Source organism: Triturus cristatus, chromosome 5_1 (genome assembly GCF_964204655.1).
Source record: "Triturus cristatus chromosome 5_1, aTriCri1.1, whole genome shotgun sequence".
Taxonomy (NCBI): domain Eukaryota; kingdom Metazoa; phylum Chordata; class Amphibia; order Caudata; family Salamandridae; genus Triturus; species Triturus cristatus.
In genome coordinates this window covers 96,808,817-96,952,995 of record NC_140587.1, presented here as the reverse complement: position 1 = coordinate 96,952,995, position 144,179 = coordinate 96,808,817, and the positions used below count along the sequence as shown (strand labels likewise).

At 45.5% G+C, this 144,179-nt stretch overlaps 1 protein-coding gene and 1 long non-coding RNA gene across 3 annotated transcripts; both read right to left on the bottom strand.

Annotated features, from left to right (window-relative positions):
• Positions 1-11,189: 11,189 nt before the first annotated feature.
• On the bottom strand, positions 11,190-12,079 carry LOC146830308 (uncharacterized). Its single transcript, XR_014961413.1, has 3 exons — positions 11,732-12,079; positions 11,493-11,574; positions 11,190-11,224 (listed from the first exon to the last, which is right to left on the bottom strand). It is a non-coding gene; the product is annotated as an uncharacterized LOC146830308 (long non-coding RNA).
• Positions 12,080-39,591: 27,512 nt separating this feature from the next.
• LOC146830307 (uncharacterized) lies at positions 39,592-138,232 on the bottom strand. 2 transcript variants are annotated; one of them, XM_085604498.1, is made up of 3 exons: positions 138,173-138,232; positions 113,674-113,744; positions 39,592-42,424 (listed from the first exon to the last, which is right to left on the bottom strand). In XM_085604498.1, the coding sequence occupies exon 3, from the start codon at positions 42,147-42,149 to the stop codon at positions 40,980-40,982; it is 1,170 nt and encodes a 389-aa protein (XP_085460624.1). In that variant the 5' UTR covers positions 42,150-42,424; positions 113,674-113,744; positions 138,173-138,232; the 3' UTR covers positions 39,592-40,979. The 2 variants fall into 2 exon arrangements, with proteins under 2 accessions (XP_085460624.1, XP_085460623.1); XM_085604497.1 differs by lacking the exon at positions 113,674-113,744 and having other exon boundaries at positions 138,173-138,229.
• Positions 138,233-144,179: the final 5,947 nt, after the last annotated feature.

Sequence of the window (144,179 nt, the reverse complement as noted above, 5' to 3'; positions counted from 1 at the left end):
CATGAGTGATGTAATATGTGACGTCATCAGCAGTGCATTGCGGGCGCGTGAGTTATAGTTAGCTGAACTAACTATAAAGAGGGAATTTCAATGGTTTTGTATGAGTGAAAAGTCCAGCTAACTATAACGCCCCTGAAACCTATGGTTTTTTCAGTGAATTTCTAAGGTTTTTTTAATGCTTATTCCTAACTATAATGTGCCTGAAACCTATGGTTTTTTCAGTGAATATATATATATATATATATATATATATATATATATATATATATATATATAGGTGTGTGTGAAGAACAGGACAGTAGAGAGGATTAGTTATTTCCTACTCTGAATATAATATATAATACCAAATATCATCAGAGAGTGGCAAAACCACTGTTTAGTACAGATACAGGACATTATAGAGGGAGAGTAATGTTGTGTAATTCAATGGAGGGTGGAGGGTTCAGTTTTTGAGTTAGTAATGTTGTGCTTGTAATTGCAGATGCTTGTGAAGAAACTTGCTAGGAATCCGTGAGGAGGAGGCGTTGCAGTGGCAGTCTATCTGTTTTCTCATCCCAAAACCCCTTTCCCCATCTTCACTGTTCGTGGATATACTAGTCCGTTGACAGTGGAGTTTGGGATTTGGGCAAATCTCTTCTGCTCTTGTGGAAGCCAACTTTTTAGGTTTGTGGTACTTGACACTCAGGAAATGCCGGATCCTTGCCATCTCCAACAAAATTCAAACCATGGTCAGTTATATTGATAACCTCCATTCATTCAGCTTTGAGGAGCATTCAGGTGTTCAAGTTGTACAGTGTGCATTAGTGTCTGCTGTCGTATCTTCTAAATCGAGAGGCATCTGGCTAGTCAACTCTTCAACAGTAGATTAATTGGTTATCTGCACAGGTCCCTCCTCTGCCAAGGTGCTGGGTTCTTGAATAAGGATTCTGGTGTTTGCTCATTATGTGTAGACACCTCTGGGTCAGAGCTAGCCCTCAAAGTAGCTTGTCCCGTAGCTCTCCTCTTGAGGACCTTCAGGGCTTGTTGTTACATCACTCCAACCAGGGCCACACTTCATCAGAGGTATCAAAAAATGGCCTTGTTCTTCAGCAAGTACTTTAAGGAATGCTGGGTATAAATGCATGTATTTGAAATCTAGGGCCAGATGTATGGCCATAGCATTTTGCGACCCGCAAACTGTGCTCAATTGGGAGTCGCAAAATGCTATGCACAACAGTGTCAGAGACATTGTTTGCGACTCCCAATACGGTCGCAAATTGATTGCCTCATCAATATTCATAAGGCACTCGCACTATGCGACCCCATTGGGAATGGCTGGCCCTCCCAGGTATGGTGGCCTGCTGGGCTTTAAAATAAAGCAGTTTTTTTAAAATGCCCCCCGTTTTCCTTAAATGAAAGCGAGCTGCATTTAAAAAAGAAAAATGAAACTGCCTGCCCCTAAAAAATATTTTCCCCTGCATTCACAAAGGGTAAGGGGTCCCCTGGGGACCCTTCCCGATAGCAAATCGGTTACCACCCTCTTGAAGAGGGCTGTAAATTGAAAGTGACATTCTTACATAGGGTAGCGAGTCACTATTAGGAAGGGATGCCCTTGGAACGCCCCTTCCTAATAGCAAGTCGGAAATCCTATTTAGCGAGTCGCAAAAAAATTGTGACTCGCTAAATAGGGTTTGTACATGGCCCTATTGTATTTTGCATGCGCAAAACCGTTTGAGCATGCAAAATAGGGTCGTACATCTGGCCCCTAGTGTTTTTTTAATTTTTATTGAAAACATAATTTCCATTATACTCACACTGTCGGTGGTTTTAAGATTACACATATGTTTTATAAATAATGTTTGAATGATTACAGATTATTATCACAGTGATTTACAGTTAAAGAGTCATCTGGGAGGGCGGGGGAGAAAAGAGGGGGAGCACATATATTTCTACAATAATCATTCCATTTGGACCATATTTGAGACCACTGTTTCGGACACCCTTGAGACACATACACAGTTTTGTCTTGGAACATACACCAATCCATGTCTCCTTTCCATGATGTTAGACCGGGGGTCTCCCTTGCTTCCCACATTCTAGCGATGTTACGCTTAGCCACCATGTGTCCTAGGTATACCCAAAGCCCCTCCTTGCTGCTCAGATCGGTGGGCCCCCACACATTGAGCAGACACCTCTTGGCATCTAGATTTAGGTCTTGACCAAGCACCTCCTTCATGCAGTGCAGCACTTCTGTCCACTATTTAAGGATATTAACGCAATTCAACAGTATATGTATGAACGTACCCTCCAGCCCACATTGCCTCATACAGCTGGTGTCTTCCCCATATCCTATTCGCACCAAGGCTGGCCTAGAGTAGTATATTATGTGGAGAATATCAAGTTGCACCAGTTTAAGTCGCGACGAAATTGCGACCTCCCTGTGGAAGGCTAGTGCCTCCGTTCAGTCGTCATGATCTAGCTCTATCAGGTCTTCAGCCCGTTTTTCACGAAGCTGTATTAGGGGGTCGGATGCATGATTTATGAACTTCCGGTAGGTAATGGATATCGATTTCGTGGGCATGTAGCCATCAAGGAGTCTGTCCTCCAGTGGTGATGTCTCAGGAAGTATCTTCCCTAATGGGATGCAGGCATATAAGGCATGCCGAACTTGATAGCATCTAAATATTTCCGAGACTGCTAGGTCATATTCACGCTGCAGCGCAGAGAATTCTTCCAACCATGCCCCCTTTCCATAGGTCTCCCACCCTGGACAGTTTGTTCAGATCCCATTTGTCAAACCCCTTGGAGTTGCGAAGTGTTTCCAACAGGCAGGAATCCCATAGGGGGTGGCATCCATGAGTTTTTTTGTCCCATCCTAGACTTTTGTGGGTTGTGGACCAAATCTGGACAGAGTGTAACGGTGGTCCCAAAGTCGTAGTTTAGTGGGACTGGAGTATAGTGCCCTCTCATAGGAGACCCCGGTAAAAGCCATCTGTCCATTTGATATCCTGGGTCACCAAATTGTTGGTATATACCCTGGTTAATAACCACCAATTGCGCCGCCCAGTAGTATCTTTTGATGTCTGGGAGTCTAATCCCCCATCGTACCATCCACGGACCAATTTAGGCAGTGATATTCGTGGTGTCCCTTTTTCTCTAAGGAGAGCTCTTTGTTCGCGCTCTTTCGCCGCAAAGTAGGTCGCTGAAATTTGAGCGGGTGCATTGTGCAGTGTATGCAAGAAGCGGGGCAGAGACATCATTTAAAAAAAGGCTTCTGTGCCCAGCAGGGACAGGGGGAGTGACCTCCAGTGTTCCACATCACTCCGGAGTCGCCACAAAGACGGCAGGAGGTTGTGGTCATAGTACATCTTGGAATCTCTTGGGATGTATATGCCTAAATATTTAAAGCCATCCACTGCCTCTGTCATGTTACCTCCCTTGGGCAGGAGTGGGAAACCTCCCCTTAGTATGAATAGCAATGACTTGGCCCAATTGATGGCGTATCCGTAATATCAACCAAAGGTGTTGAATATATCAAGGACTCTGTTAATCGAGGCCCTCAGTGAACACCAGATACAATAGGATATCTTCAGCGTACAGGTTACAGGGAGAACTTATCTTCCCACTCTTCTGGTAATTTCAGCCCTCTGATGATAGGGTCCTTATGGATCCAGCTCGCGAGAGGCTCCAGTGCCAACGTGGAGAGTAGCAGGGACAAGGGGCATTCTTGCCTCGTCCCCCTTCCTACGGAAAAAATCCCAAATTTCTTGTTATTTACCAGCACCTGTGCAAGCGGCTCTGAGTAAAGGAGTTTCACCCATCCAATATATCGGGGATCAAACCCCATCTTCTCTAGTACCGCAAAGAGATTGGCAATTTGATTGTTTTGAATGCAATGGGGGCGTCCAAGGACACCACAACCGCGTCTTCCCTCAGCAAGTCAGTTCTCCCAAGTACCCTGTGAAGTCGACAGAGATTTAGGGGGGTATTTCGGGAAGGCATGAAGCCCGATTTGTCTGGATGGACCAGCCCAGAGATTACTCCAACCAGTCGTGTCGCCATCAGTTTAGCAAGAATTTTCACCTCAGCATTTAATAATGAGATAGGACTATATGAGGAGCACCAATCCCTAGGCTTGCCTGCTTTGAGTATCACCACTATTATGTCTAGTCGCTGATCCTGGGGCAGTCGGCTGATCTCTAGGCTTTCCTCATACATTGCTTTAAAGTATGGGGCTATTCTGTCAGGTTTTAATTCGTAAAGTTCAATCGGGAGGCCGTTAGGGCCCCTTGCCTTTCCTGATTGGAGGTCTCGCATGGCCTGTGCCACTTCATCATTTGTTAAATCACTATCAACTAGCCTACAGTCGGCCTCTGACAACGTAGATAGCCGTATGTCAGTCAACAAAGCCCTTGATTCTTTCACCGGACGAGCAGTTTGCGATTTATATATTCGAGTGTAGTGCTTGGCGAATCCATCTGCTATCAGTTGCGTATCTAAAATTGTGTCCCCCGGTCCAAGTGTAAGTTCCATGACCAGGCGACCAGCCTGCTCATGTCGGTCGAGCCACGCTAGTAATTTGCCTGCTTTGTCCCCATCTTCATATAATCTACAGAGTTTGTCACTTTGTAGGCCCCTCGTGTTTTGAGATTCTGTTTCACAGTACAGAATTTCTTATGCTGTGTTTGCACTTTTCTGGTGTAGGAAAGATCTCAAACTAATCTGTTTTCAAAAGCATATGAGTGTTGTTGTTGCATAGCTTGAAGTATGGATTCCTGGTCTTTAAATTTCAAGAACTCGGCAATTATTGCACATTTTGGTCCCCATGATGGTGGCTGAGTAACAAGTCCCCTATGCGCTCTTTCAATGATGAACAACAGTAACAGATCTTGGGCTGCGGGACCTGCACGAACTATTGTCGGGGAAACTTCCCCAGGGACGTTCCTTTGGCCCGTTCAGGAAAGCTTATGAATCATAAATTGTTCTTGCATGCATGGTCCCCCAGGTCCTCAAACTTGTCTTCAAGGGCCGAGGTCTGGGTCATGAGCATAGTTACTGTTTAGTTTCATATGGAAAACTCAAAGAGCAGCCCCCTAACATCACTTTCTGTTGTGGTCACCATCACCGATTTTCCTTAGATCAGCTCACAAGAGGTTGACTTCGGTGGTGATCACATCTATCTTGGTTTCTAGTGATGGTCTTGTGTTTTGGATGGCTACAAGACAATGCAGCATTGTTAGTTCGGTGGTGGATCAGGGGTCTGTGAAGCAGCAATTGCATTAGCTTGTGAGGTCTGCCCGCTGTGCTAAGGAGTGGTATATTGTTGCCCTTATCTTTCCCCATCTAACAAGGTAAAGGCTCCATTGCATATAAAACTGGAATGAAAGGCAGAGTCATGGAGACTCAGGTGGCTTGTTGCATGCTTCGTGATATCAGTTCAGCGATAGTCTCTCTCCAACTTGTAAATGCAGGGACCAATTGATTTCCACTGAGCCTGAGCAAAAGGAGTGCTGTTCAAGGTGTTTCTGCCTTCGTTTGTCTGCCCTACTGTGAGCTGCACACACAAACCGCAGCACCAGACCCTCAATCTATATTCATAGTCCCAGCCTCAATATAGGTCGCTCTCGTCTTGTACCCCGCAGCACCCCTCCTGTAATTTTTCTGGGGCTTCACTTGTGGCCAACTCCTGTTCACCTTCTCTATGTTGTGGCCTACATTATAGTATATCTTCAAATCTGGATGGCATCGGGAAGGCATACTACCTTACCCGGTTACAAGAACAAGGACCAATATAGTTGAAGCTGCCCCAGTCCTGCAATACCTTACTGGTCTCTCTCCACTTGGCTCCCTTCAGTCAGGCGCTCACCAGCTCTGCAGTCAGTTTTGCACAGCCTAGACCGCTTGCAAATTTAGAAGTGTTCGCAGCCCAGTGGGCCTGCCCCAGCAAGCTCAGGACATTAGATGAATCTAGAATGCAGGAGTATGTTATTGGTAAGCTGCAAATGTTCAACTTCTGTGGGCTTGGGTCTCACCTTCCAGAGCCAAGGTTTACGGCATATGGCACAAGCTCGCAGGCTGAGCTGTAGGTGCAACAGCTCCACACCACCGGCAGCCTCAATTGATTGCACACCAGCCTCACTAGTCCCCATAGGCCAATCCTTGTCTGTTCTCCAACCTTACTCTCCACCCACCCCCTTACCCCTCCTGCCTACCCTCCAAATGTGCTCTTTTGGCAATGCTATTCAGGTGACTCTCTGGTAGGTTTCATTTCATGCGGCCAACGCCATGCCCAGCCTCTCAGCTTCCGCAGCCCAGCAAGCCCGTTGCAGTGCATTGCCTCTTGCGTTTCTGACACCTCTGCCATTCGCCAGATCGCATTGATGTGTGTTACCCTCTCTTCACCTAGTTGAATTACAGTATTTTCATATCTGTATGAGTCAGGGTGGTGCAGGTTTTATGTGGGGTTGGATGGAGCTGTAAGCAGGGGCGACCAGTCAGCCATCTCATCAAGTCACACCCCAAGATGTCACATTGTTATGTATGATATCTTCCGCTACTCCTGGCTTTTTACCCCACTGCACTTTACTGCTGAGGTTTTCAAGCCCATATGTACAATGTTAACAGCAAAAGGTCAAGTTCCAGGCTACAATGTTCACAATGCGATATATGCTAAAAAGTCAGGACTGGCTTAAGGTTTGACATTTGCCATGGAGATAATTGGTAGCTATGAATGTCCACACAACAGCAGCACTACCTAAACGTAGCAGGTAAAAAATGAAGAAAAGCAATGGGGAGCTTGCTTGAGGAATCAAGTTGCAGGTGCCTTAGAACGCAGGGCTACAAATTAATCTGACGTAATTCAAAATTTTAAAGGCTTCATTCACAAGACACTATACTACTGGCAGGGTTGACCACCCCTACAATGTCATATTATTCAGTAGGGATAGGTGAATAACACCCCTCCCCCACCACCCCAAACTGTATCCAGGAGTTGGTTATTAAAACATTTGAATATAGCGCTTTCTTTTATAATCCATTATTAGTTATGTATACCAGACAGAATGAGTGCAAGAAGTAGACTTAAGTTCAATTTTTAACACACTGCCAAAGGGAAGACATTACCCACCCTGTATTACATCTCCTTTAAATTAAATTTGTGCTGTAATGTCAAGTCAAATTAACTTTATTCAATTTGACTAAGCAAATTATAAAAGTACAAGATACAATAAAAAACATTTCACAGCATCGCATTTGAATTCATAAATTAGCATGCCAAAAAACATGTGACATAAAAACATACATTAAAATTGTCTAAAACAATGCAAATATAGCAATGCTGGCTTAGCTTGTTTAAAATGCAACGGTCAAAGAAGGGGGTGAATATAATTAAGTTGAAAACTCGCCCACCTGGGCGAAATAAGGGTAATATGTAAAGTGTCTTGTGCTGCACCCATATCACACGAGCAGGTGGGGGGTGGGAGAAGGAGTGGGTCTATGCCTAACTCCTAAAAGTTGAGGAAACATGTTTAACCGAAAGTATGTTAGGAGCCTTCTGTGCAGAACCGGCATATCTAGAGTGAGATACAGTTTTATATTACTCAGCGAAGACACCATCCCACGGTGAATGCACATGGTTTTGAGCAGAGCACCATTGTCCCTTTCCCGCTGCCTATATACCACAAAACCCTCCTTGACCCAAGCAATATCTGTTAGAGATCGTCCCCAGATCACTATACAGTTGAGATTTACACACCATCTCCAGCGTAGCCTAAATGTACCTCAGTCACGGTATCTGGACAAGGGTCAATTCCCAGCAGTCCCATAATATTTTGCTGGAAAAATCTAGGTCACTTTTTAGCCAAACAGAAAACCATAATAATATAGGAAGTATTCTTAGGAAGTCCTCTATATAACCAATCCTAAGCTCCTCATGAACAATCTCTGAAGGAACACTCTGGGGTAGCCGTAATAGCCCCCTAAATATTTTTTTGTCAGTTATTTATATGGAGGAGCAGGGCCTGTGCCTCCATATGTCCGCCCCAAATGACACAGTGGGTAAGCACTTTCCTTTATACAGATGTAAAATAGACTTAATATGACAATAGCCTAAACGTCTTGAGAAAGAGTCAATGCTGTGGGCAACCCTATGAAGGACTGAACATGTGTAGTTATCAAGGGGTCCACATACATTTTACTATCTTACAAGATGCCCAAATAACAAAATGTATCCACTTTTCCAATTTGATGTTCCTTAATATAGTTTCACCAAGTTTTCATTTTCTTTGGGCCTAATGACATCACCTATCAGCACCCGGAGGCGCATAAAATCACCTCAGGGCTCCCGTGGTGCGAGACGCTCTTTCAAAGCACACAGCACCTTATTGCTCTTGGAGGGCACGGCACGCCACACTTTACTCCCGCTGGGGGGGGTGAGCACGCAGAACTTTCCTGCAAGGGGCCGTGGAAAGGACTCCATTCCCCAGAAGGCAGAGCGCCAGGAGGTGCTATCGTCACCTATCAGCACACGGAGGCGCATTAAATCACCCCTGGGCTCCCACAGCGCGGGCCGTGCACGGTCATGCCCAGGCCGCGCCCGGGCCAAGGGCGGGCCCATCCACGCTCAACGGAGCCCCGAGGAGGCTGGGCTGGGCCCACCTTCTTACATCTGTTTATCGGGATTTAAGGTACAGTTGATTTCTCTTATAATTTACTGGAGGTGCAACCCTTAGGCCCCCTGATTATCTTTGCTCATTTTCCATGCTATAAACTGAGAACTGCGTATTGAAGATTAAAATGAGCAAAAGGAGGGGTCATAAAGAAAAGCAAGGGACTGGACCTGTTGGGACCCTGGATACCTTTTTAACGAGGGCTGAATTTGTCCTTGCTCAAGAAATTGAGCTAACTGAGAGAAGGCTTTCCTTAGGCTTTCTTATTGCACAAAAACGCTCTTCCCTAGGTGGAGAAGCCTTAGGTAGTGATCATCCAATTTCTGGGCAATTAATAAGTGAGTCCAGCACTGCTGTAGTTCCAATGCCGATTTTAATTCCATCTACTGACATGACATCCGAATGTTGTACAGCCACCCAGGAGCAGCTAACATCTCTGCAAGTGAAGAGTAATTACCCAGAGCCAAGGACTAGGAAGAGAAAGGGAGGAGCTCCATTAAAACAAAAAAATTGAAAAGGGTTTGCACAGAGAAATCCACTGGGAACGAAGCTATGGATTCAGGACTTTCCCTACATTCAAGATCTACTAGGGCTACAAGTTATAACGACATTATTAATCATCTCGATTTGGGGAATGACCCAGAACATGGACTCTGACTTATTGAAAAGAATAGAGACTATTGTGACTGTACTTTTAAATCCTATATTGTATAAATTAACTCAAGTAGAGGAAGAATTATCTTTGAACCATCCCCCACTAAATACTAATGAGCATAGATGATGCAAGGCTTACACCTCACCCAGGTGGGCTGTCTTCTATGATGCCTCCTGTGGCGATAGATAATACGGGAAGTCACGACTATCAACCAGCACCAGGTTTGTCTACCCATTCGCTAGGCCCTGCTTGTGATCCAGCTAAAAAGTTGAGAGCTATTGTACATAATAATTACCAACAACCCCCGACCCAAACTATCACCCAAAATACTGGCTCTAGTATGTTGCATGGCGAACCCCAAGGATCAAATGGGACTATTAACACCCACTTTCATGATAATCCGTCTATAATCTCTACTCCTTTAGAGGATGGAGCTCTGGCTCCTTTCTTGGGAAACGGGGGCTCATAAGCACTTAATAGAGGCTGAGAAACCAAAAGGAAAGTTAGACCTTACGCCAGCAGCATGCCCATATGTCACAGTCCTAGTAAATGTCCCTGAACTGAAGGTAAATCCATTGGAATCTACGGAGCAGTTAATCCATAAGTCTCAGCATTGGCTATCTAACTGTATCGGCGAAAATGTTAATGTGCATAAACATATCATTAGGGCTAGGAGGGTTAGTTGGGAAGGAAGTGCTCCCAAGAGTACCAAAGGTGATTGAATAGTATTAAAGTTTGATAACCATCATATAGTGGGTGATTTACTAACTATGTTACCAAGTAATCCATCATTCTATTCTGAAATGTGTGCCCTTCCATTGGGTTTCTTTTATAAACCTTATTTCTCACCCCAACCTTCTTTGCTGAGTACATAATGTTCGGAAGCCCTTTAGTCTTCCATTAAACCGGTCTCTTCCCCCCTCAGCTTCACCACTACCTCTAATAACAGATTCGCCGAACTGGAAGGTATGCCTACATGTGATTGACTGGAGGAGCAAAGTACAATAGCTAATTGTGATGGTGATATCGCAATGCTAAGTGGTTCTCCTATGTTCATTGTCCCTCCTGTAAACTCTCAGGCACAGATAAGTACGCAGATAGACAGTTCGAATTTATCCCTGACACAGACACATCATTAATTTTTTTTAGGGTCTGTTGGAGTAATATCGTGTAATATTGCTGGCTATAACCCAAAAAAGTCTAATATGGAATGGTTGTCTTTGTTAACATCTAAAGATATAGGGGGATATTCACAAGGATCTATCTCCAAGTTAATGGCACATTATCGCAGCCAAAGTTGTGATAAATGTATCGCCCCATTCACAAGCTGGTACTAACAGCCCACAGTACCAGTTTACCCACGATAGGGACTGCAAAAAACATCGCCACAGATGACCACCGCAACTATCGCTAATGAGATGCAGTGCAAAAAGCTGCGACAACACCACTCCACAACATTCACAACGAGCAGCCAGAACTGCGATAAGAACACAAAACAGGCGATAAGGCGCGTTCGCAGCAGGAACATAACACCTGCTCTGACCTGGTGCAAAGTCGGATGGCAGCCTGCACCACAAAAGGGAGCACAGCCCACAGCCACACCTGAAGAGCAACAGATGCAGCCGGGCTACTGAACATGCAGCCCGGAGGGCCGAAAGGGCAACAACACCCGCCGACACCACCCCCAGGACCCCCTCCCCGGCACCCCTCCGACCAAAGACATGGCACATCAGCTACACCTAAACATATCCAAAACAATACGCTTGATGTCGCACAATAACAACTGGTGACATGCATGTGTCGTCACAAAAATGAGCATCACACATTCACTTTTGAAGCAACAAATGAAACTTTATTAAAATGAACACTGAAATGAAATGAAGACACATGGCGGCTCCCCTCGGGACAATCCGCAGGTCACAGCCTGCAAGACAAAAATCATGATGAGAAGGTGTGTCCTGCGCACATCAAAGGACAGAGAGAGAGCGAAGGAGAGAGAGAGAGGAAGAGAGTGAGAGAAGACGAGAGAAGGAGAGAGAGAAGAAAAGAGGGGGAGAGGGGAAGAGAGAGAAAGAAGAGAGGGGGAGATAGAGAGGGGGAGAGAGAGAGAAGAAGAGAGGAGAGAGAGAGAGAAGAATAGAGGGGGAGAGAGAGAGAGTGCCGCCCCTGTGCACCCAGGCTACACTGCTCACCTGCTGCCACTGGTGTGTCTCCAACCACTTGCCGGTATGTATAGCAGTACACCAGGTCACACATCTGAGACAGAGCTATCATCTGAAACAGAGTCCAGATACATGATTGGCACAGTACACACACTTGCACAAGACAACATCGCCAGCCTGCCCATGCACACCCAGGCAGAAGCACCCCAGCCCCTCCCGCCGCGCATCGGAGCATGCCCGCCCATGCACACCCAGGCCTCACTGCTCACCATCCGCCAACGGCGTGTAGACAGGAGGTCCCACCACGTGCCGCTGCAAGCCACAAGCCCGGGTCCCGCGGACATGGCACCCTCCACACCATGCAGCCCTCCTCCGCAGGCCACCAGGTTTCACGTTTGGTGCTGGGTCTTGATTACTCCATGGCATAGGACATACCAGTGCACCCGGCATCATCGCAGGCTGCACACCCACTCAGCCCAATGGGTGCCACTAACTCTGGGATCCCGGAAGCGATGCCACGTGGCGGTAGGCCCGTGTTGCCCGCTGGCTCTGGCCTACACTGCGGTCCAGCAGGGCACACAAAACCTGAGATGTCTGGACCGCCGGGACGGGGCATCATCGCAGGCTGCACACCCGCTCAGCAGCTTAAGGTGCCACTAACTCAGTGCACCCAAAGCCACCGTCCTGTGGCAGGGTGCCCTTGCTGGCCACAATGCTCCGAGTGCCACTAACCCTGTGCAACTCCAGTCAGTGCCACCTGGTGGTAGGCCCGTGACGGCAACAAGGCCTTGGGTGCCACTAACCCTGTGCGCAACAACTCATGGGCCCTTCATGATTGAGAACCGTGGAGCGTCCGTCATCCAGTCACCACCGGCAGAGGGGAATGTGACGTCGTCGCCCCCTTATGTTGGCGGAATCACATGGCCTGTGACGCCTATGCCGGATGGGTGTGGTGTGCGTGCAAACTTGCCCTCAGAGAGTGTCTGTGACATGCAGATAACTAGACCAGTGACCTGCACACCACCAGCGACTACGCCTGCGACGGGTAGCAATGAGGGCCCCCCTCGGAGCGTAAGCGGAGTGGTCTGGTCTGCTGTACGCCTGACCAGTGCAGGGCTCGCAACAATGACTCGTGGGCTCTGGGCGTGGTTCAGTCCATGTCTGGACATGGAAGTGACTGATGTGTTTCGCTGTTGTAGTGTTCACGGGACCCGGTACACAATATGCAATGTAGCTCCCTCTGACTGGCATCCCACAGGATGAGCATCATTGACGCAAGGGAAATCACTGTCCCTACATTCACCCACACATTCATACATGAATGAAGAAAGACATGACACTGGATGTTTATTGCACATCCAGTGCAGTTCTGCAGCTGGAGCGGTGTAGGGCAATGCCGAGCACACTACACAATATGGGTCCGTGGAGGGCCAGTCAGAGTCCATACGGGGATGACAAGTACTGCGGAAGAGGAAGGGTACAGTCCGCAGTCTCGTCGCCGGGTCATCAAACAGGATTTGACAGTCCATGTCACTGTCCAAGGTGAGTGCATCGGAGTGTATCTGGGGTCAGTAGAAGGTCATGGGGCCATGTGCAGCACCAAGCAGAAACAGGCCAGGTGGCGGAAATAAATGCTAGTGCTCCTGATCACAAACCCGTCCACGTCCTCGTCCCCGGATGTATGCTCTGCCCCACCTGTGGGTGTTGCAGTACCAGCTGAGGCACTGTGTGCCACTGACACATCAGGTGCCGGAGTGGATACGTCTGCCGTACTGTGAGGTAATTGCACACCAGGGGGCAGCGATGTGGATGGTGTGGGGGCAGCAGCATTCATCTGCAGCACACCTGGTGGCGGAATGCCATGATGATGATCTGCAGGGCATGGTAGATCCCAGCTACATTTCGCTGATGTACAGCAGTGGCTGCCATCCTTTCCGCCCCCATCCGCACCATGACCTCCATGAGCCTCCGCATGTGTGCCAGCTCACGGCTGGTATCGCTGGTGCCCCTATGAGTGGACAGGTGTTCTTCTCTCAGCGTCAGGACCCCAGCGATGTCAGTCAGGGCTCGTTGGAGACCATGGAGCGGGCCTAGACACCCATGGATGGAGTCCAGTTTGGTGGCCATGAGGCCGAACCCCACCCGCACCTGCTCAGCCGTCTCCCTTAGGGCCTCCAGCACATGGCATTGGAAGGCCGTATGTTGTTCCTGGGGGTCTTGGGAGACTGCTGGGGCCGTGGGTGCCTCCTGTTGGGTGGTTTGGGTGGTGGGTGGGGTCTCTTCAATGTAGCTGGTCAGCCCTGATCCTGGAGGTGAGTCACGGATGAAGTCAATGAGGGCTTGTGCGTTGATGCTGGGGTTGTCCTCCTCGTCATCAGTGAAGAGTGGCAGGAACTGCTCTGCAGGGGGTGTTGATGGTGGCCCTGCAATGTGAATGGGAGATGGTGTATTCCAATGTGTCCACATGTATGTAGCCGCATGGTACATGTTGACATTCAGACAGCATGGCATTGTACATTGTGACAGTCTATGGATCTGGGCGATGACCTAGTCATTGAGGGTGTGCACTGTGCTCTGCTTGATTGTGCATGTGTGCCATCGTGGCCATTATCCACCCGCCCCCCCAGTACCTGGTGGTCACTCACCCTGTTGCGGTTGTGTTGTGTCCTGTCGAGCAGTTGGCGGTCCCCGACTCCGGCCACAGTATCCACACTGATGACTGTCGACACCAGCTTCTCCATTCACACGGCCTTGAAGTCCAAACCCCGTTACTTACCTTTGGTTAAGTCAATGCGACAAGCTTATAAAAAGAATATCAAGGCTGAAAGCCCTAAAGAAAGAGTGGTGGAAAAATGTGCAAGAGGCTGCTTTAATAAAAAGTTTGCAGACTTTTTGGTCTGTTATTAATGCACCTTTCTTAAGAGATGAACAGTCTATGCCCGTAGAGACCAATGTTGAACAGGAGGGATGGGTTACACATTTTGAAGATGTGTTTGGATCTAGTGAGAAAGTAATTACTTAGTCTCCCTCTGTAACTTCAATTGGGGTCGAAAGTATTGCTAGCTTTACACTAGAAGAAACAAAATATGCTTTAAATCAGTGTAAACATGCAAAGGCACCGGGAATTGATGGTGTCCCTATTGATCTGTTTCTGGATATTCAAGATCTCTGGGACCCACTTTTAACAAACGCTTTTAATACGATTGCCCAAAAAGGTGCTCCTCCTTCATGGAAAACAACTGTGTCCCTATCTACAAAAAGGTGGATAGGTCAACTCCGAAAAACTATAGACCTATTTCTTTGATAGATTCCACCGCAAAACTAATGGGCCACCTGCTTTTAAATAGACTCGAGGAATGGGCAATGGAAAAAAGTATTATAATTTCATGTCAGTTTGGCTTCAGAAAAGGGAAAGGCACTGTGGATCAGTGCCTGAACCTGAGCCTTATAATAGCAAAATACACGTCTGCCAAAAATGGCCATTTGTATCTTGCCTTCATGGATCTGTCGGCAGCCTTTGACTGCGTGGCACAGCCTAGCCTCTGGCAGAACATGGAGGCAATGGTGATCGACCTGCAGATTATTAACCGCTGTGATCTGTATTAAGGTGCCTCAGCTTGTGTTCGTTCTGAAACGGAGGCAAGTGTACTAGACGTTTTAAAATTGCAAGAGGCGTGAGACAGGGGTGCGTCCTGGTGCCCTTCCTATTTGCACTCTACACTAACGATGTTGAATCCGCTCTGCTAGGATTCAGTCCAGCTGTTACTTATATTAATTCATTGCAAGTACTAATACTATTCTATGCGGACGACGCAGTGATTTTAGCTCGTACAAGCAACATCTGCATCATTTAGTGTTGGAATACACGCAACTTATGAACAAGCTGGATATGAAAATTAATTACTCAAAGTCCTTTGTCCTAGTGGCAGGCCCAAAGTAGCGGAAACAGCCACACATTAATATTGAAGGGGGCAAGCTGGGAGTCGTGGATTCTTTTAATTATCTAGGGATTATGTTTGATCGTCAAAATAACTGGCCAAGTATGGTTGTAAATAGGGAGCTGCAGATGGAAAAGAAAATTAGGGCACTATCGAAATTTATTTTAAAAAGTTGGTTCTAAACCTCTTGAAGCAATAAATACAGTCTGTGAAGCAAAAACGGTATCTGCTGCCACTTGTGGAGCGGCCGTGTGGGGAACCCGAGATTGTTTGAAACTACAATGTATAGAGGATAAAAATTTTTTAGAGTTAGTATAATTGCCAAAGTCATGCTCTAATTTTAATTGTCATATGGAGCTGGGAGTCCCTTACATAACTGACAAAATGTGTGTGGCTCCAATTTTAATGTGGCACTCGGTATGGCGGCAGGAGACCCTTTCATTGACAAGGGATATTATAAATGACGTTTCAAAACTAGATGGTGCGGATAATATCAGCTGGCTATGTTATGTTGAATCTACTCTTAAAGCAGCTGGACTGCACCATCTCTTTTTAGACCCTATATCCTGCCGGTCTATTTCTAAGAAAGACCTGAAAACTAACTTACTATTGAGACTGCAGGCAAAACTGAAGTTTTTAAATATGTTATGTTATGAGGCATTTCTTAAGCGCACAGCTACTCCGAGGAGTGTCCCGGCGCTGATTAGACCCCAACACAAAGAGCAAAACTAGAATACTCTACCACCCTAATATTGGAAGAGCCAAGTTTTCACGGCCTTACGAAAATGTAAGAGGTCGCATTCCTGTCGCAGCTTAAGAGGGAGGCTATTCCATAGTTTTGCTGCGCCCACCGGAAAGGAGCGACCACCCATTCGAGAAAGAAAAAATGTAGGCACAGTTATTAATTGTTGTGAGGACGAACATAATGTTCTGAAGGCTTGACAAAGAAAAAGAATCCTACAGCCGACTATTGTCGAGCACATCAATTTTGTAGTCCCATAAAATTGAAAAGTCCTGTGCCAAGCATGTCCAGGACCTGCTGCAGATAGGTCCTACTGAAAAACCCAGAAGTAAACTCTTGAAGAAAAATGGAGGCGGCACCAGGGATGAAGTTCCATATCCAGACAAAATCTTTTATTCTTTATTCATCTTCGTATACTTGTAGGTATATACAGGACAACAGCCAACGCGTTTCGTTCCAGTGAATGGAACTTCATCAGGGCTGGAAAATGACATAGGACAATATATAAAAGTTGACAAAGATAACATATAAATAAAACAAAGACCATACACATATATACATAATTTAACTCCTGTAAGCTTTAACAGAAATACAAAAAAACACCATATATAAATCACTTAATAGTGAAGACAAAAACATAACACTGAATAAACATGTAACAACACATATAATTCAAGACCGTCTAAAAACCTAAAACTGACATGATTATAAAAATGGATCAATACTATTGATCATTACGCCATTCAAATAGTTAGTTGAGAAACAGTCCGTATTGACTAATGATAATAGTACGTATTAATAGTGTGTATTCTAAAGGTGAGGGGAGAGAAAAAGAAAAAGAAAAAATTGGTATGAAAACAGGAGAAAAACCCCTGTGTAGAAAACAGACAATAGAACCACCAACTATCCAAAAACATCAGAAAACAAACATAATAATCAGTCAATCACTATACATAACAACAAACAAAGAGAAAACAGAAAATGGACTGGCATAGAAATTCATAACTATAGGTCTCACCATGAATTCGTAGAGGTGTAACACACAAACCGTGTAAGTAAAATTTCAGCAAAGATTATCTAAAAGTAATGATAAAATAAAATCCATTACAACTTAGTCCTAGTAATCTCATGGATAATCATAAGTTGTTATCATAGTGCTCATTTGTAATACCATGATAGCATATATTTATATCACCTATATCTATGTAAGTAATCTGGGGCAAATTAATAGACCCAAAAAACATTTTTCAAAGAGTATATTCATCATAAGAATCATATCCTAAGATGAGCAAACATTCCACTCATTGTAAATCAATCTCTCAGCTCAGTGTAGATATCAACAATGTGTAACTTAAAATATCCACGCTTCACCCACAGTGTCGACTCGAATAAGTAATGGACAATTGGAGCAAATTGTAAAGAATGATCGCAATCTAATGACTAATTAGTACATTCCAGTATGAGAAAAGCAAGGCATTACCAATCCAGAATAGGGACATAAAAAACATAGTTGTCTCATCACAAGGTAAATATATCACTCCTTCTATACTTCAGAGTGTGTAAATCTATTAACATATAAACACACCCATTATAGAAGTTTCATCCATAACTGGTCAGATTCACTAGTTCGGAGAGCTAACAAATCAATAATTTAATATCACACTGTCCTGTTCCTGCCTTAGATGCGGTATGCTGACCTCCCAGCTAGAAAATTGTAGTTCCATACCAAAGGAGATATCTATCAAGCATAAAGACCTGCATATAAACCACCCAAAGGTGGAGACGTGGTCGAAAAATAGTATAATCACATATCACCACCTTCGAGATACGGATTCTATTCTATTTTCATTACCACTAATATGTTATAAACAATGTGATTAATAATGATAATCAAGGCCATCAGATATACTAGACTAACATTAAGCTGAGTCACGCAAAATGAAAACAATTTACAAAAAAGCAACGCGGGTTGTCAATGGTCGCATTGATTGAATTCCATAACTTGCGCAACTAAGTTCATAACGCACGCTATGAGAACGGTATACGCATAATGTGTACTCACTGAAAAATAGTGTTACAATTGACGCTTCAGTTCCAAGGCGCCATCCTCGTCATCTAGAAGGAAAAGCAACCGCTTGCCATCACCTTTGCTGTATATAACACCAAAAAAATCACGGGAACAGGTAGAGCGGCGTCTGACGTCATCGGGACGTCGAAAAAGTCTCGGTTGATATCACAAACGTCAGCGCCATCTTAGAATTTAGAAAAACAACATGAATACCACAATATATAGAGTAGATAATCAAGACAAATAGTCGAGACAAATACTCAAAAGAAAAATAATCAGAAAAAAGGACGAACAAACGAAAAGAGCGACGTACGGCGCTTCAAAAACGTTAAAATCATCTCATCTAGAACCACAAATATCGGCGCCATCCTGTAGTATATAGAATAAATAATCAAGACAAGTCGTCGAGACAAATACTCAAAGGAAAATTAAACAGAAAAACAGGCGAAAGAATGGAAAAAGCAACGTCAGGCACTTCAAAAACGTTACAAACATCTCATCTAAGTCCACAATTGTCAGCGCCAACTAATATTGATCAGAAGGCAAAGTACACAGTATTGTACTAAATATAAAAACAAGACAGGACTTAAAAAGAATTTATAGGGAGATCCAAAAGCAGCAAGGGCTTGTGGCAGTGCCATCTTGCAGAAACTAATATAAATGACAAGATCATATACACAAATAAAGACACAACAATAGGTGTAAACAAGAGAGGAACGCTGTATCCATCTCTAACCTTAAAAGGATAACAGACCATGCCACAGGCATGTTACTACCCAGGGCGCAGGTAAACAATAAAAACCAAAACGGGCCAGAACAGTCATTGAGGTTGAAAAAAGAAGAAAACCTAAATTTTATTAGGAAATCTCAGCCCATAGATGTTCATATTAAGATGATTAGGATAGTCACAGTTAATCATAAGCCTATAGAAAGTGGGACACCCTATAAGAAGTAATGCATTTCGCTATCAGTGTTATGTCCGAGCCGTATAGACTGCAAGTGACAAATCCATTTCGCCTCCGCCCTCCTCAGAGTGAGTTCCCTATTTCCACCCCTCCTATTAATCGGGATGTGTTCAATAGCATGAAACCAAAATGTATCATCCCCTGGGTGCATGCGATCATAATGTTCAGTAATAGGGTATCTCGAATCTCTACCCCGAATAGCCCTCCGATGTTCCTGTATTCGGATTTTTAAGGGGCGAACAGAACTCCCTACATAGATTAAATCACATAGGCAACCCAAAACATATACAATATGTGTAGTATTGCAATTACAAAAAAGATTAACAGAGTACCTATGATTGGTGTTATAAGAAAAAGTAGTTGTCTTATTCTTGCCCATAGGGCAGATGTTACACATACCACATGTAAAAAAGGCTTTAGGTTTAGGAGGTAACCACGTTCCACTTTTGGATGTTGACGTTATATAGCTAGGGCACAGATGATTACGTATTGACATGCCCTTTCTATATGTAATGGAAGGCCGATTGCCCAACTGTTCCTTCAAACCTGGGATGACCGTAAGTAAATGCCAATTTTTTCTGAACACATTAAAAATCCTGTCACTATACATCGTGTATTGCATGATAAACCTTACACCAGATCTATATTTGCTTTTTCTAGGTTTAACACACAATGTGGCATTTCTATCAGTTTTGATGATTCTAGCCTCTGCTTTTTCCAAGTTCTTAATGTCATAACCTCGATTGAGGAACCTTTGTTTAGTCTCGATAACGTTAGCATGGAAGATCTTAGTATCACTGCAATTTCTTCTCACGCGAGTCAGTTCCCCAAAGGGTATGTTATTAATAACTGACCTCGCATGAGCACTCGTTGCATGCAACAAAGAGTTGCAGGATGTAGTTTTGCGATACAGTTTGCTATGAATAGTCCCATCTTGGATGTAAAATGTAATATCCAAGAAATCAATGGTTTCCCTATGAAAAAACATAGTAAGCTTGATGTTAAACAAATTCTCATTTAGGTAGAGATGGTATTGTTCAAGTTGCTCAACCGATCCTGAACATAAACAAATTACATCATCGATGTATCTCCCCCAGTACACAATATACTGTGTCCAAGGGGAGGCACATCGGGCCCAGGCATGCTCCCTCTCATACCATCCCATGAAGAGGCAGGCATAAGAAGGAGCAAACCTGGACCCCATTGCGGTCCCATTGATCTGCTGGAACCACTGGTCGTTGAAAAGAAAAAAGTTGTTCAACAATATCAATTCAATCATCTGCACAATCATCTCATTCTGTGCAAAGAATTCTGCCCCCTCTCTATCGAAAAAGGACTGTACTGCCAGTGTGCCATACTTCCTGTCAATGCACGTATATAAACTTTCCACATCAAATGTGGCAAAGATAAGATCTTCCGGCCATTCAAAATCATGTAGCTTGGCTAAAATGTCCTTGCTGTCCCTGATAAAAGAAGGCAGACCAAGGACATATTTTTGAAGCTTCAGGTCAACAAACTCAGCCAATTTCTCAGTGGGTGAACCGACCCCCGATATGATGGGTCTGCCAGGTGGAAACTGCCCCCCTTTATGTATTTTTGGCAGAATATAAATGCATGGATAGGTGGGGCAGCCAACTAGTAGATATTTATATTCATCCTCCGTTATTAAGCACGAGTCCCTCCATTCACATAGCATGGCATTGATCTTAGCTGTAACGCCTGGAATGGGATTTTGACCTATTCGCTTGTAGCTTTTGATGTCACTTATTTGTCGATCTATCTCCTTCAGATAATCACCGCGATTCATAATAACAATGCTGCCGCCTTTGTCGGCCTCACGTATAACGATATCCTGATCATCCCTAAGACGCTGTAATGCCTTCTTATGCCTGCCTCTTCATGGGGTGGTATGAGAGGGAGCATGCCTGGGCCCGATGTGCCTCCCCTTGGACACAGTATATTGTATACTGGGGGAGGTACATCGATGATGTAATTTGTTTATGGTCAGGATCGGTTGAGCAACTTGAACAATACCATCTCTACCTAAATGAGAATTTGTTTAACATCAAGCTTACTATGTCTTTTCATAGGGAAACCATTGATTTCTTGGATATTACATTTTACATCCAAGATGGGACTATTCATAGCAAACTGTATCGCAAAACTATATCCTGCAACTCTTTGTTGCATGCAACGAGTGCTCATGCGAGGTCAGTCATTAATAACATACCCTTTGGGCAACTGACTCGCGTGAGAAGAAATTGTAGTGATACTAAGATCTTCCATGCTAGCGTTATTGAGACTAAACAAAGGTTCCTCAAGCGAGGTTATGACATTAAGAACTTGGAAAAAGCAGAGGCTAGAATCATCAAAACTGATAGAAATGCCACATTGTGTGTTAAACCTAGAAAAAGCAAATATAGATCTGGTGTAAGGTTTATCACGCAATATACGATGTATAGTGACAGGATTTTTAATGTGTTCAGAAAAAATTGGCATTTACTTACGGTCATCCCAGGTTTGAAGGAACATTTGGGCAATCGGCCTTCCATTACATATAGAAAGGGCATGTCAATACCTAATCATCTATGCCCTAGCTATATAACATCAACATCCAAAAGTGGAACGTGGTTACCTCCTAAACCTAAAGCCTTTTTTACATGTGGTATGTGTAACATCTGCCCTATGGGCAAGAATAAGACAACTACTTTTTCTTATAACAACAACCATAGGTACTCTGTTAATCTTTTTTGTAATTGCAATACTACACATATTGTATATGTTTTGGGTTGCCCATGTGATTTAATCTATGTGGGGAGTTCTGTTCGCCCCTTAAAAATCCGAATACAGGAACAGCTGAGGGCTATTTGGGGTAGAGATTCGAGATACCCTATTACTGAACATTATGATCGCATGCACCCAGGGGATGATACATTTTGGTTTCATGCTATTGAACACATCCCGATTAATAGGAGGGGTGGAAATAGGGAACTCACTCTGAGGAGGGCGGAGGCGAAATGGATATGTCGCTTGCAGTCTATACGGCTCGGACATAACACTGATAGCGAAATGCATTACTTCTTATAGGGTGTCCCACTTACTATAGGCTTATGATTAACTGTGACTATCCTAATCATCTTAATATGAACATCTATGGGCTGAGATTTCCTATTAAAATTTAGGTTTTCTTCCTTTTTCAACCTCAATGACTGTTCTGGCCCGTTTTGGTTTTTATTGTTTACCTGCGCCTTGGGTAGTAACATGCCTGTGGCATGGTCTGTTATCCTTTTAAGGTTAGAGATGGCTACAGCGTTCCTCTCTTGTTTACACCTATTGTTGTGTCTTTATTTGAGTATATGATCTTGTCATTTGAATTAGTTTCTGCAAGATGGGACTGCCACAAGCCCTTGCTGCTTTTGGATCTCCCTATAAATTCTATTTAAGTCCCGTCTTGTTTTTATATTTAGTACAATACTGTGTACTTTGCCTTCTGATCAATATTAGTTGGCGCTGACATTTGTGGTCTTAGATGAGATGTTTGTAACGTTTTTGAAGTGCCTGACGCTGCTTTTTTCATTCTTTTGCTTGTTTTTCTGTTTAATTTTCCTTTGAGTATTTGTCTCGACTACTTGTCTTGATTATTTACTCTATATACTATGGAATGGCGCCGATATTTGTGGTTCTAGATGAGATTATTTTAACGTTTTTGAAGCGCCGTACGTCGCTCTTTTAGTTTGTCCGTCCTTTTTTCTGATTATTTTTCTTTTGAGTATTTGTCTCGACTATTTGTCTTGATTATCTACTCTATATATTGTGGTATTCATGTTGTTTTTCTAAATTCTAAGATGGCGCTGACGTTTTTGATATCAACCGAGACTTTTTCGACGTCCCGATGACGTCAGACGCCGCTCTACCTGTTCCCGCGATTTTTTTGGTGTTATATACAGCAAAGGTGATGGCAAGCGGTTGCTTTTCCTTCTAGACGACGAGAATGGCTCCTTGGAACTGAAGCGTCAATTGTAACGCTATTTTTCAGTGAGTACACATTATGCGTATACCGTTCTCATAGCGTGCGTTATGAACTTAGTTGCACAAGTTATGGAATTCAATCAATGCGACCATTAACAACCCGCGTTGCTTTTTTGTAAATTGTTTTCATTTTGCGGGACTCAGCTTAATGTTAGTCTGGTATATCTGATGGCCTTGATTATCGTTATTAATCACATTGTTTATAACATATTAGTGGTAATGAAAATAGAATAGAATCCGTATATCGAAGGTGGTGATATGTGATTATACTATTTTTCGACCACGTCTCCGCCTTTGGGTGGTTTGTATGCAGGTCTTTATGCTTGATAGATATCTCCTTTGGTATGGAACTACAATGTTCTAGCTGGGAGGTCAGCATACCGCATCTAAGGCTGGAACAGGACAGTGTGATATTAAATTATTGATTTGTTAGCTCTCCGAACTAGTGAATCTGACCAGTTATGGATGAAACTTCTATAATGGGTGTGTTTATCTGTTAATAGATGTACACACTCTGAAGTATAGAAGGAGTGATATATTTACCTTGTGATGAGACAACTATGTTTTATATGTCTCTATTCTGGATTGGTAATGCCTTGCTTTTCTCATACTGGAATGTACTAATTAGTCATTAGATTGCGATCATTCTTTACAATTTGCTCCAATTGTCCATTACTTATTCGAGTCGACACTGTGGGTGAAGCGTGGATATTTTAAGTTACACATTTTTTATATCTACACTGAGCTGAGAGATTGATTTACAATGAGTGGAATGTTTGCTCATCTTAGGATATGATTCTTATGATGAATATACTCTTTGAAAAATGTTTTTTGGGTCTATTAATTTGCCCCAGATTACTTACATAGATATAGGTGATATAAATATATGCTATCATGGTATTACAAATGAGCACTATGATAACAACTTATGATTATCCATGAGATTACTAGGACTAAGTTGTAATGGATTTTATTTTATCATTACTTTTAGATAATCTTTGCTGAAATTTTACTTACACGGTTTGTGTGTTACACCTCTACGAATTCATGGTGAGACCTATAGTTATGAATTTCTATGCCAGTCCATTTTCTGTTTTCTCTTTGTTTGTTGTTATGTATAGTGATTGACTGATTATTATGTTGGTTTTGTGATGTTTTTGGATAGTTGGTGCTTCTATTGTCTGTTTTCCACTCAGGGGTTTTTCTCCTGTTTTTATACCAATTTTTTCTTCTTTTTTCTTTTTCTCTCCCCTCACCTTTAGAATACACACTATTAATACGTACTATTAACATTAGTCAATACGGACTGTTTCTCAACTAACTATTTGAATGGCGTAATGATCAATAGTATTGATCCATTTTTATAATCATGTCAGTTTTAGGTTTTTAGACGGTCTTGAATTATATGTGTTGTTACATGTTTATTCAGTGTTATGTTTTTTGTCTTCACTATTAAGTGATTTATATATGGTGTTTTTTTGTATTTCTGTTAAAGCTTACAGGAGTTCAATTATGTATATATGTGTATGGTCTTTGTTTTATTTATATGTTATCTTTGTCAAATTTTATATATTGTCCTATGTCATTTTCCAGCCCTGATGAAGTTCCATTCACTGGAACGAAACGCGTTGGCTGTTGTCCTGTATATACCTACAAGTATACGAAGATGAATAAAGAATAAAAGATTTTGTCTGGATATGTAACTTCATCCCTGGTGCCGCCTCCACTTTTCTTCAGTAATGTTCTGCAGGGTTTATAGAGCTGAATCTTATTACTAAGATATGGTGCTCCAATTTTATTGATGGCTTTAAACGTTAAAACCAGGGATTTAAAACATATCCTTTGTCTTACTGGAAGCCAGTGTAAGGTGCTCAAATGAGCAGACATATGGTCTCTAGGCCCCACAATCAAAACTGCCCTGGCCGCAGCGTTTTGTACTACCTGCAAGCGATTTAATAGGTAGTTTGGAAGACCAAGATACAGTACATTTACATAGTCGAGTCTGGACATGATCAAAGCCTGGACCACTGTTTTCCTATGTGCATTTGGGAGGAGAGGGAGGAAATTTCTCATCGTTTTTAGCAGTCCAAAGCATGTGCCAGCCGTAGATTGGACCTGGGTTTTCATAGTCAGATCGGAATCAATTTTTATTCCTAAATTTGTTACCGTGCAGGCTGGCTTCGCTGGAGGGGCGCAATTTTTTGGCCACCATTGGCAGATGTTAATTTTATTTCCGTCTAACGCCTCCTTCTTTCCAGAAGTAAAAAGCAATTGTGTGTCGTCAGCATACGATATAATTTTTGCTCCAAATTTTTCAGCCAATAAGCCTAAGGGGGCCATATAAATATTAAAGAGGGTGGGGCTCAACACCGAGCCCTGTGGGACCCCTACGTTTAAGGCTTGAATGGGACTAGAAAAAGGCGGGCCCAGACTGTCTGCTGACGATCACTTAAGAAGGAGGTGAACCATCTAAGAACCGTGCCCCCGATATTACTCTCCCTCAACCTAAGAAGGAGCCTATCATGGGGCACGGTATCAAAGGCCGCTGATAAATCCAGTAATATCAGTACTGCTTTGCCTCCGGTATCAAGTGAATTTTTAATGGTTTCAACAACTTCTAGCAGGGCAGTTTCAGTACTGAAATTCGCCCTGAAACCTGATTGACTCAGGTGAAGCATCCGGTTTCCTTCAATAAAATCAGTCAGGGTTGCGTTTACATACTTCTCCACCACTTTAGAAAAAAACGGTAAAAGAGATATCGGCCTGTAATTGCTGACTACCAACGGATCCGCAGTTGGCTTTTTTAAAAGAGGGAGAATTTTTCCATCTTTCCATATTTCAGGCAGCCTTCCCTTGGATAACGACAATTTAATATTTTATTAACAACAGGGTTTATTACTTCGGCAATTGTTGCCAGTATTTTTGCCGGAATAGGGTCAGTAGGTGATCCAGATTTTAAGACTGTCATGATCTTTAGGGAGGTTTCCTTAGTCATAGGAACAAACTCCATCAAAGTATTCCCACTAGAAGGATTTATAGGAGAAAAGCTAGGCATGCTACTAATCAAAATCTGTCCGGAACTCCCAAAAGAATCTTGAATTTTTTGGATTTTATTGTAAAAGAATTGGGCCATTTCATTTTCCCAGTTGGCCGTGGGAGAAAAAGGGCTCTTTGAGGCAAGGGGAACCGTGAAATCTTTAACAATCTTAAACAATTCCTTCGAACAGTTCTCTGCTTGTTCAATTTTCCTGGCCAGGAATTGTTTCTTACCATCACGACGGACCTTTGCAATAGCAAGCTGTCATCAGTTAGAGCATTCCTGGCGGCCCCTAGCATAATGCAAATTAATATGAATTCTACATATTTATCGTTTGTCACTAACTTACAACACAACACAGATATATTCTGGTGAGATTTCAGGTTAAATTACATCCCTTTAATGTTGGGCTATCCTTGTAATATTTATGTAATCTCCGATCTCCCATTCTGTACATGTGATGGTCGATCTATTCAGAATGATTTGCACTTTGTTTTTTTGTAAAATTTTATTGTGATGAAAGGAAAAGGTTTATTGTCCCTCTTATGCGTAAAATGAATTTTAAACAGTGTCGTGTGGCCCTTAACTTCCTGCAGTTATTTTCTGACCCTTTTACATGCCTATCATTGGCGTCCTTTCTTTTATCTGCCCTAAAAATGAGACGCACAGTCAGATAAATGTTATACTTAATAGAGGAATCAACTTTTTAAATTGTGCTAAATAACTGTGTGTGTGTATGAATTTCTTCTTTTTATCTCTATAATAGGAATAATATATTTTAACATGTTTCCCTTTTTAGAAATATCGCTGTAATCTTTGTATTTTAAGCTTAATGCTAATATTGATTTGTAGTGTACTTTTTATGCCTTCATTGTGTTGGCGAAATAAAGTTATTTCTGGCTGACATCATATATGATGTGGAATAATTAATTTTCAAGCCCAAAGTATCCATAAAATCATAAAAACGATCCAATAAAAACTGCAGACCATTGGATGTAAGCGCAATTAAAACAGAATCATACGCGTACAGCAAAGCTGTATAATAATCACCGAAAAAACACATGTTTTGTAAATAGTGGAAACATACTATTTTTGACTATTTAGGGGGCTAGGCAGTTGAATAAACAATGATAACCACTGCTTTCAATAGAGTTTGAAAACACCACTGAAAACCACATACAATAAACACTGAAAACAGGATAGGCTATCTATACATTAAACAAAAGAGGAGATATAGGGAAGAGATCTGGTGCTGAAGGTGAACATGCTCCACTAACCCACTTGAGCACGTGCCGACAAACAGGAACAAATCCAGTTCAGGGCTACCAGTGACCATTTCAGATAAATGGCGGTGGAGGATCCAATTGTCAACAATGCCAAAACCTGGTGAAAAATCAAATAAATTGATAGCTCCGACATAGGTTTTGTCTGCCAGCATTCTGAGTTACCCAAAATGATACCCCTACTATCTCCATATTAGGACCATGACAGAAAGCAATCTGTCTGAGGTTCAACTGTAAAATCTGTTCAACAAATCTTTAAAATTAAAGCACGACTACTCTTCACACAAGCTTAACCGTATAGGATAGTAACGGAATAGGCTTAAAGTTAGATAGTTTTGAAACTGAGGTTTTATGAAGTAGATTCTAACCACTGCCATTTTGAGCACAGTTAAACCAAAGGGGATGATGGACGGAGTGTTGAACATTGCAAGCACTCACCCCCAGTCAACTGATCTGGGTTTAATCCATCATCATTCTTTAGCTCACTCCGCCACCCCAGTTCAGACATAGCCATATGCAAATCAGTTTGACCCTGTGCCTCATGGGAACAGTCCAGCCTGAACTGCCAAGCCAAGTCTTCCCTGGAGCGTAAACAAGCATCCTGGGACTGGTTTCTGGCTAATCAGCTGTCATCAGCCAGGCTAGCTTGAATCCAGTGGCAAAGTGAGCAAGGGACCCACGTCTGTGCATCCCCTGCCAACTTAGGGCGAACAAACCAAAACCAAAGGGGATATGTGGACGGAGTGTTGAACATTGCAAGCACTCACCCCCAGTCAACTGATCTGGGTGTAATCCATCATCATTCTTTAGCTCACTCCGCCACCCCAGTTCAGTCATGGCCATATGCAAATCAGTCTGACCCTGTGCCTCATGGGAACAGTCGAGCCTGAAGTGCCAAGCCATGTCTTTACTGGACCGGAAACAGGCATCCAAGGGACCGGTTTTGAGTACAGTTGGCATATACATGCTAGACAGAAAATTATTAAGAGCTTGAATCATGGGGCAGACTGAGCCCCCTATATTTTTAACAACCCGTTCCTTGGCAGATGTCTGAGGGACAACAGGAGGACTTCTTGATAACAAGAGATATTTTGTTTCAGACAAGGTGAGCACACTAAAGGAATCAGAGAATCCTCACCTTGACAAAAATGAAGACAGAAGGAGAGTCAATAAGTTCATAGAAGGAGATAACTTCTTTCCTCAATGCCTTGGGATGCTTAAACTCAGTTCACCATGTAGTGCTCCTTTGGAGAGTTTATGCTGGTGTCAATTGTTCAAGCTCTTTTGAACTTAACAATGAAAACCCAAATCCAATTCTGTATCATAAAATCTATCTCAAATTATTTACAACTGCCTGCACTATGATGGAGAGAACCAGTGACATTTACATTTTTGGGGGTATTGATACATTTAAGGAAACTGCCACTATATATTTTTTAAAGATTTCAGGATCTTAGAGGCAAACTTAGGTAACCATTAGTCTGATATTGGAGGAATATTTCTGTTATATGAGATGTAACGGGTTTTACCACAGCCTAGTAACAATCTTAAACACTGACGTTGGTAGACACTCCTGATAGGCATTAATAAAAAAGACTATTTAGCAATGATTGGCCCAAGTCATGGGGATAGGATGTCCAATAGTAGGCCTAATCTTAGAACAAAAGATTACATCAATACTGTACTAGGTTCTGTAAGTGAGTTACTATCTACCTGAACCCAATAATGAGTTGCCATGTTTTCCTTACCAGGCAACCACTATATCCAAGCACAAAGACGATATAACCCTGTCTCTTTTACGAAAATTCTCTGGCTAACTGTGAGGCAGTACCTCCTGCCCCTTGGACCTCCCGTTAACTTAAAACGTCTGCTTGAAGCTATGAGTTTTTTCACAATAAGATTGCTGAACTCTTATTCTCCTTCACTCTGGCATCCTGCTCCCTTTCTTCTCTGGAAACCAAGACATTTTTATGTTCTTAGTCAGACTTCAATCTAGCGTGGCACAACTCTGTCCTAGCCTAGATACAGTCTATTAACCCTGGGTCTCCCCTTGGATCTCTGTTGTGCTAAGATTTTTAAGACTATTGCTTTTATCAGTAAATCCTCGGATAACGCCAATTTATATCCAGTTATTAGCAATGGCAAGGTTTCGGATTTTTTTAAACCGCTTTAATGCTACCCCTTCTTAAAGAAACCTTCAATATATCCTAGGACCCTTGCTAACGATCTGAATAGGATCCAAACAAATCAAGACACTTTACTTGGTGACGCACAAATGATGAATACTCACTGAAACCAGATTTTCCACATTATCATTTTTGTACAATATACTCTTATCAGTAAAATGTAGTCGCCATTTCAATGGAAAATGTGTTGTCTGTAAATGACAGTACACTACCAAACAATGCTTTGGTTATATTAAAAATTGTCTTCTTCATGCCCACCAAAGCTAAAAGTGATGCGTAAGTTTGCCGCTCTAAAACTTAGGATTATGTTCTAAAGCATAGATACTCACAAACGTTTGCCCAGGAGCCAAAAAGAACAGTCTGTGAGGTAACCTCACTGATGCAGCAAGGCAGCAGTAGGAGGTGTTGATGGGTCAGGGACTGTGTAAGGAGGTCTAACAAAATATTAAATAAACGGTCACGCATTTGTTTGAAGGTTAACTAAAGGTAAGTGGTGCAGAACACCACTGTACTTATTTCATGATTTCATTTAACCTGCAAATAAATGCTTGCTTATGTATTTAACATTTTTTAAAAATGTTTTAGTGCTCAGCAAATAAACAGCGGCTCGTTCTGCTGTTTACCAGCAGGGCCACATGTAAAGGTCAAGAGGGCCACAAGCGCCCTGTACTTTGAGTATCACTGTTCTAAAGGCCTTGGAAAGCACTAATTTAAAGCACCTTAAGACACAGGATTGGAAGAAGAGCAAATGCCATAGGCTGAATATTGGGAATTATAAGTTACATGTTTGCCTAGTCCAGAAAGATGTTACAGGACTGGGCAGGCGCGGCTTCATCAACGTCAAGTTGGCGAGAGCAAGCGAGGAAAATCCACAACCCGGCGACATTTTTCCTCGTTCGCGATCGTCAACATCAAGTTGGCGAGCGCAGAAAATCAACCTCCCGGCGAGATTTCTCAACGCGACCGCTTGCGTATGCTCGCGACCGCTCGCACTGAGAAACCGCCTGTTCATGTTGAGAAAGCTGCCACTTGAGTAAAAATCGACTCGAGCAGCAGAAAGGAAGCAACGCCTGCTTGCGCTGTTCATGGTGCCGTTCACGATGATTGCACAGTGCGGCCAAGCACCTGGCACTGAAAATCACTGTGAATGGCATTTATCTAAAGAAACTCCGCTGCTTGTAGAGCTTCGCGTAGAACAGCAGAGTTTTTTTTTTTACTTTGCTGAGGCTTACAACATGTTCGCAATTAACAGGTCTTCGCACATCCTGGCTGTGCTGCCTGGGCTCGGGGAGGATGGCCACGGGCCGTGCGGGCAGCCACAGGGTGACATTGTTGCCGTAATCACCCTGACCATATGTGCATCTGAGAGGCGATGGGTAGGTTACAAACATGTGCGCAGGCTTCACCAGACACACGGGGCGTGTTGTGGTGCGGTGCCCATACGATGTCACAAGTGAAGGACATCATCATCTAGGGAAGAGGATGTGGTCTAACCGCTAGAGCTGCCGACCTTGGAGCTGAAACCAGGTCAGAGCCTCTTAATCTCCCGGCCCCCAACAAAACATGGATGTGTCCTTGTGTAACGTAGCTGGTGCTCATGTAAAGCGCTCCAATATCTTCCCGTCGAGTTTGTTCTATATAAATCTGCAACCCCCAAAAAACAAGCATTTACAATGCAATAGGTCTCGCATTTGCAAGAATTAGAGCTATTGGTTTTGTAAATGACAATGTCTTTCACCTATATTTTGGTTTTGGGGTATTCACAGACACACAGCCAAGTCCAGCAATCTGTACGGATTCAATAGGATTTGAGTTGGAGGCAGTATTATTTGCAGTCAAAATAATTATATGGCAGGTTAAACTACAGTAATGAATATGAAGAGAATTGCACGTTTTCGCTAACCCTACTGATTGGTAAAGGAAGCAAATGTGGAAATGACAAAGCATGTGGAAGGTCTGCATATAAAGCAAGCAAGGTAATGTACTCAAATATTCCCTATCCCTTGATTCATAGCTCCTGGAATTATGTGATTCTGTGCCTGCTGCGTTTTTCGAATAATTATTGATTTGCCACATAATCCATTATATGCTGCATAATTTAAAGATCTTAACAAAAAAAAATGAATATAGCTCATACAGATCAAAGGTTACTAAAAATACAAGTGTTTGAGAGCAGTGGAAGGCCCTGTAGCAAAAGTTGACTGTCAGTTGCTTATTGCTATATTTGAGTGTGTAAATGGTACTGAGTGAGAATATATCGCCTGCCAGTGGTACCATCTATAATTGAGTCAATCCTGCCACATAATTTGGTCCCGTCCTGCCTCATAATTCCAGTAGCTCTGCCCATACTACCATGACTGGAGTCATGCTGACTCGTGGTTCAATTTCAGCTCCAGAACGTGCTTGTAGGTCATCACTGCCTGGGCTAGATGTTCTTAGTGTGGATTTCCAGCACTTGGGGGAGTGAGGAGCAGGCTGTAAAGGCCCCTGTTGCAAGTTAATCTTCCTCTTTTCATCTCTCCACTCATGACAAGTGCTGCAGGCTGCTCGAGGGAGCTTAGTTTCCCATCCACCCAGATCCTTTTACATGGTTGGTGTAATGGTAAAAGTGTAAGGGGAGAAGTAAAGGGGCCATGCTCATGTGGGAGGAAATGAAAGACAAAAAGGAGGGTCAATGGGAAGGTGTAACCACTAGCAAGCAAGGGTTTACATTTTTAAGGACATTGAAACAGACAAATCAAACCAGTGGGCCGGCTGGAAGCCCACAAAGAAGTATATACTAAAGCATATATATTAGAGGTCTCGAAAACTCGACCTAAAAAGAGAGCTTGGGTTGCCGGCATCTACCGTCTAGTAATCACGGCGCATGTAGATTCATGGCCCAGTCCAGCCTCTGGGTCACCTGGTCGCCAGGTTGTAGACCTTCATAGAAGGCATCAAGTGAGCAAGAAGAAGGTGTGAACTTCAGGCCCTGCCTGCACCAGCCTTGTGCTTCTCTGCGCTTTCACATGCTTTGCAGAAGAGTCTGCGGCATCCACTGAGGGCCCTGGGGTACTTGGGTGTCATGTTTGCGCTTCCTAGGGGTCAGAGTTTGCTGTCCTGGTGGCCACAGTAGCTGTAAGTGCATTTTAGGCATCTGTGGGAGGTCATATGCCTTTCCAGGGACATATCAGGCCGGATTGGATCCAGGGCAGGTGGGCGGCTGTGTTAGTTGGTCCAGAGGCAGGGATACACAGCATGGCAGCTTGCACAACAGGGAAACTAAGCATGGCAGCTCGCACAACAGGGAAACACAGCATGGCACTCGCACAACAGGGAAACTTAGCATGGCAGCTTGCACAACAGGGAAACACAGCATGGCACTCGCACAACAGGGAAACTCAGCATGGCAGCTCGCACAACAGGGAAACACAGCATGGCACTCGCACAACAGGGAAACTTAGTATGGCAGCTCGCACAACAGGGAAACACAGCAAGGCAGCTCGCGCAACACAGATGCAAAGCTGCTTGCACAACAGGGACACATGGCAGTTCACACAACAGGGGGACACAGCATGGCAGCTCACACAACAGGGGGACACAGCATAACATCTCCCACAAAAGGTTCACACGGCATGGCAGCTCCCTCAACAGGGACACGCAGCATGGCACAGCAACACGCAGCATGGCTGCTCGCACAACGACACAGCATGACAGCTCGCACAACAGGGACCCACAGCATGGCAGCTCATACAACAGGGACCCACACCATGGCAGCTAACACAACCGAGACTCACAGCATGGCAGCTCACACAACAGAGACAACATAGGAGCTCGCACAACAGGGGCACGCAGCATGGCAGCACACACAACAGGGACACACAAAGCCTGTGAGGTATGTGTTCTACAAGTTGTAAGCCTGTGATGTATTTTCTACGGGTTTCAGGCCTGTGATGTCTGTGTTGTACAGGATGTAAGCATGTGATGTCTGTGTTCTACAGGGTGTAAGCCTGTGATATATGCGTTGTACAGGGTGTAAGCCGTGAGGTCTGTTCTATGGGTTTCAGACTTGCGATGTATTTGTTGTACAGGGTGGAAGCCTGTGATGTCTGTTCTACGGGTTTTGGACTTGTGATGTCTTTGTTGTACAGGGTGTAAGCGTGTGATGTCTGTTCTACAGGTTTCAGGCCATTGATATCTGTGTTGTACAGTATGTAAGGCTGAGATGTCTGTGTTGTACACAGTGTAAGCTTGTGACATCTGTGTTGTACTCAGTGCATGCCTGTGGTGTCTGTGTTGTACGGGAGTTCAGGATGTAAACCTGTGATGTTTGTGTTCTAGAGGGTGCTAGCCTGTAATGCCTGTGTTCTATAGGATGTACGCCTGTAATGTCTGTGTACTACAGGATGCAAACCTGTGATGTCCATGCTGTATAGGATGTAAGCCTGTAATGTCTGTGCCCTATAGGATGTAAACCTGTGATGTATGTTTTACAGGGTGTAAACATGTAATGTATGTGTTCTACAGGATGCTAGCCTGTGATGCCTGTGTTCTATTGGATGTACGCCTGTAATGTCTGTGTACTACAGGATGTAAACCTATGATGTCTGTGCTGTACAGGATGTATCCATGATGTATGTGTTGTACAGGATGTAAGTGTAAGGATCCATTCCAATGCAAGATGTGAAGTTAAGTATCTTTATTAAGTAGGATACAATCACAGATACCTCCAGCTCTTCCTTCCAGCTTCACAGCCCCAACTACTCTTTTCCCTTCAAAGAGTGACATTCCACCCTAGCCACAAGCTCTACATTCCATCTCCCCCCTTATATACAGTGAACAAAAATCACCCTCTAAACAATGCATGGAGGACAACAAAATGGCGAAGGCCACAAAAACATTATTCACAGAGAATTGGCTGAGGAGCATGACATTTACAAACATTTCCAGTACTCCAAGCAGAACCATCAGTTAAAATGAGAATATTCTTCCTCACAGTTTTCACTTGCATAGGTTTAGAAAATGTGCTCTTGCCTTTGGTGACAATTCCTCCTCTTTTTACCACAACCTGGTCTCCCTCTTTTATATTAGGAATCTTGACACCTTTTCTGGCATTGTAATACCTCTTTGCAGCCAACTGCTGCCAGGCCACACCATTCTCCACAGCAGCACGATTAACCCATACACAATCTTTATTTTTAGCCAGCCTGGGACTTCTTTCACACCAGGCTCTCGTCCCTTGAGAGAGATGAATGGCGACACTTCAGTCACTGAGTGTGGTGTCACCCTATAAGACCACACTAATTTCTTGAGTTTTTCAAACCATGACAGCCCATTCGAGAGTGAGAGTTGAATGTTTTCCATTATTAAACGATTAATTCTCTCAACTAATCCGTTTGCTGGGCCTGAACATGGCAAACTTTTCTTGTTTGATCCCCAATTTGCACAGAAATTCTTGCATTTTCTTCGATACCAATTGAACACCAATATCGGATACCAAGGTCTTAGGAATACCTTTATTCATGAATACTCTTTCCATAAACACAACCACCTTCTCAGTATCAATACAATCAGTAGTTTCAATGACAAACCTCTTGGAGTGGTAAACCACCAAAACCATTAAAAACTTGCTTCGTGACCCAAGTTTGGAAATTGGACCCAAGAAATCAATCACCACCCTCTCCCACGGACTCTTGGGAAAAGCCACACATGCTAGAGGGGGTTGCCTTACCACTTTAGTTTTATCACTTTTAGCAAACGCATGGCACCCCTTCATAACTTCCTCAACATCACCATCCATGCCGGGCCACTAAAATGACTGATGTACTCGTCTTTTAGTCATATTTCTACCCAGATGCCCCTCATGTACGATGTTCACAATCCTTTTCCTAAGTCCTACAGGTGGCACCAACTGACTCCTTCTCAATTAGTCTCCCTTCACACACACTCAACTCAGCCTCAACATTACGATAACTTTTGAAGGGAACATACTCAATGAGATCCTCCTTCCAAACTTCTGATACACATCTCATGACATGCTGTAAGACATCCTCATTCAACATGGCACTTGTCTATTCCTCTTTATCAAGAGCCAATTCCTCACTTCCGCCCCTAATCACCTCAATTCCTTCTTCCATGTCCACTTCAACCTCATCCACCGGCATTCAAGATAAATAGTCAGCCACTACATTCTTTAAACCTCTCACATACTCCACTTCAAAATTATACTCAAGAAGTGATAACATCCACCTGGAAATCCTGGGAGTAACACTACCTTCCAAACCCCTACCTCCCTTAAATAAATGAACAGGGGGCTTGCGATCTGAGCGGACTTTGAAAGGCAACCCCCAAACAAAATATCTGAAATGCTTTATGCCCCAACAACATGCTAGGGCTTCTATTTCAATCACAGAATATGATACTTCTGCATCTTGAAGTCTCCTACATACAAAACCGATAATCTTCTCTTGCCCATCACACACCTGGGTCAGGACAGCTCCAATCCCCACTGCACTGGCAGCAGTAATAATAAGAGTTTTAGCTTTGACATCGAACTGACCGAGAGTCGGGGTATGGAGTATACAGGTCTTTACCATATTGAACACCTTGTTAAAGGTGTCATCCCATTCAAACACAACACCTTTCTTCATTAGCAGCCTCAGCGGTGCTACTATTTCCGTGAACCCACTCACAAACTTGGAACAGTATTTTGCCAAATCAAGAAAAGATTTGAACTGTTCTTTGTTAAGGGGAGTAGGAGCATCCTTGACAGCAGAAACAATACTCTTCATAGGTTTGATCCCCGCGTTAGATATTTTGTGTCCCAAATTTGTCACACAACTCTTCCCTAATTGGCACTTTTCCTTTTTTATGGTTAACCCATGACTCGCCATTCGCTTCAGAACTTCGTTCTTCACCACATCATGATGTACACTGTCCTTTCCTACAATCAACACATCGTCTTGAAAACAGAGGACATCTTTCCTACCCACAAAGATTTGTTGCACAACTCTTTGAAACACCGCTGAGGCAGATGCTAAGCCAAATGGCATCCTGCAGTAACGAAATGCACCCAGCGGTGTAACAAATGAAGTGAAGTGTATTGATTACTCATTAAAATCAATCTGGTGATATGCTGCAGACATATCGATCACACTAAACATCACTCCGTTGCCCATGGCCGTCAGCATCTCAGAGATGTTGGGTAGCGGTTGTCTATCCACCCAAATATTTTTGCTCAGGTCAAACAAATCAACACAAAAGCACATTTTGCCACCATACTTGTGTGCAACCACAATGGGTGCCAACCATTCCGAGGCCTCAATGGGCTCCATAATTCCTTGAGCTAATAACTTCTTGAGTTCTTCTTGGAGAGGATGTCTCATTAAATGTGGTACATTTATTACTTTATTTACGACAGGCATTGCACTTTTCTTTAAGATAATCCTATGAGAGAAGTTTTTAAGTTTCCCCAACTTGTCTGAGAAAACCTCAGGATACTTCTCCATTATAGTTGTCTCATAAGCATCAATGTCATGCACTATAGTAGACATGACCGGCTCAGTTGCGTTGGGATTGAGCATGATGCCAAGATCCTTTTGATGGCGCCAACCTAGTAAATTCGAGCCCTGTCTTGTTAAGTGTACCCGACTTTACACTTTTTTACCATTAAAGCAGATCACCATCCACTTTAACCCCAAAATGTCAATGGTTTTTACACCATATCCAACAGCTTTAATATCAGACTTGTCCCAGGACTCCATATTGGCCTTACCTCGACACACCTTGGAATACATTTCTTTAGATAATAACTTATACAAACTTCCTGAATCAACCAACATCATGACATCACACTTATATAAATTTATGATACAGTGTTCTAGTGTGGCTGTACTTTCTCTGACAATACTACAATCCAAGACAGTACGGTTGCAGCACGATTCATCAGGATTGCCAGAACCCTCTACATACAACATTAATTCATGGACACTCTCAGACGTGTCGTCCACTTCTCGTACTAGACCAAATTGAGTTTTGGTTCTGCAAACCATAGGCAAGATGCCCTCTTTTACCACATGCTCTACATATTGCATTCCTGGCCATGCATTTGGTACTGGAAGCAATGTGCCTGGAGCACCAAATCGATAACACTTAATTACCCTCGTATTGATCCCTGGAGAAGCAGTGGCAACTCGAGGAACGTCATTATGTTTGTTAGGAGGCTTGTAGTGCAATTTTGTAGTATGTTTCACCATTTTAGTCTCATCAACAAACACATGAACGTCAGACCCTTTAGAAATTTGATCTTTTGACATTATGGAATTACTAAATTTTTTTGTCTGCTCTAACCCTTTGGTTATCTGAATCGCCTCTTCTAACGTGGGATCCTTAATGAGTAATTTTTCTCGCACCCTCTTGTTGTTTGTACACCTAACTATTTGATTGAGTATGAGAGAATCTCCCAATCCCTCAAAACGACAAGTTAAAGAAAACCCCCTTAAAGCGGCAACATAAGTTGCAATATCTTCATCCATTTTTTGTGCGTTACAGAAAGATTTGTGCCTCTCCAAAACAACATTCATTTTAGTAGTGAACCGCCTATCTAACATTTGCATTGTCATCTCGTAAACATTACTTGGTTGACCATCACCCATTCCTAACAAAATCTCCGGAAGGTCTTCATACAAGCGTCGCCCTTCAACTCCTAAGTGATAAAGTAGAATAGCTTGCCTGCGCACAAGACCACATTTGTCCGTGCCAGTTTCTAGCACATAGGTAAGGAACAACTTTATCCATTCTTTCCAAGGAACGGAAGGGTCCCCAGGAGTAGGAAGAAAAGTAGGTGGAGCAACTAAACCTTGGTCAGACATAATAGTAATAAAACAATGCAATATGTCAATGCAGCAGAAAGAACAACTGATCAAAACTTTATAGTCCCACCTGTAAATGAATTAGAAGTTAAATCAAATAACAAACCAATACAATAAATTAAAATTAAAATGTTAAAATAACAAACCAGAACGTCGTGCAGATCCAGTGGTAATGCAGGTTGAAGAGATCCGAGTAAGAGTATTGTTTAAGTGGTGGAAATTAGAGTTGTTTAAAGAAATGTCCATTTAGTTGAGTAATCAACGTTTCCGATGAGAGAAAAAATAAAACGTCATGGTTTCACTTATTGAGGAGGAGGCTGCTGTACGTGACTTGCGTCACGTTTCTACAGGAAATTGAGAGCAGATGAGTGCGAGGGCACGAAGACACGAAGAGCACACATCAAGTGCAATCACGGGGACAGCGCGAGTCGAGAACTAAGTGCGTGGCAGAGCGAGCTCAGAGGTGCGTGTTCGATTGTCGTTTGTTTAATGTTTCTCTAGTGAAATCGGAGTGTCGCCACTGTACAAAACTTGCCGCAAACTGATGCATACGTTCAGCTGTAGCTGTAGACAGCTTGATCGCAATGCAAAATTGGATTAAGTCACTATTAACTGTACACATCAGGCAACTCTTCCAAGGGAGCACAAAGTATGGCAGCCAAACTATGTTGATACCCACACTCGCAGACAATGTAAAGATCAACTCCAATGCAAGATGTGAAGGTAAGTATCTTGATTAAGTAAGATACCTCCACAGATACCTCCAGCTCTTCATTCTAGCCTCACAGCCCCATCTACTCTTTTCGGTTCAAAGAGTAATATTCCACCCTAGCAACAAGCTCTACATTCCATCCCCATTAAGAGAACGCCAGAGTAAGCCTTTGATGTATATGAAGTACAGGATGTAACCGTGATGTATGTGTTGTACAGCATCCCAAGCCTCCCCCTACTGCTTTGACCTCCAAAACAAAACAAAAATGTCTAAATCCTTCCCTCCACTATCCTTTTCAATCAAAATAACAGACAAACAAGTCTACCTCTCAAATTTATTTCATAGTTCACTATACTAATTCATCACTAATCCTTCATGGGTTCCGGAGTAGCATGTTACATGCCAAAAATGAGCTTCAACACATCAGGGGTAGCAAATGCTATATAAATGCAAACCTTTTTCCTTCTTCTATACCTACGCTATCCTTCTCAATCCAAATAACTGACTAACATATCCACTATTTAAATTACTTTCATATTTCACTATACTAATTCACCATTAATCCTTTATGAGTTCCTGAGTAGCGTGCTACTCGCCGAAAAAGCGATTTGACGCCTCGTCAGGGTAGTAAGCGCTATATAAATGCAAATACAAAACAATCATTATTGGAATCCATGGGCCCCCACTGAGTCATTATTGGAATCCGGGGATCTCTGCCAAAGCAATTTCAATGATTTGAGCTGCAAAAAATACACAAAATTACAGAAACAAGCATTTGTCAAATAAATACACTAATAATGAAATAATTTATTAAATTTGCTAACAAATGTAAAAAAAAAATCTAAATGTTAATTTTAATGGGAAGGTTGGAGCTTTTTAAAGTTCAATTGAGGCTACCCATCATTCATACTATAATTTGTTTGATGTACTTGCAAGCTCACTCAAATCAATCTGAGTACACCAACTTAATTTGCAGCCTCCAATTTCAACTTTCTTCACATCTGCAGAATGTTAAATTTTTAAATTCACATTTTGCTTCTTTATTGATCTACACTCAATCAATCCGTTAATATTTTATTTCTAAGCAGTTGCGGACGCCCTGATAGGGCTCCCGGACCCGCAGGGGCCTTATGACCACAGGTTAAGAGCTGCTGGTATAGAGGATTGGTCCAACTTTACTTTATCCCCAGACTGGAGTATGTTCTTCAGATATTAAGGTCACATTTGTAACTTTATTAAAATAAAGTAACAGGTCATAAAACTAAGCTGGAAGTGAACTGGCCATGCCCGTCTGGCTTGAGGTGTTCCTAGAGTCTATGCCTCCTTCTAACCCCCCACAAAATAAGAGTTATAGTTCTATGTGGAGGTAGTTTTTGTAAATATTTCATTCAACATACCGGCATATTCCTCAAAGGAATACATGTCTTGTAAGTTGATAGGGAGCTCTCCTTATGGCTATAATGCAGTTCCTTCAGTAGTTCCATGTTGTGTTTATATTCTGAATTACAAAACTCTGAGGCTTATTGCAAGTTGCAGCTCGTCTTTTTAAACGTTGAATTGTGCCCATACTACATCCTCGGACCGTATCTCAGGGTTGACAACTGCTTAAGCCCTTCTAAAATATGAAACAACAGGGTAATTCCAGAAGTATAGCTGCAATAATGATTTTAAATGTTGCCCTAGAGAAGCTTTTCTTCCTGCCTGCACACTAGTGTGTTTTTTTCTGGTATGGATCATCTGATTCCTGTAAAGAAGTGAGGATTGACAATCTTTTTTCACACCCACTAGACCGGTGTGGTTTCTCCCCAGTTTGGATTCTCTGATGAGAGTATAGATTACTCCTTTGACTGAAGCTTTTTTCACACTCTGTACATTTGTATGTTTTTTCTCCAGCATGGATTCTACAATGCAGAGTAAGATGTCCCCTTCGACTGTAGCTCTTCTCACAGATTTCACATTGGTATGGTTTCTCCCCAGAATGGATCCTTTGATGATATAACAAACCTTTTCGATAGGTCAAGTTTTTCTGGCACTCTGTGCACTGGTATGGTTTCTCCCCGGTATGGATTCTGTGATGCTTTAGTAAAGATGACTTTTGAGCGAAGCTATTCCCACATTCTGTACACTGGTATGGTTTCTCCCCAGTATGGATTCTTTGATGAATTAGTAAAGCTGACTTTTCAGTGAAGCTTTTCCCACATTCTGTACATTGGTACGGTTTCTCCCCAGTATGGATTCTTTGATGATTTAATAAAGACGACGTGTTAGTGAAACGTTTCCCACATTCCGTACACTGGTACGGTTTTTCCCCAGTATGGGTTCTTTGATGCTTTAGTAAAGATGACTTTTCAGCGAAGCTTTTCCCACATTCCGTACACTTGTACGGTTTCTCCCCAGTATGGATTTTTTGATGATTTAATAAAGATGACTGCTGAGTGAAGTTTTTCCCACATTCTGTACACTGGTACGGTTTCTCCCCAGTATGGATTCTTTGATGATTTCGTAAAGATGACTTTTCAGTGAAGCTTTTCCCACATTCCGTACACTTGTACGGTTTCTCCCCAGTATGGATTCTTTGATGATTTAGTAAAGATGACTTTTCAGTGAAGCTTTTCCCACATTCCGAACACTGATATGGTTTCTCACCAGTATGGATTCTTTGATGATTTAATAAAGATGACTTGATAGTGAAATGTTTCCCACATTCCGTACATTGGTACTGTTTCTCCCCAGTATGGATTTTTTGATGTTTTAATAAAGATGACTTGTGAGTGAAGTTTTTCTCACACTCTGTACACTGGTACTGTCTCTTCAGGGGCTTAAACCTTTCATGCTTAAATCGATGTGAAGTTTCAGTGACACTCTCCATGCAATCCATATGAGTTTCTGCGACAGTATAACTAAGCCACAATCAGTAATAGTTTTTCCTCACGCTAGTTTAAGTATTTAGAGATAATTCTCTAACATGTGAACTTATTCAAGGTGGGAGTAAAGGTTAGCTGGCACTCCAATGTGTATATAATCTTATCTTCAAGTGTTTCCTCATACTCCTTGCTGTGGTACGATTCTTTTTTCCTAGCTTTGCTACAGAGGCCGTGCTGTGGTTAGCACATCATATTGTACAGCAGGTCTGTTTATCAGTGACCTTTCAGGCTGTGAAAGAGAAGAAAAGTAAATGTGTGGTTAAAAGGGGTCTGGTGTTCATTTATGCACAATATTCATGTCTGTAATTTCTTTAAAAGAGTGTATAAGTATGAATAGCTATATCTTTCTGGAGTGGGGAGACCCATGTTACTTTTAACTTCCTGGTATGGAAAGGGAAAAGTGCAATATGTACACCCTGTTGATGTATTATGTCCAGCCCACTGGAATTATGTGATTCTGCAGCCACAGCGTTTTTTCATATAATTATGGATTTGCCGCATTTGCCACATATTCCATCATATCCTCCATAATGTGCAGATTTTAACACAAATAGAAATGTGGTTTCTAGCTCGAACAGTTCAAGTTACAAAAAGATGCGTCGATGCTTGCTGCTGTCCAGTGTAAGGCACTTCGCAAAGGTTGGCTGTTCACTTTTCAGTTGCTTTTAGCTGCATTTCAGTGTTAAACTAGTACTAATAAGGTGAACCCTTTGTCCAGACAGTGTTAATGTATACAAGTGACAAAACAATGATCTCATACAATCACACAACGTGCAGCACTATGCAGCATAATTTGCATTTTCTTCTCACATAATATAGTAAACACTGCTCAATAATTTGGTCCTCCTCTGCCGCATAATTCTAGTGGCTATGACTAAATGGAAGATGTAAATGGTGGCATATTCTTGTATAGAATGGGAGACTATGAATGTGTTGGGCCAAGGCAGAACAGGAGACTGGAGAGAAGATTTGATATTGTCCCTTATATGTGGAACTGCGAGTCCTCATGGCTTGCATCACCTTTTACTTTTTAAAATATGTAATTGATTTCATTCATTTCAAACGGTCATCATAGATATATTAATGGCAGCACTGTATTTAGGTTTCATTTTCTTGCAAGCAAGTGGCTTAAATCACAATTGCATTTAAACCTGAAACCAGCATTATTCCATAGGCTAGATTTGACTTTTAAAAGATCAAACTACAAACTGAATACAGCTTTAAAAAATGTACACTTCTCACCCCCCTTCGCTCTGAGTGGACCCATATTAATGAGGATTATTGTGAGAAAATATTTAATAACCTATTTGATTGATTCAATAGACTGACGTATGCAAATTCACTGTATATACACCAAATTAAACATGCATTGGGGTTTGCATCCAATCCAGAAGTCATACATAGTTTACATTTACAAACAGATTAGGCTTTAATTTAAGTGCATATATTATTGTAAAGTAGGGGCCTGGGATCATCTTTATCATCATCTTGAATAATTGTAATATCTCATTCCACTGTTGTGCCATAGACTGCTTCCTCAATCTCAGCCTTCACTCTCGTAGTGTAAGGCCCTCCACATCTCCCAAACTAATCACAACTTCCCTCCGTCTTACAGCCAGGCGGAATCTGGGGTCTTTGAATGTAGGGTAATAGCTCTCTTACCTATTATGAATAGCCACTTAACCTCATTTTGGTCTCCGGAATAACCCAAGAATACAAGCATCTGCTTGCAGATGGGCAGTTCTTTAGCCAGGGTCTGAAGCCAGAGTGCATCTCAAGCTAATGTGGCCTTTCTAAAGAGGGGTTCAGAATTATCTTGCTCACCTTCTGCTGGGTGAGGTAACATTTTAGATTGTATAAATGAATTGGGAATTCTGGGAGCTCTTGGCAATATTGCCATCGAGTGTCACTGAGCGCTCACTCTATGTAGGTTTCCCATGTACCCCTAAGTGGGACAAGAGGTATGTCTGAATGTTTCAGTATTGCTTTATAGAACCAGGAGACCAGAGGTTTGACATTTCTCCTTGTGTGCAGTGTTTGTCATGCGGCATGCTCCAGGATGGTGTCCCATTGCCTTTTAACTGCATTAGTTCTTCTCCCATAAATTAGGAATCGGCCATAAGACAGTCCTCTTATCTCTTCTAATATAGATAGGTCACCTATTTGTGTGAAGCCTGCCATTTTCCATTGCGTCAAGTATTCCAGCTTATGTATGGAGCTTCTTAAGAGGATTCACAGGCGCATATGGCTTAGCTACACTCGTTTTGTTCATGCACCACTTCAGACAACCCAGAGCAGTGCGTGCTAAGACAGAAAGGCCTTTAGCAGTTAAGGCACTATAAAATAAGCTGAAAGTGGCAATCTCGTTACCGCTCAGGAGTATAACCATATACATCTGAGTGACTCTCTACTAACCAGTAAGTCACCCATTGGAGCTGGGCTTCCAGATAAAAAGCTTCAAAAAGTAGGGCATGATCCTCCCTTATCCGTTGGCGGTTTTATTTCTGCTAATGCCACTCGTCTTCTGTTAGAGCCCCATAATCAGACCACCCAGCATAGACTCAAGTTTACAAACATATTGTTTGAGGAGCAAGGAAGGAAGATTCATAAAGTTGCAAAGACAACATGGTCGCCTAATTGTTTTGGATATTGGGAGCTATATGGCTCATCGCAGACAAAGGGAGTGCACATGAGAATGCAGCCTTAGATCTGTGTACGAACCACAAATCCTAAATTGTTTGCCAATAAATCACCCTTCAGTTGATATTATATGACTAGGGCTCCCAGTTTTATGGTATTTATTTTTCAAACATTTCCGTTTGTATTTATCCATATTTATTTTTTGGTCATTGTATCTGTATTCATCCACATTTATTTTTGTTGCAAACAAAACAAGCATTGAAAATGCAATAGATCTCGCCTTTGATTAAGTTGAAGCCATTTGCTTTGCTAATGGTATTGTAGATGGCTTTAACTTAATAAAAGGCGAGACCTGTTGCATTTTCAATGCTTGTTTTTTACTGCTGTGCACGGGGGTGAGGGACCAACCCATTTGCCAAGCATGCACCAGGACCTGTGACACCTCTGCTATTTGTTTGCGAGGGTCTGAGGAAAGCCTGTCCGCAGGAGCATAGCTGTCATTGGTGTAGCAGGTGCAGTGGCACCGGGTCCCAGAGCACCGACGGCCAACTGAACCCTGATTATTGCCAGAGGGTCCACTTCCTTTCTTACACAAGGCTATGCTCCATGCCCGTCCCACTGCAGTGTGCTCTCCTGGTTGCTGTGCAGTGTGGGTAGATATTGTCCTATTGTGGTCTCTGCTGTACATAAAGTGCGGGTTTTGTCGATGCGTTGTATGTTTCAGCCTTCGGCCGTCCCAGCTCGCTTAGTGCTGTTGGCAAACATCCCGATTGCTGGAGGTCACCCTCTCGAAAGTGGGTCTGTTCATGTAGCAGATGGAGCACCCCCTTGAAGGTCGCGCTGAAGAATTCCCCCCTCCCTGCTCAGAGGAGAGTTCACCTTGAAGAGGAGCCCACTCCGGTCCAAGGACTGCTGCACTCACTCAGCACCTATGCGGGGACTGGAAATATGCCGCAGGGGCGGAATGTGAGCCGGGCTCGCGCTCTTCCCTGGAATCCTGCAGAGTAAACCCCGTTCAATGTGACCCCCGTGCTGGCAGCAGGACGTCCCCAGGTGCGCTCTCCCGAGCGCAATCAGTGCATGACTACAGAAAAACCAGATCATAGCTAGCCCTGTGACCTCAGAAGGGCACTGTAGAGAAAGCAAATGTGTCACTTCCACCATGATGTCAGCTGGGGTTTTGAGGTCTTCTGTGGCATAATTTACCGGCTGGTCCTTCAACTTCACAGGGTCACAGGGCCCTGTTCTAGAAGTGTGTATTTTTTTGAGCTAACACAGTAGGCAATGTTACATCGATTAAACACGTTTCTATGTATTTTGTAGCGCAAAATCATCTTGTCTGCATAATTTCCTGTACCCCTTTACAGCGGTACAGGTAAATATTTTGGTTTATCATTGTGTGTGTCTTGGTTTCCCATATCAAGGTTGGCTCACAGCAGAATTATTCCACGCATTCAGGCTGCACCGCTGCCAAGATGCCCTTTATTAACAATTATAATACAGACATGACTGGTACGACATTGCCAAGTGGTAGTGGCTAGAAGTCCAAGACTGATTCGAATTGTGAGGCGTGTCAGCTAGGCCGCAGTGGCTATCACTACGGGAACAGATGTGCCATGCCTGTTGCTGATGGTATATGGTCTCCCATTTTACCATGGCAACAGGAGTTACCAGATAAATTGGCATTACAAGTGGTGCTCAAAAATGGCACATTGTGCATGGTGGAAGGGGACCTGGATGGAGGAAAATCATGTGGGATTCTGGGAGCAGTGCCCGATTCATGCAGTGGTATACCCTCCCTCAAGATTGCTTTGCAATGGCTGCTAATTCTAAACCTGGGCTTGCTGCATCACAGTGTCTGACAGGAGCGCTGGAGGTGAGGGTGCAGGAGGTGCTGCAACTCCCCGATAACCTTTGGGGAGTTAAGCAGAATAATCGACCATGACGAGTCGATTGATTGATATGTTTTTCTTGTAACACTTTCTGTTTGTTCCTTCAAAATATATCAGCAGCGTGGAAAGTACAAGTGACACATAAGGTAACATCAAATCACAGCAAGCAAAAACGGTGCCACTTAACCACCAGCAGACTCCTGGGGCAAGCTGCACAGATCTCACTGTGCAAACTCAATCCTTAAGTGTCAGCATGCTTCATGCCCCATTGTATCTCATAAATGCTAAATATGTTCATTAGTGTCCAGGGAAACAGTTACTTCTTCTACTGGGTTTCACCTCCTTATTTAGCCAGGGGTATAATGAGCACCATTGTGTTTCTTTTCAGTTTGCCATGCAGGCCCTTTTATGCAGTTTCTTTGAGTGCGTTTTTTCAACTAAGGTTTTCATTCATCTTTCCTTCTGTTGACAACATTGATGGGTGCATGCGACAGGCGCATTACCGGATGACACGCCTGAACCATTAGGTGGCCCTCAGCTGCGATGTGAGCATCATCTGCTGGTTATAAAATTCCACCTTTGGAGTGCTTGAGTTCTATGTTGTAATCATAACTTCAGGGATGAAGCACTTACCAAACTCAGTGCTTACCAATATATATTTAAAAAATCCCAAATTCTTTAGGGCGAATTAACGTAAATACATTTGAAATCATGCCAGCAAATAACAATTATGAGGTGACCACAAGTACACAATTTTACAATGAATATAGACGCAGTTGAAAGTCAGGTATATTTGATAGCTCACACAGCTACATTGTGAGATGAATATTCATGTGTCTTCATTCGTTCAGAAAGGGGATGTTTCAGAGGGTTAGTGAGTGGCAGAATGGGTGAAGCTCTGGAGTCTGCATCCGACTTCTAGTCCCCTTGGTGTGCAGATATTCACCCTGACTAGGATGCTGTTGGGGCAGGGAGTACAGGTTCTGCTCAGAATTCGCTTGATGCTGTAGGGGTCTGCCATGCAGTGACTTTACCTGTGTTTTGCAGTGTTAAGTTTAGGGTTGTCCGATTGCTTCGTGTCTGATGTGTAAACGAAAGGAATGGAATTGAGGGATTCCGTCCATGTGGATTAAGAATCTGGCAAACCTACTTATAGAGCATGGCATGGCATAGGGCACACAGCTGCTTATTCCCACCGACCTCTGGCACTGTGTTTCAGTTCCCCGCCGTTTCAAGGAGGCCAGCTCTGTCGTGCAGCCTCGAGGGGTTTTTATCTCATTCCAGATCAGAACTATAGAGCATGCTGTTAACGACTGGAGAGGGCTAGATAGCCAGAGGCCAGCCCCTGAGGAAGCATCCAATAGAATTGTGTTATTTCTTTTTCACATTCCCCAATGGCAGCAGTACAAAGGAAGAGAGGGAGAGGGAGGGAGAGAGAGAGGAGAGGAGAGGAGAGGAGAGGAGAGGAGAGGAGAGGGGAGAGAGAACGAACAAGAGTGTGGGAGAGAGGCCAGCCCCTGAGAAGCAATCTTCGTTTTCATTGACCTGTGGGCCGCTCTAACTCCAAGAGGCAAACAATAGCAATTTAGAGAAGACAGGTTCACACGACAGTGGCAGTTCGTGTTCATAAACCACAGCTCCCCAGGTCTGTCATTAACACACACTATCAGAAGTTGTGGGAAATGATTAGGGCAGGCAACTTCGCTGATGGACGTGCTGTGTAACTCACAACACCCTGCCACACCTGGATTAGCAATATATTGTGAAAATCCACCACAACACTACCGTTCTTCCAGACTCTCTCGCGCTAGGCTTTGATTTATTTGGTACACTTACTCTAAGTAGCACTAGGATTATTCACTAGTTTCAGTGACCTCGTGCAGATGACCAGCAAACCCCATTCGCAAAAATTGTTCCGGCACCACTGGCTGTAGTTTGGGGGTGGTGTTGTTGCCAGTTCAGAAGTTACAAGGACCGCCATGAGGAGCACCTGAGCTGTAGAACTTTCCTTATTTTTTCTAGCAATAGGTAACGTGGTGCTCCGTATCTGGCCACATTGCGACGCTAGAGGAAAACTTTTTCTTTTTAAGTTGGCACTGCGCCGTTCCAACATTAGCACCTTTATTTATGAAGCTTTTTTTTAGGAAGCACAGTGACGGCAGGTGTTAAAAGAGTTATATAGTGAGGTGAATACAGGAAAACCTTAATAATTAGGCCAGCTCTTTGTTTCTGTGTGAAGTTGAACAGAAAAGGAGGTTGTGGAAGGGCAGAACTCAGCGGGAAATAAAACACAGATGAAACAGCAATGAAAGAAGGGAGTGCATTACCAGGTAGCAGTTATCGCTGCTTAATTTGTGCCGGTGTTTGCAAGTGTGGGCTCAGACAATCGCTGTTAGAGATCAGAGTTTATATGTCAACATTACACTTTTACTCACATCAAGCGAGAGAAAGGGAAATAAAGAGATAAGTAAAGACTAAGAAAAGAATTAGAAAGCAGAAATGAAAAGGAAGCTGTAAGAGTGGAACACAGACAGGAAGCGTAGGCGGTGGGAGAAAGAGGCATGAGCGGCAATCAAGACCAAACAACCTTGGTGTTTAAAGCCCAGCATTCGGCGGCGCCAGCAGTGGGCTTCCAAGAATAACTTTTGCCTGTTACAATTATTTATTCTTTTTTATTTTATTTCATTTACAAATTGATCCCCGTGAGTCACATTATTGTCAGGTCTATGTACTAAAAAAGAGTTCACACTGACAATTATCAGAGCACGTGGAGGCACAGGCACCGAGAAAAGTACAGCTATAGCATCATTGAATCCGCACGTACAGCCACAGGCTTCATTAAAAAAAAAAAAAAAAAAAATGATCTTATTGCTGCAATGAAACACGAATGTGACAACAGGTCTGGGAACGGCAGGTGACAGGACGTGATAGAGACACACGAGGAGCATTCATCGGTTGGGATTTGTCACCAGCAAACCAAGCATTAGGCGCATTTCAAGATGTCGTTTAAAACGTACTAGTGGGCCATTTCGTTCCAGGAAGAGATGCTGCAGTGTGAAGGGGCACCTTTTGTTTGCACCACGCAGAGATCAGATGTGCATGCGGGGACTGCCTTTACTGGCGGCTAAAAAAAAGTCCACAGAGTATCACGCCGTCAGTAAAGGGGAAAATACCCGCGTGCACATCTTCTGTCTCCCCACATGTACGCTGGATTCGTATCGATTCCAAAAGGCCTCTTATGGCAGAGCACCGCATGCGCTGCTTTTGCCAGGCCGAGACCTAAAAAGGAGCTGCAGCTAGTATTTTTCCACATTTATTTAAATCGACATGCATACTTTGTCGGCTGAATCCATAGTGGGAAAAAATAAGCAGCCTGGCAATCTGTCAGTTTTGTGAAGGATATGTTCGACCCCTGAAATATAATTGCAAACACCAGGTGTTTTCCCTTCCCAAGTGAGACACTTAACAGTAACATCTCCGTCAAAAACCAGGGTAAAGGATAAGATACAGGAGACGCTGGTTTGGAATGGCAAATACCACAGCTTCGGAACTTCACAGAACTACTGCTTGCTAATATTGACAAAGCAAGAATAATGTACATTGTCTTTAGGAAAAGTTTTTTTAATAACAAATATAAAGCATTTAACCCCTTCGGTGCTCATGACGGAACGGTTCCGTCATGAGCCACGGTTGAGCTGTGCTCATGACGGAACCGTTCCGTCATGACCACGCCCGCGCAAGAAACCGTCAGCACAGCGGCGGAATTCGCGCAGCATGGAAGGGGTTAAGACACATGGTCGCACCAGGCTTTTTTGTGTGTACAGAGATCATAATTTGTTTACTTTTATGTGTGGAATATTATTCTTTTTCCACAACGGGGTAATCTAGCACTGTGTGAAGGCTTAATCTGTCTACAAGGGCAACAGACCTGCTAATGGCATCAGGCACATTTTACCATGGTCCTCATTTACTTGCTGCAAAGATAAAAGACAGCAAGCTCATCAAAAACCACAGCTGGACGTGAGACCCTGCCAAGGCTGTCCCATTCCACTGGCATCTGAACAACACAGGGAGCCAAACCAGCCCACAACCCACATGTCTACACAGCCTGCCTCTGGCCAATTCTGTAAAGTGGCCCTGCGCATGCAATTCTACACTCCTTCCCCTCAAAAGGTTGCTGGGGCTGCAGCCGATGTCCTGGGGTGTTTCACACCTTTTAAAGGACATCAGATGCTTGCACTGCTCAAAGAGTTTACCTTGGATGAGCACCACAGCGAGGGGTTCTGGAGGGTCTCTGCAGACACGGCGCCCCCAGCTGAACTTGTTCACCCCTCTCCAGAGCGTCAGTAGACCCTCTTTTGCCTTTTCATCAACGGCTTAATAGAGTCATTGATTGCCGGAAAGAACATTGATGCCCCCAGGTTGGCGAAACATAAAATACCAGCCCTGATGTTCGCAGACGACACCCCTCCTGCTTGCGAACTCCCCTATGGTAATCCAGAGGACTCTTGACAACTTTAGTGTCTTCTGCAAACAGCGGGGTGTGGAGATCAATCTCCGAAAAACAAAGTATATGGCCTTCAATGTGGGCAACACCACCCGCCCAAATCCCTGCTTGGATGGAAGACCCCAGGACAGGTTATCCATCTTTGAGTATTTTAGGATTACGCTAACAGAGAAGATGGATTGGGGTGCCCAAATCAACAAATCAAGTCTGAAACTAACTCAGACAACGAGGGGTATTTTAAAATTAGAAAACACTATTAGGCAGAATGTTCCTAAGGGCAGATCCCTTTAAGGACGTAATCCCTCACTCACCAATGGTGACATGCTTCATCATAGGGACTCTCCTCCCAAAGGAAAAATCTAGTTCCTTTGGGGGCTACAACCCCGTCTCTGAGAGGGAGGAGCTCAGGGATGTTTTATTTCTAGTATTTAGGACTGACTAAGTCCACATATGATGAGCAAGGGTGCAGCGCAAATAATGAAAATTGTTAGTATGTGAAAAAAAAAAGTGATCGTTAAAACTGGCTAGGAGGCACTGAAGTCAACTTTAATCAAAAGATGCCTACTGTCAGGATTAAAAAGCAGTGCACCTGCGGTATGGATTTAAAACCGCTATGGTGTGAGTTTTAGGTGGTCGACATGTTTCAGCCCAGGAAGACCCAAGGTGGATCGGGCTTTCGTCAGGACCTTACAAAAAAATTGCTACTGCAAGTAAAGCAAGTGAAAGAACTAAATCAAAAAAGGATATAGGGCCGATGCAATGTCATAGGCCTCTATCCGAACCTGCAAGTACCTGAAATGGAAAGAAAGTAACACATGTCAGGTAAGTTTAATATATGTTTTATCAGTATAAAATGTGTACTAAAAAGGATCTGCATGTACAATAGTCCCAAAAGGAAACAAGCATTTACAATGCAATGGTCTCGGCATTGGTAAAGTTAGAGCTATTGGCATTGCTCATGACATTATTTTTGTTAATGTTTTTGTTTTTAAAACATTTAAAGAAACGGCATTGTCATGAGCAATGGCAATAGCTCTAACTTTAACAATGCCGAGAGCGTTGCATTGTAAATGCTTGTTATAATACTAAAAACATTGAAGCAGTGTTTGTGAAAAGGAGCAATCCGCAAATGTGGGCCACTTTTTGTTAGGGTGCCCTGTCCTAAACTACAAAAACTCCTACACAGGCCCATATGTAGGACTGGGGATGTGTTTCACTTGAGTATCTAGAAATAGAACGTTTTCGCTTAAAAATGCCTGGAAGTAATTTTAGCCATTTAATCATATAAACTATAAAACTCTAGTAGGTAGGAAACTATAAGTCCTGGCATTCACTGCCAGGCAGTTGGAATGCTTTCATGGTTTTGTGTGTAAAAGCCATGCTGGCCGCAACTGTGTAATAATAAAATATACGCTTGCTCCTAAATGTCAGGGTATAAGTGACCGAGCGCCTCGGTGAGAGCTGGGTGGTTGTCTCCCTGGCAGTGGCGTTGCTGTCCTTTGTGTGGGGGAATGCTTTGCCATGCAGTTCAACGAGAAGCTTTTACAGCCCGACATGAAAGGGCACCGACGTGACAACGAACAAAAGCCTCCACCCCCTCCTGCTTGCTGGGGGCAGGCCGAGCAAAGCAAACTTCACACAAAGCTGCTGCAGCTGAAGTGAGTCACAGAGACGCGAGGCAAATGCAGAGTAAAACAGTCTCAGGTTTTTGCCACTCATCCACTGACAATACAACTGATTTCCTGTAAAGGGTGATTCACACGAGGGACAGATGCGCGTGAGTCCCAGCGTTTAATCACAAGTAACAATGTTCAAAGCACTGTAGGAGGGAGAAGCTCAGTCATGCTTGTCTGCAGTAATCTAATCCTTAAAATTCTGTCAAGGAGGACAGAATGTACTCCGATTTTACTGTTGATCACTAACCACCGGGGACTCATGTTTCGCTTTTCCTGAGCTAAATCTTTGGATGACAATTTGGCTGTATGCAGCGTTTTAAAATGTAGTATCAAAATAAAGGGTGTGTTGAAGGCCAAGATCATGAGAAAGGGAGACCTAGGAGATTTCAGTCCACTATTCACCTGAACGAACAAGTTGGATGCCACATCAACTCCTTTGAGACAAGGAAGGACGTAAACGTATGGTTCGAAGCAAGCTTTTTTATCAGCCTCCAAATCTTAATCGTAATTAAAACACCGATTTCTACATCATGCTACTACGAAGAATCCTACTACTTCTCCATGTGTCACACCTGATTGAACTGACCTGGGTTTTGGGGGGGCTATTGAGCATACACTACAATAATATTAGAAAGCGATCACAAAGCTTCAACGGTCAGACTCTGCTTTAAGCAGGGGAAATCGGATCATGGGTTTCCGGCCTTCAGAGAACTCCAGTGAGTCTCAGTAGCGGAAAGAACGCACTTCAAGCTAATTTGCACAGAGCCCCAGGTCTCCAAATACTTACAGACCCGTTTCCTGTAGTATATTGTTAATCACTAGCACGTCAACTAGTCTGTATGCTCAACTACGGAATGCATTATGTGCCCAGATTTCATGAGCCTACTCAATGCTAACTTTTTTTTATAACGGCCTACTCAACGTTTCCCATGCACACTCCACAAAGCTTCTGGGAGCTAATTACCCTCTCCACGGGGCTCCAAAAAGACCAAACAAACACGTGTATCTGTGAACCAAGTACCTGCAGATGGAGAAGCCAAAAAAATAGACACTGTACGTCTCAACTGAGGAAAGAGACAAGGCGACCTAATACCTTCCCGACTCCCCTTAACAATACTACCAAGTAGCTACTGTCGCAAGATGGGTATGAAGACGAAAACAATAATAAAGTCGGCGGGAGCATAGGTAAAGAACAAATATGTTAGAGAACACGTCGGGTGAAAACAGCGATAAATAAAGGAAGGCATGGCATACATTTTCAGAGACGTGGAACGTAAGGAGTCCGATTGGTGTTGAAAGGTGCACAGAAGGCATACAGACTTGGTCATAACCTTGCTACTAAGGAACACTGACTGCGCCCTGCCACCTGGATGATTGTAGGAGGACCACGTCACTGTACACGAGAAAAGCACTCACCTTACTTAAGCTTCCCTTCCCACAATTAATTACGCACACTGGGGACTGCTTCTGTTTTCTAGACACGAGGTCCGCCTCTCACTGATTACAGTACGTGTGGAAACGTAAACCGCCTGCGACCGGAAAGTAGACGCACGTCAGAGTATCAGTCTAGGGAAACGAGTCCTATTAACCCAGTGCACCAAGCCCAAATGAGAATGCTAGTCAGTCTTTTATGGTTCATTTATAACATAAGAGTGTGAATGACACTGCGTCTTTGTTTTATATACACTTAACTCCCTTTGGGGTATGAATCTAATGTAAGCAAGTACCTTAATCTCGGGAAGTGATAAAATGGTGTCGTTTTTCCAAAAGGATTACTTTGGTTGAAAAGGCAACATAATAGGGTTGCTGTCCAAAACTGTGAGTGTGGCGGCTAGCTTTCAGAATGCATCCATATGCCCTAACAGAAGACACACTAGCTTTCAGAATAAAATAGGAACGTTCAGAGATGACTGGGCGTGTATACACGCACACCTCCACTTTCCAAATACCCCACTGAGGAGCAATGCAGGCATGCCATTTTTCCAGGTTTAAAAAGGAGAAGCTTTAATACTTCGAAGAAAGTACGCAAATCCTTTCTCTTGGGACAGAGACGTTCCTTGTATGCTCTGTAGACCGTACACCCCTACTTCGGATTCACCAATCTGCCAATACCTCAGCACGCACAGAGCTCACGCACGTCCGCTGGAGGTTTTTTCGTGTCACGACTGAGACAGAGCATGGCTCTGTGGTTAAGAATGGTACAGTATGTGCACCCACCTTGCCGAGCGTGACAACCGCAGGGCACAAGTCCTAAACAAGGAGATCAGGTGAGGGAGCAACGCCGGGACACCACCGCCTTTCTCCGAGGCACAGCAGAAAATGCCTCGGAGAAACGCCACGTCCTTTTCGGATTTGGGGGCGTGTTTTGCTGTTGTCTCCTCCCTGAGACTTCTCGCAAAAAACACGCCCCCCGATCCGAAAAGGACGGGGCTTCAACGGAGTGACTGGACCTCTTCTCCAGTGGCTGGCCAGCATTTAAGAGGCCAGCCAATGGAGAACAGGAGAGAAGAGGGGCGGGTGCAAGCCCCTCTTCTCAAAGTCACTCAAACTCATTAAATCTCGGAGCGAGACTGCACAAGCGCAGCCTTTCGCAGCCGAGACCTAAAAAGATACCTTACCCGCAAAAGCTGGGTACAGGATCTCACCTCTACCTGGCAACCGCTCAGGAAGGCAGCACCGCTCTACAAAAAAGTTTTTTATATTATTTGTGGGGTGCAAAAGGAGTCAACAAAATCTCAAAACGATCGCGCCAGGGATCAGTTAGGCTGTTGTCCTGTATTATGCTCTGTAGTGTCGCTGTCGCTTGCGGGTGGTGGACCCGGGACGCACCCTCCTTGTCCATGTGTGGAACCAGCGCGATGTTAAAATCCCCACCTTAAAGTATTGCAGTCTCCCATAGATTGGATCTTGTGCCAGAGGTGGCGAAAAAATTTGGGATCATCTATGTTGGGACCACAGACATTTACTACAATTAGTGGCCTTTGGTATAGTGTACCTTTTAGGAGGAGGTACCGCCCCTTTGGATCTCTTAATGACTGTTGTGTATGCCAGGGGACCCCTTTATGGATGAGAGTCACTACTCCGCGAGAGTAGCTTGAATAGCCTGCAGTGTGAACCTCACTCCAGCGAGCCGCCGATAGCCTTGTACTAGCTGTTTCCAGGAGGTGAGTCTCCTGCAGGAGGCAGATATCTACCCCATGTCTGGTCAGGTAAGATTGTGCGAGCCGGGACTTGCGGTGGTCGTTCAGATCTCGTACGTTCCAGGTGAGGCAGGTAAGTTTAGTCAGTAGGCTGTCACAGTTGTTTCAGGTCTAACTGTGTTGTGTCACTGCTCACCCTCCCCCTTTGTACAAACCTCTGCCTCGGAGATAGTCACTGCCACCTATGAAGCGTATGCCTGCACTGTACGATAGCTGGATATGACTGTCTGAGATTAAGATAAAAGAATCCGACGGCTGAGTTGCCTTGCAACCAACAACAATAAAGAGTAACATTCCCCCCCACCCACATCAACCCCCCAATCAGGTTGTGGATCCCTTGTTGAACACCACCCCTCGAGAGGGGTCCCATTGAACATAATGGAGTAGGGAATCATCCCAGAGGGGCGCGGGGTTGCCTGCTTACTGCCCTGTCACTTTTGGACAGGGTAGCAGAGAGTATATGGGCGGCTCTGGCTTACAAACATAGTTTCATGACATGGTCTTCGGAAACACAAATTACATGGCCCATAATTCAAATTGTCAGTCATTATCACTCATCTGGTTACTGGAGGCAGGCGAAGACCCTCTCTCTTGATTGCAGTGTTGTCTGATAGTCTGTTTGGCATATTTCAGGGCTGCATTGGCGTCGGTGAAAAATAGGGGTTTTCCCCCCCTGGTGTGGACTCGTAACTTGGCCGAATACATCATTGCGTATTTTGCGCATGCTTGCTGAAGTCGCTTTTTGGCCGGTATAAATTCTCTTCTTGCTGACTGTACAGCTTGAGTAAAGTCCGGGGATGGCGCTATTTTATTCCCCTGATATTGGGTGTCTCCTTTTTCCCTGGCAATTCTCAGCACTGTGTCTCTGTCTCTGTAATTAAGTAGGCGTGCCAAGATTGGCCTTGGGAGGGGCTCCCGGAGCCGGTCTAGGGCCCAGGGTGCGATGAGCGCGCTCCACCAGGAACATCAGTGTAAGTTCCTCCGCACACAGATCACGAAGCATTTCTTCCACATATCGTTCCATGTTTTGAATGTTGGTCGACTCCGGTACCCCCGTAATACGGACGTTGTTCCTTCTGGACCTCGCTTCCAGGTCTTCGTTGCGAGCCTTGATAACCTTGAGGACTCTCTCCATACGTAGCATGTTGCCCTGTGATGTTTCCTGCCAATCCTCCGTGTCCGACACTCGCTGTTCCAGTGTATCGAACCTATTGTCATGCTTGTCTATTCTTTGGGACAGGTGGTCTATGCGGGCTGCCTTATTGTCTAATTTTGTATCTATTGCTCAGAGGCTGCCCCGCACCTCACGCATCACTGCTCTGATGTCATCATCTTGGTCAGAGTCCATCTGTGTCTCAGGGACTACGGTATTTGGAATGGTAGTGGGGTCTCGGAGACGTGTTGTTCTTCTTTAGCTTGTTTTTTGTCAGCCTTCCCCATGACAGTGGTTTATTCTCCTGCTTCCGCGGTATTTCCTCAGAGCGCGTGTAGTGGCTCGTTCCTACTGCTGTGATGAAGTTGGTCAGCCAGCCCGGGTTGTTTGTATTGTGTCTTTGTACAGTTTCGAGCTTGTGCTGTCTATGCGTGTCTCCTTTGCTAAGTGCCTGGTTTCACTCTGTTCTCGACGTCGGCCTCCTCACATTTTCAAGTACTACACCTCGGCCCGTATACGAATTAGGTTTCTGGTGTGCTGCCCACCGGAGTCAGAGCAGGCCACGCTGACCACTTGTGATCACTGGAAGATCCGGTAAATATCAGACTGCGCTGCTCTTCACTGCTAGGTAACTGTACTTCTCCACAGGGTCAGTTATATGGTCCCCACTGACTGCCCCAGATGAGCAACCCTCGTGGCCTGCATAGTTAGTCTCACCTGGCATGACTTACTTAACAGATTGGTCATAGCTGCCCGTCTACAGTTCCTTTTCTACTAGGGCTGAGAGTTTGGAAGCAGCGGTTAACAGAGTGCGCGGGCCGGTCCCCGATCAGTCGCCCTCGTCGTGTCCCCTACAAGGGGGGGGGGGCCTCATCACTAGCTCTGTTCGTGTGGCACCCGTCTTTGCGTTTTCCATAAGAGACGCCTGTCGCAGCGCTTTCCCTTATGGGCCTGCGTCTGCTGAACAGCCGCTCCTCATCCCTTAGGTTCCGGTGTCCCCGACCGGTCCTCGGCGCGTCTTTTGTGTGCTGGATCCCCATCCGTTCCTCTTTAACGTGCCCTCGGGTGATCTCCAATAATGCAGCAAGCTCGTTCTTCGGCGGCCCCAGTCCGCCGCTTCAACACGCACGGGTCACGGGGGAGCCGGGGGAAGCTCGGATGTGATACCGCTGCCTCGCCTGTCTGCTCTCTGTTCGCTCGCCCCTCCTGTCGAGACGATACTGTTCTCTATTGCTGTGCGCTCTCCCCGCAGCTCTTACACGTTATTGGGGGGGGGGGGGGGGGAGGGACGCTATTCCGTGGGACTCACCGGTGACGGCGCGTGCGCTCCTCTGCACTACAGCTCCACAACCTGCAGCAGGCTCATGGTACTAGCGGGCCGCAATTTTGAGTCGCGGTGCTTCTGCAGTTCTGTGCCGTTGGTCTCCAGGCGGCTATCGTACGTTGTGCACCCACCGTCCGATCGGCCTTTCAGATGTAGGTGGCAGAGTACGCAGCGTCTCCACGTTCCCCCAAATCTCTTTGCGATTCACCGCCTGCGGCTCTCACCGCGAGTCTCCGCTGCTGTTTCTGGCAAGTGGTAGGCCGCACTCGCCAGTGACTGTCTTTAGGGCCCGCAGAAGGATTGGACCACCAGCGACCCCGCAGCTGACAGCACGGGGGTAAGTTGTTTGATAACACTACTGATATGCCTCTGATTGTTCGCCAGGCTTCGGATGTTAATCGGATTGTGTGCTCTGCCGGCAGAGCCTCCTCACTGTGCGGCCATCTTGGTGCTCGACTCGGCCACGCCACCCAACTGGTTTCCTTTATTAACCGTGTTATCTGCTGAACCCAACTGCTTGATCGCAGAGAGGTTCTGGCCTTATTGTTTTGGAACAAATGTGGAGCATTGTGTGCCACCCGGAGCTATTCGGATTGTGTGATAACAATTACAAATACAAAGGTTTCAATGAATGTGCTTTGGATACAAATGCTATAAAATGGATGCCACCTACCTGTATTGTGACCGGTGTTTCCCTAAGATGAGCTCTTGGGTGCTCTAGCACACTCATGTGTAATGATACGCACAGAGAGGACGGCACTGCACATAAAGGGCACCCCTAACACACTGGGTGAAGTGAGAGGGGCACCATCAAAGGCCTTAGGGGAGGTGTCCTGCTGATGTGTTCAGGAAGGCAGCATTCCAAGACGAGTTAGCGCTTGTGAAGAGTAAGGCGGTGCTGGAGTAAGGCTGTGCTAGAGCACTGCTTAATGTAGACACCTTTGGAGGTGCAGCTCCTGCCTCCAATGTGAACACATGCAGTCACACTACTTCTAATTTACTGTAAGTATGAGTCCTGCCTGTTAAACAAGTAAGAATTTTTAATCAGCAAATTGAAATATGAAATTAAATAAGTTCACTTTTTCCCCTTCTCTGCTTTGCATTACAAATCATTGGTGTTCTTATTTCAGAGGAATGCACCAATAAGTGTATTAAAAGAGGAGTTGTTGCCTATTTACCATTATGTTGAACTGAAACATGTTTTTATCCTTTACTATTGAAAATTGAAGGTGTACTTTGACTAAATCTAATACAGCACATAAAAAAACACATTTAATACCAGTTTTTCTTAAGAGAGTGCGACGAATAGTTTCTACTGAAGGCTTAGGTACTTCACCAGGAGTGCATTTAGTGATGATGTTGTATGACATTTCTTACTGCTTTGTGATTAGTTAGCCATGTTGGATTACATTATATATGGGAAATTAGTCTTAATAGCATACAGCAGGAATTCTACCAACCCCAAGCAGCCTCAAAGGAGTGCTGCCATACAATTGAATCAGGAGTAGATTTTGATTCAGCCGCTAATTTGCCTCCTCAGTTCCCTTCAAGCAGGACCTGCCATAACTTATGTGAACAGAAGAATACAGTGAGAAGAATGTTATGTGGTAAAACCAGCCTCAGATACTATTATCACATATTATTCACCATTGCCAGAGAAGAAATTCTAAAGGTATCATGTATTCACTGTATTATCGTAGAAGGGTTGGGGGCTTGTTAAGACTAATATGTCCCCAACTGGAATAAGACCTGTATTGGGCATTATGCTCTAAAGACTGTTAAAATCTGTGAAGGCATTATGTGAAACACCTTAATATCCCTTTTTCTCACCCACATTTGTTGCTATTTTTAACAGTGTGATACATATTAAATTACTGTGACTAGTTAATATAGAGATATGAACTGTGGCCTATAGACTCAGTATTTAGGTTCAGGCTTATTAGCAGGGCCGCTGGAATTATGTGACTGTGCAGCTGCTGCATTTTTTGCATAGTTATGCATTTACAGCATTTGCCTCATAATCCATAACGTGCAGCATCATCTGCACATTGAAACAAAAGAAATATTGCTCTAGCTAAAACAGCTCAGAAGTTACTAAAAGACAGCAACACTTGTTGGTGCGTAGCAGAACACCATTTTCAAATACTTGGATGTGAAACTGACACTAATGAGGTGCAACCTATGCCCAGACAGTGTTAACAAATGTAACAAGCATTTGCAATGCAATCGGTCTCTCCTTTGGAACCTTATATGTATTTAGCTATGCAGCACATTAGCCTGGGTGCTGAAACATCTACTGTTCTTTAACACGGAGGGAAAGTAAGCACCAAACTGCGTGACATGCCAGGTATGGGAACACATGGTGTAGTGAGGGCTGCAATTTATATACATACATTGCTAAGTTAGTATAACCGCGTTAGATGTTAGAAAGCCATCTTGCCACTTTTGCTGCTTTTGCAAACGACACTGCAGTTACATGTTATTATTTGAAAACTGCTTGCTCGCCTTTTCTTCACATGAGAACTGTCTGTTGTTCACATCCCTAGCCGTGAGCAGTGAACTATTGCAGTCTGCATGCCTTTAACACCTTCTGAAGAAGAGCTTTCCCAGGAGCAGAGCACACCTGATCCTGTGATGTGATTCAACTAAGCTGATCTTTACGGTATGGGGTTCCCCATTCAAGCCTAGACACCTTTTATTAGTATAATAATAATAGTTTACTAGCGAAAGGAAGGTGGCTGTATTCCAGTCATTTGTAATATGATCTCTCCTTTCATTTTTTATGGTATTGTAACAATGCTGATGGTTTTGATTTTAATCGTTTGCCTGCTTATGTTAGCCAAAGTACTGCATCTTAGGACACGAGTTTATAAAATAAACTCTTTAAACTTTACTGTGTCTCCGATTACTCTTGTTGTGGACTGATATGAGAATAATAACGAACAGGTATTTCTGATTCCCACTATTCCTGAGAGTACTCTAAGTCACTTGTTCTGGGTTGTCTATACATTGGGACCTCTGAGATAATACGGATAACGAATGGGAAAATGATGCTGGTCGGATAGGGGTTCTGGGTTCTGAGGTGAGTTTTTGGTACACCACAATTCACTGAGGTCCTGGTTTCCTGCGCATAGTTCTGTGCATGAGCAGAATCCCTGCAACATGGCGCACCTAACGTTTGTTCTATTGATTTGCAACGCCTTAGTAGTGCTTATATTAGTCCACGACACCCTCACTCTTGTTTCCTGATAACGGGAGTGACGGATTTTGACCTACCTATTACTCACCTGATAGGTTCATTCAAGCTTGATCATTAAAAAGGTTTCTTCAATTTCTGAACCCTTGTGCTACTGATTAAACCCGTTGTTGATCCTCTGTGTGTCCTTATGGCGTTCGAAATTGCTGCACATAGCCGTACACCTCTGCGACGTCATTTGACGACGTATGGGGTGCCGGACGATGGGATGGCCATTATTTTTGTGGTGAGTGCAAATGGAACCCATCCTTATGAGTTGTTCTACTCTTGGGTGACACTGCCAGCAGTAAATGCGGATAATAAAACGTTTCATTCGTATACTCACACGTGGGTCCCAGCCAATTATACGCCACATCGGACGTTAGAGATCCCCCTTTCAGCCTGGCAGCATAGCATTTGGTTTAATGGCGCCCTTCCCCATGCGGTAGCACCGGCTAGAATGGGCACTTTGTCAATTCCAGGGGCCACATGGCCGGTGCTGGCTGGATTTACGCCTCATCCCAGCTATTTGACTATTGCGGTAGATGAGTTGCGTACTCTCCATACCACCCTTATTTCAGTATATAGGGCTTTGGTGCAATACGTTTCGCGCAACGTGCAGGTGGGTCCTGCTGTTGCGGGGCTACCAGCTGGTCACCCGGCAGTTGTTATTAGCCCCGTCATAGTTAATTCGGTGATGGGCAAGCGCCCCCAAAATAAGGATGATTTTTCTTATTGGCTTGCCGAGAAATTTGCCCAACTGGAAGCAGTGTTTCCACACTCTACGGAGGTGGAGAAACACAGAATACTCACCATTAGTTTGCCGAAAGATATAATCCCTGATTTGTGCGATTGTGACAACTGGGGTAAGATCTTTGCCGCGGTCTACACAAAGTGCTTTGGCACTCCGTCTATGGCCGTGCTGCCCTCCGTCATTAAACGTGTTCAAGATCAGCACGGACCGGAGGCGGCTGGAGAGTTAGGAATGAGGCTTGTCGGAGTATTCGACGTTGTTGCTCCCCTCGTCCTTGGTAATCTCAAGGGAGATGGGGTACAGTTCCAAGTGGCTAATAGCTTAGCCCGCGTCGCTGAACTCGATAAGCCCAAGGAGTTGTCTAAACTTATTGCGGAAGCCTATAGGACTATTGGCCGCAGTAGTTTGGGAGTAAAACCGACTATAATCATTCCTGACTTGATACAACAAACTAAGGTGAGTTCATCTGGTAAAGACGATCGTCCAGCTTTTCCAAAGCAGAATTGGAGAACAAAGAAACAGGGAAAGCATCAACAGAAACAGGGGTCTCGTCCTGCGTCTCCCGTACAGCAAACTAGCGAGCGCACTTACGATTTGCGCGATCGTACTAGTATTAAGTCGCCTGATAGATTTCAGGTTACTGAACACCGCTCTCCTCGTTCTTCACAGGAAACATCGGCCTCACAGTCCGGTGGCGGAGAGCGTGGCAAAGGTCGGGGTGCACAACAAGGTCGTGAGCAACCCTGTCAGGCTGACGGTAAAGGCAAGCAAGACGAGTTTGCACGTCAACGTCCCCCGTTTCAGAAGAAGAAAGTTGCTGCACTAACAGCGAGGTATGCCACAGATAGTGCGGACGCAGCTTCTGAACCTGAAATGGGCGCTAACGCTGCTAGACAGCGCAGCGGAAGTTACAGTAGTGCGGCAAGCACTACGTCCATATCTGGAGGCGACAGCAACTGACACGTTCATTACTGTTGAAACTGCTGAAACTAGAGTGGCTCCCCCTGACAGACTATATGACATAGTCCTCTTAATTGAAGGTGACATACAACGTACAATTCAAGGGATTTTTTGGGATAATCTGACCTCTTCTTATGACATTCTCCTAGCGGAGGCAGACTGGCCCCCGGCTTTCATTTTAGATGCTCCTAGAGGGGAGGAGGTAATCCTCGCGTCCTTTGCGCACACAGTGCCAAAGGACCACGCTAAAAAGTTAGCTGAGGAGTGGGCTCTGGTGCTAGCACCGGCTTTGTATCGTACTCAGGTGGGCTGGGATAAATTGTCCCCCAGCCATGAGATTCCATTGCGGTCTATGCCCCAGCCACAAGCCCAATATCCCATGCGTCGCGAAGCAAGCCCTTACGTCGCGGCAATCCTTGAACAATTGGAATATCAAGGTGTTATTGAAACATGTGTGTCACCAATGAATAATCCTTTATTCACTGTGACGAAGCCTGATGGGTCGTACCGCCTAGTTTTGCATTACTGGCATTTAAACTCTCATTGCCGGACATGCGCGGTACAGAATACTCACAGTTCGGCTCTCGTCGATAGTCTCGTGCGAAAAAGGTTTAAAACCACACTTTTTTTTGTTGAAATCTGTTTTTATTGTTTTAAAGAAAACAAAAACATTCTTTGGCATGTGACACAATAGGTAAGCAGAGAGTTGATAACATAGGCAAGGGAGCACCCCGCATCAGAACCCACAACCACTGCGCCAGGACTTGCAATCAGTCTTGTGTGCGAGCACTGCCCTCAGCGGAGCCAACCACAGTCTCTTTGACAGTCTCGTAATGGTCTCAACAGGAGTAACAGTATTAACCGTACCTCAACTGGGTTCCGTGACTATGCGTGGGCGCTACCCGCCTCATGCAGATAGTGAAGAACAGGCAAAATACGCGCCAGGCCCAAAGATTATACAGAACAAAACCTTAACAATGGCAGCATAAACTGTACAGACAGGTCCAATACCCTCCCGGTTGTCGTCTAGTCCCCCCGCCCCTCCACACCCCCCCCTGGGAACCCCCGTGTGTGTGTGTGTGTGCGCCCCGGCTGTGATCGGCGCTATGCAAGTGTGGGTGTCGTGGCGCCAAGGGAGGCAGGAAATAGCCGGGGCATGTCAGCACTGCAGGGGGGCATCCCCCGATCCACCCCCACCCGCGCCGGCGCCGTCTGCCGCCCCCTGCAACTCCGCATCGCCCTCCGCACCCAGGTGTCTGAGCTTCCCCAGCAGCTGCTTCCAGTGGTCCGCCATGGGTTCCCTCCGCAGGCCCAATGTTTCCTCCCTCTGGATGGCGGTCCCCTCAGCCCCGGCCCATGCCTGAAACGAGGCAATCCAAGCCTGCACGCGCGGCGGGTCATGCGCTTTCCACCGTTTCGTGATGAGTCGTGCCGCCACCACCAGCCCCAGGTCAATGAACCGCGACGTCACCTTATCTTTGCGCGGTCGCTTAAAGTGGTGCAATATGTGTTCGGGCCAGTCGAATGGGATGCTACGACCCACACTCTCTAGTAGCAGCCCACTGACCGATCTCCAGTAGACACAAGGTTTAAAACCACACTTGACATTTCCAATGGCTTTTACAGCCATAACCTGTCCTCTATTAGTCAGTGGACAGCATTTACTTCAGGCAGCAAACAAAAACAGTTTAAGAGACTAGCCATGGGCTACAAAAACAGCCCTGGTGTCTTTGCCGCACATGTAGTCTCTCTTTTAGAGAGCATAGACGCAGATGCGTACTCGTATGTCGATGATGTTTATCTCACAGACGACGAGTTGTGGCCGTATCTGTGTCGCGTTGATCGCATTATTGTTATGTTCGCAGACTTCGGTTACAAATTCAATTTTGCGAAGTCTCACATTGCAGAGTATACAGTGTTGTTTTTGGGCTACGAGCTCAACAATGAAGGTCGAGGTTTAGCTCCTCACTTTCTGGAGAAGTGTGCATGCTTGCGTGCTCCTACGACACTGAAAAAATTACAGTCTTTGCTGGGCTTTCTGAATTTCGGTCGTACGTACATTCCTGATTATGCCCAGCGTATCAAACCGCTTTATGCCTTGGTACAACCTACTTTTACCAAATCGAGCTGGCTGCCGGAGCATTCAGCTATTTTGCAATTACTGCAAGCTGATCTTCTTGCTTCAAAATACTTACTGACACGTGACAACCGCACTAACCTGGTAATAAGAATTGTACCTGGTGCAGTGGGTTTCACGTAATTAACATTCAATGAGGGCGATACCGTCCCCATTGCATACAAGTCACACCTGTACACTTCAGCTGAACTGCGTTTTCCTCTGTCGAAAAAGTTCTTACGGCAGTGCAGATGGCGATTCTCAAAGAACGAGCGCTGTCGCAAGGAAAACGCATGTTGGTTGTCACACCATATCCTGCCCTTGAGGCAGTGACAAAAGCAAGTGTACCTAATTCTAAAGCTTTGCATCCACGGTGGATACAATGGACCACTTCCTTGACATCGCCCAATGTAACATATATCTTTGATGCCTCATTACAGACTCAGGAGTACTTGCAGTATGAATTCGTTCATCCGGCTCCTCTGTCTTTGCGCCCGCTCGAAGATTACCATTGTGTCATTTACACTGACGGTTCCGCGCAACCGGCGATTGGATCGAAGCATGCCTATTCAGCGGCCTGCGCAATTGTGGGGGATACTTTCGTAAATGGTGAATTCCAATCTGATGTCGTGCATACGCAGTCATTGGGCGATTGTACCGCACAACTGGCGGAGCTTCGTGCTCTGGTGCTTGCACTAGAGTTTGCTGATCCTCGAGTCACTACTAAGTAAGTAAGTGACCCGTTTTATTGTGTTCAATAAACGAGAGATTTCCCTTCTCGTTACCACTATCACTTAAGTCCTGATAACGTCCCGTTAGTGAGGATTAACGACGTTGGTGACAGATTGATTTCCAACGCGGACTGCAGACCATCTTTGATATTAGCAGCTCACGAGGGTAGGGCCTCTGCCCACGCCGGCGTTGCAGCTACTGTTACAACAATGTTACTGGTGGTGCGGTTTATATAAACAAGCTCGCGCTTATGTTCTTGATTGTGACATTTTCCAGCAGATTAAACCTTCAACTGCTGCGCGCCCACCACAGACTCAGTTGTACATATCTAATAAACCACTTGGGTGTGTTTATTTAGATCACTGCAGTCCTTTTTCCTCTGATACTGCGTACAAGTACATCTTGGTTGCAGTGGATTCGTGCACACGTTTTCTGTGGATAAGGCCCCAAAGGAGTGCTGATGCCCGTACTGTCATCAGGGATTTGCGTGTCTTTGTGGGAAGTTTTGCGTGTGGTACCTTTCATTCTGATCAAGGCCCTGCGTTCGCCTCTAAGGCGTACAAAGAAGCCATGAGAAATTTGGGGGTCCAAGTCAAATTTTCGTCTCCCTACCGACCTGAGGGTAATAGTGTGGTGGAGCGAATGAACCGTGACTTAAAGCAATCTTTGACAGCTAGGGTTTTAGGCACTGGCTGGAACTGGCTAGCCCATCTGTATAACGTCCAACGTGCACTTAATAATCTCCCTAGAAGGTCTCTGGGTGGGCGGACCCCATACATGATGCTCTTTGGCATACGAATGTTTGTCCCGGACCTTGAAGGTCTAGACATGGCGGCGTCAGCAGCACCCTTTGACCTAGATGATCACTGTGCTGTATTGCAGACTCTACAAGAAGCCAGAGACAGTCTCGCGAAGGAACACGTGCCCTCCACATCTGATGCTGCGCTTCAGGTCCCGGTAGCTGGCTGGCTACCTCGAGTTGGTGACCTGGTCCGTGAGAAGGTGGAGAAAAAGAAGGAGTTTGGCCCCTCTTATCGTGCACCGGTTCCAGTGCTTGGCATGCAGGGTACAAGAACAGTAATTTTACCTCCACTTCCTGGTCGCAAGGATAATAGGTACATCTCTATTGACAATGTCAAGCTACAGCGAGTAGCCGATTCTTCTTAGTATGACTCCAGCGGTTTCTTGCCCTGCGATGCTGAGAAATTCAGTTTTGGCTCCAGCTTCTACTACCTTGTCTGATATTGCCATCGAGATGCAAACAGTTACTGATCCTTTGTTAATGCCACCGGCTGGTGGTCCACCTGCAGATTCTGAGTATGCTTATCCTACAGATGTCCCATTGCCTGTTTTGCAATCCACCGCAGTTAACCAGTCATGTTTCTCATTTGACACTAACTCAATGTCTTCCAATCCCCCTTCAAAAGTTTCTATTTTTGCTGTCTGGTTTAAAAGACATTTTTTAATTCCCCCTTGGACTTACATTTGGCTGGTGCTCATATGTATTTTTTTGTTCCTGTCCATTGGATTTGTGGTGGAATTTTTTCAACTTGTGAACGGACACTACCGAAAAGAAAGATCTACAATTAGACTAATTGATGGAACTTTGGCCCCCCACTCCTCTTCACACATCATGAAGAGGGACCAGACTTCTGTGAATATCACTGCCTGGCCCATGTTAGATGGGATTGCGTGGGATGCTGTTAAATTTCAAATTCATGGTCCCACTGAGGTTATCAATGTACCAAATGTATTTCGTGTCTCTATGGGTGATGTCGTTAAACAAAACATCCGCTCTGATGATTGGGACGTTCAGGCCATAGAAGCACTGTTTTCTGATTTGAAGTATTATGCCGCATTTGATGCTGAGGATTTGTATTTAGACACTGCTAATTATGGTGAACAGTTTTGCTATCAACATTATGGCAATCATTTCCTGCATAAAGCGAATACGTTTCGAAATTTTGTAAATTTTACACAATGGGAACATTGTCCAACACCAATCCTAGGTAGCTCAACCACATTGGTAGACAAATTCACATATTTTTCTGATTTCAGTGGGCTACAAAAACAGCCCTGGTGTCTTTGCCGCACGTGTAGTCTCTCTTTTAGAGAGCATAGACGCAGATGCGTACTCGTATGTCGATGATGTTTATCTCACAGACGACGAGTTGTGGCCGTATCTGTGTCGCGTTGATCGCATTATTGTTATGTTCGCAGACTTCGGTTACAAATTCAATTTTGCGAAGTCTCACATTGCAGAGTATACAGTGTTGTTTTTGGGCTACGAGCTCAACAATGAAGGTCGAGGTTTAGCTCCTCACTTTCTGGAGAAGTGTGCATGCTTGCGTGCTCCTACGACACTGAAAAAATTACAGTCTTTGCTGGGCTTTCTGAATTTCGGTCGTACGTACATTCCTGATTATGCCCAGCGTATCAAACCGCTTTATGCCTTGGTACAACCTACTTTTACCAAATCGAGCTGGCTGCCGGAGCATTCAGCTATTTTGCAATTACTGCAAGCTGATCTTCTTGCTTCAAAATACTTACTGACACGTGACAACCGCACTAACCTGGTAATAAGAATTGTACCTGGTGCAGTGGGTTTCACGTAATTAACATTCAATGAGGGCGATACCGTCCCCATTGCATACAAGTCACACCTGTACACTTCAGCTGAACTGAGTTTTCCTCTGTCGAAAAAGTTCTTACGGCAGTGCAGATGGCGATTCTCAAAGAACGAGCGCTGTCGCAAGGAAAACGCATGTTGGTTGTCACACCATATCCTGCCCTTGAGGCAGTGACAAAAGCAAGTGTACCTAATTCTAAAGCTTTGCATCCACGGTGGATACAATGGACCACTTCCTTGACATCGCCCAATGTAACATATATCTTTGATGCCTCATTACAGACTCAGGAGTACTTGCAGTATGAATTCGTTCATCCGGCTCCTCTGTCTTTGCGCCCGCTCGAAGATTACCATTGTGTCATTTACACTGACGGTTCCGCGCAACCGGCGATTGGATCGAAGCATGCCTATTCAGCGGCCTGCGCAATTGTGGGGGATACTTTCGTAAATGGTGAATTCCAATCTGATGTCGTGCATACGCAGTCATTGGGCGATTGTACCGCACAACTGGCGGAGCTTCGTGCTCTGGTGCTTGCACTAGAGTTTGCTGATCCTCGAGTCACTACTAAGTAAGTAAGTGACCCGTTTTATTGTGTTCAATAAACGAGAGATTTCCCTTCTCGTTACCACTATCACTTAAGTCCTGATAACGTCCCGTTAGTGAGGATTAACGACGTTGGTGACAGATTGATTTCCAACGCGGACTGCAGACCATCTTTGATATTAGCAGCTCACGAGGGTATGGCCTCTGCCCACGCCGGCGTTGCAGCTACTGTTACAACAATGTTACTGGTGGTGCGGTTTATATAAACAAGCTCGCGCTTATGTTCTTGATTGTGACATTTTCCAGCAGATTAAACCTTCAACTGCTGCGCGCCCACCACAGACTCAGTTGTACATATCTAATAAACCACTTGGGTGTGTTTATTTAGATCACTGCAGTCCTTTTTCCTCTGATACTGCGTACAAGTACATCTTGGTTGCAGTGGATTCGTGCACACGTTTTCTGTGGATAAGGCCCCAAAGGAGTGCTGATGCCCGTACTGTCATCAGGGATTTGCGTGTCTTTGTGGGAAGTTTTGCGTGTGGTACCTTTCATTCTGATCAAGGCCCTGCGTTTGCCTCTAAGGCGTACAAAGAAGCCATGAGAAATTTGGGGGTCCAAGTCAAATTTTCGTCTCCCTACCGACCTGAGGGTAATAGTGTGGTGGAGCGAATGAACCGTGACTTAAAGCAATCTTTGACAGCTAGGGTTTTAGGCACTGGCTGGAACTGGCTAGCCCATCTGTATAACGTCCAACGTGCACTTAATAATCTCCCTAGAAGGTCTCTGGGTGGGCGGACCCCATACATGATGCTCTTTGGCATACGAATGTTTGTCCCGGACCTTGAAGGTCTAGACATGGCGGCGTCAGCAGCACCCTTTGACGTAGATGATCACTGTGCTGTATTGCAGACTCTACAAGAAGCCAGAGACAGTCTCGCGAAGGAACACGTGCCCTCCACATCTGATGCTGCGCTTCAGGTCCCGGTAGCTGGCTGGCTACCTCGAGTTGGTGACCTGGTCCGTGAGAAGGTGGAGAAAAAGAAGGAGTTTGGCCCCTCTTATCGTGCACCGGTTCCAGTGCTTGGCATGCAGGGTACAAGAACAGTAATTTTACCTCCACTTCCTGGTCGCAAGGATAACAGGTACATCTCTATTGACAATGTCAAGCTACAGCGAGTAGCCGATTCTTCTTAGTATGACTCCAGCGGTTTCTTGCCCTGCGATGCTGAGAAATTCAGTTTTGGCTCCAGCTTCTACTACCTTGTCTGATATTGCCATCGAGATGCAAACAGTTACTGATCCTTTGTTAATGCCACCGGCTGGTGGTCCACCTGCAGATTCTGAGTATGCTTATCCTACAGATGTCCCATTGCCTGTTTTGCAATCCACCGCAGTTAACCAGTCATGTTTCTCATTTGACACTAACTCAATGTCTTCCAATCCCCCTTCAAAAGTTTCTATTTTTGCTGTCTGGTTTAAAAGACATTTTTTAATTCCCCCTTGGACTTACATTTGGCTGGTGCTCATATGTATTTTTTTGTTCCTGTCCATTGGATTTGTGGTGGAATTTTTTCAACTTGTGAACGGACACTACCGAAAAGAAAGATCTACAATTAGACTAATTGATGGAACTTTGGCCCCCCACTCCTCTTCACACATCATGAAGAGGGACCAGACTTCTGTGAATATCACTGCCTGGCCCATGTTAGATGGGATTGCGTGGGATGCTGTTAAATTTCAAATTCATGGTCCCACTGAGGTTATCAATGTACCAAATGTATTTCGTGTCTCTATGGGTGATGTCGTTAAACAAAACATCCGCTCTGATGATTGGGACGTTCAGGCCATAGAAGCACTGTTTTCTGATTTGAAGTATTATGCCGCATTTGATGCTGAGGATTTGTATTTAGACACTGCTAATTATGGTGAACAGTTTTGCTATCAACATTATGGCAATCATTTCCTGCATAAAGCGAATACGTTTCGAAATTTTGTAAATTTTACACAATGGGAACATTGTCCAACACCAATCCTAGGTAGCTCAACCACATTGGTAGACAAATTCACATATTTTTCTGATTTCAGTGTTTCCAATCCTGCCTCCTTTTATTTCAAAGTGGCAGCTGAGTCTGCATCAAAGGTTAGGCTGACACACACTAAATTATTGTATTCCAAATCCTTTATGGATGATTTGTCAATCAGAGGTTATGATCTGTGGAAGGCTGCTATTGATCTTAAATCGGTTTGGGGTTCCAAACCGTGGCAGGTTCAAGGATCAGAAGCTTTGCATCGTGCCTGCCTCATACCAAACCACATGTTGTTTTTAAATTCAACAATCTTCCAGACCACCTGCCTTGGATTTGCTACTTCGAAAAAACAAAATTTTCCCTCTACTCCGGATCTGGGTGCTTATCCGAATTGGGATAATCATACAGATCTGTCCCTAGATGCGTTGCAGTCATTTATCTCTAATACATCCTTCAATATTTCCAAATTAGATGCGGGAGGATGGTTAAAATGGCAGATGAGCTCAGATTCCTGTCAATATCGTTTTCTGGGTTTGAAACCTGGGTATACGCAGGTTCGCGTGGATCCTCGTTTTGAATGTTCTCATTCAGTTACTACCTACTCTGTAGGGAAGTTATGCCAGTCTTGGCAGCAACTTTCCACCTTGGCATCTGTTAAACTTCATTTATCTAAATTACATGACAAAATAGATTTGAATGATTTTTTTAAAGGTCCTGTAGGTGGCAGGTCCAAAAGATGGGTGTATGCTATTTATAACAAAGTTTGGAAATTATCACAAATTGAAGCTGCTTCCAGATTGAGGGCTATTGATCAAGCCAATATGGAAAAAGTACTAGCTGTTATAGATAATAGCATTAACACCCTTTCTTCCAGAATTTACACTTTAGACAATATTGTTTCTTCTGTTGTTGATATTGTGCAGGACGATATGTCTGTTTTGTACCATGGTCAAAATCAATTGCGTTCTGTGATGCAGTTTGCATGGACATTGCAAACGTTAAAGGCTGGGACTACATGAATACTTCATCCTTGTTTGTTCCCTTTAATTTAACTGCGAAACAGCAATTTATGTCCATGAAAGATGCAACATACTCGTTACTACATATTGAAAAGTTAGAACCTTTGCCTTTCTCTGTGGCCGAATTGAATTCAGCTGTGTGGCTTATCCACGGGTTAATCACATTGCCGTTCCCTTTGTTTAAATTCAGTTCATGCATGAAACATTATGCCCTAGGTAGATATGAACAACTGGGTACTGCCTTCCTGCATGAAGATTTGGTCACTCCCATTTACATATAGGTGGATGAGAGATGGTAAAGACGTCTACTTGAAGGGTGAAGAGTGCACTTCCACTCCTGATCACTCTGTAGTGTGTAGGTACATTCAAATGCATGGCGCATGCAATGTGCACGCTCCTAATTTAGCATGCGTCCTGAAAGGGATTCCAGTGCCAGCTATTACACCATCATTCACGCTGTTGGCTAACAGTAGTTATTTGCTCTTAAATAATGAAGCTTGCTGTGGGATGCTAGTGGGAATTCCCTACATAGTGACTGTATCACAGAGGGTAGCCTGCTGTAAGAATGTCCTTTTCCCACCCCCGCATGGGCGGCTGGATGTATCCATCTGGCCTTCCATTCCAACCTTGAAAGCAGAGTTCAACAAGAATAAGGGCTCTATTGTCTCAAAAAGAAGTCGTGCTGACTTCTTCCCGGGAAACATTTGTCCTTCACGTAGCAAATACGCCCACCGAGGTGCAAGCGCTTTTGAATACCGATCTCCCACTTCATTTTGGTGCTCTGATTCAAACTATCTTGAATGCCAAAGTGGCTTGGCACATTTTTTCAAAATTGTGGGCTCCGGCCTCATGACCTCCTTCCAAACTATTTTTGGTGTGATCCCGGCATTTTTTCATTCTATTATTTCCAGTGTCTTTGGCGGTCTCCCGTTGATTCTGGCCCTCGTAGCTGGAGTGCTGTTGTTGGTCTGCTTACTGCGCAATGGCTGCACGATTTGTGTCACACGACAGCCTGCCCCGGCTGCTACATCTCCGTGACCGGATGCTTGAATACTATGGTACATTACCACTGGCAACCTTGAGCATAGCCTATGGATTGTCTTTCCGGTTTTCCTACTTTACATGCGTACAACCTGTCTTTCATTGCCTAGACTGTCCCTTCCAATGGGCTCTGGATTTGTGCTTGTCAAACTCGGTGTCTCCCGCCCCGGATTATGATCGACTAATGAGTCCCTTAGTGGCTCATGAGTTGGACTGTTCTGGTGTCAGGATTATGGCCTGTGGAGCGGCACATGGAGTCCTAGGGAATTGGGACATCGGTACGGCTGCATATGACTTCCTGGCAAGAAGTTATCTTGAAGAACACGCAAGTTGTCCTCTGGTGGTACTAGAGGCTCCAGTTGTCGAAGAACATGTATGTTCATTTCCCTTGTTGAACTGGATGGCAGACACTTTTACAGAACATTCCAATGATTTCCTCTTGGAAGCTGTTGCTACTTACTGTGCTTATACGTTGATGGATTAACTTGGTGGTCGTCCAACTTTCCGTTGCACAGATTTTTGGGTTTTTCTATTTTTTTCTTTTTTTTCCTTCATCATTGGGGCTCCCCGAGTCTTGCCATTAATTTTTCCATTCAAATTTTTTTTTCCTTTTCTCGTTTTTTTCTCTTCGAACTTTAACTGCCCTTTATATGGATTTCCAATTTGTGCACTTAGTTCCGTTCTATCGAACTTGAACTCTGCTTTCCCTGATTGTATCCCTATTGGTTAGTGGTCTGATCAAGGGGGGGTGTATGTAGTGAGGGCAGCAATTTATAAACATACATTGCTAAGTTAGCATAACCGCGCTAGATGTTAGAAAGCCACCTTGCCACTTTTGCTGCTTTTGCACACGACACTGCAGTTTCATGTTATTATTTGAAAACTGCTTGCTCGCCTTTTCGTCACATGAGAACTGTCTGTTGTTCACATCCCTAGCCGTGAGCACCGACCTTTGTCTGAACATTGTGTAAAGAAACAGTCTGGGTCGCCAGACAATGCATGTTTTTTTGAGTTCAGGTTCATCGGCCCACTATTTAGCCATAACACGCACACAGCTGCAAATACCTGAGCTTTTAATATTGCAGTCTGCATGCCTTTAACACATTCTGAAGAAGAGCTTTCCCAGGAGCAGAGCACACCTGATCCTGTGATGTGATTCAACTAAACTGATCTTTACGGTATGGGGTTCGCCATTCAAGCCTAGAGACCTTTTATTAGTATAATAATAATAGTTTACTAGCGAAAGGAAGATGGCTGTATTCCAGTCATTTGTAATATGATCTCTCCTTTCATTTTTTATGGTATTGTAACAATGCTGATGGTTTTGATTTTAATCGTTTGCCTGCTTATGTTAGCCAAAGTACTGCATCTTAGGACACGAGGTTTATAAAACAAACTCTTTAAACTTTACCGTGTCTCCGATTACTCTTGTTGTGGACTGATATGAGAATAATAACGAACAGGTATTTCTGTTTCCCACCATTCCTGAGAGTACTCTAAGTCGCTTGTTCTGGGTTGTCTATACATTGGGACCTCCGAGATAATACGGATAACGAATCGGACACCGATGCTGGTCGGATAGGGGTTCTGAGGTGAGTTTTTGGTACACCACAATTCACTGAGGTCCTGGTTTCCTGCGCATAGTTCTGTTCATGAGCAGAATCCCTGCAACAATGGAGAGAAATATTGCCTTTCAGCTGGAAATGGGATAGTTCAAAGCTCTATTTTTAATATAAAAGCAGGGCCTTTGGTGGTCATATCACTGAAAATACAAGATTTGAAAAAAATATTATTGTCTATGGGTGCTTGTGAAAGACAATTTCTATGGACTGGAATCTACAGAATGCTAAAGTGATTCTGGTATTTTATTGACCTCTGCTGGTCGTTTTCTATCAAGACAGTTAAATAGAGGCAGTTGAACAGAAAAAAAGGACCATAAACGGAAGCAGACATGGTCCTAGGGCTGATCTCCAGAGCACACAAAGTACATACACATATAAGTATATAGTAAAGTATATACAAGAGGTCTCGAAAGCTCGACCTAAATATGATAAAATAACCAAGTTATACTATCACAAAATTTGCTGCATAATGCTGCATAATTTTTCTTTTCTTGATGCATAATTTAGTCAACCTTGCCACATAATTTGGTCCTCCACGCCACAGATTTCTTGTGGCCCTGCTCATTATTCATTGTGAACTTTCAGCATATCTACACAACTGAACTTGACACAGCGCCATTAAACCTCAGCTTTCAGTAGGAGGTCGATTTGCTCAAATCAATGGTTCAAATTGTACAACTGGAGCCCTTTTAGAAGACGCACAGGACATACTTGCTTCTTTCTTGCTCTTTGTTTTTCATTTAAATCTTTGTTGGCCTTCTATAACTTTCAGTGCCGAATTCTACTCTTTTCCTTTCCCACCTAACACCGCTCCAAAGTGGTAGCTCGCTTAACATAATCACAACTTACTCTTGAGTCTACAGACAATCAATAAATGTGTGCACAAAACCACACTGTTGCAGAAAACAGAGAAAGATAATGAGAGGGAACTGATCAGACCTGTCTTTAGTCTACCGAAAAATGGACCACCCGTGCAATCACCTAAAGATATTGATCTCTCACTTTAAGCACAGCTTCAGCCATGAGGCTCTTTAGGACACCCTCACTTTTACCTTCAATACAACAAAAAGGGGTAAGGAATTCAATTAAATATTATCTTTTATGATTAAGGAACTCCATGGAGGTCCACATAAACTGAGAAACCAACAACACAATAGTAAGGATTCTATTTTGATAGTAAAATTAACACAGAAACTGTTTCTTCCCGACAAGGCATCAGCGGAATCCAACAACATAAAAAATCTTCAGAATAAAACATAGCAATATAATATACAGTACAAAATTATTAAAAATATCCTTCATGCTCTATTGGAAAAAGTGTAGGAGGTAAATAACATAGGATAAAAAGCAAGTCTTAGCAGCTACTCTCTACATACCTAATGAGCCTTAGTACATGTTTAAAAAACACATTAAAAAGTTAAACATTCTATGACAGAACATCACATTTGGAGGCTCTTAAAGAGAATCAATTAGTGCCGAGGCCGAAAGAATAGATAGCTGTAGACATATTGGTCTCATCCATTTTCACCAACACAATAGTAATTCTGGGCAAATAAATAATATATGATTAATATCTTGCAGGCCATTATTGCACAAATAACAAATTGGTGATAATCCATACCATTTTGACTATAAAGGGAGCATACCCTGCCTCAATAATAGCCTAAAACGACGCACACCATGTGGCAAGTTCCAAGAAATATCTGCCTGTACTTTATTTATCACGCAGGAATTAATGACCGGATGGATACCCAACTTCAGAGTGCAAGCTTCCCTATCCCTTGCGAAACTTGTTTTCCAAGTGGCTTGTTTCAGGGTGGCCCTTAATTGATACAGTGATAAGGTAAAGAGCAGGGACTGATCTAATGGCAGCAAATCAATCGCAGTCCTAAAATTTCTAAAATTGAATGACTGTTCTTTTAAACATTTTAACATTTCTTTCCGAAATAAAGATCTTAGTGTACAAAAATCACCCTTTACCAAACCCAAGACCCAACGCACTATCCCCGCGAGACCCTGTGCGCCCAGGTACTTCTCAATCCAAATTCTAACTTGAGGGCACGGAGCATGGCGAATTAACGGAGGCTAAACCTCTTAAAATTAGGCATTACGTTGCATTTAAAAATCCCAATTTCTCTACATCAAACAATTCCATACCATCACCAAAACAAAGCAAACCGTGTGTTGAGTGTATCTGTGCTCCCAATGAGCATAAAATACAACCTTACCATCACTATATAGGCAAGGATCCACTCAACTGTCATTAGACTTTTGCAGCAAGTAGAACTCTATAATATATATATAGATACACAGTCATATTGAAGGACAGTGTGGAGGCAGCCCAGACCAAACAACTCAACGAAGTAGATCAGAAACTGTTTAATGTGCATAATGGAATAAAACCTTTAAGAGTACAGGATTAACAGCCACATAGGCCATCTCAAAACTCGCACAATAGTTTCATATATATGTGTGACAGAAAACGACCCGGCCCCCCCGAGGGAACTGTCTCCTTAAGTGCAAAAAATGCACAACAACATGGAATCCAATTAGATTTAAGTAAGTGCTACACTCAAAGCGGGGCGAGAAATATTCCCGTAATGGAGCCAAGCCCGATGGTGCCTCAAATTTCACCACCGTATCTGGCGTGCACATACAAGAAATCAACAAGCGTGGCTCACCTTACACGCTTCTATCCGCAGTTACGTTGGAAGCGTCTGGCAGGAGCAAGCGTGCGAGGCACAAAAGCTTCTTTAAACCTTCCGTCTATTGACTCGGAAGTGCTGGCATGTATGTGCCATGAGTCTGTGGGAGGGATCAATCTTATCATTCTCTGGTACCTGCAGCAACCCCTTAAAAGAGAGGGCTTGAGGGACACAATGGAACAATACTTTACAGACAACCTGACTTCAATCGACTCAGCCTAAACTCTCTAGGAGGCTCATAAAATCGTGGTCAGAAGTCACGCGGTTTCCTTTATTTCTGGGTACAAGAGAGAAAAGAGGGCTAAACTGGAGGAGCTTGAAAGGGAGATTCAATCCCAGGAGTATCTCCTCAATACAGTAGATGGACCGGAAGCAAGACACACCTTAGCCTTAAAACAAAACAAAAAAAAAGGGAATATAGCGAACTAGCAACGGATGCTGCCAGAGCGATCCACTGTACCACTCAGCATCGCCTCTATGAGATGGTAAATAAAACAGGCAAGCTCTTGGCATGGTGGACAAAAGGGAACAATCGAGAAGCTGGGTTCTGGAAGTCAAGACAAGTGAGGGAGAAATGGTGAGGGAGAGAGACCGCATAGCTGACACCATTGCCACCTATTACACTCAACTCTAGTCCCCCGCGTGCTCACCACGTATGATAATGTCCGGGCGTTTCTCTGCGATATCTGCATCCCGCACCTCTCTGAGACAGATCAAGACCTCCTAAATGCAGACATCTTGTGTTGAAAAATCAAATTGCTGTTGTTTAACTTCCTTAGAACCGGTGACCTAGGCTGGTAGATAATGCATATGCACTAAACCTGCGCTGGGTGCAAAGGATCACGATAAAAAATTGTAATGATTTAAAAAAAAAAAAAAAACTTTATATTGTATTTTATGGCACAGAACTAGGTGTATGCATTTATAATGGGACATATCTTGACATTGCAGCAGCCATGACTTATCAAGGCAGCCCTTGGTCCCCAGCATATGATCATTCTTTCAGGTGGCAAGGAGACTGTACAAAGTTTGTTGGAATGACCCAGGATTGAAACCAGAGGCAATTGCATCACTAGGAGTCATGTTACTGTTTCACCACTGTCTTTCTGAGGCGAGGTCACACAATTGGGATCTTCTGAGTACATCAGACATACCTGCTGGGCCCCCGGCTAAGATCTGGGCCCTCTTCATGTGTGTAATAAACAGAAGCCACAACCTATCCAATGTATATACCTTCATGGCCCATAGTTTCTCCATTGCAAAAATAACCCAGATCTTACTGCACCACATATTAAGTGGTGGACGGTTGGTTGTTTCCTAGTACTCTACAGTGGGCTCAAGACTCCCTAGCCCCATAATTCGTTATAGTGGATTTTAAATTCCGAAACGCCTGCATGCCAAGTCTGTTCAGCTGGAAGAGCATGCACTGAAGTGTCTGGTTCCATGATAAAGCAAGGAAGTCATCATTTCAAAGTGCCAGTTTTGCTCCACCTCACCTATCTGGTCCAGTGGCTCCATGGAGAGCGCAACCATTAACATGGATAATGTGCCTCGGGATGTGGGAACAGAATCCGAGAATTCTTCACTTATTTTAATTTTAGAGTAGGGGCTAACAAAGTGTTCCCATAGGAATCTTTCTCTAGACTCTGGATAAGAATGACAGTTGACTTTGTCAAAGGCCTTCCCGCGTCGAGAGATAGAACTGTCTGTAGTTTATTTCTATCAGCCACCTAAACGATGTGACAAACCAGTCCTGTGTTGTCCCCTAGCTTGTCTTGCATAGTGGAAGCCTGATTGTTGGATGGAGATTGTCTTGGGCCACAGTGTGTGGAGTTGGTTACATCCCAGTTAAGGAGTGCAATCGGGTGATAAGACCCAGAGTGGGGTGTTATATCTGGTTTGAATAGTACAATAAGGTGCGAGGGTAGAATGGAATCTGTGACTACTCTTCATGCTAGATTTGAACTGAATACTAGTCTCCAGGGATCCCTCCAATACAGCTGTAAATGGCTCAGAAAAAGGAAGCTAGAAAGCCATCTGGCCATGGGGCTTTGTGGCTAGGCATGTTTTTGATTGGTTCATGGATCTCATTTAGAGATTTTTCCTCTTCTAGTTCTGCAAGTTCACCTTACAAGACAGGAGAAGTAATCTCAGAGAGGTAGTCATCTTGATTTTGGGCAGTTAATTGTTGATGCTTGAAGAGCACAGAGTAATATGTTGTGATTGTTGCCCTCACTGTCAACTATTTCTTTGATATGATTTAACAGTTCATCGCCCTTCTCATAAGGATGTTGTTAAACACAGAGTAGTTTCTGGGCCGCCTCTTTCATTGCTAATTTTTGCAACACCCCTCCCAGTCCACGGAACTCTCTCATCTCATCAGCAAGCCAGTCTTTCTACGATATTGTTCTGCCTGTCTGAGTTGTGACTCCAAGCAGTCTTTTTTTATGGTTGGCTAGGTGTTCAAATGGTTACGCTGAGGTGAATCGCTTTAGCAGAGTCCCACAAAGTGGATTCAAAGACTTTTCCATTATCGTGGAATTAGAAATAAATATCATTTGATTGTCTCTTTGATGTCCTCCTGGACTACTAAGTCACAGAAAGCTATCTTACTGAATACCTACAGATGCAGGAAGAGTTCTTGGGGTAATAGGTTAAACAGATATAGCCAAACTGAAGCATGGTCAGAAAGGATTCAACCATTTAATTTTGAATCAAGGATGCTGAACTGGAGATTTCTAAATACCAGGAAGATATCAATGTAGGAATGTGTCCTGTGGACCTGCTAATAGAACATGAAATCTTTTCCAGTGTTGTGCGGACTTCTACATATGTCAAGTAGATTGGGATCTAAATAAAGCCTATGAGAAAACTTTGGAGGGGGCATTAATGTAGGGCCTGCCTGGTATATAATTATAGTCAGAGACTTTAACACTGTACTTTAGCCACAATTAGATAGTTTACCCTTTGTGAAGTGGGAGACTTTAGGGAAGAAAGCGGAAAAGAACTGTTCTTTATTTTCATTCAGGCCATAGATAGTTATTTCCATGACTATATGTAGGCATAAATTCACCTTGTTCCCCACCTCTCTACTCCTCTTAACCGTGTATTAGTTTCTATGGTAAAATCGAGGTCCCTCCTATTGTTTGGAGTGAACGACAGTAAGTTTTCATGTTTATTGTGTTCTCAGGATAAATAGGCCCAAAGCACTGCAGCAGAGACCTTTTAGCTGCCAGTTTACAGTGCCACATTATGGATAAGGAAGGTCATTGTCTGCAGTTAGGGTAATATTTGTGTGCCTATGTTAATGCTGTTTGAACTTGTATTTAGGATTCATTAATGCAAAGCCTTTATTGTGAGTACTCTAAGGTAATGTAAATTCAGACTGTACTACTGACAGTGGTTCCTGTATAAAAACGTGTGCACACTTTTGCAAAGTTTTGCGCTATGAAGTTACATATAATGTTCCCAGAATGCTCTATGATGAGATGCGTTCAGCCTGAAAATATTTGCAAGATCGATAATTCTTTGTTTTCAAAATAAAATGTTCACAAAAAAAGGCATCTAGGTAAAAAAAACATTTTGCTAAACTGCTGTGAAAGTTTGGGCAACATTTCTTTGAAGCATCATTTAGTCAAATGTATTGCTGCATGCTTGCACGTTGCAAAAATATTCAATAATGGAACATAAGTGTTACCAGTTTCAACAAGATTATGGGAAACGTGAATAAACAAGCATTGGCAAAGTCAATTGGTCTGACGGTGGTCAGCGTTCTGGTTTTGTCAATGCATGTCTTGTTTTAGATGTTTTTTGTAAAACTATTTATATTTTTTATAATTTGTCTTTATTCATTTTATGAACAAGTTGGAAACATTTGAAATGCCTCATATTCACATACAAAGGTATTATAGATACTGCTCTTTTTACCTTCTGGGGCTATCCCCAATCTACAAGTAGCCAGCAAAGGAGCATAGTAGTGTCTATAGTTTTTGTCTTTGCCATTAAATTTTTAGCATCAACTGTCAAAGGTAAACAGCTTAATGAATGGTCCGTGGTGTCTGGTCTCCGTGAGGGAGTGTATACCCAATGTTAGAGTGGGGCTTAAGTACAGTGGGTAAAAGTTTATTGTTGTGGGAGCTGCTGGATGTTCACCATCATAACAAACATTGGCAAAATGCAAAAATATTTTTTGTTCTCAAAAACCCCACATTGCCACAGTAGTCCCTGGTACTGAGTAAAACTACTTGGTGCGCGGATGAGCTCCTTGTGAAACAGCAGAATGCTATCACTCACAGTGAAGCTAGCCTATAGATAGATGGAGCGAGAGATAAAAATGTAATAAAAACAAAAGATCTCAGTTAACGGCAGACATAGATAAGGAAGTAATTCTTGAAGAAAGTCAGAAAAGTGCACCAATGGTATATGTCCTTGTATTAGCGTAGATTTGTGGCTTTCATGAATTCACAAGAATTTTCAAACTAGGCAAGGAAATTGTACTCATAGAAAATATTTATGAACTGCATTTTAGCACGAGCAAGAATGCATGTGTAGATTTGGTCATGTGAAAACCTGTTCAGTGTTTTCAAATTAATTTTCCTTCCAACCACTTCTTTCCCAACCCTGGAAAAAGTTTTACTTCTGCCCTTGTCAGGAGTTCATTTTTAACATTTCTCAGTATGGAAAAACATTACAGAAGAGCCAGTGAAAACTCCTAAAACATGATAGTTATGTTTTCAGAGACACAAAAGTGCATTCCAACCATGGAACTATTGCTTACCGCTACTCCCAGCCCCAGTATGTAGATCTAAAAAAAGGTGGCAAAATAAGGAAAATGCTGATATTCAAACCCTACTATAGTATGAGCCCTGGCATAATCAGAGAGGCTATTATCAGGGCTCTTATATAATGAGATTGCTGCCTTCATTTGTCACCAAGCTAAGCAGAACCAAAGGGACAAGTAGATTTATGAAGCAACCTGCCACATGGACAATTAGAAATTGTATTACATTCCACACCCCTGGAATTGTGTAGGGAACCAGCATGAATGTAATCTCTAGGTGTCCACCCTCATCAAGTGAGTCTCTTGCAGGAGGGCCACATTGGACTCTCTCCACCAGGCCCACTGGAGGATCGCCCTGCGATTCACTGGGGTGTTGAGGCCCTGGGCATTCAGTGACACTATTGAAAGGGGAGTCATCATGTCATTTGCAAATAATCACACCGCCCATCGCCCAAAGAATGCGGTCATGGATGACCCCCACTCGTTCTGCTAGTGCTGCTTTGTAAAATCCTCGTGCAATTAGGATACATATAAATTAAAATATTATCTCCACTGCAAGCTTAAATCTCACCGTAGGTCCGCCCAATGTATAATCTCAGGTGAAATATGACAATTATAACACACCAACATCAAATTCTAATTTCTAAGTTGATACGCGCTCAAACCACCAATTATCCTTATAAATTCAAAACTAATATTAATATTTCAAGCTGGACATCTGTGTGGGTATTCAAACTCCTAGTGGGTCTTATCTCTCAGTTTGCAGCAGTACCATTTGACTGTATCAATCTTATCCAAATTCTTTCCCAACCTTAAAACAAATCATAACAAAAGTAAAGAATTTCTGGAAAGGCATTTCTTATATTCGTCTTTCTAAGTGCCAAAAATCCTGTATTTAGTCTCACAATTATAAAGAATCAAAAATAACTTTCAAATTAATTCTGCTGATTAGCCCATTCTATGTTCAAACCATGTCTTAGGACTTTCTACTTGTCTATCCAGAGAGTTTCTCTGGATCTTAATAAGAGTTCTAAGTCACCACCTCTCTTCTTGATTCTGGCTTTAATCAATTCCTAGAAACTTGATAAGGTATCTCAGATAATGTATATTTCTTTTCTTCAAGATGTCACAATAGGGTACCATTTATCTACATTCTTGACAGCTCTTACATTCTCTCCATCTTTTTTTGAGTTTCCTTGTTGTGGAACAACATTCTGGAATCCACAACTGCATATGATTTTTACTATAAACTAACTGTTTATGCTAATATCATAAAGTAATATACTGGAGCATGCCAACAATTTGAATAAATAATACTGTTTGAGGACAAATAACCAGAAAAAGAAGTTCCAAGTCAAAGGTCCTGTAATATATTTGTGTCGTTTTGGCGCACATTTCATGTTACAAAGGACAAAACAAGACTTATCAGGGCTCTCTATGCTGGTGTCGTCCATGACTGAATAGCTACACCACTTCAGTGTGAGCTCAAAAAATATTGATGACAAACACATGAGCACGACTACATTTGTTATTAGGAAGAATTTAACAGTCGAATAGGCCACCGGAGAGTTTGCCTAGAAGAAACACGTACTCTGGGATCTATATTGTATTACTTCATGTATTTTTGATAATGCTTGTAGTCACATGCCTTGAAAAATTCACTTTGGGGATGAAACGTTAGCTGATGATTATGTATTTGTTTGAAAGTGTGTAAACATAATAAAGACAATGAAAATATATCACATGACCTTGGACTGACTTTTCTTGTTACATGTCCTCAAACAGTGTTATTTATATACATTGTTGGAGTGCTCCAGTATATTGTTTTAGGATATAATATATATAATTGCCCATACAGGTAGCCGGAGCACTAGTGTGGTATCATCAGTTTTTCAAGAAGTATTCTTTCTGTACAATTTCTAGCCTGACTAGTTGAGTACTATGTGACATCTGTTGTTACTGTCACAGCTACCTATCTATATTTAAATGGATATGATAGTACACAAAAGTTCAAGGTTAATCTGTCCCTATCGAATCCCTCACCGGTCGCCCTAGGGATACCACAGGTTTCCACGCTCTCACCAACTCTCTTCAACCTGTTCATGGAGCCTTTAATGGAAATGTGTAAACTATCTAACATCCACTATCACATGTATGCCGATGATACCCAACTGTACCTTAAAGTCTCCTCCCCAGAAGATACCAGGTCCCTCAACACCACTCTACTGAAAGCTCATAACTGGCTGACTCTCAATCAACTTAAATTAAACGTTCTTTAAACGGAATTCCTCTTAAATCGCTCCACCTAAACAATCACCAGCCATTAAAGAATGGATAAATCAGCTAACAACTTTTAACTGCATACCGCACATTATTGATTCCTCGAGTTCCCCCGGTATAAAGCAAGACAAGAGTTTGAACATGCAGAAGCATATTAGTGATCTCACCAAAAGTATGAGCTTCCAAATGAACATCCTCGGGAAAATTAAAGCTTTTCTACCCCACAATGACTTCAAAACTGCTGTTCAAATGCTATTCACCGCCAAGTTGTTGGACTATGTAAGCGCAACCCTCTGGGACTTCTCCAGATCCAAGAGGGCTCCACTAAGGGCCTCTCTTAACTCCGCTGCAAGACTCATCACAGGTTCCAAAAGAAACTACCATATCACGCCAGGGTTAAAATCCCTAAACCAGCTACCATATGAAGAAAGGATACAACTAAATATTTCCTGCATGACCCAGAACGCCTTACACTTCAAAACCTCACTTTACCTTGCACAAAAACTTGTGCTATCTGGTGGTTCAAGACCCTCCAGAAGTGCCAGCACTTTACTGCTGAAGCCGCAGAAATTCCATAAAAAGGAAACGTACTATTGCGCTTTCTCAGTTATCGCCTCGAGAATTTGGAACTCCCTTCTTCCGGAAATCAGGATGAACCCTTCAACGGAATCCTTCAAAAAGAAAGTTAAAGCACTATTGATGAACAAATTCTTGTTTTAGAACCAGACTGCCACACAAGCAATCTAAGACTCGTCCTCCTCACCCTTGTTTATTAAATGACTTTTATAATAGTATTTTGGTATGTGGGGTTAGTGAGTTACTTGTATTTTTTCGTATTTACCATGTAATTGGACCATCTAGCTTCCTACACCTGAGGATTTGTAAATGGCTTTGCTTAATATTGATCCGCGAATCTCTAGGCTCGCTCTGACACCTTTCACTCACCCTCGTATACTACTTGACTGTTTAAGATTACCCTAGTTCTGTTAGCCTAAAGTTTTTCTCCTCTTGTAGCTTTTCGATTACCTTGTTGATTGATTTATATGCATCTTCTTTCTCTCTCTATTGCAAAGCACTCAGACACCCTCATGGGTCTTGTTCTCTCTATATAAAACGTTTTAAATAAATAAAGATATACACAATACCTTGATAAAATAATTTATGTGATAAGTCCTCTTATTGTCACGGTCAATGAATACTTTTGTACCATCTCTTATTGATATACAGCAGGTTATTGTACCACATCTATGGCACCCCGTGAGGTAATGCCGGGAACCACTGCGAATCCTCCTGAACTTTTTTTTTACTCTGAATCACATAAATTTGACACTAGGACTTAAAAGCGACTTGAGGATGGGTTCCCAGGTGTAGGTAATATGTGGTTTTTTGGTTAGGTACTTCTTCAGGCCTTCATCTACAGTTAGTAAGTACCAATACTTGGCCAAGCTTCTAAAAAAATTAATTGTCCATAGTGTACATGTTGATAAATCTCTATCTCAGTTTATTATCAAAATTCTGCCTCTTCCGTAAAAGGTCAGATCTTAATACTTTATCAGCTCTGTTCTCAGCATTCTCTACTTTATCCGATTCAAACCCTCTTTGTAAACATTTTCCAGCTGTAACAGCCTCCTTCTTGTATACGGCCATTGAACTGCAATTTCTTTTGGCACAGAGAAATTCCGCCCAAGCATGCTCCCTATCATACAGATCCATGAATAGGTCTGCATAAGAGGGAGCAAACTTTGATTCCAAATGCTGGGCCCTTCCTCCGGAAGACCAAAGTCTCTCCATACAGGAAAAAATTGTAGTCCAGGACAGTCTGTTAAATCCAAAAGCATCTTGCAATGCTGTAAGTAACTGGCTGATTTAGTGTATAGAAAAGACCACACAGCTTCCAAGCCTTTCTTGTGTTCAATACGTGTGTATGGACTGGATATATCCATGGTCACAAGATAGTAGTCTTTCTCCCATCGGATCCCTGCAATCTGATTTAACAGATCGTTTGGGTCTCGAACATAAGCAAGAAGAGTGGTAAACAAAGGAACTAAGAAAACATCAATGAATTCTGAGATTCTTTTGGTATGTGACCCAATCTCAGAGATAATGGGACGTCCAGTTGGAATACTACCTCCTTTATGGATTTTAGGAAGAAAGTATATGATAGGGGTTCTGGGCTGTTCTATATTCAGATATTGATAGTCATTATAAGTTAGTAAACAAGCTTCATAATCGTTTTTCAGTTTCTAATATAATAAAATCTTGGATATTGAAAGTGCTCCTTGTTCTACAGATATGTACTTCTCTATACCAACTGCCTGTTAGCTTCTTCCATCATAATCCAAAAAAAATTCATAAAGATTACAATATTACTTTTGTCTGCCGGTCTGATAAAAATTTAGGTAACATTATTCAAACTTTGAAGTGCCTGAAATTCTTTTTATTCAAATTATTACATTTAAAGTCCTCAAGCAAGTCAAATTTATTCAGTACCGATTTATGAAAAACATCAATTACATTATCATTGCCAAAGTCAGGAATACATTTAGAGCAGGGTTTAGGTCTATTTTTTGGTGTAGTTATTTCAGTTATGCCCAAGTCATCTGCTAAATCTTCAATAGCCACAGTACTATCATCCCACAAGCTCAATAATGTTGTGACATCTACTAAGTACCTAAATTGTCAAAACTTAACAAATCTGCTTTGACTCCTAGTTCGGCCGTATGTCTCAAAGGAGCAAAGCTCAATCCCTTACTTAACATCTCTACTTCTACTGTCATTAGCGATCTTTGCGAAAGATTTGTGACAATGTTCATGTTAATCATGATCAATATCACAAATCTTTCACACAGCAATTGCACTGCCCATTGCCCAAAGAATGCTGTCATGGATAACCCCCAAGTAGGTCCCCGGTCGTTCTGCTATTGCTGCTTTGAGCCCAACAACTGCTGTGCCAGAGTGGAGTCACCTGTTGCATACATGTTAGAAACGCTGGTCCGTGTAGAAAAACTTATAAACTAAAGAACTAAATACTGAAGCCTAAGTGGATCCTCCCTAAACTAAGGGACACTCGGGCCTTCAACAATTTGTTAAGTTTCATGAGTGGTTGAGTCTAAAAAAGTTGATGGTGAGGCTAGCTCCACAGTTTTGGGTGGGACCTCACCGGCCCATCAAGCCTCTTGTTCCAATCGTGCTATTGTTTCGTTGTAAGTGTACCATCCAAAATTGTCAAATGAAAGTAGCAGCGATTTTGGGACGGTCGTGAACAATGTTCCCTTTAATTTTTTTTTTTTCCTGTTTGCGGCAGTGAATGGTCTCTGTGCACTGCAACCAAGGTCATGTAAGTCAAAGACAGGTGACAGCTCACTAACCAAGCGAGTGTGCTACCAGAATCAGTAGTAATTGTCAGAAGTGGGACCACTCACCCTTTAACCTCAGGTCTGACCCCTTGTCTGACTCTTAGCCCTTCAGCTGACATGTATTAATAAGTCGGGCTGGAAGGACCAGGAGTGGACACTACGGAAAGTTAACAGATCGTTTATTGAGTATTGTATTGCAATTACATTTATATAGTCCTAACAAGGTGTTGAAGTTCTTTACGCCAATCTGCACTTCGCTTGGGAGCCAAGGTAAGTGGTTAATCCAGTGGTTATTTTTTTAAAGGGTTTAGTCTAATTTTCTCAAGGAGACCATTCCATGTCTCCATGTCCACGCTAGTATCTTTGAGTTGGATTAAAAGTAGTATCAATCAGGTATGATCATTAGTGAGGTTGGGTATATGAGTTCATGCAGATAGTCGGTGCAATCAGTAGATGAGCTAAAGCACATTAGGTATTGCTAGGTTGCACAGTCCGATTTACCAAGAAGGACCGATTTCAAGCTTTGGGATGGTGTGTGGGCAATTTGCACAAATACAATAACATTCCTATGCCTCCCCAGGGGAGGCGTAAGGGAGGTGCAACGAGAAGGAATACCTTTATTTCTCCTCGTATTTCCTTTTTCTATGCGTGCTGCACACATAGAATTAGGTATGCACACATAGAAAGAGAAAAACACCTTTTGTGATTGTTTTTGTGCAGGAAGGATTTCCTTCCTGCACAAAAACAATCACCCCTACAACGCAGACACCCTTGCACCGTGGCGCAAGTGTGCCTGCGATGGCGCATGGCAGCCCATTGTGCGTCAGCGCAGGGGAAAAAGACAGGAAGGCGCTGTCTTGTGGATACCCTGCATTCCTGTCCTTTTGTTTTGACATATTGGCAGTGCAGCCGGAAGGCTTGCTCTGCTGCAGTGCGTCAAAACATTGTAAATGAAGCCCATAGTTTTTAAACCCGAACCACTAGTGAAGTAATAGGCAAGACAGTTGTGATGTAAATCCTGTAGGTGGCGCAGATTGTTAAAGAGCAACATTATAGTTTATTAGATCACACACAACAGGTTTTTGTACAACTGGTATTCTGAGCTCACATATTTCAATGTGCTTTCATATGCAACAATGAAGAAAATGGCGTTTTGATCAAATAAAATATTTGTCCAAGATCACACAAGTTAAGCAGGGAAGCTATGATTTTAGCAGGTTTTATTTTGTACAAATCAGCCACTAAACTTGAATCTGTCTTTACTCTTTTATGCCAATGCTTTGATTTTACCGCAGTGTGCATTTTTCTGCTGTTTTTATTTAGAGCAAGACATTGGAACATTTTACATGAGCACAGGTTACATTGTTTTTGTAAACCTGGGAAGATTAAGTGATCTGTCCAGAATGACAGGATGTTGAGCGCTGCCGAGTATCGACCTTGGTTCATTAGCTCCAAAGTCAGCAGCTCTGGCCATAAGGTGGCAGAAGCCACAAAGAATCATGTTTGAAAGGCCATCTAAAGATCTAAGTGCATCTACATAAGAATGCACTTCACAACAGCAGACGGCATTGGTAACAGCCGCCTGACTCTGAAGTCATGATTTTCCCTTCCAGAGGCCCCCCATCAGAACAGCTATGGAAGAGCAGGTGTACTGCTCCTAAGACAGCACGCGGCAAGAGAAAGCTGCCTTCAGCGTTAATGATTTAAAACGCTCGGGAAGTCTTTCTCTTGATGCTCGCTCCAGCTGTGGCCCTGTGTGCCTGCAAACAGCAGTGTGTGCGCACGCACGCACATGCGCACACCTTACAGGTAACATAGGTCGTAAATAAAGTTCAGTGTTCGTCAGAGGATGGTGAGAGGGTCTCTTTATCTCATTGACAGCGTTGGTGGCGGACTTCTTTCTTCTCTATCGCCATGGCCCTTGGTTACTGTCATTCATTATCCTCTCTTCTTGTTAGAGACAGGTCGGCTGTTGTGTCCAGTGCTTGTGGTCCAAGTAGGCCTAGTAGCTCTTGTGCTTGGTGTAGATTCCCAATGAGAAGGCGCTTGCCTTTCAGCTAGAAGTGTAGGCAAAAAGGGTAGCCTCATCTGTGTTTTTTCTCGTTGGAAGTGAGCTGTGATCTCTAAATTCCCTTTGTCGTGACGGGTAGATACAAATATATCTTGGTAGAGTGTGATAATGTCACACTTGAAAACGACTGGCCTTGTTTTTGGGCCTCGCTGAGGATCTTCTTTCTTCTGAAAGCAGTGGACGTGTCAGCGCATCAGGTTCTAGCATTGTTGGAGGCTGACATTCTGTGGGTATGATCTGGGTGACTAGATTGGTCATCTGGGTAGGTGGGGAAACAGAGCCTGGACATGAAACCTCAAATTCATGACCAACAAAATGTTTATTGGTGCCATGAAGATGTGTGTGTTACAACGCCTAACTCGGTTTTCAAGAAATTTCAAGCTTCTTCATCATTGTCTTGAAATGCTGTTCTAAAGTCTTGATTTGGAGGTCCTGTTTATCTTGCTCATGGGTCTATTGTGCCTGGCTCCCCTCCACCAGATCCAAGCAAAGTTTGGCCTGTTGGAGAGAGTGGTCTAATTCAGAGATTTTAGATGTCAAGTCTTAGCCAAGCGATGAGAGTTTCTTCCTGAAAGCTTGGAGGTGGGAAACGTTCCACAGAGACTAGTGTCCTTGAGGCTTATATCCCACAAGTGTGGGAGTGCTATATTGCTTTGCATTGCCCAGTGGAAGAGGATCTGTTTTATCACCTTAGCGGCGGACTCTTAGGATGGTGGGGGTAGGTTAGAAGATCAGCACCTTCCTCGGGCCCCTTCATCTTGTCTGGCGGCTTAGCACAGGGCTCAGACAGGAAGCCTGCACCGCAAGGAAGGATGTAGCTCCTACAATTCAGACAGGGAGCCTTCATATCAAGGAAGGATGCGACACTTGCACCTCATATAGGGAGCCTGACTACTGTGCCTAAAACTTGATGAGACAACCACTGATAGGGGTGGGAGGGAGCAAGCAACACGAGGAACAGCAGGACAGTGAGGGTGAAGGATGGGGCAAGCAAGGACCCAGAGCCGGTGAAACAGTCTGCAAACACATGCACTCGTATCGAGTGCAACAAGGAAAAAAATAAAAGTAAGTCCCAAGCGCACAGCTAGTGAAATGACACTGGTCCCAGACAGAAACACGACATTAACACGCCCAGAAAGAGAAAGTGGAAACAGGAGGCGCCGATCAATTAAAAGCAAGCGAATGAGTGATATCAAAGCCACCCAATGGGAAGTACTGGACAGGCGCTATGCTCTTTTCTTTTCTCCAAGAGATCTTGCAAGCGACAGCACCTGAAATGTCTCGGGTAAGACCTAAAAAGGTGCTACAGTCAGAATGCTCAAGGATTTGACACAGCATAACATGTAGACTGGTTGTAATGGAATGGACCACCTCCTTCCTCTCCGGCAGAACCCAGAGTGTTCGCTTCCCGCCATTCCGATCGAAAGCCTCCAAGATCATCTGCGGCGTACCCCAAGGATCTTCCCTCAGGCGGACACTGTTCAACTTCTACATGGCACTGCTCGCCCACATAGCCCGATTATACGACCTCAACATCATCTCCTACGCCGACGACACCCAGCTGATCCTCTCCCTCACCAAGGACCCCTCCATCGCCAAAACCAACCTCCACGAATGAATGAAGGCTGTCGCCGAATGTATGAAGAACAGCCAACTGAAACTGAACTAGGACAAGGTGGAGGTCCTCATCCTCGGCTCCACCCCCTCCGCCTGGGACGACTCCTGGTGGCCAACCACTCTGGGAGCAGCACCGACGCCCACCGACCACGCACGCAACCTGGAGTTCAACCTCGACTCATCACTCTCCATGACCAAGCAAGTCAACGCCGTCTCATCCTCCTGCTTCAACACTCTCCGCATGCTCCGCAAAGTCTACAAATGGATCCCCACCGAAACCAGAAGGACAGCCACCCAGGCCCTCGTCAGCAACAGGCTCCACGCAGGAGCATCAACCAAACTCCTGAAACAACTACAACGTATACAGAACGCCTCTGCACGCCTCATCCTCAACATCCCTCACCACAGCCACATCACACCCCACCTGAGACGCCTGCACTGGCTTCCCGTCAACAAGAGGATCACCTTCAAGCTCCTCACCCACGCTCACAAGGCACTCCACAACACCGGACCCACATACCACAACAGACGACTCACCTTCAACACCCCGAACCGCCAGCTCCGCTCCGCCGCCCTCGCCACCATCCCCCGCATCCGAAGAGCGAACTCCGGCAGCAGATCATTCTCCCACCTCGCCACCAAGACCTGGAACACCCTCCCCATCCACCTGCGGCAGACCAAGGACCTGCTAACCTTCAGGAGACTTCTCAAGACCTGGCTGTTGAGCAGTAGCAGCCCCCCCCCCAGCACCTTGAGACCCTCACGGGGGGAGTAGTGTGCTTTACAAATGATTGATTGATTGATTGATTGAACAAAGGGCTTAGGATAGAGGCTCAAGCCAGTATCAAGGATATCTGTAAGGAGCTGGCAGCAAAGGAGCTTGCAGGAGTAGTGATGGGCCCTGGATGAATGTGCAGGGGCCATTCCTGAGTGACAAAGATGTACCCAACTAAGTTGATTATAGGTGGGAGGGGTAGTACCATGGTTCATCCTGGGAGTGGACAGATTTTGTTGTGTCGAATGCACAACTCACAGAGGAAGAGTATCACTAGTTGTGACGTTCCGCATTAGTCTGAGTGAGAAACATGTAAGCCAGTAAATACATACTCATAACAATTCCTAGGTAGCAGCAAGATGAAGACCAGGTTAACAATTCTCTTGTTGCACCATTATGTAAATTATAACAATTCATGGGTAGCACACAGCGTTCACGGCAAAGCAATTCAAAGATATCGCACACATAGATAAATAGTATAAGTCAGTGATGAAACTGCATTGAAAAGTATGGGAACGGAGATGTCCGCAAAGGTCGCAGGGTGAGTGGGCGTAGAGGCAGGGTCAAAGGGGTGTCTAAAAAAACAAAATATTCTTCAACTTTTTTAGGTCTTTCACCTTAAGGTAACTACATATAAAATAAGGTACCGCTTTAATGAAAAATAAATTCAACCTAAGTTAATCAGTGAGAAATGCACTACTGTAAATTATGAAATCTCTATTAGTTAACGCAATGCAGAGGTCTGTATCTGCAAACAGAGAGACACAGAGTTGAATCCTGGTTGGTGCAGTGCAGAATAGTAACTTGAGTATCTTTAGCGCTACGAGGTCCGAGTATGGGATAGAAAGCACTGTGAATATAAGTCATTATTTTAAACTTGCATAGCAAACAGTATAAGATAGGCTGTTACAAAATATGCTAAAACGTTTGAGAAAAGTGTTCGAAAATATAGGTTTTAGTAATACCCAGACTGTACATAATGCATTTTTTAAATAATTGTCCTTTAAATACACACACTTCACAGCTCAGCTGTGAACTGCCTTGAAATAGCTCTCAAAAAGAATTAATCTGTGTCATCGGAAAGCTTCAAGTAATCTCACAAATTAAAGGCAATATCTTTGATTGGCCAATATGCTGATCTGAGGACTACAAAAGAGCACATCTTCCTATATGTGTCTGTATTTGGTTTCTCTCCCCTCCATCTGTATTAAACGTTGCCCTTTGGGAATCACTGTCCTCTACCAGATAGTTTCTCTATACTCTTGGTAACAAGAACAGACGTCATCGAGTTAATCCGTTGCAATTCAGATATGTAGTTATCACCATGTTTCATCGCTATACTATAATTCTGCTTAAAACTTCCTTCCTTTTCTTTCACTCACTTAACCTACAAGGGGGTGGAAAGTTACACTATGCTTCGTTTTTCCATTTTCCCTTCTTTTGGACGTTGCCCTTTGGGAACAGACGTTTCTCTATACTCTTGATAACAAGAACAGACGTTATTGAGTTACTCTGTTGCAATTTTTCCTTGAAGAAGTCCATCTTATGCTGGACGAAATGTGCTATAACCAGTTGAACACATTTACATTTATTTCAGGCAGCAGATACCCTCGGAAGAAGGCTTGTTTAGCTGTCTGCCCCTCCCTCACTTTCACAGCACAGGAGACTCCCTGCATTACGCTTTTAGCTGAAGTCTCACTGGTAGAATTGACCGTCCCAGTACAGTTGTCTTTTCACAACAAGCATTTGCAATGCAATAGGTCAAGCATTTGCAAGAGTTTGAGCTATTGGTATTAATAATGCCTTTTATATATGTGTTTACAAAACCTGCAAGTGGTGCGGAAACTCTGCTTGCAGGTTTTGTGAATGCAAATAAAAGACATTGCCATTTACAATGGCAATAGCTCAAACTCTCGCAAATGCGAGTCCTTAGTGGCATCCGCGCTTTAGCTTTCAACATTGTAAGCTAAAGTGCGGGTGCCGCAATAGCTTAAAAAGTAAAAAAATCAATATTTAACTTCAGAGATAGAGACGCGATCCTGCAAGCGGCTCGAGTCGGACCACCCCTCCGGATTGACAACAGCGAGGTAACCCTCTACCCGGACTACACAGCTGCAGTCACTAAACAACGGTGGAATTTTACAGATGTTAAACGAGAGCTCCGCAACAGAGAAATTAAATATGCAATGCTCTATCCGGCAAAGCTAAGAGTCGAAGCAGAAGGCAGAAGCCGGTTCTTCGCGTCGCTGGAAGAGGCGCAAGACTGGCTGGACGGCTGGCGCCCAGCTAAAGGAAGCAACAGGCAGGAGGCGAGAGGACGGCGACAACCCTCGCAAACTGCCCAGCACGCGGGGATGGAAGGAACGCCAGGACTGAACGCTGGTGCAGAGAACGGGAGTGACGTAGAATGACAATGTGAAAGAACTACCTCAAGGCCATGAGACGTGACCTGAGCAATGTTGCCACGCTTGGATACACCCCTGCATCATGTCAGTGCCCAACTACTGACCTACAGACAGACTGCTAAGTGGTGGAAGGATCGCTGCACCAACAGGTTACAAGACAAAGACTGCAATCGATTTTGTGAGGCGACGTCTGAACACTGCACCCCAGACGGGAAGGAAGTTAGGTGTGGATCGCACATCGTAGACTGCAAAGACGCTTTCGGGGGTGCGCAGTGGGTCATGGGGCGACTCTCCCCCCCCTCACGCAAGTACACAGTTATGGGACTTAAGCACTCTGCTGAGTTGGGGGAGGCGGGTAGTTTTAAATCCGCTAGTCAGGGAGGGGGGTGAAGGGATGGGATCAGTTAATGATAGGTTTCTCAGTTCTGATTGAAGCATTTTTTTGTAAAGTTACAGCAAAGAACATCATAGAACACTACATGGCAGACAGATTTGGAGCAGACCAGGGCAGATTGACCATTAAAGATAACTATGACAGACACAAACCAAGACGATAAGGATAATGTCTCAGAGACACTAGACACCCAGCGTCAAGGCACCCCCACTGACTGTGATCTCGTGGAACGTGAATGGGTTAGGGGACAAAATTAAACATGAGTTGGTGTTGCACTACCTTAGACGGAAGAATCCGGCGGTGGCGCTCCTCCAGGAATCACACATACAGGGGACGACTGTTAAAGGCCTGGACCGATGGGGCTTTCGAATGGTAGTCCATTCCGAATTTACCACCGGGTCCAGAGGGGTTGGGATCCTCATAAACAAGCGCTTTCCTTTGATAGGAACCAGGACACACCAAGACGATCAGGGGAGATTTGCGGCAATCACAGGCCAATGGGATGGCAGACTATACAATATTGGGTCAGTGTACATACCTCCGACGTTACACCAGATCGCCTTTTCAGACCTTGGGAAATTCCTACTCACACTTCCCTGTGGAGAGCTAATTATTGGTGGCGACTTCAACGCCACCATGAATGCAGCTGTAGACCGACAGCGCCCTAGTGACCCATGTGGACCTACCCATAGGTTGCAAGAATTTGTAGACACGCTTGGACTGTTAGATGTGTGGAGGACCAGATATCCGGAGAGAAGACAATACACATTCCATTCTTGGGTACATAATAGCCTCTCCAGGCTCGACTACATCTTTACCTTTGCCACAGGGATGCTAGGCATGACAGAGATTAGACATCTGCCCAGAGGTATATCGGACCACTCCCCAGTCCTCGTTGCGTATGCACCATTTACCGCACAAAATCGAAGACTGTTCCCAATCCGACCAGGGTATCTTAAGAATCGCGAAATAAGAAAAGACCTCATTAAGGTGACAAAATGCTATTTCGAAGAAAATCAACACCCAGTTGCCTCTCCTACAACCCTCTGCGAGGCATATAAGACAGTACTCCGTGGGCACGCCATCTCCCTAATTATGGGGCAGAACAGAGAACGCCAAAAACACATTGATGGACTAGAATTAGCAATCGTATTAGCAGAGGCGGCCCAGGCAGCAGACGCTACTGAAGAGACGACACACAGACTACACTTGACACAGCAAGAATATAGAGCATTCACGCGTGAAGAGGCCTCTAGTGGATTGACCAAGACACAACACATGATCTATGAACAGAGAGATAAAGCAGGCTGATTATTGGCCTGGTTGGGAAAGAAAGAAAGAGCGAATAACTGGATAACTCAGATAAGGTCAAGCGACGGAGACTTAGTCACTACGCCGCAGCAAATCACTGAAGCGCTAGCGCAACATTACAAGACAATATATACACCAGTTGCCAATGCAACGGTGGAAGAGAACCTCGCATTCATACACGATATACACATGCCTATGCTTGGTGAAGATGCCATAACAGCCTTAGATGATGACATCACACCAGAGGAACTTACACAAGCAATTAGGGTGCTGCACACGGGAAAGGCGTTGGGGCCCAATGGGATTCCGGTTGAATTTTATAAACAAGCAGCCCCTCAACTAGTACCACACCTCTAGGCCATGTACGCTGAGAGTCTAGACAAAGGGATTCTACCTAGAGACCAACGTCTTGCCACCATAGTTGCAATACATAAGCCCGGTAAGCCGGCACAAGAATGTACATCCTACAGACCGATCTCCCTCCTCAATGCGGAGGCAAAAATACTTGCCAAGGCTTCAACCAAACTTAGCAGCGGTAATCCATCTGGATGAGTCCGGATTTATGCCACACCGCAACACAGCGCTTAATCTTAGAAGACTGCATGGCGTAATGGAGCGTAGATCGACTATAGCAGAGGACGCAGCCATATTCTCGCTAGATGTGCGAATGGCGTTCGACTTAGTGGAATGGCCTTTCCTTTTCGCAGTCCTTAAACATATGGGATTTGGACCAAAATTCTGTGCATGGATCCAACTACTGTATACACGACCAATGGCGCAGGTAGTAGTAAACGGCCATTTATCGGCTGAATTCCCGTTGGGTAGAGGGACAAGACAAGGCTGTCCGTTATCGCCACTTCTATTTGCAATAGTGCTTGAGCCTCTGGCGGCATGGATTAGGCAAGACCTTACGATACGGGGGCTGAGATGGGTCGGTGGCTGGGGGGATCGTATTTCGCTTTACGCGGATGATATTTTACTATATTTAACATCACCAGCACGATCCATCAATTGTCTCTTAGATATCTGTACAGCCTATGGACGGGTGTCAGGATACACCATCAACTGTGAAAAATCGCTACTCTATGTCCTACATGGCCCCCCACCGCTGCTTCCACGTGGATGCACTCTTCAAATAGTCATGGACGGATTTAAGTACCTTGGGATATTCGTAACACATGATCATGCACAATTCGCCGAAAAAAATCTGATCCAACCCCTGACAAGATTAAAAAAAGACGACAAACATTGGCGCACGCTACCTTTGATGCTCCTGGGAAGAGCTACCCTCTTTAAAATGATGGCACTCCCCAGGTTTCTATACGTGTTACAGAACACACCGTTCCCTGTCTCCTCTACATACTTCCCAGCGGTCAATGCAGAAGTGACGACATTGCTTTGGGATGGGAAAACACCCTGTATAGCACTGCACAAACTCACCAGAAGCTGGTATGATGGAGGGATCGCTCTTCCCAAAATCAAAGTATACTATTGGGTTTCCCAGCTAGTGGCTATTAACCAATGGCTTCATGTCCCCCAAGAGGACCCAGCATTCCGGTTAGATAGGCACCTCCTAGCCCCATCAGGGATCATGGGTGCCCTATACAACAAAAAGAAACAGTACAATATTACAGGTCCAACGCTGCACACGATACGCATCTGGTTTGAGGCGCAACGAACACTAGGCTGGGCAGGGGTGGTCACACAAGCAATACCGCTATGGGATACAAAGCAACTTGGGATGCTGGGCAATACCAAGGGCTTTCACAGTTGGGACTTAATAGGCATATCAAAAGTTGGGGATTTGTGGCAGAAGGGATGAGTGGTTACCTTCGCCCATCTACAGGCCACTTATGGCCTAGCCCAGACAGAACTATTTCGGTACATGCAGGTCAGACATGCACTTCAGTCCCATCTACCACCAGATACAAGACCCGAAGAATCCTACCTGTTGGAGGATAGGCTTTTAACGGACCACCTACACAAAAAGGCAATCTCACTGACCTACCGGAAAATAGTTAATAATCGCTCGGACCCCACAGTGACACTGAAATCCACGTGGGAGCGTGAGTTGGGAGACATTGACGAGGCTGACTGACAGGAGGCACTCGCGTCCCCCGGGGAGGCTGCAGTTCCATCAAGACTTAGATTAGTGCAATTAAAATTTTTAGACCACACGTACTACACTAGGACACTCCGGCATAAGATACATCGTGCAGACACACCGCTCTGTCTCACACAATGAGGAGAGACAGGCACGGCACGTTCTACCATACAATTTGGCTATGACCCAAGATAGTACACTACTGGATGACGGTGATGCGAACACTCTCCCAGGTCACACGTTGCCATACTGCCAGACACAAGGTGCTGCCTACTCAATGTCTGGGAACCAACAGATTTAAATAAGATTGCTCAGGACTGGGTTACTTTAGGCATGACGATAGCAAAAAGAAACATTGCTCCCTTTGAGGCCCAGCAGCAGTGGGTGGACCCGCTTGGACGCTTCGTGGCGGTGGCGGGGAGATGGGAGGGGGCGTGCTGGTGTTAGTGGCAGTCTATATCCCTCCTGGACTACAAGCCCAATCCTATAGGGACCTGGGCACATTTCTACTTGGGCTCCCGGAGGGGCGCCTGATAATTGGAGGCGACTTCAACGCCGTCGTGTCGGGGGCGCTGGACAGACACCCGCCCAGGGATATAGCGCCGGGACGGCAGTGGCTTCCTGCGTTTCTTGACGCCTTCGGCCTTGTGGATCTCTGGAGAAGGAGACACCCAAACAGTAAAGAATACACATTCTTGTCGGGGGCCCACCGGACGCTCTCGCGCATTGACTACATTATGTCCCCTTTTCAGGCAGACATGAGAACGACAGATATCAAGCACCTGCCCAGAGGCGTCTCTGACCACTCCCCGTTATGGGCTCACCTTACGATCGGGGACCTACGGGTGGATGGTGTACCACGCATTAACCCTTGGTACCTGCGGGGACAGGAAACTAGAGCAATACTAGGTAGAGTAGTGGAACAATATTTCCTCGATAATGAAGGCACTGTGGACTCCCCTGCTACTCTGTGGGAGGCGTTCAAGACGGTACTTAGGGGCCAGGCCCTCTCGGTAATCTCGGGCCAAAGGGCGGATAAAGAAAAACAGTTAAGGGAGATAGAGGGCGCAATCGCTAGGCTAGAGGAGAGTGTAGGGAGCGGCCCAGAGGTCGATTTCACCCACCATCTGCAGCTCAGGGAGGCAGAATACAAGGCTGCGGCCACCGATGAGGCGCGGGCTCTGGCGCGCCAAACGGAGGGGCGCATATACGATCAGGGCGATAAGGCGGGTAAGCTCATAGCCTGGCTTGATAAAAAAGAGAAGGCGCAGCGAGTTGTCTCTGAACTTAAGAGTGCGTCGGGTGCTCTTCTCACTGAGCCCCATGAAATAGCCGCGGAATTTGCCAGGCACTTTGGGCGAGTCTATCGTAGAGACTCCGTGCTCACGGAGAACGGCTCGGCTGCATTTTTAGCGGACATAAGACTGCCCATTCTCTCTGACGGAGACCGCGAGGGGCTGGAGGGGGACATCACTGCGGAGGAGCTGACTAAGGCCATGGGGGATCTGAAAATAGGCAAGGCGACGGGCCCCAACGGTCTCCCTATCGAGCTGTACAAACTCAAACCAGATAAAATAGTCCCACATATGAAAGCGATGTTTGAGGACAGTAAGAAACTCGGGAAGTTGCCGAGGGATCAGCGCATTGCGACGCTGGTCACCATTCCAAAGCCTGGCAAGCCTAGAGACGAGTGTGCCTCCTATAGACCAATATCCCTGCTGAATGCAGAGCCCAAGATACTGGCGAAGTTGTTAGCGAACAGACTCCGGCATGTCATCACGAAGCTGGTACACCCGGACCAATCGGGCTTTATACCGCGCAGGAACACTGCCCTCAACCTGCGGCGACTGCATGGCGTTCTGGGGTGCTGCCCTGGCATCCAGGAGGATGCAGTGGTGGTATCATTAGACGCCACCATGGCATTCGATACCTTGGAGTGGGCATACCTCTTTGCTGTGCTTCAAAAAATGGGATTTGGACCCAGCTTCATGGGGTGGGTCCGCCTCCTCTATGCCGACCCGCTGGCCCAGGTAGCGGTCAATAATAAAAGGTCGGAGGTATTTGCCCTGGGAAGGGGGACCAGACAGGGATGCCCCCTTTCTCCGCTGCTGTTTGCCATCTCCCTTGAGCCGCTTGCGGCTTGGATCCGGACGGACCTCTCCGTCCGCGGGCTTCGCTGGACCGAGGGGTGGGAGGATAAAATCTCGTTATACGCGGACGACATCCTTCTTTACCTCTCGTCCCCTGCGAGCTCGCCGAGGGTAGTCCTGGACATTTTTGCCAGTTTCGGGCGAAAACTCTGGTTTTCGGATTAACTGGAGCAAGTCCACGCTCTACGTACTCCATGGGGCAGCCCCTCCCCTCCCTAGAGACTGTACGATACAGGTGGCGGCAGAGGGATTCCGATATCTAGGCGTCTATATCACTACTAACCTCAAACTTAGATACGAAGAGAACTTGCTCCCTCCCCTGCGGCGGCTGCGACGGGATGTTGATTTCTGGAAGGGGTTGCCCGTGTCCCTGCTCGGGAGGGCTGCACTGTTTAAGATGATGGCTTTGCCTCGATTCCTATATGCTCTCCAGAATTATCCAGACGTGGTACCACGGGCCTTCTTTCAGGAAGTCGAGACCCTGCAGAAGGAATTGTTATGGGATGGCAGACCACGGATAGCGCTCGGTAAGCTCACGCTCGGCTGGTACGACGGTGGTATCGCCCTCCCGGACATTAAAAAATACTATTGGGCGGCACAATTGGCCGCTATCAACCAATGCCAATATGGGAGTGGGGACGACCCGGCGTTCGCTATGGACAGGTGGTTACTTCCAGGTGGTGATTTCACTAGAGCGCTCTACTCCAAGCCTACTAGGTTTACGCTTACAGGGCCCACGAAGCACGCAGTGCAACTGTGGCACATAGTCACCAAAGCATTAGGGTGGGCCAACAAGCTCACCTTCGCCGCCCCTCTCTGGGACGCGGAACAACTGGGTACGTTTGGACGCACGAAAGGCTTTGACAAATGGGATCTAATCGGTATCTCGCGCATAGGAGACCTCTGGGAAAGAGCGGGAGTGATTCCCTTCCCTACACTAAAACAGACATACGACTTGGCTGACTCAGAACAATTCCGATATGCTCAAATTAAGCACTCACTACAAGCCAATATCCCTCTTGGTGCGGCATTGCCTGAAGCCTCCCCACTCGAGGATCGGCTGCTTGATGGGCACCTACCTGACAAGGCTATCTCGCTCACATACAAGAAGCTCATTAACAACACCCCTGACCCCCTCACCGCGTTGCGAGAGAAATGGACGCGGGACGGCCTCGAAATGGACGACGAGGACTGGCAGGTGGCAGTCTCATCGCCGAAGGAGGTGGCCATATCTGCCAAACTCCGCCTAATCCAACTGAAAATCCTACACAGGGCGTACCTTTCCGAGACACACTTACTCGCGATGGGTAGAAGTGCTGATGGGTACTGTAGGAGACGGTGTGGGGTGGAGGGCGGCTTTCTGCATATACTATGGGAATGTCCGCTCATTCAATGTTACTGGGGTAAAGTCTTGAACTGCATGAGTGAGATCTGGGGGGTCCCGCTGGGGCTCGAAGCCAGGCGCTGCCTTTTGAACGTTTGGGAGCCCACAGATCTGGATGTGCGGGGGAGGCTGTGGGTCACTTTAGGGCAGATGATTGCAAAACGTAACATAGCACAGGCATGGGGGGCCGCCGCGCCGCCAACACTGAGGAAGTGGAAGGAAGACATGGACTGGTGCATGCTGAAAGAGAAAACGGTCTATGTGGCGCGGGGGTGCCCCAAAAAATGGATTGAAATATGGACTAAATGGAATGTATACCGGGGAGGACTGTGTGAGCCCCCGGATGTCCCTACACCCGAAGACCACTGTATGTTGTAATTACCTTTGCATGGAAGTTGGTGAACCCGGGAACAGCCGGGTAAGTTGTGTTAACCTCTAAAGCCCTGTGTACAACGACCTCATCTGAAGCAAAATTCTGTAACCATGACAAAGTTGTTTTTTCAATAAACAGAAATATAAAAAAAAAAAAAAGAAACATTGCACAATGCTGGGGATCCAGGGTTAGCCCCACTCTCAATCAATGGTACAAAGACATGGACATGGCGATGATGGAAGAAAAGTCAGTATATATCCATCGAGGGTGTCCGAAAAAATGGGGGGATGGTCGGGGGAGGCTGGAACACCTATCGGGGCAATATATGTGAACCCCCCCCCCCCCACTGGAAGAATCAGAATCTGATACTAGTACATGAACAATCTATGATGAATGGTTCCTTAATATGCGTATTTTTGGGAAGCACATGGGCACAGGGGATGGAACTGCGGGGTCTGTACTTTGAGACACGCAAGAATGAATATATGTATAACACTGGATTTGTGTCTATATGCCATGCAAAATACACTGATATTTGAATACTATGCAAAATGTTCAATAAAAATTGTTACAAAAAAAAAGTAAAGAAATAATAAAATATTTTCTTTTTTTTTTTTACTTTTTAAGCAATCGCGGCACACATGCTTTAGCTTAACATGTTGAAAGCGAAAGCGCGGTTGCCGCGATTGTAACAAAAGTAAATAAATATAAAAAATGGCTACTGCACACTTTTTTTCTATTTATTTACTTTTGTTACAACAACACAGCGCCCACGCTAAAGCTTACGATGTTTAAAGTGAGAGCGCGGATGCCACCAATTAAAAAAAAAAAAAACATTAAAAGAAAGGCATGCAGCTGCGCTCGGCCAGCAAATAACAAGAAAAGCGCCTTGCTGAATAAATAAAAAACAAAAATGAGGGTGAGCGTTTCCTGCAAATAGCAGGCAGGACAAAGCTATTAAAGAAAATAGTACTCAGAGGCTTTAATTAAAGGGTTGTAGCACCGGAGGAGTATGCAGTTCCTGTAGGGTGGGGAAAGAAGAGAAGGAGGCTAGGTTGGTCAAGGAGTATGCAGTTCCTGTAGGGTGGGGAAAGAAGAGAAGGAGGCTAGGTTGGTCAAGGAGCATGCAGTTCCTGTAGGGAGGGGAAAGAAGAGAAGGAGGCTAGGTTGGTCAACACCCTTACTCAGTAGTGGAGTGTGGATGTCTCCCAATTTGGGAAGTGGGGCCCTCACACAACCATTTGGGTGGCATGCTTCATCATAGGGCTTGCTCCTCGTCAGGCCGGCGCTGCAATGGCTGACGGGCAACCTATGAGGGACTCTTTGTCAGAGATCTTTTTCCCAAGCTGTATAGGTGAGGTGCGTGTGAGAGGCCTAGTGGTGTAGATGTGAGGAGAAATGAAATGAGGCGAGGTGGTTCTCCAAAACCAGCCAGACGGGTGAAAATGAGATTAGGCATAGATCTCAACAACAAGAAATGGTGGTTGATCAGTTTCCTCAGCATAAAATTAGCAAAATGCTGTCACTGACCAAGGGTAGAAAAGGTTTACTACCATTTAACAGCTGCATACCATCAAGTTCCCCTGCACCCTGATAGCAAAAGCGTCACTACTTTTGTGACTCCATTCGGCTGCTTTAAGTTCAAAAGAGTACCTTTTGGTTTAGCCTCTCTGGTGGCCATGTTCCATAGACTTGAGTATATGATTTTTAACAGTGTCAAGAAGTTGCTACTTTTCAAAGATGATATTCTGGTACTGGGTTGAACCAGAGAGGAATCTGATCTCAAACTCATGCTAGTACAGAGAATTCAGGAGCAAAAAGGATTGACAGGAGAATTCAGCAAGTGTAAGTTTGCAAGGGAGAAGTGACTTATCTTGGGCATAAGGTCACTGGGGAGGGTATCAGACCTAAAAAATAGTTTTTCTCTTCAAAAATCTATGAGTTGAGACAAGTACTTAAGTCGAAAAACAAATTTGAGCGGTCTGAACGATGTGAGAAAACATTCCTGTCCATTAAGTCAGGCATTTTTAATGCTTCACCAGTGCAGGGTCTTGATCCTGTCCTGCACAGAGTAGTCGCCATTTATGCCAGTAGCAATGGCATTGGGGCGGTACGATCACTGAAGCATGTGGGGGGTGTAGAAAAAACAATTGCATTTGCTTCTCGTTTTTCAACCCCCAGAGTAGAGAAATACTCAATGATAGAGCAAAAAGCACTTGCTTCTGTCTGGGGCATGGAACACTTTAGGCAGCATATTTGGGGGGAAAGAGTCACCCTATGCATCGATCATAAACTACTCACAAAGGTTTTGACCACAAAAGGTTTATACAATGCGTCACTACTGTCTGTAAGTTTGCTTGATTACAGCTATAATGTGCAATATATGCCTGGAGTGAAGAATGTAGTAGCAGATTTTTAAAGCCATATGCCATTACCCTTAAGAGAGGTGAGTGAGTTGGGTGTATTTTGCGTTGATAACATCATGGATGAAATATCAGCTACTACTGAGTAAGATTGGTTGAACACTCAAAACATGGACAAAAATTTTGATGAGGTTGGCAAAAGAATTACTGAAGGGTGGCCAGAAAAAACATGTACATGTGACATTTGCGAAATGTTGGGAGTTGAGGCATGAATTGTCTTTTGAGGGAGTGTTAGTTATGAGAAACAGGAGAGTAGTCCCTAAGGCCTAAATTATGAGAAAATAGCAATGAAGAACATTTGGGCATCGGTAAAACTAAGGGCAGAGTGAAAGGTTTGGACTTGTGGCCTGGTCTAGATTTAGAATCTGAAAGGGAAGTGAGGAATTGAATCCAAGTGAGAATTCTGATAAGACTCACACCGCTCTAAGGCCACCTTTACATCCCATAAGCAGCCCAAGCATGCCTCTGGAAAAGAATCAGCATCAATGTCACTGGTCCTGTGTTGGAAAACGGTGAACCTAAATACTTTATAGTGGTTGTTGACCATTTCACTAAGTAGCCAGAGAGATAATTGTTCTCAAAGTTGAAGTGGGTAACATTGTATTGTTTTTGAACAGGTATTCTTAAAATATGGGTTACCCAAATGCATCATAAGTGACAATAGTCAAGATTCTCTTTTTTTTGTATTGCTTCCTTCTTTATCTTTTGTTCTCATGCTCCATATACATCTACATCACTTATCAGCACTAAGACAGACTATTTACATTTAAACACCAATTCACTCTTCACCCACTAATGATGACCCCTCATTTTGGGTTGATTTAAGCGCACAAATTAAATCAGTACCCAACGCTGCCACACTAATTCCTGCTGGTGGCTTTACTCTTCCTCTTGACCCTGTTATGGATAGAAAATCTTCATGCCCCTTCCGCCCGAATAAATCGCATAAAACACTTAGAAATCTATATAGTAAATATAATAGGATTGATACATGGAGACTACTACCCTACAGAGAGGGATACATGTTACTCTTTTCTACATAACACATGCTCACGCATAGACTATATACTCATATTGGGAACTCCACCAGTAGGGTCGATCAAACTACGATAGAACCAAGGGTTATAGCAGACCACTCATGTATAATTCTGTCCATCACTGACCCAACATTGTCCTTAAAGCAAACCCTCTGGAATATTAATGACGAAACCATTTCACCCCCACAAAACAAACAACTTATAGAAGACGCAATTAAGTACTTCCGAGGCAAGATGGCGTCTGAGTAGCATCTGAACCGCGGAGCTCTGCCGATCTAATCCCCAGAATCTAGGTTAATTGAACAGTATGCCCTCTTAACAAACACCTCACCTTTATTAAAAAAGCTTATTCTTGGAATGGGTGAAGTCCAATACCTGCAAGTCGTGATTATTCTTGTGAGCCAAGATGAGCAGGCTAGGAGAGTAACCAGCTTCTCCCGCCGTTAGCTCCTGCTTCTGTTCAGCTGGGTCCGGCATCACTGACGTCTCCTGGCCTGCGGCGCTATTCACCCTCAGCGATGCTGACGAGAATATTCTCGGTGATCTCCAGAGCCCTGCCGTCTCTGAAGGAAATTTCCCTTTTATCAGTGCTCTGCGATCGGCAGAGTGAGAAAAGTGATATCACGGAGATTACTGAGAGACCTGACACAACCAAGAAAGCTCAGCTAAAGGCTCCCAGAAACTCTGGCAACTCTCAACTTCTAATCACCAACATTTTTGGCCCAAGCAATGGGAAAACACACAGGGCTTAGTAGGAGAGAAAGGAAGGGGGGGGCAAAATGAACAAACTGGTGCTGCCACTGCTAACATCATAACTGCCTCCACTGCGACCCCGGAGGCAACATCTGGGGATCTCACCTGCAATCAACCCCCACTTCCAGCATGTTGCTCAACCATGAAGTGACTTTATGTAAAGATTCCATCTCTGGACTCCAAGGTGACCAACAAAAGTACAAAGGAAATTCTTGAGCAATCGCCAATGAATGCTCTATAACCAGCAAGACCCCTGGAAATGAAACTGGGAACACCCATCGCCCCTTGCCCAGGACACCCAACACCTTGGAGAAGTTCTACTCCCAAACTGATGAATCTGAAATATCAGACCTGAGCATATCCGCCTCCAGTGAAGGCGAGGGACACAATTGGAATTACAGCTTGGATTCAGACCCACCCACAAACACTCATGGACAGAAAAAACCTCAAATAAAGAAAGGAAGCCGGAAAACCCCCGACCGTGGAAGCGCTGGGGACTTGAGATGGGACTATTCTGTCACACAACTCACTACCATTTCTGACCTAACAGTATGATCAGGGGGAGGTCGCACAATCAAAGGGAGTACTACAAATGGAGGGCTGGGCACCAAGAACGATCCTGCTCTAGCAGTGATACTCAGTCAATTAAGAGCTTCTAGGAGGAGGTAAAACAAGACAGCCGGAGATCACGTCTAGCCGCTGAGAAACTACAATGGGCCTCCAGAAAGGTAGGCAGAACGTGTGGCAAAATCGCAGACAGAATGGCTACTGTCGAAGTACGGACTGAAAATCTGGAGAAGGATCTAGTCACACTGAAGGCACAAGGTGATGAACATGAGGATATTGTGAAGGGCCTTATGTGGAAAATAGAGGAACATGACAAAAGGCAACGCCACAATAATCTTCACATTCTAGGGATCCCGGAAGTAGTTGAAGGGAACGATTCCAGGAAATATTATATTTCTCTGCGAAAGGGGTCCATCCCCGAACTACACACCAGGGATTGGGACAAGGAGGGCCAACGAGCCCGTAGATTCCCGTTAACACAACCAAAACGTCTCTCATCCGCTCTTCAGCACCCACGCATAATGCTTCTATTCTTTGGGATCTTCCTCCGCCGTCAGTCTCTCTATGATTTGGCGAGACCAACTGCTAAGAAAGAATTCAATAGAGTAACTTTCTTCACAAGATCCGATTTCGCCCACGCCACTGTAGAGCGCAAATGGGAGCTTAGACAGCTCTTTACCCCCTTCCAGCAACTCGGGCAGAAGTATACTTACAGAATCTAGCACGGCTAAAAGTTGTTTATAGGGGGCCACGCGCAGTTTTATTTCTAAAATTCAGGCCCAGACATATCTACAAGAGTTCACCGGTCAAAATGGGAATAAGACCTAGCAGCCAACAGACTTCAACTGCACCACTAAGAAATCTCACTCTCCCAAAGTTAATCTCCTGCTAATTTAAATTCCGTACAGGAAAGGGTAGAGATTAACTTTTGTCAATGTCAGTTACAATACTTGAATATTTTATTTATCACTATTGAGGGTTCTAAGAGAAAGGGGGTAGATTGGTGTAGGGAGACTGCTTAGATGGCATCATCCTGGCCCGTACGGGTCCAGGTAACCTCAGCTATAGGTGGGGGAAGGGGGGATGGAAAGGGAGGGATTGGGGGGGCTCTTGGTAAAGGAGGGGGGCTGGCACAACGTTTCTCATCCTCTGCTTGTTTTCTCACATGTATTAGATGTGTAATTTATGCATAGCCACGATCAAGATCTGTGGCCTTAATGACTTAAAAAAAAAGACAGAATACGGCAGCTGGGCTACGCTTATTGAAGGCCGACATTATTTGTATGCAGGAAACTCACATCAAAAGGGCTTAAATGCACCTATTAAAAACACTTGGGTACACATTGATTTGATTTGTCCATTTCTAAAGCGCACGAATGCCCGGAGGTGTCTTGGCGCTATGAATTGTCCAGTTTCCGGTGCAGGTCTGGAGTTAATGTAGTTTATGGGTGAAAAGCCAAGTCTTGATTTTCTTTCTAAATATCTCCAGAGTTGGGCTGTTTTTTACATCAAGTGGTAGTAAGTTCCATGTCCGTGCTGCGTGAACGAGGAAACTTCTTCCTCCCCAGTTTGATCGTTTAAACTTGGGTATCGCTATCAGTTTTTTTTTACCAGATCTGAGAAGCCTTGAAGGTTCGTAATGTTTCAGGTGTGTTTTCAGGAAGTGAGGGCCACATAATACACGGACACGTGGGGTAGCGATCCTGACATCTAATAATACACTACAATTCAGGTGCACATTAGTAGATCTGCTAGGGAGCTGGGCTATAACTGAATGCCGCAAGAATAACAGGGATTTACAAACTATATGCTCTATTTATGGCAGCACCCTATATGATCCAGCGGTGTTTGACCATATAAATAATGAACTCGCTGCCTGGCAGCTTCCTATAATTATCTGCGGGGATTTTAACATAAATATACCTGCTGACAAGAAACTAAGCTTAGAAACTGACTGGGTATATAATGGTAGAAAACCAAAAGTGTTTCGGGCATTAAGGGCAATATGCTTAGAGCATTGCGCTTTGCGATCTTTGGAACTGGCAGAATCCGTTTGACCCTGGCTTCACCTGTTTTTCTTACCCGCACAATAAACATGCTAGATTAGATTATATATTAGCGTCTCACTCCCTTCTTCATGATTGTTTTATTGAGAAAACCCCCACATATATTGGCTGATCACAATCCTCTAACTGTAGAGATTAAGGGGAAAGCACCAAAAGGTCGGGATGGTATTACAAGGAAGTTTTGAACGAGCTATCCTTCTCAATGAAGAATACTGTGACCATATGAGGGAGTGGATCCCTTAGTTTCTTAAGGAGTATCTAGGGAATGCATGAATCTAAGTTGTATGGGACACACTAAAAGCTGGAATACGAGGGGAGACCTTGAGATTTTCGATATCTCTGAACAAAAAAAAGCGTTCTTTGACAAACAATATACAAGTCAGATTGGCTGGTGCGGAAGAGGAACAGATTACAGTACTCCAGACTGGGGGCGACCCCAGAGAAGCACAGGCAAAAGTGACAGCTGCTAAGTCAGCGATTATGGAGATAGTAGCAAAAAGTGCAGCGGATAAACTTGCAGTGTGGCAGGGGGAAGCATACGAGTGTAGTTAGCAGATTGGGCATCACCTGGCAATCAGAGCTAGACAAAAAGCGACTCGAAATATAATACAAGAAATTAAAGATCCCGAGCTAGGGATGATCACAGACCCAGATGGAATTCGAAATGTTTTTTATACATATTATCAAAAGTTATATCACGAGGATTCATTAGGGAATATGGGAGATATCGCAGCATGTCTTAACCTGATTGCAATGGAACAATTCTCTCAGGAAGACCAGCTACAGCTGGATGAACTCCCACAATGGATTGAAATATTATTATGTATTAATAGCATCCCCAATGGTAAGGCCACCGGCCTAGATGGTATACCTCATGAATTTTGTAAGAAATTCTCGCCACAGCTTAGAGTGTGTATGACACAGCTATTCATACACGTATTCAAGGGTCAAAGACCACCTGAGTCCTGGTCACAGGCTAAAATTGTAGCCTTTCTTAGAAACCTAAAATATCATGCGAACCCGGCTCATACCGCCCTATAACATTAATCAATAGCGATAGTAAGATTTACTCTAAAGTCCTTGCTACTCGCTTGGCTTCTGGAGTTCATATGCTCATCTCTATCCAGCAGCATGGGTTTATTCCGGGGTGGGGGACGACGGATCATATAAGAAGGGTCATTTCACTTCTGGATGCCACAAACATCTCTATGGATCAAATGGCACTAATCTTGTTAGATGCAGAAAAGGCCTTTGACAGGGATTCCTGGCCTTTCTTATGGGAAACCCTGTCAAAGGTCGGAATTGAACAAGGACTCTTGCAGGCTTTTAAGTTGCTTTACTTTCACCCCACTGCAAGGCTATTTGTCAACGGGGCACTCACAGATACTTTCATAATAACAAGAGATACCCGGCAGGGATGCCCAAGTTTGCCGCTTCTATTCGCAATCAATATCGACCCCTTCTTACGCCAATTGGAAAATAATCAGGCTACTAGCCCCATTGTAATGCATGGCTGGGAAACCAAAGTTCCGACATATGCCAATGATATTGCTCTTGTGACTCCCGACTGTGAGAAAGTGCCCTCTTTCTTGCATGTATGCTCACACCTTTTGCTGAATTGCTGATGTTCTTTGACTGAGTGTGCCCTGGGCTCCTGCTAATCAGGACCCAGGGCCTATGTTTCTTCCCTAAAACTGCATTGAAGCCTAAACCCAATTGGCATCGCTGGCCTCATGTCAGCCCCTGGTAAATGGTACCCCAGGTACCCAGGGCACTGTGACCAGAGAAGGCCTCTAAGGGCTGCAGCACTTAATCTGCCACCCTCAGAGGCCCTGTACCCTGACACTCGCACACTGTCTTTGCAGACTGAGTGCCTTGTTACAGAACAAAGTGAATCCTGTGTGCCATGCCCACAAACCACTGCCCTGGCATACATCAGTCACACCTCTAGCTGGGTGCCCTATGCCAGTGGTGAGGGTACAGGTGCATGAGCCCTGTACCCCTACGGTACCCAAATCCATTCCTGGGCACTGTAAGTGCAGTGCTGCCATTAAAGAGTATATGGTGCTGGGAGTTTGTCATTACAAACTCCACAGCACCATAATGGCTACACTGAAGACTGGGAAGTTTGGTATCAAACTACTCAGCACATGAAACCCACACTGATGCCAGTGAGGGATTTAATGTAAAATACACAACAGAGGGCATCTTAGAAATGCCCCCTGAAATTTGACCAACTACTAGTGACCTGACTGAGTGACTGCTTAGGCTGCCACCACCAAAAATGTTTCTGGACCCCTGGGTCAAGAGCCTGCTGCTCTCGGGGGCCTGAAACAATGCACATCCTGGGACGAGGTGCCAAGCCTCCTCCCCCAGGATGGGCAGGGTTCACGAAGGAGAGGCTTCAAAGGCATGCCGCCTTTGTGAGCCTCTCCAGACCAATTGCTGCTTTCAGCAACTGGTCACCACTGGTTTTCACCCCCCACTTGGGCGGGAGAACCGGCGGGAAGAACAAGTGAGGTGTGCCCACCTCTGCCAACTCCACCCCTCATGTGGGGGAGGCGAGGTTAATCACAACCTCGAGACCCAGCGATCTTGAGGATGGGGGACCCAGCCAACCAAGGACAGGCTCCTGCCCCCCTCCCACAGGACAGAGGCAGAATAGGGGGGGTACCCACCCCCAGGAAGGGACCCATTGGTCCCTGCCCTTTACCTACCTGTAACGCCCCTAAATTTAGTATTTAGGGGGCACCCTGAACCTTGCTTCCTCAGATTAGAAACCACATGAAAAGAAGATAAGAAGAAGGACCGAAGAGCCGTGCAGAGCTAACAAGAGGACGGTGCCAACTGACTTGGCCCCAGCCCTACCGGCCTTGCTCCCCTTGAACCTGCTTCTGAAAAATCCCAGCGTGTCCTGCAGCCAGCAACCTCACAAACCCCAGAGGACCTGCCTGTCTTCACTTCAAGGACTCTATCGCCCGAGAACACCGGACGTGTTTAAACTGCAGCTTCTGGTGCAAGCCAGAGTCCACAAATCCAGCACACTCTGCACCTGTCGACCCGAGCTCGAGTGAACCAACACCACAAGGTGGTCCCCCCGGCGATCCTGACCCAAGATCCGGCAACCCCTGACCTGCCTCAAGCCTCCAGACGACACCTGCAGCCTCAATGCAGCCCTGCACCCGACGCCCCACGGCCTTGTGTGCCCAAACCAACGGTGCCTAACCAACCCACGGCATGCCAACTTACCACTCGAAGTGGTGGTCGCACCCAGAAGCTCCTCGTCCACGAGCCTGAAGTGTTTCTTTGTCCTGGAGGTTCTCTATTGGAAACAACAGGGCACCCGACCTCAAAACAGCACCCTGCACCAGGCCGCCCTAGTGCTTTTGAGGGTGCACGTTTGGTGCTACTTTGGTCCCCAACTTGCCCTGAGCTAAACCCTAGGAGCTTTGCTCCCACAGCCGTGTAGCCTGCTAGCCAGCAGCCACCAACCGGAAGCCCCCTATCCTCCACAGGACAACACTGAGCCTCAACACTCTGCACCCGGCCGCCCTAGTGCTGCTGGAGGTGCAATCTCAGTGCATCACTGACCCTGGGGGACCCCTGAGTCTAACCCCAGAAACTAAACTCCCACAGTTGTTTACTTACATGCAAACTGATAACCTGTTTTTCTTCCATAGAATAACATTGACAATTTCCTTTCGAAAAAACAACCAAGTGTGGAGTTTTGAAAACTTGAAATATTCCTTAAAAATCGAAACAATAACCAAAACGCATTTTCTCAACTGTTTTCAGGAAATGAACCAAGTGCTGAATCTAAGCATCCAGCACTGAGTTAGAAAAAGTAACTTACCTGCAATTTGCTGAAAAAGCCTATTCATTTCAATGTACTGCATTTGCTAAGTATTGCATACTACTGCTCCCCTGTAAATCAAACAAAGTACAATTACTATTGCATTTTTCAACTGTTCTATATTCAGTAACTTATTACTGAAAAGTTTTTAATACTTACCTGTACCAGGCTTGCTTGGTTCTAAAAATAAAGAACAATATATTTTTATATAAAAACAATTGGCCTGGGGTCCAGTTCTTGAGTGTGTGAATTCATTTGCTGACTGAGTGTGTACACCAAATGCTTAACACTGTCCTCTGATACTGCCTTACTGCTCGACCAAGCTACCACTTTGGAGAGTACGGTTCTATCTAACTTTAACCTCTGCCTACCTCTGGAGACTCTTGGACTCTATACACACTGTACCTCACTTTGGTGCAGTATATATAGAGCCGGTTTCTTACATTGGTGGATCAGCGGTGGGATACACGACTTGCATTTGTTGGACTACTTGGTTACCACCTGATCACACGACAGAACTCTTAAATTGCCTTTAGAATTCTGATTTTTCAAACTGGCATTTGTTTTCTCCAAACTACTAAAAGTCTTGTTAGAGCCTTGCTTAAGTCCCTTTAGAATTTTAGAAAATAAAAAGTCACTTTAGCGAAGGGTAGAGGGGTTAGAACTTTTTGTTAGAATGTCTCGAAAGAACCCAGCTACTAGTGAAAATAACCCTGACATACAGGACATGGTTGAGGAGCTCAACCTCACCTCTTATCTTCACTTGTCTTTCAAGGAGTTATGGTCCTTATGTAAAATTAAATATATACCAATGGACCAGCATCCAACCAAACAAGGGCCCCAGGAGTTCCTGGCTGAGTATGCACAGGCCCACCCATCTGAAAATGGTGATGAGCAGTCAGATGAGGAAAGGGATGAGGATGATAGGGCTGGTAAACCCACCTCCAAAAATCCCTAGGGAGGAAAGGGTCCCCATATCCTTAACTCAAAGAATCAACCCCTTGGGACCTATAGGCCACACAAGTGGTACAGGATCCAGTGAGGGCATTGAGGACAGCCTCAATGAGGAGGACAGCCTTTTAGCAAGGCTGGCCAAAAGATTGGATCTAGAGTCCAGGCTCCTTGCTCTAGAAAAAGAAAGAAAGGAGATGGGTTTAGCACCCATCAATGGTGGCAGCAATCCAAATAATAAGGATAAAGAGCAATCTTAAGATCCTAAAATCCCCAAAGGGATTGCCCCTAAATTTGAGGAGGGTGATAACATCACCAAATGGTTTGCAGCCTTTGAGAGGGCTTGTGATGCAAGAAAGGTGAAGAAGCCCTCTCTGGGGGGCACACCTGTGGGAACTGCTCTCTGGTAACTGCAGAGACAGGCTTCTGAGCCTCTCTGGGCCAGATGCAGGGTCCTATGACCTCATGAAGAGAACTCTGATTGAGGGATTTGGACTCACCACTGAGGAGTACAGAATTAGATTCAGGGGGGCTCACAAAACCCAGAACCAGTCCTTGATTGATTTTGTAGACTTCTCAGTAAAGACACTAGATGGTTGGTTAACTGGACACAATGTGCATGACTTTACAATTTGTTTATGAAGGAACATATTTTAAGTAATTGCACGAATGAAAAGTTACATCAGCATTTGGTAGACCTAGGTCTAATTTCTCCCCAAGAATTGGGAAAGAAGCAGACCACTGGGTCAATACTAGGGTGACTAGGACAACCACTGGGGGTGACCAAAAGAAATGGGTTACAAAACCTCCCCAGGGGAAAGGTGGTGAGAATCCCCAAGATAAACAGTCTGAGTCTTCCAAAGGGCCCCATAAACCTGTACAGGGGGGTGGGTCCCAAACTACTCCCTATACACCACAGCCCTATAGGGGAAAGAACTTTGATCCTGCAAAGGCCTGGTGTAACAACTGTAAGAAGTTGGGACACTTAACTGGGGACAAGGCTTGCCCTAGCAAGAAGGCCCCTAGTCCTACAGCTACTCCTGGTGTAGCAAGTTTCCAGATGGGATCAACAGTATACCCAGAGCAAATCAGGTTACACACTGAAGCAGTTCTAGTTTCAGAGGGGGAATTTGAGTTTGCCACTGTAGCCACCCAACTTAAAGAAATACTTGCAATACCCTTGGATCAATAGAGCTAGGATAGAGGCTCTGAGTGATACAGGTGCCAGTGTCACTATGGTGAGAGACACAATGGTTTCCCCTGAGCAATATTTGATTGGCCATACTTACCCAGTCACCAATGCTGACAGTGTTACCAATAATCATGTAATCATGCAATGGCTATGGTGACATTAGACGGGGGGGGGGGGTTACTGGCCTGAAACAGGTATTAGTCTCTCCAAAGCTACCAGCTGCATGTCTGCTTGGCAATGACCTGGAAACCTCAGCCTGGGCTGAGGTGGAACTAAAAACCCATGCAGCAATGCTTGATGTCCCTGAATTGGTATGTGTAAAAAGAGCACAGAGCAAAAGGCAGGGTGAAAAAGTTTTGGAGCCTGGAAAAATGGCCCAACCTACCAAGAGAAAAGGTAAGAAGCCTGGGCAACCAGCTTCTGTTCAGCAACAGGATCAGGACCCCTCTCCTCAGGGAGAGGACTTGGACACCCCAGAGGGAACTGGGCCCATGGAGCTTGACCCTTACCAGGTTGAACTCTTAGGCCCAGGGGGAACCTCTAGAGAAAAGAGGTGCCAGGGGCAGCAAGACTGTCCCACTCTTGAAAGCCTGAGGCAGCAAGCTGTTGCAGAAGCAAAGGGAGATGTCAGTGGTACCCACAGAGTTTATTGGAAGAGGGATTACTGTACACTGAGGCAAGAGACCCCATTCCTGGAGTCACCAGGAGAGTGGTAGTGCCACAGAAGTATGGGGAGTTCCTCCTAACTTTAGCTCATGACATCCTCCTAGCTGGACATCTGGGCCAAACCAAGACTTGGGAAAGGCTAGTTAGCCACTTTTACTGGCCCCAGATGCACCAAAAGGTGAAGGAGTTTGTCAGCTCCTGTGTACCTGTCAGGCCAGTGGCAAGACAGGTGGCCACACAAAGGCCCCCTGATACCACTGCCTGTGGTGGGGGTCCCCTTTGAAAGGGTAGGTGTGGACATAGTGAGTCCACTTGAACCTCCCACAGCCTAAGGGAACAAGTTCATACTAGTGGTAGTGGATCATGCCACTAGGTACCCTGAAGCAATTCCACTTAAGACTACTACAGCTCCTGCAGTAGCCAAGGCCCTCATTGGTGTCTTCACCAGGGTAGGGTTTCCTAAGGAGGTGGTTTCAGACAGAGGTTCCAACGTTGTGCCTGCTTACCTGAAACACATGTGGAAAGGGTGTAGAGTGCAGAACAAGTTTACTACACCCTATCATCCCACAAACCAATGGCCTTGTTGAGAGATTTAACAAGACATTGTAATGCATGATCCTGGGGCTCCTTGAGAAACTCAAAAGGAGTTGGGCTGTCATATTACCATGTCTGCTATTCGCTTACAGAGAAGTGCCACAGAAGGGAGTAGAGTTTTCCCCCTTTGCACTTCTGTTTGGCCATCCTGTGAGGGGACCACTCCGTCTTGTAAAAGAGGGTTGGGAGAGGCCTCTCCAAGAGCCCAAACAAGACATTGTGGACTATGTGCTTGGCCTAAGGTCCAGAATGGCTGAGTGCATGGAAAAGGCATCCAAGAATCTTGAGGCCAGCCAGGAGCTTCAGAAGCACTGGTATGACCAAAAGGCTGCACTGGTTGAATTTCAACCTGGGCAAATGGTGTGGGTTTTGGAGCCAGTGGTACCAAGGGCACTCCAGGACAGATGAAGTGGCCCTTACCCTATCCTAGAGAAAAAGCGTGAGGTCACTTACTTAGTTGAACTGGGCACAAGCAGGACACCCAAAAGGGTTATCCATGTGAACCGCCTAAAGCTCTACAATGACAGGGATGACATCACCATGCTGATGGTGACTGATGAGGAGCAGGAAGCAGAGAGTGAACCTCTCCCTGACCTCCTCTCATACAGCCCATAAGATGGGTCAGGAGATGGAGTTGTATTTTCAGACACCCTCTCTGCCCAACAGCAGACTCACTGCAAGCAAGTCTTGCAACAGTATGCTAAGCTCTTTTCCATGTTCCCTGGTCTGACAAACTGGTGTACCCATGATGCAGTCACTGGCGACAGTGCACCTGTCAAAAACAAAATCTATCGACAGTCAGACCAAGTCAAGGAAAGCATCAAAGCTTAAGTCGGCAAGATGCTGGAGTTAGGGGTTATTGAACCGTCTGAGAGCCCCTGGGCTAGTCCAGTGGTTCTGGTCCCCAAACCTCATCCACAGGGTGGAAAGAGAGAAATGAGGTTCTGTGTGGACTATAGAGGGCTCAACTCTGTCACCAAGACAGATGCTCACTGGTCTATCCTGCTATGTATATGTTGCAGTCATTTACGTGAAACGTGATAATTGTCAACTTTTAAAGCTAAATGCCAATAAAAAGAATTTTCAAAAAAAAAAACAAGACAGATGCTCACCCTATCCCAAGAGCAGATGAGTTGATAGATAAATTAGGGGCAGACAAATTTCTAAGTACCTTTGACTTAACTGCAGGGTACTGGCAGATTGGCATGGCCCCTGGAGCAAAAGAAAAAACAGCATTCTCCACACCTGATGGGCACTAGCCGTTCACTGTGATGCCCTTTGGATTAAAGATTGCCCCTGCCACCTTCCAGAGGTTGGTGAATCAAGTCCTTGCTGGGTTGGAGTCCTTTAGTGAAGCTTATCTTGATGATATTGCTGTCTTTAGTGCCACCTGGCAGGATCACCTGATCCACCTTGGGAAGGTTTTAAAAGCCCTGCAAACTGCAGGCCTTACTATCAAGGCATCCAAATGCCAGATAGGGCAGGGCACTGTGGTGTACTTGGGCCACCTTGTTGGTGGAGGCCAGGTACAGCCCTTACAGCCCAAGATCCAGGCTATCCTGGACTGGGCAGCTCCAACAACCCAGACCCAAGTCAGGGCATTCCTTGGCTTGACTGGGTAATACAGGAGATTTGTGAAGGGATATGCGTCCATTGTGACTCCCCTCACAGAACTCACCTCTAAGAAGATGCCCAAAAGGGTTAACTGGACAGTTAGTTGCCAAAAGGCTTTTGACACCCTGAAAGAAGCAATATGCTCAGCACTAATTCTGAAGGCTCCAGATTATGCCAAGCAGTTCATAGTGCAGACTGATGCCTCTGAGCTAGGGATAGGAGCGGTCCTATCCCAGACCAATGATGAAGGCCAAGACCAACCTGTTGCTTTTATAAGCAGAAGGCTTCTCCCCAGGGAGCAGCGTTGGAGTGCCATTGAGAGGGAGGCCTTTGCTGTGGTTTAGTCCCTGAAGAAGTTGAGACCATACTTGTTTGGTACTCACTTCCTAGTTCAAACTGATCAAAGACCTCTCAGATGGCTAATGCAAATGAAAGAAGAAAATCCTAAACTGTTGAGGTGTCCCATCTCCCTACAGGGAATGGACTTTGAAGTGGAACACAGACCTGGGACTGCCCATGGCAATGCAGATGGACTTTCCAGGTTCTTCCACTTAGACAATGAAGACTCTCTAGGGCAAGGTTAGTCTCATCATCTTTCGTTTGGGGGGGGGCGGGGTAATCAATCTTCTCAGCACATTAAACCCACACTGATGCCAGTGTGGGATTTAATGTAAAGTACACAACAGAGGGCATCTTAGAAATGCCCCCTGAAATTTGACCAACTACTAGTGACCTGACTGAGTGGCTGCTTAGGCTGCCACCACCAGACATGTTTCTGGACCCCTGGGTCGAGAGCCTGCTGCTCTCGGGGGCCTGAAACAATGCACATCCTGGGACGAGGTGCCAAGCCTCCTCCCCCAGGATGGGCAGGGTTCACGAAGGAGAAGCTTCAAAGGCGTGCCGCCTTTGTGAGCCTCTCCAGACCAATTGCTGCTTTGAGCAACTGGCCCCCACTGGTTCCCCCTCCCCCCACTTGGGCGGGAGAACCGGCAGGAAAAACAAGTGAGGAAAGGAGGTGTGCCCACCTCTGCCAACTCCACCCCTCAGGCGGGGGAGGAGAGGTGAAGCACAACCTCGAGTCCCTGCCCTCTTGAGGATGGTGGGACCGAGCCAACCAAGGACGGGCTCCTGCCCCCCTCTCACAGAAGAGTGGCAGAATAGGGGGTGTACCCACCCCGGGGAAGGGACCTAATGGTCCCTGCCCTTTACCTACCTGTAACGCCCATATATTTAGTATTTACGGGGCACCCTGAACCTTGCTTCCTCAGATTCGAAATCACAAGAAAAGAAGATAAGAAGAAGGACCAAAGAGCCGTGCAGAGCTAACAAGAGGACGACGCCCACTGACTTGGCCCCAGCCCTACAGGCCTGTCTCCCCTCGAACCTGCTTCTGCTAAATCCTGGCGTGTCCTGCAGCCAGCAACCTCACGAACCCCGGATAACCTGCCTGTCTTCACTTCAAGGACTCTACCTCCCGAGAACACTGGACGTGTTTAAACTGCAGCTTCTGGTGCCAGCCAGAGACCGCGAATCCAGCACACTCTGCAGCCGCCGACCCTGGCCCGAGCTCAAGTGAACCAACACCACGAGGAGGTCCCCCTGGCGATCCTGACCAGAGATCCGGCCCCCCCTGACCTGCCTCAAGCCTCCAGACAACGCCCGCAGCTTCAATCCAGAGGACCCCCCCCCCTACCACGACCAGAGCGGGTAAGAAAATCCGACGTCACAAGGCACCACTGCACCCAACACCCCACGGCCTTGTGTGCCCAAACCAACAGTGCCTAACCAACCCCCGACATCCCAACTTACCCCTCTAAGTGGTGGTCGCACCCAGAAGATCCTCGTCCCCGAGCCTACAGTGTTTCTTTGTCCCGGAGGTTCTCTATTGGAAACAACAGGGCACCCGACCTCAAAACAGCACCCTGCACCCGGCCGCCCTAGTGCCACTGAGGGTGCACGTTTGGTGCTACTTTGGTCCCCAACTTGGCCTGAGCTAAACCCTAGGAGCTTTTCTCCCACAGCCTTGTTGCCTGCTAGCCAGCAGCCACCAACCGGAAGCCCCCTATCCTCCATAGGATAACACTGGGCCTCAACACTCTGCACCCGGCCGCCCTAGTGCCGCTGAGGGTGCAATCTCAGTGCATCACTTACCCTGGGGGACCCCTGAGTCTAACCCCAGAACCTTAACTCCCACAGTCGGTTACTTACCTGCAAACCGATAACCTGTTTTTCTTCCATAGAATAACATTGACAATTTTCTTTCGAAAATACGACTAAGTGTGGAGTTTTGAAAACTTGAAATATTCCTTGAAAATCGAAACAATAACCAAAACTCATTTTCTCAGCTGTTAACAGGAAATGTCCCAGTGCTGAATCTAGGCATCCAGCACTGAGTTAGAAAAAGTATTGTAAAAGTTACTTACCTGCAATTTATTGTAGAAGCCTATTCATTTAAATGTACTGCGCCAAAAAGTTTCTAAGTGTGGAGTTTTGAAATCTGAAAATATTCTTTAAAAATCGCACGAATAACAAAAACACATTTTTTCAATTGTTTTCAAGAAATGTCCCAGTGCTGAATCTAGGCATCCAGCACTGAGCTAGAAAATGGAACGTAAAACTAACTTACCTGCAATTTGTTGAAAAAGCCTATTCATTTCAATGTACTGCATTTGCTAAGTGTTGCATACTACTGCTCCCCAGTGAATCCAACAAAGTACAATTCCTATTGCATTTTTCAACAGTTCTATATCCAGTAACCTATTACTCAAAAGTATTTAATGCTTACCTGTACCAGGCTTGCTATATTTTTATACAAAAACAATTGGCCTGGAGTTCAGTTCTTGAGTGTGTGAATTCATTTGCTGACTGAGTGTGTACACCAAATGCTTAACACTGTCCTCTGATACCGCCTTACTGCTCGACCAAGCTACTACTTTGGAGAGTAAGGTTCTATCTAACTTTAGCCTCTGCCTACCTCTGGTGACTCTTGGACTCTATACACACCGTACCTCACTTTGGAGCCAGTTTCTTACACCGACCCCAAAATCGGTACAGTCGATATCGAAGAAGAAGCGACGAGATATGGAACACTCTCGGGTTATTTCCTTAACCGTAGCAAAACGCTAATTTTGGCAATAAGATCTAACGATTAATGATACACGTGCTGTTAAAAATGCGACATATTTAGGAATCGACATATCTGCAAATACTGACTGTTAGACCTGTCAGCCCTTTGGGTGGTCCCTCCTCATCATTATTTATTTTGTCCCACTTTTGCCTCAAACCCTGTTTGAATTTTTCCTCTTTGGGAACCACCAGACTTTTTAGTGTTGCTGCAGATTCAGGGAGCCATTTTACCTACCCCTGAAACTTCTGTCTGAGGGCCTGAAGCACAAAATGGTGGCCACCTGTGACATCACCAGCATCCACTGGAACCTACCAGCACCTTCCAGAACATTCCAGAACCCTGTGACAGTTGGAGGCGGTTTAGAATGTTGGGAAGCTAAGACAGAGAGTTGGCAGTTGGAGCTGGCAGTTGGCACCTGACTGGTGAAGAGTGAGCAGCAGAAACCTGAAGGAGGAAGGAGTGAGGCAGCAGGGGTGGAAACTTGTGCCTGGAGTGGGGTCCATAAACCCACCCGTGATACTAGTCCCTACTGACTGAGCCCAGCCTGGAGCCCTGTGTGGGAAGAAGCCAGAAAAACCATCCTAAGGACCTGGACAGCAGGAACAGGCCTTAGAAACAGAGAACAGCAAGATCCTGACCTGGAAACTGGTTTCCCTGGAGTCCGACGTCGAGTAGCCTGAGACCTGGAGCCCGAGGTGGAGAAGCGGCGCTGACTGGAAAAGCAGACGTCGTACCCGGAGCCGCCGGAGGTCAAGAGAGGGCGCCGTCAGAGGTCGTGAGGAGTACCAGAGGTCGAGGAGAAAGTCACCCGAGGTCGAGTGAGCGACGTCATCGGAGGAGTGAAGTCCGCCCTCCGGAGTCGTCGGAGACCGAGGTGAGGTGTACCGGAGGTCGGGAGTGAGGATCGCACTCCGGAGTCGCCGGAACCTGTGAGAATCGTGCCGGAGGTCGGGAGTGGAGGTCGCACTCCGGAGTCGCCGGAAACCTGAGGAGAGGAGCACCGGAGGTCGGGAGTGGAGATCGCACTCCGGAGCCGCCGGAAGTCGACATCGAGTCAAGGCCGGCCGACATCATCGAAGTTGAGGTCGCCATCGGACCGGATCCGCCCGAGGTCGACATCGAGTAAAGACTGCCCGACGCCATCGAATCGGAGGTCGAGATCGAACCGAGGCCGCTGTCATCGAGACCGGAGCCGCCTACCGGCGTCGTCAAAGAACTGACATTGTGCCGAGGCCGCCGACATCGAACTGGAACCGCCCCACGGCGTCGACACGACTCCAGCGGCGTCGGAGCATCAGAAAAAGGGCAGTAAGTGGAGTAGAGGGCGCCTAAGGCCCTGTGGAGACCTGAGAGACTGCTCTAAGGGGCTAGGGAGGTGCTGGAACCAACCTGACTGTGCCAGGGGTGAGCTGGGACTAATCTAGAGAAGTTGTGTGGAGGGAGAGAGCCAGGTCTCTGGTATTCCCCCCTTGATCTACCTCAGTTTAGGCCTCAGCCTTGTCCAAGCCAGGGAATAGACACCCCCAAGCCTTCCACATCCCCTCAAGCTGTGCCTGGGCCAAATCAGCCCTTAGGAATTCAAAAGTGATCTGAATCCATGAGTGTCACTGTCAGCTTTTAAGTATTTATTAGGGGCACTGTATTTATTGTATTTAACCTATTTATTGTTCCACTGTATTTATTGGTCCACAGTATTTATTGATGCACAATATTTATTGGTTACAGTATTTATTGCCTCAGAATATTTAATTGCCTGTCTGTATTGCACTTTTATTTATGCCTTCAGTATTTATGATCACCCCTATTTATTGAATCATTAAGCCAGTATTTATTTGTCCTGCACTTTCTAAAAAGTTTGTATATTGTGATTGTTATTTATTTTCTCCAATCAGCAACTAAGAGAAAAAGCAGATAAAGAAAGTTATTTTCATAATTTTTACGGTGTAGAGTCGTTTTTTGGAACGGATGCACGCATGGTTATTGTTTGGGTATGTTGTATGCTTAGCACGGAGCCTGATTCCTGACCACTCGAGCCAAGCTACCACAGTGTGTCCGGAAGACCACCACCACCCCTTCTAGTGTGGGAGTGGTTTTCCAACATAAATTGGTGTTCAGTGGTGGGATAGAGCTGTGCCTACGCATACTCAACAATAACTGTGGGTAGTCCATAGGCCTACACCGGGAGTTTTCTCAAGAGCGGCCTTCCTAATTGTGGGTTTTTGTTTTTTTCAAATTTACTCTGGTGGTGGGAGGAGGTATTATTAAAGGTACCCCCCTGCATAGTTACTGCACAAAAACCTGTCCTCTAACCTGAGTGGGCAAGATGGAGTTTGTACTAGAAAATCTAGAAACGTACACTGTGGCCCAACTCAGGGAGTTTTGCCAGCGGGAGGGGGTGTACTGTCCCCCAGGAGCAAAGAAGGGTGCACTCCAAACCAGCTTAAGGGCTTGGGGGGAGGCACGCCGAGAAAGCAAGGCTGAGGAGGAAGACAGGGATGGAGAGCCTGACCCCGAGGGGGCTGAGATGTACCAACCTGAGGTGGGGAACCTGTCAGCAGGGCCCAGAACCATTTCTAGGAAGGGCAGCAGTGCCTCTAGCGGTGGCTTGTCTGAAGTGGAGCTAACAGACCGGAGGGAGAAAAGACAGCTCACATGGGACTTAGCAAGGCTGGAAAAGGAGAAGGAGGAGCAGAGGATGGCCCATGAATTACGACTGAAAGAAATAGATCTTCAGATCCTGAGAATCGGGGCACAACCTGTTCCTAATGGTGGCAGCCAAACCCAAGAGATCACCAGGGAACCTAAACCATACCTGCCAAAGGACATAGTAGCTAGCTATGGAGTGGGCGACGATATCGCCAAGTGGCTAGCGGCCTATGAGGTCTCATTGAGGGCCCATGGGGTTCCAGAGAAGTACTGGGGAGGGGGATTGTACAAGTACATGCCTCCAGCTGGTAGGGATGCTTTATTGGCCCTCGAGGAGGATGAGCAGACCCACTACCCCACCATGAAACTGGCGCTCATCAGAAAGTTTGGACTAACACCTGAAAAGTACAGACAGAAGTTCAGGGGTAGTCACAAACTGGGCACGCAGAATTGGGTGGACTTCCTGGACTATGCAAAGAAGGCACTGGAAGGTTGGATTCAGGGCAGTGAAGTGAGGAACTACGAGGGGTTGTTTGACCTAGTACTGAAGGAACACCTGCTCGAGAAATGTTTCCCTGAACTGCGGCAACACCTGGTGGATAGCAAGCTGACCAGTCCCCGGAAGCTTGCTGAGGAGGCGGACATTTGGGCTAGTACCCGGGTGTCCACAAGGGGGACTGGAGGGGATACTCAAAAGGCCGGACAGGGCGCCCCCCAGAAGAAAGAGGGAGGGGAAAAGAAAAAGGAGTTCTCCAAAGGCCCCCAAAATAACTTCCAAGGGAAGGGAACAGGATTCACCCCTAGGGCTAACCCACCCAGAAACCCTAATCCTGGCCAGAGTCAGCAGCCAAGGGTTGTCCATTGCTATGAGTGCGGTGGCGTTGGACACTATAAAGGAGATCCGAAGTGCTTGAAACGACCACCCCCTCCCACTGGAGGAAAGACCCCCGGAGTAGCTAGTGTAGTGCTCGGGGAGGAGATGCCCTTAACTAAGGGAAGGGAGTGGGCGGGTGTCACTTTAGTGTCCCTGGGAGAACGGGAGATGGTTCCTAAGATCCAGGTGCCCGCAAATACCGCAAAGTATGGGCAGTGGGTCACCATCAACGGCCAAAGAGGGGAGGCTCTGAGAGACACAGGAGCCAGTATGACTATGGTGCGTAGCCAACTGGTGTCTCCAAAGCAGGTAATTCCCGATGTACTCCACCCAGCCGCGATGGCTGACGGCAGAACAGGCCACTATCCAGTGGCCGAGGTTCCCTTTGAATGGGGGGGGGTTGCAGGTTCACTTCGAGTTGCCGTAAGCCCTGCCGTGCCAGTCGATTGTCTGCTGGGGAATGACATGGAGCACAACGCTTGGAAGGAGGTGGAATACCGGACTCACACCGAGATGCTGGGTACACCTGACTGGGCCTGTGTTAGCACAAGGTCCGCGACTACCCGAAGAGGGAGTTCGTTTCGGCTGGAGCCTGGAACAAAGGCCCAGCCAGCTGCCAGTCAAGGGAAGAACCGAGGACAGGAGGAGCCTGCCTCGGCGTCCCCACCCCGTAGGACGGATAGGCCACCGGAGGTGGTGGACCAGGAGTCTGCGGTGGGGGACGTTACCAAACTGGAGGACCTACCCATCCCGGCCGAGTGGCACGTGGAGGGAGGCCCGTCCAGGGAGGAATTCTGCCAGGGCCAGAGGGAGTGCCCTACCCTTGAGGGGCTGAGGCGACAGGCCGAAGCCCAGGCAGCAGGGAACGTTGAAGGAAACTACAGTGTTTACTGGGAGGATGGCCTCCTCTACAGTGAACCCAAGGCACCCCTACACGGATCGTCACGAGCCTTGGTAGTCCCTCAACGTTACCGAGCCTTCCTTCTGGAGTTGGCTCACGAGATACCATTGGCAGGACACTTGGGGCAAGACAAGACCTTCGCCCGTCTTGTCCCACACTTTTATTGGCCTCAGATGAAAGTGTCGTCCGATACCTACTGCCGGACATGTGTGTCTTGCCAAGCCAGTGGGAAAACAGGGGTGAAGCTGAAAGCTCCCCTGGAACCACTTCCTGTCGTTAGCACCCCCTTTGAAAGGGTGGGCATCGACATTGTGGGTCCATTAGATCCGCCAACTACAGCTGGTCACAGGTTTATCCTGGTTCTGGTGGATCATGCCACACGGTACCCAGAGGCAATACCTCTGAGGACCATAACAGCACCTGTTGTGGCAAGGGCCCTGATGGGAATCTTTACCCGAGTGGGTTTTCCCAAGGAAGTTGTGTCCGACAGGGGGACCAACTTCATGTCAGCGTATATGCGGGCAATGTGGAAGGAGTGTGGAGTGACATACCGGTTCACAACTCCTTACCACCCCCAGACCAATGGTCTGGTGGAGAGGTTTAATAAAACCTTGAAGGGCATGATCAGAAGTCTGCCTGAAAGCCTGCGGAGGAAATGGGACGTCCTCCTACCCTGTTTACTTTTTTCCTACAGGGAAGTGCCACAGAAGGGAGTGGGCTTCAGCCCCTTCGAGCTTCTGTATGGGCACCCTGTACGTGGACCTCTCAACCTGGTGAGAGACGGATGGGAAAGAACTCCCAGAAAGCTTCCCCAGGATGTGGTGAGCTATATGCTGGCCTTCCGGAGCCAAATGGCTAAGTTGTGGAAGCAAGCTTCTGACAACTTGGAAGCCAGCCAAGCAGTGATGAAGGCGTGGTATGACCACAATGCTCACCCGGTGGAGTTGGAGCCTGGCCAGAAGGTGTGGGTGATCGAACCGGGAGAGCTTAGTGCCCTCCAGGATCGCTGGTCAGGACCCTTTGAGGTGTTGGAGAAGAAGGGTAAGGCTACCTACTTGGTGGACCTGAAGACCCCTCGTCAGCCCCTGCGGGTGCTGCATGCCAACCGCCTCAAACCCCACCACGAGAGGCCCGAAGTCATCTTGATGATGGTGACTGACGGAGGAGAGGACGTGGAAAGCGAGCCTCTCCCTGATCTGTTTGCGTCTCAAGAGAAGGATGGGTCGGTGGAGGGAGTGATTCTCTCCCCATCTCTAACTCCTGAACAGCAGGAGGACTGTCGCCAGGTCCTGGGGCAGTACTCCTCGTTGTTCTCCCTTGTCCCGGGTAGGACTCACCTGTGCGTCCATGACGTGGACACAGGAGACAGCCCACCTGTGAAGTCCAAGATCTACCGGATGTCAGACAAGGTGAAGGCCAGCATTCATAGTGAAGTCACTAAGATGCTGGAGCTAGGAGTGATCGAACCTTCTAGCAGCCCCTGGTCCAGTCCGGTGGTGTTAGTACCAAAAGCTGCACCACCGGGTGCCCAACCAGAACTGAGGTTCTGTGTGGACTATCGGGGACTGAATTCAGTGACCAAAACTGATGCTCATCCGATCCCTAGGGCGGATGAATTGATTGACCGGCTGGGAGCTGCCCAATATCTAAGTACCTTTGACCTTACTTCTGGGTACTGGCAGATCTCTTTGACTGATGGAGCAAGGGAAAGGTCAGCCTTCTCCACGCCCAATGGCCACTACCAGTTCTGTGTGATGCCCTTTGGGCTCAAGAACGCACCTGCCACGTTTCAGCGCCTGGTAAACCAGATCCTCACCGGAATGGAGAGTTTCTCTGCTGCTTATCTGGATGACATAGCCGTCTTCAGTAACAGCTGGGAGGATCACTTGCGTCACCTGCAAGCTGTTCTCCAGGCCCTGAGACAAGCTGGATTGACGATCAAGGCCAGCAAGTGCCAGATCGGGCAGGGGTCGGTAGTGTACCTTGGACACTTGGTGGGTAGGGGAGCGGTGCAACCCCTCCAGGCGAAGATCGAGGCCATCATGGCCTGGGAACCCCCCAAGACACAGACTGAGGTCCGAGCATTTTTGGGCCTCACGGGATACTACCGTCGCTTCGTGAAGGGGTACGGTACCATCGTAGCCCCCCTCACGGAGCTCACGTCCAAGAAACAACCTCGACGGGTAGTCTGGACGGAGGCTTGTCAGCAAGCCTTTGAGAAATTGAAGAAAGCCATGTGCGAGGCCCCGGTCTTAAGGGCCCCAGACTTTTCCAAGGAGTTCATTGTCCAGACAGATGCATCAGAACATGGCATTGGGGCAGTGTTATCGCAACTCAACGAAGAGGGTCTGGATCAACCCGTGGTCTTCCTATCCCGGAGACTACTTCCCAGGGAACAGAAGTGGAGTGCAATAGAGCGTGAAGCCTTTGCAGTGGTATGGGCTCTGAAGAAGTTGCGGCCATACCTGTTTGGCTCGCACTTCCTAGTTCAGACCGACCACAGACCCCTTCGTTGGCTGATGCAAATGAAGGGGGAGAATCCCAAGTTGTTGAGGTGGTCTATTTCCCTACAGGGAATGGACTTTCAGGTGGAACATCGGCCTGGAGTGGACCACGCCAATGCAGACGGTCTCTCAAGGTATTTCCGCCTTAGTGATGAGAACTCCCAAGGGGTTGGGTAGCTCTCCCCACTTTCAGCTGGGGGGGACGCGTGTTAGACCTGTCAGCCCTTTGGGTGGTCCCTCCTCATCATTATTTATTTTGTCCCACTTTTGCCTCAAACCCTGTTTGAATTTTTCCTCTTTGGGAACCACCAGACTTTTTAGTGTTGCTGCAGATTCAGGGAGCCATTTTACCTACCCCTGAAACTTCTGTCTGAGGGCCTGAAGCACAAAATGGTGGCCACCTGTGACATCACCAGCATCCACTGGAACCTACCAGCACCTTCCAGAACATTCCAGAACCCTGTGACAGTTGGAGGCGGTTTAGAATGTTGGGAAGCTAAGACAGAGAGTTGGCAGTTGGAGCTGGCAGTTGGCACCTGACTGGTGAAGAGTGAGCAGCAGAAACCTGAAGGAGGAAGGAGTGAGGCAGCAGGGGTGGAAACTTGTGCCTGGAGTGGGGTCCATAAACCCACCCGTGATACTAGTCCCTACTGACTGAGCCCAGCCTGGAGCCCTGTGTGGGAAGAAGCCAGAAAAACCATCCTAAGGACCTGGACAGCAGGAACAGGCCTTAGAAACAGAGAACAGCAAGATCCTGACCTGGAAACTGGTTTCCCTGGAGTCCGACGTCGAGTAGCCTGAGACCTGGAGCCCGAGGTGGAGAAGCGGCGCTGACTGGAAAAGCAGACGTCGTACCCGGAGCCGCCGGAGGTCAAGAGAGGGCGCCGTCAGAGGTCGTGAGGAGTACCAGAGGTCGAGGAGAAAGTCACCCGAGGTCGAGTGAGCGACGTCATCGGAGGAGTGAAGTCCGCCCTCCGGAGTCGTCGGAGACCGAGGTGAGGTGTACCGGAGGTCGGGAGTGAGGATCGCACTCCGGAGTCGCCGGAACCTGTGAGAATCGTGCCGGAGGTCGGGAGTGGAGGTCGCACTCCGGAGTCGCCGGAAACCTGAGGAGAGGAGCACCGGAGGTCGGGAGTGGAGATCGCACTCCGGAGCCGCCGGAAGTCGACATCGAGTCAAGGCCGGCCGACGTCATCGAAGTTGAGGTCGCCATCGGACCGGATCCGCCCGAGGTCGACATCGAGTAAAGACTGCCCGACGCCATCGAATCGGAGGTCGAGATCGAACCGAGGCCGCTGTCATCGAGACCGGAGCCGCCTACCGGCGTCGTCAAAGAACTGACATTGTGCCGAGGCCGCCGACATCGAACTGGAACCGCCCCACGGCGTCGACACGACTCCAGCGGCGTCGGAGCATCAGAAAAAGGGCAGTAAGTGGAGTAGAGGGCGCCTAAGGCCCTGTGGAGACCTGAGAGACTGCTCTAAGGGGCTAGGGAGGTGCTGGAACCAACCTGACTGTGCCAGGGGTGAGCTGGGACTAATCTAGAGAAGTTGTGTGGAGGGAGAGAGCCAGGTCTCTGGTATTCCCCCCTTGATCTACCTCAGTTTAGGCCTCAGCCTTGTCCAAGCCAGGGAATAGACACCCCCAAGCCTTCCACATCCCCTCAAGCTGTGCCTGGGCCAAATCAGCCCTTAGGAATTCAAAAGTGATCTGAATCCATGAGTGTCACTGTCAGCTTTTAAGTATTTATTAGGGGCACTGTATTTATTGTATTTAACCTATTTATTGTTCCACTGTATTTATTGATGCACAATATTTATTGGTTACAGTATTTATTGCCTCAGAATATTTAATTGCCTGTCTGTATTGCACTTTTATTTATGCCTTCAGTATTTATGATCACCCCTATTTATTGAATCATTAAGCCAGTATTTATTTGTCCTGCACTTTCTAAAAAGTTTGTATATTGTGATTGTTATTTATTTTCTCCAATCAGCAACTAAGAGAAAAAGCAGATAAAGAAAGTTATTTTCATAATTTTTACGGTGTAGAGTCGTTTTTTGGAACGGATGCACGCATGGTTATTGTTTGGGTATGTTGTATGCTTAGCACGGAGCCTGATTCCTGACCACTCGAGCCAAGCTACCACAGTGTGTCCGGAAGACCACCACCACCCCTTCTAGTGTGGGAGTGGTTTTCCAACACTGACAATATCATTAAAGATAATATAGAGCCATTAATAGCCAAAACTAAGGCAGACCTCGTGAGACTGCATAAGCTACATTTGTCTATTATCGGCAGATGTAACATCATCAAAATGTTATTTTTTCCTAAGTTTCTATATCTTTTTCGTGCAATCCCGTTGGAATTTACAACTGATTAATAAAACCTTTAATAACTTTAAATAGCAAAGGAAGAAAGCGAGAATCTCTCCCATGGTAGGCCTCCCTGACTTTAGGAACTACCAAACGGCCTTCCTCTGCAAACAAGGTGCAAACAAGGTACCACGTGGTTTGTTGATGAGTTGGAATATCAACCTATATGGTTGGAATTGGAATAAGGCCTCATAAATAATATCTCCTTCCCTCTATTCTGACAATGCACCCTTCCCTACTCCCATACATGAAGTATATTATCCAGAATACCAAGCAAACGCTTTTACGCTTAGACGCACGCTAAAACATTACATTATGCAACTCTAACAAAGCTGCAATTTGGAACAACCCTAGACTTAAAAAAGACGGGCAGCTAAGATTATGGAACGTTGGCTGCAAAATGGTGTTAATTTGATCAAAGACATCTACAAGGACACCTCGTCTAAGCCCTTTTCTATTCTGCAAAAAGAATTAGGTTTAGACAACATAGACTGATACAGATTCTTGAAACTCAAAGTCCAACTCTCTAAGCATCCCATAAGACCGGTCAGCCCCTCGCTACCCCACAAGCGGAGTCAACTGACCAAATTGGTCCACTTGGTGTGGAGAATATATAAACTGCTTCTCGCAAACCCTCGTAAAACACTTACTGAGAAAAAACGGAAATGGGTAGCCAAACCTAACACTAGAAGTATCAGATTTGACTAGAAATGCATACACATGACTCCTTTTGCGAATAAGATCACGCCATCGCTCTCCCAAACAAAGTATATGATCATTAATAGAGTGTACTGAACGCCATTCAGATTACACATGCTTAACCTTAGTCAAAACCCTATGTGCTGGAACTGCAACTCATTAGTAGGACACCTAGCTCACATGCTATTTTACTGCCCTACTCTACAACCCTTTTGGGATAAGATCTTTGAATGCATAAAACACACCTTTCACATCAAACCCACAAGAGAATTCTCATACGTTCTCTTGGGCTTCCTCAACCCTCAACTACAAAATAATGACCGATATCTTTTAGACTTGATGCTCATACTCGCCTGAAAAATTATTCTTAACAATTGGAAAAACTTTAAAATAATCTCTTTTAAAATGTGGCAAGAATGGTTAGCCTTCCTCAGAGGCGCTGATAATATAACATTACAACTCTAACCTTGGCACCCATCTCTCAGAGCAATGTGGAGTACATTAGATGCCTCCTCCTTTACCTTCAAACCTCCCTGAACGAGCCCTTTGTACATCTCCTTGGGTTGCTCGTAGTATACCCAACAACAGAGCCCTCCAAACCATGACATCCTCATTGAAGCCCGCAGAAGATTCCATTTCGTGCTTCTTTAACTTAGGGGTGATTATCCGCTAACACTCCTTTCTGTTTTCCATTTCACCTGTGTAATGCCTTACATGATAGGATTTGTTATCATAAGAAAAATGCTATATTAGTGACTGTATAGACTATCCCTGTATTACCTGTATACGGATACCATTACAGTGTAAGTTATAAATGGCCTGTTAGTCAGTATATACAGAGCTTTTGTCCCTTGCCAACTGTAACCATCTATATAACGATGTGATTCTGATACATCCCTGAATTATTTTATTTTGCCACTGTATTTTGTATGTTTTTGCTGCTGGTTCTTTCTGAAAACGTAATAAAATTATTTGGAATCAAATAAGTGACAATGTTCTCCAGTGTACCTCAAACATTTATAAAAATGTGATACACTATTGGGTGACGATTTACCAGTTTACTTGGCGCTCACTATTTACGGGTATGTTTAGTACATATACAATCTACAAACGTAGTGCTCCAAGGGTAGGGAGAATCACCCAACCCCCTTAAATATGACCACAAATGATCTCTATCACAATTCCCAACCCGAGAACCCACTTAGTTCAATTATGTGAATATCTAATCAACAAACAAAGTACCACGTGGTTTGTTGATGAGTTGGAATATCAACCTATATGGTTGGAATTAGAATAAGGCCTCATAAATAATATCTCCTTCCCTCTATTCTGACAATGCACCCTTCCCTACTCCCATACATGAAGTATATTATCCAGAATACCAAGCAAGCGCTTTTACGCTTAGACGCACGCTAAAACATTACATTATGCAACTCTAACAAAGCTGCAATTTGGAACAACCCTAGACATCGTTAGTTAATGCACTGCATAGTGCCAATTCTGGTAACTGCCAGATCGGATCACATGTAAATATATTTATTTGCAGTACCTAGGAGACAGCAGTAGTGAATATTAGCCCGTTACTGTCTTATAAGGCAAGGATAATATACAAGACTTGATTGTAGCATATTTCGGAGTCTCAACTCCATCCAGGCGGTTTCCATAATAAGCATTGTCACCCGTGAAATACGGCGCCCGGATCGGGTCATATATAAATATACTCACATGCGGTTTTGAGAACAGAGCATTAGTGAACATAAGCACAACATGATCTTAACAGACAAGAATTGCATTGAAGATTTAATTTGAGCACATGTCAGAATCTCAACTCCGCCCGAATGGTCGTCATAACGAGTGCAGTCACCCTTCTAATATGGTACCCAGATCGGGTTTTATGGAACCGCGCTCTAGTGCGGCATCAGCACGATGACGGTATTTATATCAGTTCAGAGCGTCCTATCCGATTGGACACAAACTCGGCGGGAGATAGGAGAGCCGTTGATTTGTTGCAACAGGAGACTAGACTTAGCCGGTCTTTAATGTAACTTCCCCGTCTCATGTCTTATATAACACGGACATATATTTTAATTCTAGATTACGGGAACATTGCCAGGATATAGAATGCATTCAAAAATTGGATACTCAAAGACATTTCGCATGTAAATTTATCAAGCGAAGTTATGCAGATACTGACGAAATTTATGATTCACGAAAATAAAAACTATACGGTGAGATTGCGGAACAAGCACTCCTGCTTTAACACTAACTATATACTAATGAGTGATTACGTTTAGTATCAGGATTACAAATTGGATGTCATCACACAGATTTCCAATTGAGGGTAATATTTTAAGCGCTTGCCGGGACGGAGGTACAACTGGCGTGGAGGTAGTATGTTTGATTAAGAAACTTATTATAGATGTGTATAGTTCAGGATCATATTAGACCGAATATATGAACTGAATATGATTGTATTACTATTTAGGTATTAACAAGCTGCATTCCAGGAAGACAGGTATGCAGGTACCTTTTGTGTGCCAGTGGTATTTGGAGCACCGTGTTACACTTTGAGGGATGATTTATTGGACTACTGAGTGGGTGTGATTGGTCACTAATTGGTACAACTAGAAATATGGATATACTGCACCACGTCCCACTTCACCTCACCGTAATTATTTTGTTGAGACATTTAACATGATAAGAAAATACAGGATTGCATATAATATGAATATGCAGAGCCATGTCTTTGTGGGTCTTGGCTTAGAAGCTATTGGGATGGTTTTCCACAGTGCACCATATACTATGTACTTAGGAGGATGGTTTTGGTTTCCACAAGACATGTGTGTACAGTGTGTGATGTTTCACACACTACAACCACATCTATATTTTTTTTCCAGCCCTGAGGAAGTCGTGGGGAATACCCTAGACGACGAAACGTGTTGGCTGGCTTGACAATAAAGGAAGAATATAAAGATCAAGAAAATTAAAAAAGAAATATGTCATAAATGTTGATTAGATATTCATATAATTGTGAGTTCTCGTGTGTGCTCGGGTTGGGAAATGATCTTTAAAAATGTATTGCACCGGAATGGTATCACACATAAAACTACTTCTCTGTACCATCCTGCTGGTAATGGTGCAGTAGAGAGATTTAACAGTGTAATCAAATGGATTATCCAACTGGCCAACAACAATAAGCTGGAGTGGAGGAAAGAGTTGCTTCTTACTATTTCGGCCTACACTATCACTCCATGCAATTCTACGGGGTGTAGCCTTTTTTTTTTTTTACAAAACTATTTTTATTGAGTCAGCAGAGATAGCAATTGCAAACTTTACAAAGTAGTGAAAGCATACAATAGTCAGTATATTGGTTTCCAAGCAGATGACTATTATAGAGCATTTGTAAAACAAGAAAACAAAACATTCGGGTCTGTAAACGACTGCCCCTAACATTCTTAACATATGTGTCATATATCGCATACCAAACAATGCCTTGATCATGCCCCTTGGGGTGTAGCCCTTTTGAGCTGATGGAGGGAGGACAATGTGGGGTGGATGACGGGAGCCAAAAAGGTTGACTGGTCATCAGAAGATATTAAGCAAAAGTTTAAGCGAGTAGAGAATGTGTTAAAATAATCTTTATGACATTAAGCATTAAAGGAACCTTGTGCACATTGCAGTGGGTGACAGAGCTAGAGTTGAGAAGCAGTATGTTGAAAAAGGGGCAAAGTCATTTTTCGCACCTATTTCTAGAAAAACTCTACTGTAACTTCGTACTATTGAATGAGGGAAAGATCTGGTATCTCTCTTCTGTCTCTCTGTGTAAGGGGGGAGGGTGTATGACCAAATGGATGACACACAACTAGTGCCCATTCATTCAAGGAACAAATTTAATTGGTTAACTAAGAGTGATGGGTGTGAACAAATGCATAGCCAGCTGACCAACCTGGCTGGGTTGGATGCATGTGAGAAAAGCTTAGACGATTCAATTTCATTTTTTTTTTTTTTTTTTTAAACAGACTTTATTAGGTCACAGAACAAAATGCAGTCAATCCCCATCCCCAATATTCCGCCCTCCAACCAAATCAGGACGTATTGCAGTGATCACCCCACCACATTAACTACGACTGTACAGCATTCACCCCAATATTATCCGTGCTACAAGGTAGTGCATCCACAAGAGTAATCCACAGTGAGTGTGCGATACAGCCAAAATACCCCCCGACCCATCCCCCAGCAACCCCCCTAACGAACCCCACCCACCCAAACATGTCGCCAGTATCTTATCAGAATTACATGTACATCAAAGCCTCATCCACCACACGTCGGGTCCGCCTCCCAGCAATCCCAACAGAGAGTACCTCAAGAGCAGAGGGGGAAGCCTGTTACAGGGCGCTCAAGGAACCGGGGTCCCATCATCCCCCACCAGATCTCCCCCATCCCCCACAGCCGAGCGTTTGAACAAGTCCAGGAGCGCCATCCATGCCCGGGCCCATTCGTGCGATCTTTCATTTTCACTGCATCGAGCCAGACACAATTTATAAGTCCCCTCACTTCTCGCCCATTTCTCCATTTCCCTAGCCCACCGTAATAAATTAGGGCCTTGCCGCGCCTTCCAATGAGAAGTAATCTCCCGCTTGGCCAGGACCAGCCCTAGATCAATAAACCTACTGGTGACCTTAGTCTTTGCAGTATGCGGAAATCCATGTAGCAAGCAGACCCCCGGGCCTACCTCCAAGTCCCTCTCTGTCACCGTCAGGAGTAACGTCGCCACTTCCTCCCAAAACCCTGTCACCTGCGGGCAGTCCCAGAACATGTGAAGAAAAGTCACCCCACCATGACCACATCGGGGGCAAGCATCTGGCCCACCAAAGTACTCAGCTATCTTGTGAGGGGTAAGGTATGCCCTATGAAAAACATAAAACTGTATAAGCAGGAAGCGTGCATTTCGTGTACACTTCCAAGGGCGCTCCATGATTTCCTCCCAGTTTTTGTCCGTAATAGGTGCTCCCAGGTCCGCTTCCCACTTGACGCGCAGGGCAGCCAGGGGTTTCCGCATATCGCCAGTAATCCACCTATAGAGACAAGTCACCGCCTTAAAGATACCCGCCGCCATCACTACATACTGACAGGCAAGAGAGGTGTCCGGCTCTATCATCCCCTTCCGCCAGTGCTTCCTGACGGCCGCAGTCAAGGCTGCATGGAATAGGAAGTCCCCCCGCGGGAGATCATGCCGCTCCCTAAAGTCGTCAAAAGGGAGCAGGTTACCATCCTCATATAAGTCTCCCAATGTCATAACTCCCGCCTCCTCCCAGGCCAATAACCGGCTCCAGTCTCCCCCGTGGGGTAGCGCCTCACACATTCGCAAAGGGATCTCGGGCGCGTAAGGAATTAGACGATTCAAATTTCATGGAGGAAAATTCAGAAGTAGCTAACAGAGTGAGCAAGTTTGGTAGAGTTGTTCTAAGAACCAAAAAAGATGCACGATTATATCAGAGATTAAAGGTGCGGACCAACTCTAATGCACTACTACTTGTAGTGTGGAGTTTAATGTAATTTCAATCCTTCACAACATGTATATTTTGAACACCAGTAATACTTGAGGCTGAAAATGATGGTGTAGTATTTTTTATAATAAATTATAGGAATTATTCATAGTAGACCATAGTAATGTTTACAGTGTAATGCATTTCGATTTTACAGTAATTTATATTTCACATATTTATATTACTATATAGTCTTGTGTGTGTATTAAAAGGAGGGAGGGGTATTGTGATGTCATTTAAGTCACTTACTAGTGTTGGCCCTCCCAGGACAACGTACTGGGATGTCAACATCCTGTGAGATAGAATCAGGGGAGTTGGGGGGAATAGAGAATGTTTGGAAGGATGATTGGGGCAGTCTTCAAGGAAGGATGTAGTCGCTATTGTACATAGTGATTTGTGTAAGGGTTTTTACTTTACAATAAAAGTACACCTTTTTCCAAGGACTGCGTCCAGGAGATTCCTTACACAGTGCAGCTCTTGAGAAGAACTGAGGCTGGAAGGGGGTCAATGGAGCACAGGGATCGCAGAAGGAGGAGGAGTACCGAAGCTGGAAAGGGCTTTGACAGCAGCACTGAGACCGGGTAGGTACGTGGGGCGCGGGAGTGACGAGTCTGAGGGGAAGTGGGTGGAGGGGCACTCACTGAGGCTGTATGGGGGTCAGGAAGTCGGACCCTGGTGCTGCCGGTTTATACCGGGGTGAGAGTAGCCCCAAGACTGCAGAGGCCTCGGAGCATCATATAAAGGTGTTGGAGAGTGGCAGGTAGCGGCAAAAGAGGGGGATAATTGACTAAAAGACGAGCAGATACTGACCAGACCGGCGGCTGCGAAATTCGTGTTCATCTCTCCCCAGTGTATCTGAAGAGAATCAGTGATGGAAATGGACGTAGAAATGAGATGTGCTGTAATGAAAGTGATTATCCCATTCTAAGATGGCGGGGAGCTCGACTAAAACTGATTTCTCTTCAGCGGCGGCCATCTTGACATGGTACAGGTTACGCAAGGAGAGGCCGACGAAGCAACCTGAGCCACGATACGATACTCATCTTTTCCCTCACCATTAGCTCTTGCTTGGGTCGCCGATAGATTGTTTTGCAGACGTTAATGCAGGCTTCGTTCGCCTCTGCCATTTGGTAGGTTACTTAATGAAGTCAGCACGTCACAACTCATGCCTACATTTCATAGATCCTTTTTCGTTCCACACATCCTAAACCACAACCGCCAAGTCAAAACAAATATTCCAGAAAGTGTTAAATGAACAAAACAAGCATTTACAATGCAATGGTCTCGGCATTATTAAAGTTAGAGCTATTGGCATTGCTCATGACATTATTTTTGTTTATGTTTTTGTTTTTAAAACAGCATTGTTAAGTACAATGTCAATAGCTTAATCACTCTCAAATGCGAGACCTATTGCATTTGCATCCACACACAGAGCCACACACACAAAGCCACCCACACACACAGAGCCACCCACACAGAGCCACTCACATAGAGCAACCCACACACAAATAGAGCCACCCACAGAGCCACCTACACACACACACACAGAGTTCCCCGCACACAGACAGAGCCATCACGCATAAAGCCACCTACAAAAAAAGCCACCCACACAGAGCAAGTCAATCATACTGACAGGTTTTAGGTGTATGTCAGTTGTTGTGGTATATATCTGGATACAATAACATCTCAGAGAGAAACGAGGGAGGGCAGCGACAGCATGCACACACAAACTGACCATTTACTGCCTGTGCACGCAGGAGGCTGAGAACACGGACCTCTCGCACCCAGAGGAGGCAGGAGAGGAAGAGCATTGATAAGCTGACCACTAAGTGCTGTACGCGGAGGCTGAGAAGGAGCAAGGCTTACAGGCGAGACTGAAGCAGGGAGACACCGACTGCCTGTGTGAGTTGACAAAAAGAAGAGGCACTGCCTGCACCCAAGACTGAAAGGAATTCTGCCTGCACTGAGGGGTTGCTGCCGGGGGCTTGGCAGACAGGCTTTAAGAAGTGAAGATCACTGCCTGCCCTCACAGACGGTTCAAAAGAGAGCCTTGCCTGCAGAGGAGCGAGGGGACGCAGCCGCCTGCTCCTAGGGGTTGAGAGGTGCTTGCCTGCACGGACACAGAGCAGTGACTTGTGCCTGAGAACAGGAGCCCGTGAGGATCGAGGCAGAAAGGAACAGTGAACCCTGTGGCCACAGCAGGCACCTGGAGAAAGAAGACAGGCAGGGAAACTCGCGAACCCGTCCTGCCTGCTGCACTGCTCTAATGCTCTGTTCCCCGTGGAGCCCCTGCAACCCGAGCCAGCATCACCCTGCTGCACCAGACCCTGCTTCTGCCTGCTCGCTCTCGATGCCTCCTGTGACCCTCGCCTGACTGCTGCCTGCGCTCCTGCCCCCGATGGTCCGCCGCAGAGGCTGAAGCAGTGGTCCCGCTTGTCTCCGGTTGTTCTCCGAGCTACCCTCGCCCCAGGCCCCCTATGAGTGCAGCCTTCCCCCCTCCCCTGGCGATGATGCATCGCCCCCTTGGAAGCAGCTCTGCCTTCAGCATAGACTCTCTCATAGGGAGCCCTCCGCAGCACAGCCCCGGGCACTTCGTCTACACCGGGTACCCCATGTTCATGCCCTACCGGCCGGTGGTGCTGCCCCCGCCTCCTCCTCCCCCACCCAGCCTGCCCCAGGCCGGACACCCGCACCACCAGATGCCCAGCCTGGCAGCGGGCTTCTGCTCCAGCCTGGCGCAGGGCATGGCGCTCACCTCCACCCTCATGGCCTCCCTACCCGGAGAGTTCCCCGGCTCCCAGCAGCACCAAGAGGCGCTGCGCAAGTTCGGCTCCCTGAGCCTGCAGGGGGCCCTAGACCGGGCCGAAGCAATGCAGAGCGACGAGTGTGACTGGCATCATCACAAAGGGTCTCCTGAATTCAGAAAGAGTCGCCTGCCCTCTGGCCCACAAATAATACCACTGTGCGTGTTCATGTCGGGTATCACACACATGCACCCCTCAGCAGAACATCCAAGGTGCCTCCCGTGTACGTGAGCACTCTCAATGACTGCCTGTTTACATCAGATATGTAACTTTTAATGTGTATCCCAGTGCCATATCCGTCTCCTGACTCGGGGTGCGGAAGGTCCGGTCATGTGCACATTACCATTAGGTTTTGTAACGTGTCCCCCAACAACTGGTCCGAGGAGTCTCGAGAATTCTGGGGGTTGCAAGGGGGGGGGGGGGCATGTCAGATTCTGCACCGCAGAACCACGGAGCTCGAGTCTCCAGGTTTTAGAGTCTCCGGTACCGTGCATGTTCTTTCAGATATACATGTGTGCTCCTGGGCATCATATAGGAGGGATCTCCGTATACAAGTGGGCCCCTGTATTCAGGGAGTCCCCAGTACTGTGAATGTGTATGAGAGATTCTGCACCTCTGCATCATGTAACAAACACGAATCTCCTAAATTCACTAAGAGTTTCGGGCACTGTGCATGTTCATTACACATACACGTGTGCGCCTCGGCATCACATGGGAAGGGTCTCCTGTATTCAGGGAGTCCCCAGTTCTGTGCATGTATATGCCAGATTTTGCACCTCTGCATCATGTAACACGAGTCTCCTAACTATACGAGTCTCGGGCACTGTGCATGTTCATTAAACATACACGTGTGCACCTCGGCATCACATGGGAAGGGTCTCCTGTATTCAGGGAGTCCCCAGTACTGTGCATGTATATGCCAGATTTTGCATCTCTGCATCATGTAACATGAATCTCCTAACTATATGAGTCTCGGGCACTGTGCATGTTCATTACACATACATGTGTGCACCTCGGCATCACATGGGAAGGGTCTCCTGTATTCAGGGAGTCCCCAGTACTGTGCATGTGTATGCCAGATGCTGCACCTCTGCATCATGTAACACGAATCTCCTAAATTCGCGAGGAGTCTCCGGCACTGTGCATGTCCATGACAGGTATACACGTGTGCTCCTCGACATCACATCGGACGGCCTCCAGTACACAAGCGGTCTCCTGTATTCAGGCGAGTCTCCGGCACGTTGCATGTGCATGCCAGGCACTGCTCGGGGGGTGCTTTAAAGGGCCCCCCAGTTCCCAGGCGCAGCCTGCTCTGCGGAACAAACAGGGTAATACTGACTGTCACTTGAATGGAACTCGCGATTCCAAACAGAGTCGGTGTCCCATATAGAGGCAGTTGTACCGTTGTTTCCCGTGCTTTCTCCTGGCTCCAGACATACAGCGGCCCAAGGCTCTGTGTGTGTGTGTCACAGTCAGATACCGGGGCTGTACTGTGCATTTTATCCGGTACCAAACGGCGCCGACTTTCTACAGGGCAGCACACGGTGACAGTCGTCCTTAGTTCAGGATTACTCACCTCAGTGGGCGATGACGTGGAGGGGAGGAGGGGGGTGTTCTAGATCACACTCGAGAAGAGCTCGGCCTCTCTAGAGTGCAGTCCACCATGGCAGACGTCCCTACAGGGTACATACCTCCGAGTGGGAGATAAGGAGGGCAGGGTGTTGTGGGTGACATGCACCCAGCAGACGGACCACGGGTACCCCCCCAGTGGAGAATAGTGGGTTCCAGATCACGCCAATGCTGAGGGTTGAAAAGCATGCTAGAGGTGCGGGAAGCGTGGTGTGATCAGCGCCGAGTGAAGATGTCGGTGGGGTGAAGAAGATAAGAACAGTCTTACCACGATCAGCACCAGAGGTGAGCAGGGTTGCCCGAGAGCAGGGGGAGAGGACGAGCACACCACTGCCTTTCTCCGAGGCGAAGCAGAAATGCCTCGGAGAAAGGTAGCGGCGGTTTCGGATTCGGGGGCGTGTTTCTTTTTCTCTCCTCTTGCCATTGGCTGGAGGAGAGAAAAACACGCCCAGCCAAATGCAACGAAAAAACACGCCCCCGAATCCGAAAAGGACGGGGCCTGTTTTGCGAGACAAGCCTCTTCTCCAATGGCTGGCCAGCATTCAAGAGGCCAGCCAATGGAGAAGAAGAGAGAAGAGGGGCGGGTTCAAGCCCCTCTTCTCCAAATCATTAAATCTCGCGAGCGAGACTGCGCAAGCGCAGCCTTCGCTAGCCGAGACCTAAAAAGTACCTTGCTGGAAGAAACGTCTACGCCCATGTAATAGCAATCCTAAATTACCTCCTTGCAAGTCTACCTCGCCACATGACTAACAAAGTGAGCTTCAGCTCCACACCAGAACCCTCCAAAGCAAAGAAGTCAGCCTCCCAAGCCTCCCATCCCTTCCCAATATGGCCGACCCAGTACACCCATGACCTCTATAAGAGACAGGCCAGCCCCCTGCATCCTGTGTTTTTAGGTCGAGGGACCGTCCGGTCTGCCGATGGCAGAACCGGAAGTCCGGAGATCTTATGATGCTTAGAGTGGCTATTTAGCCCGCCTCTCTTTTTTGCTCTCCTCCATTGGCTGGCTTCCTAAACGGAGGCCAGCCATTGGAGGAGAGAGCCGTCCATCCAAATAGGCTCCGTCTTTTTCAGATTCGGGGGCGTGTTCCTTGCTCTTCTTTCCATTTTTTAGCCACGCCCTTTTTTAGGCGTGTTTTTCTCTCCTCCAGCCAATGGCAAGAGGAGAGAAAAGAAAAACACGCCCCCGAATCCGAAACCGTTGCTGCGTTTCTCCGAGGCATTTCTGCTTCGCCTCGGAGAAAGGCGGTGGTGTCTCCTACCTACTTCCCCTTTGAAAGACTCGTTTCCACCCTGTCGGGCATCATCAGCGAAGTGCGGCGTGAGGTCAGTTGTATGGTCACTTGTTGCAGTTTCCGTTGGAGAAGTAGATTAGTGAGGCAAAGTGGGACATTTGTAGCTCTGGTAATCTGTACTGGGTCTCTCAAGATAACCGTGTGGAATATGCGTGTACCGTAGAAGGTAAAATTAAATCACTTTAGAAATTCGGTTTATATTAGTCATGATGGCTCATTATGGTCCCATTCAAATTCTCTGCTTCTGTTTTCGTTTCTTTTCGGCACTGCCGTTGGTTATGAAATATTTGTATCCCTGCTTCTATTGGACCAGCTGTTTTTCACCTCCTGTTCGGCACTGCCGTTGGCTCTGGCTAAATTTGTTGCGTCCCCTCTTGTGCTGCCATTGGCTGAGAGGATGTTCCAGTCTACCTCCGGAACTTTCCCATTGGCTGCGACGGTACACAGACAACTCGGGCCTGGTTCCCGCTTTCGCAGTCACTCACGCTGTTTCTATTGTGCTGTTTTCTGTGCATCCGGCCTCTCCCGGTGACCCGCAATGTGACCCTCGGCACGACAAATATGGCGGAGGTAAGGCATAAATTCCATGTATACGAATGGGCATGTTGTGCGTATCTTTCACAGTGCACAAGCTGTCCCGGCAGCTGCCGGTGGAGGGCAGGGAGGCCTGTGAAACCTCCACTACGGCACTCGCAGTCAGCCCGATAACTTGTTGCTTCCAGTGCACAACTTGAGCATTTATTTTTTATAACCCGGCATAAGCAAGATGAGAGAGCTGCGTCCCTGCCCCGCCCATCTGCTGCAACGCGCGCCCAGTAGTCACTGCAGAGTGGGACCAATCTGTTTCTGTGCAGAGCTGCAAATGCCGATCGAGCCCCACCACTTTACGGTACAGAGGGATTTCATGCGTAGTATTTGCTGAGCCATAATGTCTTCCCCCCCCCCACCGTAGAGTGCTGAGAGCGTTTCTACTTACCTTAGTGCTTATGTACCGCTACCCAATGAAACCCTCTTCCACCTTTCACTGAGAGCTGCCTGTACTCCGCTACTTTGTGTCTGTGAAAGCCCCTCGCAAACGTTAGGAGTTGC

Excerpts from the sequence above, each read along its gene's own strand:
- LOC146830307 (XM_085604498.1), bottom strand. The coding sequence starts at position 42,149 with ATGGATTGCATGGAGAGTGTCACTGAAACTTCACATCGATTTAAGCAT.